Source organism: Opisthocomus hoazin, chromosome 2 (genome assembly GCF_030867145.1).
Source record: "Opisthocomus hoazin isolate bOpiHoa1 chromosome 2, bOpiHoa1.hap1, whole genome shotgun sequence".
In the NCBI taxonomy this organism is placed as follows: domain Eukaryota; kingdom Metazoa; phylum Chordata; class Aves; order Opisthocomiformes; family Opisthocomidae; genus Opisthocomus; species Opisthocomus hoazin.
The window spans coordinates 28234161-28378339 of NC_134415.1; the positions used below are offsets into that span (position 1 = coordinate 28234161).

General features: G+C 39.6%; 1 protein-coding gene across 2 annotated transcripts; it reads left to right on the forward strand.

Moving 5' to 3' along the window:
• Nucleotides 1–9180: 9180 nt before the first annotated feature.
• On the forward strand, nucleotides 9181–95836 carry KCNK2 (potassium two pore domain channel subfamily K member 2). 2 transcript variants are annotated; one of them, XM_075412993.1, is made up of 8 exons: nucleotides 9181–9257; nucleotides 9760–9817; nucleotides 11472–11782; nucleotides 26230–26347; nucleotides 63607–63767; nucleotides 67077–67263; nucleotides 75813–75952; nucleotides 90725–93869. In XM_075412993.1, coding segments are annotated over exons 2-8 (1236 nt in total). In that variant the 5' UTR covers nucleotides 9181–9257; nucleotides 9760–9816; the 3' UTR covers nucleotides 91043–93869. The 2 variants fall into 2 exon arrangements, 1 of the variants encoding a protein (XP_075269108.1); XR_012763085.1 differs by lacking the exon at nucleotides 9181–9257 and adding an exon at nucleotides 94964–95836 and having other exon boundaries at nucleotides 9405–9817; nucleotides 90725–93439.
• Nucleotides 95837–144179: the final 48343 nt, after the last annotated feature.

Sequence of the window (144179 nt, forward strand, 5' to 3'; positions counted from 1 at the left end):
AAATACTCTACAAAGCAACTACCATGCATATGTTGTTCCCTAAGTGGTCATTTTAAATGGCTAGTAGTTCAGCAGCTATTGACAGGTTGCTTTCTTGACTAAAAAAAGAGGAATGTGTGGATCCTTGTACACAGCGGGTATTCGAGTAATAACGAAAGTGATTGTTGATAAAAAGCTTGCTTTCTACTCTTCTGTCATCAACAACCTATTGGGATCAAGAGAACGCTGGGACAGAAATTAATCTTCCCTGAGTTATTCTAAACAGTCAACTGATCGGAGATTTCTTTGATCTCATTCAGTTGAAATTGATTAATTCTGTTAATTACTTTGTTTGAACCGAGTTAGCAGGAATTTTCTGTGCATTGCAGCATCCTCGCTGGTTTGCCTTCTTGCATGCCAAGCAAGTAAACTTAGTAAAGGATTTGAAGGGAGGTTGTGTCAGTGTAGTGTTTGCTGACTAAGATTGATGGTGACTATCGGTGATAAATATCTGCAGAAGTGATCAGATGTAATTTGTTTCTGTACTTGGAGTTTTCATTGAAACTGTCATTGGTTAAAATGCATAAACAGTCCTTGGATCAGGAACTCATGTCTTCCTCTGCCAAGTGAATACATAATCACTAAGCTAGGAATGTTTTCTCTCTTTCTCCCTCTTTCCTTTTCCCACCTCATGAATCTTGAATTCTACAGGAAGAACTGGGATTATGTTAGAGTACTTTAATGCCTGCTGAATTACAGGATTGTAATAAATCTGAGGAGGTCCCTTGAATCTCATGCTATCTCCTTATTATCCTGATGCCTGCTGAGTAGGTTCTGATTAATACTGATAGAGGGGGACTAATTTGCTACCTGGAGTTTGTTTTTTGCAGTGAGCAGACTGAATCTTACAAGCTAAAGGAGACACACTTGGGGTGCTTGGGACTGTAAGAATAGGCTGACATACGCTGAAGCATTTGCCACATTTTGAGGAAACGGCTGCTAAGGTTTGTCAGCCATCCTGAAATCCATTTTTGCTCTAACGAGCTTTCAGTCAAACATAAAATTATTTTATTATACAAAAATGTTACGATTAAAAAAAATAAATCAGTGATTGTTTCTGGAGAGAGGTATGAGAAATGAAACAATAAAACATGTTGTAGCTACATCTCATTCTAGTTAGGCTTCAAGGAGATCTGTCTTTCCCACGTAGCTACTAGGCACTTAAGCCAAAACAATTTCCAAAGTAATTGCCACATCCCTCTTGTGCTGGGATCCAGTTCTCCTGCATCCGGCCTGCCACAGGTTAGTCTTCGCTCTATAAAGATGCCTTTGGAATGCCCTTCTCTGACAGTGTAGGCTCAGCTGGAAGTCGGCAGCTAACTGACTCTGAAGAAACCCTTTATGCAATAGGAAGGCAAAACATAACGAGAAGCTCAGTTCTTGCTCTGGGAGTAACAAGGTCATTTACCTGTTTTTTAGTAAAATTCTTTCTGCTGATGGCAAGGAAGGTTAAACTTTCTAAACACCTATGTAGATATACTACTATTTATAATACTCAAGTGTAAATCTTATTTTGCATAAATATGCAAGTGAGAACAACAAATACAGCTCAGTAATATTTGCTAGAGACCAGACACGATCACAGGACAGCGCGCTTGAATCGAATAATGTGTTAGAATTGGAGCGCTCTAAGCATGGCTTGCTGGAATTGAGGGAGTCCCAGTGATAGGGTGTCTCCAGGAAGGTGAACGATGTGGGTTTAAATTCCTTTTTGCAGAAGAAATAATAAGAGTACTTTTTCCCCATATCCTGAGAGAGTCTTCCAATCATTGCACTATTGTGTAAAATCTGGTAGAGGTGTTTCTTTCATTTATGCTTTAAAAGAAAGTGGTATTCATCCCTACATTTTACATAAAGTTTGTTCAGCTAGCCTTCCCAAAAAGCCTACTAAATAAGCTCCCCTGAGGAGGTAAGTAAGGAAGGCTTATTTTCTGGATCAATTGGGCATAAGAATGCCATTAGTGTGGAGCAGCATGGTGGGAAGTGTATTTGTGTCCAGAAGCAGAAAGCTTGCTAAAACCCATGCTGAAACCCAAGCCACACATAAATTAAAAGAAATACAGTTTTTAAGGATCACAATTTTGCATATAGGCATCTCTGTCCAAGTCGGATGCCATGTCTGTCCCCTGCACAGTGATACAAAACAGAACAAAGTAGCTGACAGAGGTAACTCCAGAACTGGAGGCAACACAGACGTGCCACGTAAGTCCTGTATTTGAGCCAGTTTGCCATGCTGAGAGGTCAGAGTTACTGGCTTGAGTGTGCTGCTGTGAAGACCGTACCTGCATACGTACCTTCAGGAGCTGGCAATATTTTTGGCAATGTTTTTGTGTTATTGCTGCACAATCTCATGCACTCAGCAGCTTGCTCCGAATTCCCACACGGCTCCTTGTGCAGGGTTCTGCTGTGACATACAGGTGTACCCACAATCCCTCACACCTGAATTGCACATATTTCTGTAGATTTGCTAGTAGGATGCAGGATCTGCTCCCTGTGACACTGTAAGTTAGGAATAAGGAACATTTTTCCCACAAGTCTACTTTACTAGTTACAATATTGTGAGCATACATGACTTTCAAAAAAATTCTAGGCAATTTTTATGAGTAAGAAAAATCATCAGATCTTCCCTCTAAAATAAAGAAAGAAATTGCCAACGAGTCCCCAGGAATCTGGTGCAAATGTTCAGCCTGAGGCTTCCTTAATCACTGCTTCTGTTGTATTTCTTCCATTGAGATATTCTTACTGGATAATGCCTTAAGTGAATTTTTTTAGTAGCAATCCCCATAATATCTGAAGTTTTTATGAGAGAGAGCATGAGATGTTAGGAAAGCAATAATTTCAGGAACTGGTTTCTTTATGGCTTTTCTATTAACTTTTCTTGGCAATCATACTTCTTAAATTGGTATACTCCCATTTTTAACAAAAGAAATCACAGAAAGTTTACATAAATTATTACAAGGGATCACTTATGCTCTATCTGTTGGCAATGTAATAATTTAGAAAAATATTCTTTATTGAAGAATACCTTTTACACTAGCACAATGAATTTTTTTTGAAGCTTACTTTGCCCATATATGCAATAGGTCAAGTGAACTTTTGGGGCATCTTAAGAATATAAAGATGTTGAGGATTTTAGAAATAGAATAGCCTTCATGTCCAGGCTGCTAAAATGTCATGGAAAATTCATAATATTAATTTTAGCTGGTTTATGTGGAGGGGTCATGTAAAGTAACTTTCTCACCAGTCGCAGTCCTAAGTGCATCTGGTTCTGTTCGGTGCCAGGGTATATTTATATTTGCTGTGCAAAGAGGAAAATGCATGCTAGTCTTCCCCTTTATTTTGTATCTATGTTTTGCTTGGAGCTGGGGACCAGCTTTTGGTGTTGCCTCTACCAACTGACAATAAAATGGGAAACTGTACAAAACAGTGGATCAATTTCCTTGCATGCTTAGCATCAGTGGTGTGACACAACTGAAAGAGACATTTCTAGCAAAATGTAAAGATAGATTTGCAGATACTTTAAAGCTGAAAGGATAAGTATGAACCTTTAGCTTGTTGTCCTGCCAACAGAGTCCATAGCTGCCAGCCCAAGATTAAACCACCAAGCCCAGAATTTCAAGGTCTACGCTTTAAAGAAAATAGAGGGAAGAGTGTTCAAGGATGGAATTGCTGAGCAATACCAATGCACCGTGGCTGCGATTTATGTTTCTTGCTGTCCAAGCACCTCAAGAAAACTGTCTGTTCAGCCAGCTTTCTGTCTGTATGGTGCTAGTGGCATCTTTATCACAGCAGAAAGATTTGGTCACTGGAAAGGGCAGGGGATCTTTTGCAGATAAAGCTATGAAGTTGTGGTGCCCTGAGTATTTAAAAGCTGAAGCTCTATGCTTCTTTAAACTAACTAACCATTACTTACAACTGCCGTATTTTGACATTAGCATTGGTGCGCAGCCTAGATTCACAGTGTGATTTGTGAGCTCTGTGCCTGGCGTGAGGGAAGGAGAAAATGACAAAATAATTGAGGAGAGATAAAATAGGAGGTCTAACCTTAGAACTAGCTATGGAATTAAAAAAAAAAAAAACAACTACCAAATGCTGTCTTTCTATAAAGAATCTGTAACATCTTTTCCAGAAGTGTCTCCATGTAGCTCAACATGCAGAGACTGCCAGAAAACGGAGTGTCTTGTGCACATTTGAAAATAGTTCATAGATTTCATTGCACTTTCTCTTATGGCTACTGCCATGTAGAATAAGTCTGGTGGTTTTACAATACTTAATGTTCTCCTTTTTCATCTCCTCATTTGTGTTCTGTATTTCTGCTAGCAAGTTCTTTCATTATCCCTGCATGATACTTATAGCCTGGGCTATTTTCTCTTCTCTTGTGTTTGTCTGGTTTGCTTTGTTTTTTTTCTAAATTCTATTTGTGGATTACTCTACAAGAAAAGCACTAATGCTATTTTAGGTGATTTCCAGTGTCTTCTGTCTGTATTTTATTTTATTTACAGATTGTTGTGCTGTAGGTCTGTGTCTCTATTTCCAGAGTTCCCTAAAATGTGGATGTAGTACTTTACAAATACAAAAATCAAACCCTCAGCTCCTCAAGACATAGTTTAAAAGTAAGCACCTGCTTGCTTACTTGAGAAAAGCTTCCTTTAGATTCAGCATGAACTTTGGCCATTCTCTTGTCAGGCCTGATGTGTGCAATCTTATATGTATGTTATTTTTCTTTCAAAATACTCCATGCTTTTTTCTGGTCTGCACAAACAATACAGAGATTGTTTCCATCTCGTAAGTCATCCAGTAGCACCATGAAAATCTATGAGGACAGTTGCATGATTGGTACTAATGGGTGTGGACAGCCAGATATAAAATTCAGATATTCCCATTGTCCGTCTCCTAATTTGAAGAGACCACAACTAGCAAAAATTAAAAACAAATTATAAACCAGCAATTTTGTAGAACATTTTGATGATTACAGAAAACGTTTTGTAATCATCCCAAAGCACCGTTAGCTTTCCCTCAAGGAGATCAGTAATTCAAAGTAGTAGTAAGTTTTTCCTGTGCGTAAATAAATCCATAATAAAGGTGACATGTGGCAATTCACATTTATCGTTGATGAGGATGGCATTGAAAATTTAGTTGTAATCATTGCTTTTGAAGCTGTCCAAGCATAATAGATTCGTGAAAGCAAATACGAAAAAACAGTGGCAGAACATGTGACAAATAAATCCCATTAGGTCTGGTAACACGACAAAGGCAGGGAGGAAACCCACTGGGAGATTTGCAAGCCAGTGAAGAAAAATACACATTCACAATATTAATTAAAACAGCGAATACTTTATGGGTTCTAAAACAACTTTCCACTTGCTGCACGTGGATAAATAGATAAGAATTACTAGTGATGGGAAGAATTAGAACCTAATTAAAACTGACAGCTGAGCTGTATGAAAATAGATGGGCACACGTAAACATTTTTTCTAGTAATTGATGAGGTGAGAAACAATGGCTTTTCTGCTGAACAAATAATTCATCACACTGTAAGAGAGACACTTGGGGTAGGTGTAATAGCTTGCTAGTAAGATAAAACTCATTAATACATATTCTAGTTGCACCACATGTGTTTAACTCATTTGAAAATGTGAATTAAAAGTGATCACATATTTTTAAATGGGCCTGCTTTAAGGCTTTACCATTTTCAGAGGCAGATGAGGGCTGAGTATCACTTAGCTGCAAGTGCCTCCTGCCTGTTGCCTTCTCTCTGGCCTCCTACTGCCGGTGGGCTGGGAGGGTATGGTCTCAGCATGGTCACTGGGAGCGGCCCTGTGCCCTTACTGCCTGTGAAGTACATGGTCTCTCTTCTCATCTGCTGAAAGGAGAAACAGGCTGTATGCCATTAGTTTCTCGTTTAGTGTAAATTCCCATCACTGAATATGACTAATGGTTTAATGGCAGAATACAGTAACATGGCATGGCCTTAATGTCGTAATTATCCATAAAAGAACTGACAGAGATCTTTTAATGTCTCCAAAGAAGTCAAGAGACAAGTCATTTGTAAGTCCCGCTGAATAAGTAAAATGAGCCTGAAAATTAACTTACTAAATCAGTCCAGTAGTATTTCTGCTGAGCGGTAGCAAAGGCTTATCCTTGACTTTAACTGGGTGTGTGGTTTGGCCCATTCTGATGAGAGGCAGAGGTGTCCTGCTCTCATCTCATGAGGAAGTGTCGTTTCCTTTAGAGGGGTAGAAGCTGTGTCCACAGCAAAGGCCTGAAGCCTACAGCAATACATTGTTTGATCAGCGGCATGAGTCCCCTGCAGCGAATTAAATAGGCGCCCGTAGGAATAGTCTGAGGAAAATGCCCTCACTAGAAGCCTTGCTATAACAGTGCCTTGGAAATGTAGAAAACCTTGGCAACTAAAGAAGCGTGAAGAAGGTTGGAACCTGCGACACCTCCTATTACATAGCTGGTTAAAGGTGAAAAGCATTTACTGCACCCAGAGGTGGGGGCTTAGCAAGAGCCCCTTGCCCAGGCACAAAGCAAGTGCTCTTCATGGCCTTCCTGGGAGGCGATGGCTCCTGCGATTGGAAAGAGGCAACAGAAGTGTTAGTGACGGATAAGGGTACTTCTTATGTACGTTTTTTAAATTGGTCTTTCTAGGGTAGCATTTTTCTGGAATAACTATTTCCTTACAAGTGTGCTCCTGTCCTACCAAAGCCATGTTTAGATCATCTACAGCTGTTATGTGCATGAATATGTGATTGCTACGTTTATCATGCAACTTTGACTTCCTCTGCATGCTGCCTGCCTGTCTTTCTTGGCTGGGCCTGCTTTTAACATTTCAAAGAGTTGAGCAGCTTCCAGCAGCCACCGTCTGTGAGCAACGTGGCCATCCCAAACTCACGCCAATACACTTCTAGACAGCATTTGACAGTTCTGTACTTTGTGAGTCTTTCTCATGTTAGCATGAAATACACAAACCTACATATACTTAACCTTACAAGCACTTTTTTTTTTTTTTGTAAGTTTATTCAGACAAATCTCGTTGGCTCAGTAGCAAGCCTATTTGCTTGCAAGGTTGGAGCTCTGTATTGTAGCCCCTTTTACTACTTAATCTTGTCCGTCTTGGTTGGTGGTGTGTTTTGTCAGTGATACGCTGCATTTGAGTGTGTTTGTTTAGTAAAGCTCAGGGCTGATGCCTCAGACTGGTCAAATGTCAGTTCCAAATTTGAGGGCAAAGTGGTCCCACACAATATTCAAACAATGTGTGGTGTACATTACAATAAAAATATTGGAGGGCATGACTCCACAGAATAAATGCTGGTGATGTACAAGGCCTTCAGAAAACAGGAGTTGCTATACACAGTGGTTTTTGTTGTACACCACAATAAGAACTACTGGTCTTCTTGCTGGATGTGAAGATGCCTGTCATTAAAGGTACCCACCGTATGTGGAGTGTTTGTATCTGTAGAAGTGAGAAAGCACTGCTCAAGTCTGCTTTAAATAAGCGGTAAGCTGCAGCTGCGGATTACATCTGGGATCACAATAGGTGGAAAATACCAGCCAACTGAGAGGAGATAGTGGATTAATGGAAATAACTACTTTCACAGAGACAGCTCTTCAGCTGTTAAAGTTAAGGCACCAATGCAGTCATTCCTGGAGTGGATCTGCCAGTGGTTTCTGCCCATTGGGTGGAATGCCTGAGTTTATGGCCTGATCCAGACCCTCCTGAAGCTAACCGGGAGGCTTCCCACTGATTTCAAATTGTAGGCAATAGGTCTGACCCTTTTTCAACTTTCGAAACCAATTCCTCAGCTCAAAGAAAAACAAAACCGAATTCCAAATATGAAGAAAGGCACGTAGTACTCTTTTCCACAATATTTTACAGAAACACAGGTCAGCATGGAGGAGAATTTTCATGCCTGTTTTCCCATAGCATGTTGGAAGAAATCCTGTGAAATTATTCTTTTCCATGAGATAGGAACAGTTTTCACACAGGCTGATGGTTAAGAAATTCTTTTGGGAGAAAGGAGGAAATGTGATGATGTTTTTTTGGTACAAAGAAGATCCAGGTGTGAAAATCTTTCAAGAATCCCTTGAGCAAGGGGGTATCAGTAGACAGGAGCGGGCATTTCACTTTTCTCCTGTTGTTCGAGGGCTGGGACTACGCTGATGAGGTTGACCGTGTGACTGAAGGTCCGCTTGCAAAAGGGTTTGCTGGATCGGGCCCAACGGCTCTTCTTACTTGACATCTGCTTTGCTGGTTCACGGCGGTGGGGAGCGGAGAGCTACAGCTCAAACTGAAACAGCGGAGGCAGCTTCCTGCCCTATGCTGCATCTCGCGGAGACGTGTGAACCCACTGGGGAGGACTGGTGTGATTGATGTTGCTGAAATTGGAGTCCTAAGGAACTCGGTATTACACTCGTTTGTATTAGGCCACATAGATACGGAGAAGCATTAAAATAAGTGACTTCCAAAGTGTTTGCTGATGGTGCTGCAGATTTGAGCGGGATTATAGCCCATTAAACACCCGATGTATGTCTGACTCGAGCCATTTTACAGACACAGCCTTTGGCTTTAAATGCCTGTGACCTACACCCATTTGTTACGGCGAGTCATTTTTTAACGTGTTTGCAGAGACTTTTTAGAGAGTGGCTGAGGGAGCAGTTTTTGGATTCTCTTGGTAGATCCTCTTGTGTCTTCTAGGTGAGTATAGATGTTCATCACCTCAGTGTGCACAGCTGACCCATGGATAATGTCACAAGTGATAGATGGCCGGGAAACCGGGGACTTCGCGCGTGGCGAAGATAACAATTTCAGGCTTTTCAGTGGAAGAAGCCACAGCTGAGGCAGCGTTTCTGATGTGTCTATCAGACTAAAATGGAAGGAGGCTGTGCTTGGGCGGTGCGTGCGGTGGAAGAGCGGCTACCACCCCCGACTCCCGCATCCCACTTAGTTAACCCCTCGCAGCCAAAGGGGTTAAACGTCAGGCCAGGCCGGGAAGGACGGGGCCGCCTGGCCGAGGTCCCCCCGCTCCTGCTGCGGGGACGCTTCGCCTGGTTCTGAAGTTCACGGGGAGGCTCTGGCGAGGCGGCGGATTTCGGGGCTGGAGCGGGGACCGCCGGCAGGTCCTGCCTCGCCGGCCGGGGGGGCAGGCGGGTGCTTTCTCCTCCCTCCCGCCTCCCTGCTCCCTCGTTTCCCGGCGAGACCTTGGTCTCCGCAGGTACCGCTCTGCCTCCCCCCCCCCCCTCCTCCCCCCTCCGTTTTTTTCCCCGCGCCCCTGCAGCATCTGCCCGCCGGGCTGCCGGCGCGGAGGGGCGGGGGGGGGGGGGGGGGCAACACGCATCGCGGGTGCCCGCCGCCCCACAAAAGGCATCGCCGGGCTCGGGCTGCTCCGCACGCCCCGCGCACCGGAGCACGCACGGACACGGGCACGCAGGGGCACGGTCACTGGCGCTCGCACGCACCCAGACACACGCCCGCACGCCGCGATGTGCGGTGGGCGATGCGCGGCGTGAGGCACCTCGCACGCCCCGGGGCCGGGGGGAGCCGGCGGGATCCGCGCTGCCAGCCCGCCCGCCCGCCCCTGCCGCTCCCTCTCCTCTAGACCCATCCGTCAGCCTCTCCCTCTCGCTCTGCTCCTGCGTTTCTCCTCTTTTCTTTTTCTTTACGTATTTTTTTTTAAATCTTTTATTTTTAATTTGCTCTAACTGCATCTACCCAAGCCCTGAAAAAATGCCTGCCCGTGGAGCGAGGAGAGGGCACCGGGTCGGTAAATAAGAAGTGAGTACGAGCACAATGGCGCGCCTCCCCGCTCCCAGCCCTGCGGATGCTGCATGCGCCCCCGCTTCTCCCCGCGCCCGGGACCGGCGGGGACCCCGGGACGCCCCCCGCCTCGCAGCGGACCGGGCCCCCTTTGTGCTTTGCCCGGCTGCCTCCCCTCTCTCCCTCCCTCCCTCCCCACCCGGCCCCGCTCCGCGCCGCGCCCCGGCCCCGCCGCCGGCCGCCTCGCCCCGGCGCGGAGCATCCCCGCGGCTCGGGGCTCGCCCGCCGCGGCGGGGCTGCGCCCCTCGGGGGCGGCCGGCATCCCCCGGCGCCTCGCACCGGCCGCGGGGCGGGGGGCGGCGGGGTCGGCGGCGGAGCGGCGCTGCCCGCCGCCCGCTGCCCGCTCCTTTGTTCGCCGCCGGCGGCCGCGGCGGGGTCGGCGCTGCCCCGGGCGGGCGGGGAGCCGTGCGGGGCCGGCCGGGAGGGGAGCGGCCCCCGGCGCCATCCGCGGGGGCTCGGAGGGTCGCGGGAGGGAGGGGGGCTCCCCCCGCCGAGGTGGGGCGCGGGGCGGGGGCGGGCGGGTGGGGGTGGGAGGCGTGACCGCGGCGCGCGTGGGGTGTGGTCGGTGCCGCGGGTCCCCGCTCGGCCCGGGCCAGGGGCTGCCCCCTCCCCTCACAGCCCCCGGCCCCTTCTCCCCACCAAGTGCCACCCGTGCTGGGGACGCGTCCCACCCCCCGTCCGGAGGGAGAACCCCCCGCTGCACAGAGATCCGGCCCGTTCCCACCGGCGGTTGGGAGCGGTGTCGTGGCTGTTCAAAACGCGCTGGTGATTCAAAACCATTTAAATATCGCTCGTGCGGTCAACTGCTGTGGCCATCTTCCCACCGGAGACCTTCACCTGCGCTTGATGTGGCGGGGTTTTTTTTTAGTGCCCGTGTAGTTGCTGGTAGTCGCATGAGTTACTGAGATACTTGACCACACGCTCAGCTGCTCTTTTCCTAACCCGGTGGGTTTTTGTAGCTCTAAATAAAAGTACACGCTCCGACAAACGGGTGGCTTTTCCAGTAAGTACATGTATGTGTCACCGGTACTTTCCGAAAGGTGTAACCGATAGGCAATTAGTGCTCTAAGACTGGTATGATGAGCAATGTCTTGCTTTTGCGGTTGGGTCTGGGGAGTTGGGAAGTGATCATGCGACTGTTCTCAGAGAGCATTTGTCAGAGCGCAGGACAAAATAGGTGAGACAAAGCAGGGTTTGGGTTTGTGTTTTTCTGCTGCCTGCGTAACGCTGAGGTAGAACACAGCTGGAAAGCTGCTTAGCGGCGCTTAAGAGAGCAGCAGATGTAAAGAATGTCTGCAGCAAAATACCACCTTATACTGATTTAGTGAAATGCAAGACTGTAAGGGAGATCTGCATTTTGGAAACGACTGAATATCATCAGGGGACAGACACATGCAGAAAATGCTGCAAATGTGTGCAAGCGTGAAAAAGGGGTGATACTGCTCAGAGCAGCAGATTTGTTGTAAGGTGGCACGGGATTTAAGGGAAAGATTCAACACTTAAAGAATTGCAGTTAGAAGCAACAGAATTTCTGTCATCTCTTGGCGAGAAGTTCAGTTAACGGCATCTGAGTGGCACCGTAAAAATTCACTTTTTTCTTCTGTTTTGCCAGTGGCGGCACCTGACTTGCTGGATCCCAAATCGGCCACTCAGAACTCCAAACCAAGACTATCCTTTTCCACCAAGCCTACCGTGCTCGCTTCACGGGAGGAAAGTGATTCGGCTATTAATGTGATGAAATGGAAGACAGTCTCAACAATATTTCTGGTGGTAGTCGTGTACTTAATAATTGGAGCAACAGTATTTAAAGCCCTGGAGCAGCCTCACGAGACCTCCCAGAGAACCACCATCGTGATTCAGAAGCAGACGTTTGTATCTCAGCATTCCTGTGTGAATGCAACAGAGCTTGATGAACTGATTCAGGTAATCCACACCAACCCCCTATCACCGCTTCTTAGAGGAAGAAATTATGTATGGCAGCACTGCTGTGATAAAGGCGAAAAACTCTCTTAGCAAAGCTCTGTATCGGCCGAGCGAGGTAACAAGTGGTTAAGACCAGAAGTTGAGCAGTAGCATTTTCATGCAAAGCCTTATGGTTGAAAAGCTATTGCTATTTTTAGGTCCAGTACGCCTGTAGACAACCTTTTCACCGAAGCCTCCCATTATGCTAGTTAAATGATCATTCGTCAGCAATAGGTATAATTAATAGTTCACAAAGGAACTGATATATTGATTGCGCCTCACTAGGTCTGTCAATATTTGAAATGCCTAATTCCGAGGAAGAAAATACACCATCCATTGCCTTAAAGGACTTCTAATTTACCGTGATTGTATCAAGCTGGGTTTCCTTCCAGCTGTATGTTTCTTTTTATTGATTTTGTTTTAAGCAGAGGGAAGTACCACAGACTTGCTATTTTGATCTTAAATCTCAGTTTTCTCCGCTTCTTAAAGGCACATCCACAACTGATGCACATTGGTGTGTTCCTGCTAACAGGACTTTACCCTTGCAGGTCACCAGCCTCAGAACTGTAGGAAATATTTATTTGTACTAGCACAGAACTAGAGCCTTATAAGGCCCTCTCCACCTTAAATCCCGTGTTCCCATGTTCTTAACGAATATTCAGCGGCATTGCAGGGAACAGCAAGGGGCTGCCAAATAATGTCAGTTATGAGACCATGGAACGGGAGGCTGGAGTGAACAGCCGAGAGCTGGCAAGGATTGACCCCTTCATTAACAGTAGCCATGGGGCCATCTGGGTCTGCAGAGCCTGAGATAGGGCACCGGAGAGCAGGAGAGGGTGGCGGGCATCCAGACCCTGGCTAGCACGAGCTCTGGAGGATGCCAGCTGTATGGGCTTCAAAGCTTTCTGGAGGTGGTTTTTGACAGCAGATCTGGCTGGGAGTTTTGAAGTTGATTTTACCTCTTTAGACCAATCTGCCTTGAGCGTCAGCATGGACACCTGTTTTTTTTTCAGTTTTAAACGCAGAGCTCTGATGTACCGAGTTATTTTTATGGCACACTACTTCTGAATTTTGAAGGCAAATTGGGAAAATGTATTTTGCGATTTCTCCCCTGCCTGGCTGCTAAAACGTGTTCCAAAACCGCCACCCTTTAAACAACTCTCAGGCAGTTCCTATCTCCACGTATCTTGACTAGGCACGCCTGAGGAGGTGCCATTGATTTGAATTTCGATGCTGTGTAACAACTATGTTTCAGTGCTTTTACCAGCAGAGTGTGAGATAATCTTTCAGAGAAATATACAAGTACATTTTGATTAAAACAGTCTCTTGCAGGTAGTATAAATACCCCCATGTGAAATTTTTATGTCAGGTCCTGTACTTGTGGAGCTAAAAATAGAAATTTTGAAGCAATATTATCTTACATCATCTATGAGATGGTCCTTAAGGCAAAAACTGTTGAAATTCACTCTGAAGTACTTAGATATTTTAGTATTTATGATTCTCTACCCAGAAGCACAGATTGGTAGTAAAAAACCTCCTCATCAGCATTCAATGCCCATTTGATGCTCTGTGTAAGAAAAATGACAGTTTCAGTACAATTATCAGAGTGCAGATACCCATATCAGCATCAGCTCCCGTCTTCGCTAGCAACCTTGGCATGACCAGAAAGTCGCAGGCTTGCGAAGCACAAGCTTGTGACGCAGCCTCCCACAGCACGTGGATGAGAGATGTTTGTGGGAAGAGTTTGCTCTTCTTGTTGTTGGAGTAAATGGAGAATTCAACTTCTCCTTGTTCCCTCTGCTTCTCTGCGAAGAAGAACACCACAACGTGGAGGTAGGAACGTGCTGTTATGCTCCTTTTATAGGAGGAGAGTTGAGGCATAGGGAGACTGGTCCTACAAGTGCACTTGGGTGCCTTTATTTATGCAGAATAAGTGATAAGAAATTACATCAAGTTGCTTAGGGGTCAGGAATTAAGTGACTTTCCTAAAGTAAAATAGGGAATCAGTGGTAAAGCAGAGTCTCAAATCCATTTTTCCAAGTCTGGGCTGCTACCCTAACCATGGGGTCATATCTCGTCCCTACTTACCACTTTCTCACAGAAGCTGAGTTACTGGAATATATTTTGTCTCTCTGGGTTTATGTCGGACTGCTATTACAGTCTAATGCAGTATTTCTTCAGTTTTCATTGGATGTCTGTATGAATAAAAATAAATAGTGCATGTGAGGAAAACGCAAATGATATTTAAGAATCACTGAAAGCTGTAAAACTGAAAATTAGTACATACTAGTGTAGTAGGAAGCTGAAATGATTAGTGTGTGTGAAGAAAATTACAGAGCTTACAGACTGTAATGTCTTCTTTAATCAAGTATTTACCTTGAGTCAAACTATAATGAAATTCGTTATAAACTTTTCCTTTTGAACTTGGTGTTCTGGGATTCCAGAAACTGGTTTGGCTCTGGCTCATGTTAGTCATTGCTCAAGGTGCTTATCCTGCCAGGCTTTTTCAATCTTTACAACTCCTGATTTGCCATTTAATCTTTACTCTGAAGCCGGCTTGACCATCCCAAGACTGGTAACTACAATGTGCAGTGGCCTAGTCAGGCAAGCAAATTAGGGAGACTCGTCCGAGCGCACAAATTCAGCTAAAAAAATTTTATTAGTGAAATTAATTCAGTTTGCTAACACCCAGGGGCCATCCAGTTTCCATCACCTTTGCTAAAATCTTCCCTTTGCCACAGAGCTGATTACAACAGAGTTGTGTGCTTCTACAAAGGCACACAGGATAGGGAATTTTCCCTTCCTATCTTCTCCACCCTCATTCTGTCTCACCAATCACCAGAACCCTTCCTTGCCCAACGATATATACTGTCGCCAACTTTTCAGCACACATAGCTTTACTCCCCGGGTTTCGAATTCCTGAAACTCTGTATTTTCACGTTGATTGTGTGGCTCCTCTAGGTGTACTCAGCAAGAATTATACTTTTATAGACTTTATATATTTTATGTACTTGCGAAACATGGGGCAATGGGGAGCTGCTATGCAGCATGGAAAATGTGCAAAGTTAATGAAATAGGGTGCTCTGATGATGACAGCCAAGTAGCCTCAGCTGCCTCAGAAAAAGGACCTGGGCTTTCCTCATAACTTTTCAGCCGAGTCCAGCAGGATTGTTGTTGTGTTGACAGAGAGGTGGTCTTCATGACCTTCTCTATGTCTGATTTCCGTGTTCCAGTGTCGCAAATCTCTTTCAGTCTAAATGACTCCAGTCACTTGTTGCCTCACTATAATAAAATGTACCGGCAACAAACAACTGCAACACAGCACACGGCTCTGAGACTTGCTTCCAGGCACATTTTTTTTTTGTTATTTTGTAAGCACTTCTATTTCGTGTCATACTTCAAATATGCAAAAGTCATGCAGAGCATACCTGTACACCCAAGAGGCCATTTTCCCCAGGCAATTTCAACTCCTTTTGCCATAGCCTGAAGCCAGTATTAACAACAATATTAGGTGGATCGCTGCGTGCTGTACACGACATCGCTGAGGCAAGGCAGGGCACAGCAATCAGTGGTGGTATATCTAAATGTACAGCTAAAGAAGTATCGCAGGAGGGAAGCTTGTGAACATCCAAGCACTATCTTGGTGAGTCTAATCAGGATACAACAGACTAGAAAGCTGTGTGTGGTCTGATGTTAAACTTCAGTTTTTAAAGTTTTGATTGGAAGGTCTTGAAAGGATCTCAGTTATTAACAGATGAGAAAGCATTGGTTTGGTGAAGGTTATAGATAATAACTAATACATTATAAAGCTGTAGAAAGGGATGTAGCCAGACACTTTGCTACTGTTCATTCTTCTGGAAGAAGAAGATCTCTTGACAATTCATCATGGATGGTATTTTGATGTCTCTGTCCATGCCTGCTCTCAGCTTGGCCCTGCCATGCAATACAAAGTAACTGCCAGGTGACAGAACAAAAGATTGAATGTCGTTCAGACTGTGTGGATTTTATGTATGTGTCACAATATGTATAAGCCTGATCTTCATTTACGCTAAGGATTTTTTACATCTCGCATGGAACGTTTTTTTTTCCCCCATCACTGAGCTTTTTGTGGACAGAAGCTCATAGAAACCTGGGAGTAATCTAGCTGTACACACGCAAATAACAATAAGCATTAAAGAATGAAAATAATTCTCTAATTAGAGAACTTGTATCTCTAATTATTTAAATCGAGTTGTAGTTCTCTTTTAGTGTGTATACTGTTCCCTATAGTAAGGCTGCCGCTAATAATTTGAAAAGATTGGAGACAGTTTCCAAACTCAGATGCACAAAGTGTCTTGCCAAGTACCTGGAAAAATCTCCTGCTGTATTTACGCACCCACGCATAGTAGCAAATACAAAGAGACCTTAGGTTACATTGCTGATGCTCAGGTTGCATGCGTGTTCTGCTGCAGTGCTGCGCAGCCACCAAATACATGCATATACCTTTATGGCATCTCTTGGGGTTAAGAGTTTGTGTCTGGGGACAGGTGAGCCTGACTGAATATGATATCCAACAACTTTGGAGAACTGTCATTGCTGTGGTTTCATACACCTCATTCCTCTACAGGGGGGAAATAAATTTTGCTTTCCACCCCCTAGAACTCATGTTGTTCCTAGGAGGCAAGGATATGACCAGTATTGCGTATTGTGGGATGTCTTGGCAATGAGAGACAAATATTTGTCCCCCTGCCAAAGAGAAAGCTGATTAAAAAAAAGAGAAGAGTTTTTTTATGTAAATATCACCCAATCATGTATTTCTCAGCAGCTATTTGTTTTAGTGTTGACCTTTATAAACCAAAATGGAAAAAAATTCCTTTGAATTCTCAAGCATCAAGTTGTTTAATGTATTATTTTTTGCATACAAAATTTTATAATTTTTGCATTAAAAAATTGGAAATAAGAGAAATTTCAGTTACATTATTTTAAATATCTAGAGTGTCCCAGCAAGCTGGTGTGAATTATTTTTGTTTTCTTAGTGGGTTAATTCTGAAATTTAATAAAGTGTTTTCAAGTAAAGGTACAGTGAAACTTAACAATACATACCTAATTTCTAGTTACCTTAGCAGAAACATCCTTTAAATATATTTATTCTGAGAACCTTAAGAAGTGGAAAAAATAATATCACACTGAACAGCACAATCTTTTATCATGTTCCAAGGTGTAATTTTTGTCTTACAAAGCCTTCATTTCGAAATCTGAACAAGTTTTCAGGGTGCCGCACCAAGCTGTCTCAGCAATAAAGGACTCTTGTAGAGGATGAAGCCCAGCCCCTTTCATGATGTGTGGATTCTCCTGAAAACCGAATGCCCACAACAATGTGCTTGCATTTAAAACAAATAAACAAAAAGAATTAATGAACCACCAGGATTAGCTGAATTGACCTTGATCCCACAAGTTGATCTCCTCGGGTTCTGCGTGGGCTTGTGGTTAACATGAGGAGAACAGCTCTCCATGCTGGGGTCCACAGTCACGTCCCACGCCTGTTCTCATCTTACATGTGTGTCAGCTGCATTCTCCCTTTTCTTTCCATTCACCTCTTAGACTGTGAATGAGACCAAAATGTGTTTTCTTTTTATCTCCCTTGAGGAAAAATATGTTTTTTATTTTATCTCTCTTGAGGAAAGCCTGACACAGTTATGAATGGCATGGGAGCAGTGTTTCTTTCATCAAACTGGCATCACCAGAATGTAATCATGGCTTCTTATGTGATTAATTTCTCGTAAAAATATTTTACTTTAAAATACGTGTTTTCTGTGGCTTCATTTTTATAGTTCAAGGTAGCTAGCTACACTAAGTTGCACCTCCACCAGTAGGTGATTTTGTGTCTTTTTCATAGATTTTTTTACAACTTGCACTGTAGTTCCAAGAAACTAATTTTGCTGCATCCTCAGTAATATGTGGTTTTATTTCAGCCAGATAAGCTCCTTGAGCCGCAACCTCTCTGATTATGTAGAAAATTGTTAAAACAAAGAAGTGTAAATCCTTCTTTCTCTCCCAGAGATTAGAAGGTATTTGAGCTTGCTGTATCATTTTTGGAGATAATAAATCACAGAGATGCAAAGATATTGTTTTCAGACAAATCTGAAATTTATTTAGACGAGTTTAAAATTTATTAGCTAAGCCTATTAAGCTTCAATGAAATTTGATTCATTCTTTGAATCACAATATTTATAGACATTCTCAGTCCTGTGAGCTGTAGCTTACAGGTCCTCTAAGCAGGAACTTTTTGAGGGAGTTTGAATATACCAGTTTAAACCCTAAGTATTATTAATCTCTCCCTTTTGCAATTCCTTCCAGCCTTTCTGAAAGAAAGTAGGAACGATTCCATGTCTGAATCCCAACCTGGAAGCAGCAGGTGATTGTGCTTTGCAAATTAAAGCCTTGAAAAGATTGATAGGCCAGCATAAAAGAAATTGATGCTGCAGCGTATTTTTCTTCTTTCTCTGGGGATCCAAAATACCATCGCACTAGTTTTTTAATGTACTGTCTGTGTGTCAGATGTGAAGCTTGCGACAAATTGCAGTAGCAGAGCTGCCTGTTGGTGTTTTCAAAGCAGCATGAAAGAATGACTTTAAGTAGTTAAAACATGAAGCACAGGAACTCTAGTTTGTGTTGTTACTGTCTGCATAGGTCTGTCCTTAGTGAGGTGCCTGCCCGTCAAAGGACTCGAGCTTCTGTATTCTTGACTTTAAGTACACAGGTAGTCCTAACTGGTACAGTGAGGTCATGTTTCTCTTTTCCTCTCAATGAGTCTGTAAGTCCAGTTTTCACCCCAGTATTTGCTTTTTGCTTCACTCTTGTCAGAAATAAACGTTCAGATGCTGTTGTCTCCTTCCACAGTAAAGCTTCCAAATTCTACCTGTATCCCCAGAACAGAGGAATATTTATTAAATAAAAGGTCTCTGTAAAAGACCTTCGATCATAACCTTACCCAGACCTGTGCTGCACACAGCTACCCACCTGCTGTGGTTGCATCCGGAGGGGCTGCAGAAGCCCCTGGATTGTGTGCACTCCTTGCTCAGGGCTGCTCCAGTTCCTGCTGCCCTCTTACAGCCAGATGCCCTCTTCTGGCTCTTCACTTAGCCCCTGGACAGAGGGAGTTTTCTGCCAAACTTTCTGTTGCCTGGGAGCCTCCTCTTCAGTGACAGGACAACCCCCTTTTCTGTAGTCAATTTCTACACGGCGGTTAAACCACAAGGCCTTTTTTTCAGCACGTAGTCTTTATCCTTCATGAGCACAAGAGCAATACAGATTTTTAGGACAATAATAAATAAATTCCAACTGCCCTTGTAGCTTCAAGCAGCTTGGTTTCTAACTTTTTTTGCCGCTTCTGGTGTTGAGGTTCCTGAAGGGTACATTTACTTCAGATGAACAGTTTTATAAGACCTAGAACTTAGCTAGCTTGAATGCATCTGAGTGACAGCTTTTGTCTTAGAAAGGGTGGCAGATATGACTCATTAGCAAGTCAGTTTTGCTGAGCAGCTGTCTGCATAATTCTTCCAGTCTTTAATCTCAGGAAGCAAAGGAAAGCCCTCTTCCCTGAACGTGTGTGTATACATACATACATATATGTATGCACACACACAAAATTTATACACATAGTCTGTTTGTAATGCATATTTATAAACAGAAATGTGTTTCAATGTGTTCCTACATGTTTTAGTTCAAGTAGATTGCAGACATAGGGGAAAAGCATTCTTAATTCTTCAGTGTATTGGGTACTAATCTCCAGTGCAGACTACAGTCATATGTTATACAAATTAAAAAGAAAACCGTGGACTCACAGAATTATAATACAAACATCATTGCAATCTCTTTCAACACTAAGGCTCAAAAGCATGTGATTTTGGAGGCTGGAGAGTTGTTTGCTAAGTGTCAAAAGCATCCTAGCGTGCCTCTGAACAAAGAACCAGCACTTCTGCTCTTTGTGACCCAAAGCTGAAATAAAAATGCAGGACTCCTGCAGTAGCTGGGCCATAGGAGATTTATCGTTATACTGGAGGGTGAGAGAGTGCTCTTGTCAAATGGCAGCAGGACAGCGAAGGAAGAAATCCAGGCTGAGAAATGAGTTTCAAGAAACTTTGAGACGTACCTGACTTTTTGACATCACTTGTTAAATGATTGCCAGGAAGCACAAGCTAACGCCTGACAAGCTGGGTAACGAAAGAATGCACGCTCTGTATTTTATCAGAAGCATAATTTAAGAAGTTTCTATTTTGATCTTTGGATAGAAAAGCTGAAAGTAATGAAGTGTTGTGTTACACCATTTCATAAAAGTGAAGCGACTGGAAGATGGTACAAAAGCAGGTATTCAGAGCCTGGTGTGGAACAAGGAGATGGGCTTTAGGGTGACTGGTTTGACACATACTTATTTCTGCCTGATCTCTGTATGAGCCAGCGGCTGACTACCAGAGGCTAGCCTGCACAGTTTGTAACCTCTCTGAATTTCTCCTGTGGCTCTGCAGACCCCTGCTTAGTGGATGTAGCTCTATGGCCAACAGACTGGCTTTTGTCAATCTCCATTGACTCCTTGCAGGGTCAGAGGATCAGAGGTTGAAATCCCTGACCTAGGAGAATTGTATTCTGTTTTCACAAAATAACTGTGCTGTTTGAAAGGCCATTTATCTCTCCTTTTGACAGAAAAAACGTCACAAAAGTCTGTGTCTTAATCTGCAAGGGTAGCTCAGTGTGGCCTCTACTGGACAGATACCTGTGTGAACGCAGAGATATGATAACACAAAACTGCACAATGTATTTACCAGAAAGTGTTTCTAAATTATATCGGAAATGAAAAGCTGACATTCAATTAAAATGAGATTTTATATTGTCACTCTCCTTTTCCCAGTACTCTGACTTCAAGCAAAAATAGAATACATCCTGAATCCAATGCTTACGTGTCTATGGAGCTCAGGTCCTGTTTTTGACAGTAAGGCAGCTCATGCCTGGCCTATCCACGTGGGGCTTAAGCGTCTCTGCCTCTTTTATCTGTTGCTCTACTAAAGCTTATTCCCAAATATGGGTGTAAAGCCAGGTAGTTTGGATGTAGTACAAGTTATGACTTGTACTCAAGACATGACTCGTGCCTATCTTAAGATAAAGTACAGAGCTAGCCTAAGAATCCACATAACTTAATATGTGGGAATTAAGTTCCTAAAATTTTTAGATATTTAAAAATTTTATCTCAGTTTGTGAAAAAACTATTACTATTACTGTAACCATATAAGATTATTCTTAAAATCATTGTACATAGAGGCCTTGATCGAGTGCATTGTGCTGACTGACCCCTCCTGTACTCAACCCTCAGTCATCTTATACGAAACAACTAGTAGACAAATGCTCTGGAAGAAGGTAAGGCAAGTGGAATAATCTACATAGCTTAAGAATTGAAACTGTCCACATCCCTAATCTAATGCTGACTGGTTATGTAGTGCTGAAGCAAAACTAATTTTTAAGTCATAATTTAGTTTGTATACAGAATAAAAATGAGAAGAACTAGAAAAATTGCCACTAAGGTGGTCAGTAAACTTTAACACTGTAATTTTTTGAAAGTCAAGAAATTCCCATGTTAAGATCACACAAAGTGTTTACAAGCTGCAACATATAATGTACAGATTATATAGAGTTTTCATGATTCTAACTGTTTCAAGATTCAAAATGCACAGACTTACTATTGCTATTGTAACTTCTCCTAAGTTAGGATAAGACAAAGGGCTCACGTGACAGAAAGGAGTTATGAAGGAAGGAAAGAATGACATGCCAAACTAGTGACAAATGAAGTGGTCATGTTTGCTCTAGTAGTAAGGCATCAGTCAAGAAAAAAGGCTGAAGACCAAGAATAAAGTGGCAGAGAAAATTGAATCTGACAGCACTGACATTGAATAGCATGCTATTTGAACACTGAGGGGGAGATCACAGAATCACAGAATCACAGAATCACAGAATCACAGAATCACAAAATCACGGAATGGTAGGGGTTGGAAGGGACCTCTGTGGGTCATCTAGTCCAACCCTCCTGCCGAAGCAGGGTCAACTACAGCAGGCTGCACAGGACCTTGTCCAGGCGGGTCTTGAATATCTCCAGAGAAGGAGAATCCACAACCCCCCTGGCCAGCCTGTTCCAGTGCTCCGTCACCCTCAGAGGGAAGAAGTTCTTCCTCATGTTCAGATGGAACTTCCTCTGCTTCAGTTTGTGCCCATTGCCCCTTGTCCTGTCACTGGGCACCACTCAAAAGAGTTTGGCCCCATCCTCCTGACACCCACCCTTAAGATATTTATAAGCATTTATAAGGTCCCCTCTCACCCTTCTCTTCTTCAGGCTGAACAAGCCCAGCTCCCTCAGCCTCTCCTTGTAGGAGAGATGCTCCAGTCCCCTCACCATCCTCGTAGCCCTCCGCTGGACTCTCTCCAGTAGCTCCTCATCTTTCTTGAAGTGGGGAGCCCAGAACTGGACAGAGTACTCCAGATGAGGCCTCACTAGGGCAGTGTAGAGGGGAAGGAGAACCTCCCTCGACCTACTGGCCACACTCCTCTTAATACACCCCAGAATCCCCTTAGCTTTCTTGGCAGCAAGGGCACACTGCTGGCTCATGGTTAACCTGTCGTCCACCAGGACATCCAGGTCCCTCTCCACAGAGCTGCTCTCCAGCAGGTCCGCCCCAAGCCTGTACTGATGTTTTTCCTCCCCAGGTGCAGGACCCTGCATTTGCCCTTGTTGAACCTCACCAGGTTCCTCTCTGCCCAACTTTCCAGCCTGTCCAGGTCTCGCTGAATGGCAGCACAGCCTTCTGGTGTATCTACCACTCCTCCCAGTTTTGTGTCATCAGCAAACTTGCTGAGGGTCAGTAGATTGTGGCCCGTAGTGAAGTTAGTGGAAACCAGCTGCATGAGCCTGGGTTTTTATTCCAGGCTAAGGAAATATCCAATATTTCAGGTAAATTTGCATGGTGGACGTAGTCAGAATGAAGATGATGCCCTGAAATGTACATACGTTAGGAGTTACATTACCATAGCATCATAGAATCATAGAATGGTTTGGGTTGGAAGGGACCCTAAAGATCATCTAGTTCCTTCCGCTAGACCAGGTTAAATATTCTTTTAAAATTATGCTTGGGAATGGTCTTAGGTGAGGATCGGCTCATAGGCACTGACCAAACTAAGGAAAAAAGATGTTGTCTGATCCAAAGAACTGAAAATGCAGTTGCCGCTCCTGAAAAGTCTGCAGGCAACACTGAAAGAATTTATGAGATAGTACTATTGATCTCAGTAAACCAGCAACCTTTTTGAACCTAACAATCATCCTTGCTGGTAAGGAAGACTCTTACAGAAGACGCAGCAGGAATATATTGCAGCAGCTTTGTTGGTATTTAAAGCTGGCTTCTTCCAAACTTGGGAACATTGCAGGAGAAAGCATAATAGTGTGTGCTTGGAAACTTAATAATGTGGTGATGGAGAAGGCATCATCTGGCCCTTTATGGCTAAAACTATGTTTAGAAGAATTGATAAAGTAAATTAGTAAAAATACAAAGAAATTCAATGAGAAATGCTTGCAATAAAAAATTACTTATATACAAAATTCAATAGATTTATTTAAATAGGTAAATATATTATTTAATAAGAATGAGTCTTTAATTTGGAAAAAAGAGGCAGCTGAAGAACCTATAAGATTATGAATTTCTTGAAGAAGACAAATAAGAAATTGCTATTCAAGTGATTCTCATAATATAAGAACTTATATAATTACTTTGAAGCACATAAAAATCTCAACATGGAAATGCTTTTTAAATGATCCACAAGTAAATTGCAGAACTTACTGCCATGGAATGACTTGGCTGCCAAAATACAAGTGAGCTCCAAAAGTAGATAAATTTATGGTAAAATGATCCACCCAAACCAGTCTGAACACCATGATGCAGATGCAGCCTCCCACTCAGAAAGTCCCTAAAACTGTGCTTAGTCAGAAGCTAGGAGGTTGTATGAAGAGAAAGCATCACTTGCCCGCTTGTCCTGATTATTTTCCTAATTAGCAGTTGGCTAAATTCAGAGACATAATAATAGCAGCTAATTGTCTTTTGCAGCCATCTGTTGTGTTTTGTTAAGTCTGACCCAACAGAGTGGTTTGGGGTTGAGATGTATCTTTTCTCCTGGAAGTCTCTAGGTACACAGTATAGTGCCTTTAGGAAATGCATAGCTGTAATGGATCTTCAAGCAGCTGAGACTGGCACACCTTTCATATAAAAGGTGTTGAGGTAGTACGGCTTCAAAAATGTGTAATGATTATATAAAGCTCTGAAAACATTTTGCATCTGGATCTAGATAAAACTTGATCTTGCTAGACTGCCTAAACAGGTGTGTTGCTCTGAGTAGTGCATTCATCCAGTACATTAAACTGTAATAAAACATGAATGGTCCCATAAAATTGTATTGATCCAGTGCTTTACCATGTGATGTTCTCACTGGAGAGCATGTTCCCATTTGCAGGTACAAGGACTTGTGATGAAACTTCCTAGTCCGCTGTAATGAAACAGCACTCCAAATATATTCAGTAGGCTTTATAATGCAGCGCACTGGTGTTTGTAAGTCAAAGGAATATCTGCATTGCGTAAATTATAAAATCAATACAAGGGATGGTTTTCACATGCTGCTTGGTCTGGTGTGTCCCTTCCTAAAGTAATGTTAACACCTGTCAGTATCAGTGCAGCTGTATTTACTGTTGGCAAGCTATATGTGATTTACAAACATAGAAGAAGCTTTATTCTTCCAACCCAAAGGAAAATTAAACTCTTTTCCCTTTCCCTTTCCCCATCCTTCCTCCTTCCTCACTAGGACTGAAAATTCCACATCTTTGATGTCTGCCTTTCTGGTGTTTAAAAAAAAGAAGTTAAAATGAAAACAGTCAAAGGTATAGAAGATAAACCAGAAGAAGATAGTGTAAAGTCTATGTAAAGATATCCCCAGCTGGCTTTCTGTTGACAATCCTGGATGTTGCAAATGGCTTAGGTGTGGCAGCAAGATCCCTGTGGCTGCAGAGATGCAGCTGTGGACTTCAAAATGGCTACTTTGTGCATCTGAGCTTTGGAAATGGCAAGCTGGAAATGCTGGACTTGAGTGGAGATCCCTTCATGAAACATCAATGGCCTGGTTAATCCAGTGTTGGTATTTTGTCATTTCTGTCCAGATCAACTGACTTCCATGGGCACTGTTTAGAAACAAAAATGTTTTCACTTGCAAATTATCAGTGTATTTTGGGGTTGAAAGATCATTGCTACTGCACAACAACTCTTCCTCTGCAACAGACTGCCCACACAGAAAACCATTCTGGTCTGCCCTACTGCTGACCAAATATCTTTCCGTGAATAATCCTTGTTGAACAACTTGCCAAGCAGAAACTATTCGTGAAAATGTTAATTTTAGCTTTGCAGTATTGTTTCCTTTGTTGTTCTTTTGTAAAACACCAATTATTATTATAAGGATCATGATTATGAAGTAAGTCCGGTTTTAAAGTTTCAGAAAGACGTGATAACTTGCACTCCGTAAAAGAAAAATACTTTTTCTTGACGTGTACTCTTTACCTCAAATACTGGTATATATCTGCAATACCGATATAACTAAACAGGAATACTTTTTTGTCATAAGACTTTACAGTAGGTGACACTGCTGAAGTAGGAAATGTTTAATGTTTCTTGAGACTATGAAAATGTCACAGATGGCAAGCTTGTTCATTTTAGCTGCTAGAACTGAATTTTTCAAGGACGACATTTATGAAGTATATAGTAGTATAAACTTAGAGATACAAGTTTGATATTTGAATGAATTTTTTGTTAATATATTGAAAGTTTTATAACCATAAGTGTAATTGTTAATCTTTAATTATTGAGTTATCTGTTCTGCAATAGTGTTTTAATTAATTTGAGTTCATTTGATCCAAAACAATACATGGGCATTTTTTCTTGGAGTGTTAAAATGACTCTGTTTTAAGAAGCACATTTTCATGCCTAACTCAATCGAGGAATATTTTGGGAAACTCTCATTGTAAATCTTTGTCTAATGCATATTTTTCTTCACCAAACAGTTGCAACAGCAAAAATAATTGTGTTTGCCATCTAGCTAAGGTGATGCTGTTCCTGATATTGTGGATTCTGTGTTCTCCTTAAAGGTCTAAAGTTTAGAGCTCTGCTGCGGGCTGAATTGCTTGGGGCGTCTGCTGAAGTTTAAATTGTAGCCTGACTGAATGATAAAACTTGAGCAGAGCAACACTGATTCTTTTCTGGTTTATTGCTTGGATTAAATAAGTGATTTAATCAATTTACTGTGTAATGCATATTAATATAATTGTTTCATGAATATTGACAAAAATCTTTTTAAACTTGCAGCAAGTAGTGGCAGCAATAAATGCAGGAATCATACCCTTAGGAAACACATCTACTCAGATCAGTCACTGGGACTTGGGAAGTTCCTTCTTCTTTGCTGGCACTGTTATTACCACCATAGGTAGGACACAGCTTATTATCTTTTCATAGTAAATGAGCTGAAACGCTTTTGATTTCTAGTGTGTACGTATATTTGTTAATGATAAATCTTTGAAATCTTCTGGTTTAAAGTAGAGAGTTACTTTTTAGCTGCAGGGGCAAAAATTATAGCTCATGTAAAGTTCCTTACCTGAGTGAATGATTCTTATGTAGAAGAAAAATGTTGCTGTATATTTATGCGAGGTGGCTAGAAGAGTTTGTGGAAGCATTTTCTGGGGAGAATTTGGTCAACTGTGTAATCACAAGTGTTAAATAGGGCATGATTTAAAGCACATGTGCATTAAACCTTGACTGAGATGAATGGAATTTCAAGTCTGTACAATCCCATTCTATACTTTTTTCTCCAAATTCTGAAAAAGATGAGAACATGGTAAAGATTCATTTCAGCTGAATTTAAGCAGTTATGAGTGTTGTATTAATAGGCAGATTGACATTCAAAGGCTTACTTTGAGGCTTCTGTTGCATTCAGAGAAGTCCATAGCTGTAAGGTGATTTATCCGTGCTCACAAGCTCAGGGAGTTTTCTGGATCCTTTCTGCGTTTGAGAGCCACTGTTCCTCTGAGCAGGTGTGAGTAGGAGCAGCGTTTGATCTCTCAGTTTCTTCCCTTTGACTACAATATAGTGCAGATGGTGTACAGTTCAAAGATGTAGTGTAGTTCACAGATCATAGAAGGGGCATCCACAAAGGTGCCTGGAAATTTGAAGAAGAAATCAAACGAGAAAAATTTAAGACCATCATTGTAAGAGTAATGTATAAGGGACTGCAGCACTGTTACAATAATTATCTCTACATAATATTTATATGCATATTATGGTCAAAGGGGATGTTCTTTTCAAGTGTTGTATGTACCTTTGTTTTTTCTTTATGTGAAAAGGCATGAGTACTACATTTTCTTTTGTTTGAATATATACATGTCTATATATATGTAAAAATATTGTGGCTATGTGTAATATTTTTTCACATTTAAAATAACCGTAACACAAGTTTAGTGAAAACAGAGTGAGACTTTTACCTCCCCGAGGTTAGTAACAAATTTAATGATTTTATAGTAGTAGGTCCACGAGGTAATTAAAAACCAAGCATTGCAAAATGTAATTTTAGCAGAGCATAACCAAGAAAAGCAAGAACCTTGAAAGGATAGATTTATGATCTGTCTTATGTTATTCTCTTCTGACAGCACAAAAGTTTATGTTGTAAGTAAGTATCCATGGTGCTGTAAAAAGTGCTTAATATTTGTTTCAGTTCTGAATAAGGAGAAAAGTATTCAAGGAATTAAATGACTGAAAAATTATTTTAAATCAGTGGAACATTTTGTTTCACAATTTTATTTCGAGGTTTTCAACCGAAACGTGTATGACTCCTGCTTAGAGGAGAGGGAGGGATCTGCAAAGGCCTTCAGGCCACAGATTCTCTGTCCCCAAGAGGCAAGATAACTCAATAGGAAATAAATTTGAAAATTAATATTTCAGGTCATTTCTGCAAACCAGAGACATTACAATCAGGTCAGACTAGGCAACTGTAAATATTTATTTCAGTTTTTGTGATGGAAAACTGAGAAAATCTATGACAAAAAGTATTCTGTAAAACATTTTGGCTTTGGAGTAATTGTGTTTTCCATTGGAGACCCTTTCTGATGGGAAGATCCCAGTCAGCTGCAGTTTCGAGCTTTGTTTCTTAGGACCTGAGGACAGCACACTTCCATGGAAGCTGTAGTGGGGTTGGCATTGTCTTACTGCTATGAACCATCTCCCTAATGATTCACAGGGCTTGCAGTGTGACAGCAGGCAGACCTGCCATGAAAAGCCCTTGGAATTGTGACTTTCCCGGGAAAATGGTGACAAGCATAAAAGTTGGGTGTGCTTTCCTTTATTTTTTATATGATTACGTGCCATCAAATGATTTTGTGTTCAGAGCAGTATCTTTTCATATATGAGTAACCTTTTGAAAATTAAGGCATTCCTTCCAATTAGGGGGCATATGGTTATCATGTAACTTGATATTTTAATTTCTCAAGAGACTAAAAATACGGTTTATGAGCATCTCCAGAGAGTTGCCATAGGTTTCAGCCAAACACTACGGATATTCTCTGTGGAAAAAATAGGAACTCATAAATTCATATAACAACTTTACAGAAATAATTTGAAAAAGTGAGTTTACAAATATCAATACAATTTATAAATATTATGTCCTTTAGACTGTATACCTTAAGAAGTACTTGAATAGAAGAAAAAAGGATTACAACCATTAAGAGAAAATGATAGCTTTCCAGTGTTGCAGCAGATTCTCTACATTTTCAAACCTGTTATTACTATTATTTTACCTTATCATTTATCCCACATTCCTCCTGGTGATATCTCAGAATGCAAGAAATTCAAATGGAACCCAGAGTTTATTTATGGGTAGTGTTTCCCAAACCTTTCTTTAATGACAGTAGCACTTGTATCCCACAGGTATTCGGTTCCTAGGTAGAGGGGATAATAAATAAAGCCTTTAGCGTTTCCCTAAGCAGTAAGTTACTGTTTTACAGTTACTGTTATTGTATCACAGTAGTGATGAACATTTAAGTGAAAAATATTGACCATGTAGTTCAGTGGCTATTGGCAGCAGTCCAGAACCATCTATAGTTTTTTACTCTTGTGAGTCTCCTGTAGGCTGCTGAAAAGTTCTGTGGTGGGGACGTGTAAATCTATTGAGCTTCAAAGCCAGCTGACAAAAGCATAGGTAACACTAGGAAAAGCATGGCTTGATGTTTATTTAACAGGATTTTTTATTCTCTTATAATCCTTCATGTTATCCAATAAATGTTACAGTGCATATTATAAATTAATAAACTCAGTTTTAATAGAACATAATCTATGATACTGCTACTAGATCTTTCCTAGGAAGTGGATTTAGTAGGGAGGTCAGGGTCAAACAATTTCAGAAGATTTTGTTGAGGAAAGATCCTTTGTAGCTTTTTTTCCTGTGTCTGAGTGGGTTGGTTTTGGCTTTGCATTTACTGCTGTACAATAGCATAAAACTTGTTTCAGGAAGGGACTTCTGCTTATAGGTTTGGCTTGCTTGATCAGATGTTCTCGCTTGTGGATACATTTCTAGAACAAATACACCTCATTTCAATGAAGACATGTGAAACTACATGATTACTTTATGCATATGGAGCAGTTTCAGACAGTCCCTAAGATGGAAAAGGATAACAGGGGGAAATGGGAATGCAAAAATAGTCTATGAAAAATATTGTTGCATTGTTCCCTGGGATACTATGCATGCTGCAAAGCACAAAAGAGACCCTATTTTTCTACCTGTAAATGTCATTATCCAGTCAGTCCTGTTCTAAGACCACATGTCCAAAGAAAAGGAAAAAGAGAGTTGGGAAGAAAAGCAAGAAAAAATGGTAACACAGTCATAAAGCTGGAGATAGTGCTGAAGAAAAGAGGAAAATAATCTTTATGTCACCTCATTTTATTCTGAGAGCTCACTGTTGGGGCTGCCAGTGTATTTTCATCTTCTAGATCGTTTTCTTCAATAGGTAGCTTAACTCAGAAATGGGCATACAGACACAACCTGTGCACAGCCCACCTCCCCCCAAACAACTTACATTTTAGGGCCCTAAAAAGTTTTAGATTTGCAGCTGGGTAGGAAAGGAGACCTCTCTTATGGCAGGCTTGAGACCAGTATCTATAAAAATGAAAAAACAAAGTAGACATGCAAAGGCCTTGAGCGTAGCAGTTTTTTCCCAAATGAGTGCTGCCTCAGCACATAAAAAATAGAGTGTCAAGCATAATATCAGAAACTGTATCATGAAGAACTCGACTAGACTTCTATGGATCTTCATCTAAAATAGCTGCATTATTTCTGCTGTTATTCCAGCCAGTCTATAATGACTTTTTCAAGCACTGCGAGTAGACATGTAGTGGAAAGGGCATTTATTCAGGCTCCTGGAAGATGGAGTATCTTGAATAGCAGTTGTGAGCATACTGGGGGTGCCAGCAACCACACAGATACCTGTTGTTTGCCAGAGTACATCTTTTCAAACAGAGCCATCTCTATATGGGGGTGAGCCCACAGAGCTCCATTAATATCTTAGCACTCGAGGATACTTTGGAGCCACATTGATTGTCCAAATCCAATAGTTGCTAATAACTGTGTCTACAAATCAAAAAAAGGAAGAACACACTGTTTCTTTTTGTCCTTTTCCACTTTTTTTCACCAGCCCTTGGTTTTTGAACGCATTTTCCATATGCACTGGAAACTGAAACGCTTGAAAATTCACTCATGACTAAAGTCTTTAACTTAGCTTCATGCAGCTAGGTGTGTTAATATGGTTACATTTTTTGGGTCCAAAAGCCTAGCAACCATTATTGAAGAGTGAAAAGGAATGTGAATATTTTTTTTTCAAAAAAGAAAAAGAAACAAATTGTAAATATTTATGTTTTAAGAAATAGTTGTGAATAGCAAGCAGCTAAGGTTCTGAAGAAAAGATTAATATTTTTTACTAGAAATCTGAACCTGATTTGTCACTTTGAGTCGCAATTAGTTAGGTAGCTTCAAATGCAATTTCATTGTAAAGAATACTTCTTTCTGCGATTTTCCCACTGTGTGGGCACAAGCCTTTCTTGTGAAGGCAGGGTATTTTAAAAAAGTCTTATTAGATTGCTTATTGATTTGAAACTATAATAAAACCCTGCTGCTAAATCTGTCCCTTCTGGCATCACTTCACTGCATTTTTGAAATGCAAAGTAACAGAAAGAAATGTGTTGATAACTAAAATACACAAAATATGTTTGATGTTATAAAAAGACAAATATTAGTGATAATCAAATGTTACCTATTGTGTCAGATAATCATAAAGATAAAAAATTGCAAATGATGTTGAAAATTTGTTCCCTTAGTTTAGAAAAATAAGAAGCATCACATACTTATGTTAGAATGGTTTTCTTGTTTGTTTGTTTGTGCCATCAAGGAAGAAACAGAGCTATTAAAGATAAGCATAAAAATTTCATTTGAAAAGATTACTCCACTTTGCTTATCAGAATATAAATGCTAGGATTTCTGTTTGTGTATTTGAAAGGGAAGAGACAAGAAGCAATCAAAAGAGAGTGAAGTGCAAATGCTGAGGTGATTGAGGAAGGGGTTGGTGAAAAAATCCTAAAAGTAAAAAACCTAAAATACAGTTGCCTAAAAAATAATCTGATATGTGATTTTATCATATCAGTATTCAAATCTACATTTGGGACCATTACTTAAATGAACTTGACTACATGGTGGACATTGGAATATATGGCTTCTGAGGACCTATTTCTTTCAAGGCTCCTCAACTTGAAATAATCTTCTTTGGTTCCTTTTCCAAAGCAACAGGTAAAGTTTCATTAAGGCAAGGTCATGGATCTTATCTTTCACTAGTAGCCTGGATGCTCGTGTCTAGATTTCATATAGCTTCTAGCAGGGGTACGTGTGTGGCAAAGCTGAGTATAACCAGTTGATGAGACCAGCTGCAGAGCAATGCAGAAAAAAAGCGGTTAAGATTTATAGTCTGTGAAAACGAGGTAGTGAGAGACCTGCTAAAGAGGTCACTGGGGAATGAGGTAGAAATGCTCCTTCTATCTCTTACTCTGCAGAGGACTCCACCAAAAAATCCTGCTGTCTTACCGTGATTTCATATCGGCTTTCAAAGTGTGTTAAATATGTATATCTCATCTGATAAAATGTCAACAGGAAGAACTGTTTAGTTTAAAAAAAATCCCCCCGAGATCTCTTCAGAATTCAGTCTTTCCTCTAGGTTAATATTGTGCTTGCCTTCCCATCCCCATGCTGCTGTTCTTAATAGAAGGTGTTAGAGCTAAAATAGCTTTTTAGTCTCTATTTTTTCCATTCTAATTTATCTCCTTTGCTTCTTTCACTGCTTCTGTGAAAAAGTGTCTGATTTTGACCCAGTTATTGGCTGTTGACAAATAGTGGTTCACTAGTACTCTGGAGAGACCTTGGCAACGAAATTCTCCAAATATTTCATGTGAACTGAGCACACCCTGTCCCAGGACAGTAGCGGCTAAACAAGATTTCCTCTGCAATTATTTATCCCAGGAACAGTGAATAGAGAGTGTATGAACACTATGCCCTCAATTTTCTCCTGCATTTGTTCAGGTATCAAGAAAGAGGGCTTATCTGACTTGAATGCTGAGGAAATAACACTTGGACTGTACAAGGTTCGGAAGTAATAATTAGGGTAAGACTGCTGGGAGCTAGTGAAACTGGTGGTGGAGAAAGGACCATGGTGCAGAGCCGAAAGGGAATGATATTAGATGAAGAACTCGGAGACATTGAGGGCTTGTATGTCAGAAAAATTGAATTAAATTGAATGATCAAACCAGAGAAAAGAAATTGAGCCTCACTGACCAAAAGAACGGAGACTAAGAGAAGGAAAGGACCCCTTTTTTTCCTGCACATGCTACAATACTCGACAACGCTAAGGGTGGCTCTGGAACTGAAGAAATGCAAGTTTATGGAATGATACATAGCTTTCATTATACAGAGAAGTGCTATTTTTTCTACCAGCCCTGTTTTGATACACAGGTATCTGACGTGCAGGTATCATAGAATCATAGAATCATAGAATGGTAAGGGTTGGAAGGGACCTTAAAGATCATCTGGTTCCAACCCCCCTGCCATAAGCAAGGACATCTTCTACTAGACCAGGTTGCTCAGAGCTCCATCCAGCCTGGCGTTAAAACATGTCAGAGACAAAACGATCAGTCACTGACACAGAAAACAGGAACATCCAGCACCAGAAATGTTAATTCTCAAAAGTGCTGTGAGAGTTTTAGAAGATATATAATCTGTAAGATTCAGTGGACTAGCGAGCTATTAAATACAGTGGGTTGGAAGAAGCAGTAGCAGCAATTATCCCATAAATACCTCATGTGGGATGGAGGGATTTTTTGCACCTTTTGTTGAAGTGGTTTGTTTTGGTCACTTTCGGATATGCTGTGCTGAACAGCAGAAATCGCTGAGCTGGCTAAATACCACAGCTATATTTATGGTCCTACTTTTATAGTACTGAGCTGTGCACCTATAGTACCTTTCACACCAAAGTCCTGGAATGCATTACAAGTCCAAGGACAAGACCTCCAAAAGCCACCGCATGCCTTGCTCCAGTGCATGTCAGTGGGAGCTAGGTGTACGCTTTCGGTCTCCAGTGGAGTGGCTTTGTGCCACTTGGTCCTGCTAAATATCAGCAGGAATTTAGCATGTGCAGCAGCATGCCAAAAGAAGATTGAACTCCCATTGATGTTAAGGAAAAAGCTTTTATTATCTTAGGTAGTATGGACAGAGTCCTAGCTGATTCAGTTTTGCTAGGCACTGTGAGGCAGGCAAACCCAAAAGGTAACGACTTCAAGCACTGCTGGATGCAGCATGCAAGGCATTGTGCTGTGGGTGGAGGGGCAAACAGAGGAGAAGAGCATACTGGATTGAATCCATCTGGAGAAGGAACTTCCATGTTCTATGGGCCATATTCATAACGGAAAGAATCTGATATTTCTGGTGATATTGATACTTTAAATTATTAGCTCTATTAGAAAAGCTTAGGGTGATGTAGCCTCTTAGTAGTGTGAATATACAAGGGAGTTTTTGTTGACCTGGTAAGTTCTGAATTCTGGGCAAGAAAGTTGACAATGGATGGTATAAAGGGATACTATCTCTTTAGGGTAAGTGTTGGCATCACTGACACTTCATACGACTTCTCATATCTTTTTTGTCCTGATTTTTTTTACACATTTTTTGTCTTTTAATCCTGATTCAGAGCACTGCCAACTACTTACTTTCCTTGTAACTCAAATTTTCCAACCATGTTTGTATTCTAGAATATTTTTTCTGACCACCTGGAATGTTTTTCAACATTGATGCGATTTCATTAAAAATCGGTTTTGTCAAAAAAGCCTTTTTAATTTCATTGCTAAGCTTCCAGCTAGGCAGCACTGATGATTTTCTTTTGGTGTGGTGTCTACTTATTGTTGGGTCTTGCAAAGCAAGGAGGCAGATGTACCATTTTTGCAGTTTGATGTGCTAGTACATTCTGACCTTTTAATCTTCCTTTTCCTCAAAAGCAACAAAAGTTGTGTTAAACCAGATTGCCAGGTATGCATCTTTCCACCACTTTTTTGAACCTTCCGTAATTTCCTAAACAACAGACTACACTTAACGCAGTTCTGCTGAAAATGTCAATTCACCAGTTGTGGCACAGTCCCCAGTTTACACTGCAAATGAGCACTGAAATTTTCACAGCTTACTCTGTCAATGCTAGTGTGCTAATGGAACTGGATTTTGTTTTCTTTATGCAGATTTCTCATCACCGGCTGATCAGTATAGGGTTTCTGAGCCTCCCGAACATGTCTGTTTTAATTTCCAGGTTACAAAAGCTTGTTGTTATCAATAAAGGAAAGGCTACCAGGAAGAATTGCTGAATATGGTTACACTATTTGCAGAATGCTAGGATGAATGAAATTATTTCCTGCTTCACTTTTTGTTTATTTTCCTAATTGCATCAGGAGTGGTGCAACCAACCATGAGAACCTGAAATCCTATAAACAAACAGAGGCACGGGACTTTGGAAAATACAGAAAAAAGTGAATGTTTTGTGCTTTGTTTCTACTAAACAAGAAGTAACAAAATTGGAGTCACTGAGTGCGTAGAATTTAGAGGTCTAAATAAAAGCACCTGTCTGTAGTGTGTCTATCCCCTCAGGATGAGCTGTTGCTGAGTTCCCCTTTGACCACGCTAAGCTGTTTACCTTTATGTGCTGCTTTATCCACAGCTGCTTGCACTTACTGTTTAACTGAGCTGGTAAGCAGAACCAGCTTTTAAAAAGGGAATGGCAGCTGTAATTAATGCCAGATTTTTGTTTTGTTTTGAGACTAACAATATAAGACTAGCAGGTGGGGTTAGGATCTCTTTTGGAAGTGAGGGTGACCATCTCCACTAGACTTCATGCCTACTGATCACTGTAGAAAGTAAGACATTTTTTAGCTGCCTTTAGCATGAGTTCTGGGGTCTGAAGACTTGAAGATCTTTTGTTGCGCAATTTTGTAGATCTGGCCAAGTGGCTTATTGTTTTGTACCAGGTGAGAATCTGCCTAATGTAAGTCCCGCTCTGTCTGCCTGTCACGTTGACCTGGATGTAGGTTGATATGGTTTTTCTTCCTGGAAACTAAGGTCTGAAGAAGATTGCTTGTGTTGTATTGAGGCTTTGCTTGATGTACACATCAATTGTTTATCTGCTCACAACTCCCAGGAACGTCCCTTGGCACTCTGACTGGTTGGAACAGGGCAGGGGCTAGTGCACATGGTGAATAGCTGGGCCTCGATATACCTGTGGTATAGTGAATTGGAGATCTTGGATCTGCTGAAGAAAAGGTTCCGTTGGCCAGGATAGACTCTTTGCCCCCTATCCACTCAAAAGCTTGTATGTAAACTCGGCTTTACCATCCCTGATAGCTGGAATTTAAAACCTGATGGATTCTATTTCAATAATATTTGAAAAATAAATACTTCCCCCCCCGCCACTTGCCCCAAGAATGTAGAAAGGCAGTTATACTGACGTGAACTGCCAGTAGTATAAAATCTGATGTGTTGTGCCACCAGCATTACAGAGTAAAACAGCATTAAAGTATCACTATAGTGCATGAGAATATCCATTAGCATTTTATAAAAATGTTTCTTTTTTTATACACTGAGAGCTTTCTATGTTTTATACTTTTCTCATTATTGCCAGCAGCTTCATTCCATTAAAAAAAGTGAAAAACCAAAAGGGAATCTGGATAGAAATACAGGCAAAGGGGAAATTAACAAAATCCATTAACTTTTTTCAGTGAGTTTTTTGCTGTATTGAATCCTCTGGTGCTTTGGAAAATCTCACCCTCTTGTGTCATTCTTCTTGCCAGAGCTGTGGTCGATATGACTGCAAGCAAAGTTTTAGCTCACATCTCAGCATGGATTAGAAATCCATATTTTTCAGTAGTACAAGTTTATTTCTACAGTAACATGCGTGTAATCTGCGTATGGAGTGCTAAGATAGAGGATTACAAGCAATAAAAACTCCTTTGACCTGCTAATGGAAGTGCCATCGAGTACAAAAGTTCTGTTTGGATGACTCCAGTTTTTCATTTGGGGGGTGCAGACATGTACAAAAAACACCTGTGGCCTGGAAGTTAATAGGAAGGTAGGTGGTAAAAAAGGACTCATGGGATGCAAGTTTTAGGTGACAGTGCAGAAATTACCTATATATGCATTATCTACCCTCTCCTGGTCATGCTGGGTTTCACCAATGAGTAGTCAGATGCTTTTCCAGGTGTGAAAAGAATGGGATGTAAGCTAAAGGAAGGACACTTGTCTGCTGCATACTAGCTAGAAGCAAATGAATATGTGTCGTAGTACAACTATTGGCCTGTAAAACATATGATGAGTTTCTCTCCTCCTCAGGGTGTTCTTATATTGAGTACTAGGGTTAAAATTTTAGTCTGGACTTGCACAGCAGGATCAAGAAGAATAACACTTTTTTCCTTCTAGTTAATTTATTTTCTGAAAGTGATCTTATTCTATCTAGAGCAATCTCAGATTGATTTTTTTTTTTTTTTTTTAAGAGAAGTGGTTAGAAATACTCTTTGATGTTAGTAAGAAATTAGCATCTAAATTTTTGGCCTTTTGGTTCTGTAGCGACTGCAGATAGTTTTCCTGTTGTGGCTTCACTAGAGATGTGCCTTTCTCCCTTTCAGGCACTTGTGTGGGGTTCTGATTTGTTTTGCTGGACGAGTAAGCAGATCCTGGAGAAAGCCAAGTATAATTAAAGAAAAAGACATTACTTCATTTGGGCATTTTTGCTGTGGATGTTTCATAGCAACAATGCAAACTGTCTAAATTCAAGTCTCACTTGCTGGACAGGAATTTGGTGATCGTGGTCCCAGTTAGTCTCCCTTACCTGCAGGGTTCCTTACTCAAATCCAGTTGTCCATTGTAAATCAGCAATTCAGTATGCTCAGATACTGTGGGTATGGGAGTATTAATGTAATATTTAGATGAATAGGTGAAAAGTATAAAGCAGTCCAATTTGGAAAAAGAATTCCAATCTTCAGAATTTAAATACTTTACAAAATCTATCATGGCTAAGATGTTTTTTTAGTGCTTTGAATGCAACTACATTTTTTTAATTCCACAGAGCTTGTTATTCTTTTCTACAAAATGTATGTTTAAATTCTAGTATCCAGTGTTAAAACTATATCTGTTTAAGGATAACATGATTTGAAAACATTGTTGGTGGTTCTTATCTGCCAGAATGTCACGATGATGCCTGATATTGTAACCAAATGGAAAAATTTGGTACATCACTCTTAGGTCCTTTCTTGTTTCTTATAGGCAGGCTCCAGCTGTAACTCCTGAATAATTGCTTCCTTGCTGTCATCACCTTTTGCTGTATAGATTTTTCATCTCACTTCCTTTCTCCAGGCATACAATCTGAATTAATGCTTCTCATGAATGGATTGATGGCTCTTGCTACTTGTGGGACTGACAAATAAACCCTTTTCTGTCATTTGGGTTAGTTGTACAACTTATTTTAGATCAGGAATGTTTTTTCTTTCTGGTACTGACAAATACTGAAAGGATCAGGTCACTTCTATTATATGTTAATGTTTTCTTAACCTGTGAAAGCTTTCACCATCTGAAGAGACTGAGTAGGAAGGAAATTCCCTGCTTTTGTCTACAGTTGCTGTTCTTGTCCAAATTCAGAGTATTTTAGTCATCTTTAGCTCTTCCACCCCCAGAATTAGCCACAGTGGGATTACTTGTTCACCTGTAATTTTTGCAGACTTTCATTCTGAAATTATATAATTGGAACATGTGTTAGTAAAGACTTGCTCAGTTTACCTGTATTATTTGGGTGGTGTGGCACAAAACAGTTATCGGGGAAAACAGGGATGGATGGGTGACCTTTGTTCACAGGTCTTTGAGGTTTTTGCCGTGTGATGCATCACAGCAAACAAATGATTGTGGAACCAGCATGGTGCTTGTCATCGGCTGTTCTGATCTCTTTGCTGTTGTGTTCTTTTGTCTGTCTTGTTTATTTAGACCACAAATTCTTTGAAGTAAGTGTTTTGGGTCTTAATGGTAACAACATGATAAATATCCCAAGTGGATCAGTGTTCAGCTTAACTGATGACATGTTAGAGAGATATCTTACAATATACAGTTTAAATTGCTAATTATTATTACCTAGCTCTGCAATCAAGAAAAATTCATGCATCAAAGTTCTCTCAGATTAAGGATCTTTACTACTTCTAATTTACATAATCTAATTTTGTGTGATATTTGAATACTAGTTAAATATAACACACAACACACTAACCTAAAAAAAAGAAACATCTTTCAGTGTAGTGGTGGATCTTTTACTCTATAATCTTTTAGTTATATAAGATAATGTCAGAGGCTATTGGAACCTCTAACTTCAGCTTTTAAATAGGTAACATTATAGGAAATAACTTCGGTAATTTTAATGGCTTAAAAAGGTCTTTGATTATATATTGTTGGCACGCACTCTAAAGTCATATCGGCAGTCTGAATGTAGTCTTAGAATTGGACATAAAGATGTTGAAACGCATTTGATGTCACCAAATGCTTTTAGAAATCTGCCAGTATTGTTGCTGGGTTAAGCCTTTTCTCCTTTTCAAAGTCACTTGGAGATACCAATTCATGCTTCTCTTGCACCATAGATTGATAAGTTTCACTCTGATCAGAAAAACGCAGATTATTTGCAAAAAAAAACAGCATTTGGGCTTGACAACCAACCATGATTGCTGCCTGGAGAAATGAGTGCAGGAAAATCCACTTGCTAGAGTTCAGGAAGTGTTAGGGCACTGACAGCCATGGCAGTGCTCCTGGTGAAGGAAAAGAAACTTTTGCTCTCTGGCTTGCTCTATTCTTTCCCTAATATAAGAAAGGATGGTAGATGTGCAAGGAGATGTATTAGGGGCTGTAAACCTTGCTCCACATTTTGGACGGTGTAATTGGAAAGTGTAATTCAACAGCCTGAGAAAGGAGAATTTCGCTGACCATACATCTGTCTACTGTCTGGTTAAGAACTGGCTGGAGAAAATGTGCTTACCAGAACAAGAATCCATTATCTGATTCACTGCTCCATTATAGATCATCAAGACTGAGAAATTTTTAAATTTTGTGTGTCTCATTACGGGATTTATTGAGCTTTAGCTGAGCCTTGAAGTGGTGTTTTCTTAGGCTACATAAAAATGCAATTTAGGTTTGCATTTGCCTGAGATACCTTATTTTGCTGTGAGATTATTTGTAGATTATCTGTGTGAAGAGACATCTGTAAATTTGTAATGACTTATGACAGATTCTTATTAATGTTTTTCATCCTAGTAAATAGCTTTTAAATCTGTACTTTCAAGCATTGCATGCTCTTGTCTGAACTTTTGACTGCTAATTAGTCATTGCTGTTAAATTTTTCAGAATTTTCATGTCTACAGACAAATATGAAATATGGATTTGATTGTTTAACTAAACTGATAGTCCCTTTTGTCCATGATAGGTCACTGAAGACTTGGAGAATTCATTATTCTGTACTCTTTGCTCCGTGTTTTTATCTTGCAATCTTCAAGCTATATTTTTCTTATGATTGGGTAAAAGCAGTGGTAATCAGTGTGGTTCTGCAGCAATAATTAGAAAAGAAATGAGTCAGTGCCATCAGAAATGCACATGTAACTGAGCAATTGCTACTAGTAGAATATTAATCTCAAAATAGTGTTAGGTAAGAGTGAAGGTACTGAAATGCAAGAATTAAAGATTTCAATTTCATTGCTAGATGACTTGTTAAATATATGGATTCATAGGTGCCTCTGAAGCTGCAGTGTTACCAACAGAGTGGTTTTGGTAGGTCTGGCATAAAAAGGAAAAAAAAAGGTATCTTTCTACTAAACAAGTTGACTTTGGGTTAGTGTATAGGGTAAGATACCAAGATTTCCTTCTTTGTTTTTATTTTCATTGACTTATTTGCAGGAGAGACAAGTGTTTGCATGGAGTGCTCCACTGGTGGGGTGGGAAACATGAATTGCACATCCAAGTGTATAGTATCAACGTGTCTGGGACTTTGTGCAGTGTATTTTTTTGGTATGAAGGAACATGATTGTGTTGCAGAGACCAAGGATCATGCTGCATTTTAAAAGGTGGAGTTGCAGGAACTGTAGATGGCAGATATCTGGTCTTTTAATATCTTAAGTTCAGCTTTTTTGTTTCATTGAAGTAGTGATGCATAGAGAAGGAAGGAGTATAGTTCCTTTAAGCACAGTAGAAGAACTGTGTTATGTTATGCCATGTTCTGCCACCCTTTGAAGTAACCAGCCCTGGAAATTGCCCTCAGTGGTAGTGAACTTGATGAACCTACCTGATAATGTAGTATGACAAATATTCGATCCTATACACTAGAGAGATTTACAGAGTGAAAAAGACACTTGTTGATCAATAACAACAATAGGGAAGGAGAGTTAGGCAGGAAAGAAATTGGGAATTTTAAAAATGAATTTTAAATTAAATTTTAAATTATCTTTAACATTAAAATAATTCTCAGATGAGTCTAATGAAGGCAGTTCACAAACCTGGGAATGACTGTATGGAGGAGTAGACTGTAGCAGGGTATGATCACAATTTCTTGGTGATCTATTAAGAGTCTGATAGAATGTATTTTGTAGGGATTTCTTCTTTTATGAGCAAGTCTTCCTACATATTGATAAAACCACAGAAAGTTATAATGGTGAAAAATGACTAAAACATGAATAGAATTCAGTAATGGGTGATTACTTCTTTGTAAGAAGAGGTATGATTTGTAGAGAAAGGCACTATCTTTTACTTGAGCCACTCAAAACAGCTGGAATAATGGATAAGCTTTTTGGGCATAGCTGAGGAAGATGTAATTTACCCAAAATACTGTTGTTTTTCTAATTGTGTCTGATACTCTAATCAAAGACATTTTTCTTTTCTATCATTTTATCCCACTTATGTTGTTCTACCATTTTGGTTATAAAAGACCTATTATTAGGCCTCTCAGAAATGTTTGAACCATCTTGCAGATATTGAGAGACTCATGTCTCCAGTCTCATAATATAACATCTAAAAATTTTTATTTTTCTCGATTTTTAAGATGAGATTTTCATAATGATATACTGCTGGATCATCATATAAGTAGCAAGTACAGAACTGACAGTGGAAGTGTAAAGACCCATCTGTGCTACTAAATTATTTTTTTCCACCACCATATTTTGTTTGATATTTAGAGCACCTCAACCTTAGTAGCTGTCTAATATTTCTCCATGAGTAGTACCTCAAAAAGACTAATTAGAAATAATAATTCTTTCCATAAGATGCTGAAAATAAGAGGTCAGATTCAGAATAAATGAATTCAGACATGTTATTCATAAAAGGTAGTGAAGCAGTCAAAAATTATTTATCAGTCAATACAATAATTTGTAATACATTGGCTTCCACGTTAGAGACATCCCTTCTCAAGACTCTGGCTGACTGAACAAGTCCTGTTCTGTGTTCTGCAGCCATGATAGGGCAATATAGGTGGGAATCAAAGAAAGAAACACAAGGACTTTCCCCCTAGAATGAGCAACAAAACAGATTGATGATACGATGGGACCCATATTCAACTCTCATTAGCATCAGGATGTTTTGTATTCCACTCTGAGAGAAACCAGCCCATCATGCTTGAGTGGGTAGATTTACACTATGGTGCTTTGTGAACCTTCTGCTTGACAGATGTGTGAATGCATATGCATATCACAATCAGAATGGCAGGGGTTGGAAGGGACCTCTGTGGGTCATCTGGTCCAACCGCCCTGCCGAAGCAGGGTCACCTACAGCAGGTTTCACAGGACCTCATCCAGGAGGGTTTTGAATATCTCCATTATATATGTATGAATATATAATGTTATCCATCATAAAAGTAGCCTGCCAGTCTTGGACATGTGTGAGTTCCCTGCCAGCCAGGATGCACGCAACAGTGAGCCGTGTGCCTTTGCTGAGGATACATGCTGTGATGTGTTTCACAAGGGCAATAAATATGTCATGGCAGCTTGCCACTGGCTGTCCATGCACTCCTACAATTGTAAGATGTTTCGTGTACTGGATGTAGAGATAGAACTCCTTGATTCTCATCCTCACGCAGAAAGTTCAGGATTTTTCAAATGATAAATTTTTGCATTCTACTTAAAGCACCTATCTCTAATGATGGGATAGAGGAATGAAATACTGAAAGCTGTTGGAAGACGTGAAAGATTACCAGATGCTCGTTAGAACAGCATGTTGCTAAGTAGTCACACAGAGAGAGGATGGAAAGTTCAACTGCAGTCTTCTGCGAAAATGCTCCCACAGAGATCTGCTTCTTAACTAACACCAAAAAATCATAGCAGGAGAAGCTGAAAAAGCAGCTGGGATAGTGAATGCTGTATTGATGAGGGCCCAATGGACACAGAATAGTTCAAAGTGTGTTCTGGCTCTAGGGATGTTATCATAGAATCATAGAATGGTTTGGATTGGAAAGGACCTTAAAAATCATCTAGTTCCAACCCCTATGCCATGGGCAGGGACACCTTCCACTAGACCAGGTTGCTCAAAGCCCCATCCAACCTGGCCTTAAAGGCTTTCAGGGAGGGGGCATCCACAACTTCTCTGGGCAACCTGTTCCAGTGTTTCATCACCCTCACAGTAAAGAATTTCTTTCCTGTATCTAATCTAAATCTACCCTCTCTCAGCTTGAAGCCATTACCCCTTGTCCTGTCACTCTGTGCCCTTGTCAAAAGTCCCTCTCCAGCTTTCCTATAAGCCCACTTTAAGTACTGAAAGGCCACGATAAGGTGTCCCTGCAGCCCTCTCTTCTCCAGGCTGAACAACCCCAAATATCTCGACCTTTCCTCATAGGAGAGGTGCTTCAGCCCTCTGATCATTTCTCTGGCCCTCCTCTGGACCCGCTGCAGCAGGTCCATGTCCTTCCTGTGCTGAGGACTCTGGAGCTGGACACAGGACTCCAGGTGAGGTCTCACCAGAGTGGAGTAGAGTGGCAGAATCCCCTCCCTTGGCCTGCTGGCCATGCTTTGTTTGATGCAGCCCAGGACAGGTTTGGCTTTCTGGGCGGTGAGTGCACATTGCCAGGTCATGTTGAGCTTTTCACCAACTGCACCCCCAAGTCCTTCTCAGGTCTGTTCTCAATCCATTCTCCACCCAGACTGTATGTGTTCTTGGGATTGCCTCAACCCATGTGCAGGACCTTGCATTTGGCCTTGTTGAACTTCATGGGGTTCACAGGCCCACTTCTCAAGTGTGTCAAGGTCCCTCTGGATGGTATCCCTTCTCTCCTGTGTGTCAACTGCGCCACACAACTTGGTGTTGTCAGCAAACTTTCTGAGGCTGCACTAAATTCCACTGTCCCTGTTGCTGACAAAGATGTTAAACAGCAATGGTCCCAATACTGACCGCTGAGGAAGCCACTTGTCACTGCTCTCCACTTATGTCTTTCACTTGCATATGGCCTTTGGAAAAATTGTAAAGAAGAGACACCTACCATAAGCATCAAAGCTGGGATGTTCCTCTGAGGTGTCTGGAGGCCAAGTGGGTGTTCTTCATCCTGTGCTGGCTGCTTTCTTCAGCACTCTCTCCTTCTCTCTCCATCACTTTGTAACATCCTTTTCATCTCAGGTTTATCTGCACCCACATTTCTTGTCTGATTTTCCATCTGTCCCACCTCCGAACTCACCTGGAAAAATAATTGCAGAACTAACAGAACCAGGGAGGACTGCAGCCGGCATCTGAATGGGCTTTGAGACAGCAAGTGGCACTGTTAGGAGCCACTGCTTTTTACCATGAAGCATTTTTAAAATTTGGGTTTGGGATAGTCCATTTGTGACTAGTAGTAAATCTGTCATATAACATATTGCATATGGCATGATCATTAACACTATAGCTAAATACTAAATCAAAGACATTTCTGGGGAAATTAAATCTGAAGATCCTATAGAAAAGCAGATTTGACAGTATTGATGCATACAGCTAGTAAATCTATTCATAAATCTGATGGAATCATATCGAACCACGAACATTTAAAATTAATGCATGTGTGAGCATGTGGTGTAGTTAAAATGCTAGGTCCTGAGCCTACAAACACCTGTGTGTATGCCTGAGTTGAGGAACATGAGGAGGTTCTCTGTGGGTCAAGACCTTGGAGAATTCTTACAGAACAGGGATGATTTTTGGCTACAAGAAGACAAGATGTGCCTGGCGTTACAGCTGGATTCAGTGTTTTTGAGCTTGGTGATGTACAACCCCAGAATTTTCCAAGCTTCTGTTTTTGATATGTGGTGGAGGCATATGCTTCTGAAGTCTTTCTGTAGTCATGACATTTTGTGCTTCCTGTGAGGCACTCTTTGGTAATATTAATTCAACTTAAATACACTGGGAAAAAAATACTACAAAAATTTTCCTTCAATCTGGGGAATACCACCAGAGTCTACTGTAAAGGTCGTTTTACTGAAACTACCTCTAGGTCACTTGACCATATATTCTCTAAAGTTTCTTCAAATCAATGCCATTCTAGTTTTCTCTTTTACACGTTAGATTCTGATGAGTTTATTTTGATACTGCTAAAGTCCTCTCTGCCAATCCTTGTCCTTTCATACATATAACCAAAATCTATTTTTTGTAGAAACTGTATGTTTCTATTGACTCATTGACTTTCAGTCTCCTTAAAGCATGTAAGTTCAGCATTCAACTTTTGAGCACTTCATTGATGGCTCAGTTGGTACCCAACTTTCTGTATTTTGGACACTTTCCACTGAAGTCCCACTCAAAACTGGTGCGTAGGTGCACAGATGCTGAGTTCAGACCTTTGTGCTGCTTGAAATGCCTCATATATACTGTCCCAGATGACAATGCAGAAAGGTTTTAGGTCCAGCCTAGTAAGGTACTTCTGCACTGCGATGTTTCGGAGATTTTCTCTTACCTGTTCTAAGAGTGGAGCATTTTAGTTCCCGGTAGCTGTGTTGTAGGGCATGTGTTCCCGTAACTTACCTTAGTTCACTCAGAGCTAATGGGGATTAAAATAACTTAACTGGAACAGTGAAAGACCTCCAATAAGGATATGCCTTGTATGTCTGAATATGAAGATTTTCTGCTATTTGGCTACAATATCATGGCACAGCCATGTGGTAGGGAGAACAGTATGAAACAGTCTGTGTACAATAAGCTTCTTTATTCTCTAACTGCACAAATAATGTATGTTTAAAGGTACGAACATATGTTTACACATATGAATTTGCATCAAGGTGTTTTAAATATAGATATTTGTTGGCATCGCTACAAGCAGTAATGACTTTACCTGTTAATAGCCATTTATTGTTCCCACCTCCAGACAAGCAAGTGTATGTTGCCAACTTTTTGTTCATGCAGAGATTTTTCTTCAAAGTAATGCAGAGGAGAAAGGCTGACCAGCTGTGAGAAATCAGATCTCTCATATATAAATTGTGTATCTAAGACCTCCTTCTGGGTGTTGTTTTGAGTGTTACTTCATGTGTAGCTGATATACCTTGGTAATTGCTGTATAATGTCCATTGAATGTATTTGTCTCTGGGATGCAAAGATACAAACGATCCCCTCAACCAAGACATAAGTAGACAGTGATTTAAAACCTCTGATGTCTGCAGTTCCAGTCTGAACTGGGGTAACAGTTTCACAGCCAAATGGCTGCACTAAGGCTGTGTGACCCAGTATTTTGTGGTGTTGATGTGGCGACACCTTTGGTCTCTCATCTTTGCCCTGATACTTCCCCGCCTGGTGGGAGGGGGTCTGTGGTACTTTGTGCTCTGTAGCTTTGTTCTTTGTGAAGCTGTTGACTGACAGGTATGCTTGCCTATCTAGAGAGACTTTTGGTTTGAGAGATAGCAGGAGTGATCTTGGATGCACATTAACAGTCCCTTTGAGAACAGTGCAGTTTTATATAACATCTCTAAGGGATTTCTCAGGAATTTTTGGAGCCCTGAGCAGGGTTCTATGTTAGCAAAACTAAATACATCCGGCTTTTGTAATACATTGTCTTAGGAACTTTGCAGAGGATTGGTACTGCAGCCAGAGACTCCGGCTGAGCTCTGGATCCTGTTCTCATTTCTTGTCAGAGAGGTTTTAATGGAGATAAATTCTGTGGGGCTCAAGAGTTTGTCAACCTCTTCTGAAGAGGATGTTGTGAGAGGAGTGTGGGAGCAAGTAAAGGAAAGCTAACTCTGTAACTGTGAGTGGAAAAAAAACCTGCCTTCTTTCTGCTGTTCATGTTCTCCTTTGCTTCAAGCCTCCTCTGCTGGGACATCTCATGCACTTGATGAAAAGATGTGGCTTCCTCCTTCCTGTTAGAAGAGAACTGGCAACACAGGTGTAGTGGCAGCTGAAGCCAGAAACAGCTCTGTGGATAGTAATATCAGGGGAAAGCAGCCTGTCCTTTGTGTCTGCTTAGAAATACAGTGGAAAACAAGGACACACTCATGTGGCTTCCCTGAAGATGAGGAATGAAGTTAGCAGCGTGTGTGATTTTCTTTTTTTGTGCCTGAACAACACGGAGGAATTTTAAATAGCTGATTTTGTTTATCAGGGAGCTCTTACAGGAAGAAGTTGCATTATAACTTGTATTCTTATTTTTATTACACAACTGTCCAAAGGCCAGAGTATATATACAGTCTTGAGCTCTAATTTTTCATATGTATGACAATAATTTTGCAAGGAGATCTTGGTTCTCAAATCAGCTTGAGAGTGGTAGGGGTTAAAACGAGTGAGACAGTAAAAGGGAAGCACTAGCCACTTTGAGAAATGTCCAGTCCTAAAAGTTTGATTTGAACTTTATTCACTCATATCACCTGCCCCATTTCTCCTAGTCTTCCACCATTGTTACAGGCAGGCCTAAATACTAATGCCAAATTAGAAAATTAATTAATTTCTCTGATGGCTAAATGCTGCCATACGCAAAGGTGATATACTGACTAGAGAAAACTTCTAGTTTTGAGGATTTTTTTTTTTTTTTGTGTGTGGAATCCTGTATTTCCCAGCCTCAATTGTTCAATGGAGTGTTCAGTTTGTGTGGTAGTTTCTAGATTCTCAGTTCATCAAAATTATGATAATAGTGCTGTAGGGAACACTGGTTGTGCATTAGATGTTTGTTAGGACTCTGTAGTGTTTACCAAGAATTTGAATACAGGGTTGCACTGCACAGCTGAGGCACACAGTGTAGTTTTTGGCTGAAGAGGGCTGCTCTGAAAAGCTCTATGCCAGCTTCTGTTCAACGCAAATTGTATTTCTGCACTGTAGGCATGAGATTTATCATTCTTTTCTTTTTTTTTTTTTTTCCCCTCCAGTTCTACTATAAACATGAAAATGAGCATCTGGAGACTATTGTTCAGGATAGAAGCAGCATCAAGAGGCTTAGTCATATGCAGTAGATTTTTTTAAGATGTGCAGGGAAAAAAATGTGGTATATAAAGCCAGTTACTCTCTCTGTAGTATTGAATACACTTATTTCCAGTTCACAGTATGTTCTTTGCCTGGAGAAGACTTGGGAAGGGAAGAGGGGAGGGGGGCGGGCATTACCTATTTTGAGATAGGTAAATATACAGTTAAAATGGTTCTAACTTTTTTTTTGTCAAGACACATCTGAAAAGATACTTAATATCAAAGGTAGATTATTTTTCTAGAGATATCTGTGGAAAATTGTACTATATTGTACTATATTGTACTATTCTTGTATTTGATTTGCATTTTCAATTGGCAAAAGTCTTCTCAAGATGATATGAAAAGTGATATATGCGTTTCATGATCAACATCTTGTGAAGCCCAAGTACTTAAAAATCTCATCAGAATAGATATCCTGAAATTTCACTTCCAAAATCCTGTGTCGGTACATGTTTTCTTGAGGGTTATGTACCCACACTGAGGATTCTGATTTTTAAAATTTGATTCCTCTTTTTCACTTTGAGATATGAGACTGGGTCTTTGTATGCAAACTCATGGTTTGATCTATTTTCATTACAGTCTGCATGTATTTCTGATGCGTGTGTGTGTGGATCCTGAAGGCAGAAGTGTTCAAAGCTTAGTGTTAACATCTTTTTGGAAGGGCATTTCTTCTTTACATAAATACACCAATATGCGTACACAAAAATAACTGTTGCTGTATTTCTGGAGCACTTTGATTTGGTATGAGCTAATGTCTGGAGCAATTTTCTTGAAGTGAGTAACAAAAAGGAAAGGCACATCTGTTGCCCCTAATTAATTTTTTTTGTGCGTATGCTGCATGAATATAATTGAAGACACAAAAGGAGTAGGATACTATTATGTAGAATCTTTGTGTATTCTCTGTGTTTCCTGACTGTGGCAGTATGTGAGTCCTATGTCTACTTATTTTCATAATGGCTATTCCCATTACAGACAACTTTGCATCATTCAGCTCTACTTCTATGACTTCTTCTAGAAGGTATCTGTAACCATATTATTCTAGTAGAAAACTGCATTTGGGAACAGTATTTCTTTTGAGAATAAATTTCACCTGTAGGCGTTTCATTGTTTATTTCTGTTCTAAAGTTTTTGTCTATTTTGACCGTTCTGAACTGTAAAACTAAGTGCAAATTAAATTTACACTTTATTGGTTTTATTAGTCTGATTATTCATAGTTTTAATCTATTTTAATGTATGTAGTGCTGTAGTATTTAGCTACCAAGGTAACCTAAGTTGGTGACAGTCCCATCTGGAAGAACTGTTATTGCCATTCATTCACTTATAAGTCTTGCCGTATGGAGTGTTCCCTTTTTTTGTGTGGTGGCAATACACATTTGTTATGCTCTGAATACTAAGGTACCACTTTAGATTGATTTCAGGATCTACAGTGTGAAAAACCCTTAGATCCCAGAGTTTCATCCTTTTGATCGGAGCCAAGGTATGTTGGACCACAAAAACACATGCAGTTAATTTTGTGGTCTTATTTGGGGAAAAAAATTATACGTGGTGCATAAGATCTTTTGACTCAACTTTCACACCTGGGATGCAGTAGGGATTTCATCAATATCTTAGTAGCCAGTTGAGAGCCTAAAGATATTGTTTTGGTGTAGAAAAAATTAAAATGACAGATGATAAATATAGTAACATTTGTACATGATCACTTAAAGAAGGGAGTCAAAATACTTACGCTAATGAATCCCACTGAGTCTTTGGAATATGAACAGACATACAATAATTTAGCTTTCATCTGTTTGTGTGTAAACATAAAGAATTCATTCAATGGTTCTTTTTCTACCGAAAGTCACAGAGCTATGCTGAAAAAACAAAATGGCAACAATCAATTTGTTTCACTTCTTGTGCTGACAGATGAAGCTGTGAGATACCAAGCTGACACAGATTGCTCTTACAAGTATTTCTGATCCCAGAAAAGAAGTCATGGTTCAAGCAAGCTAAAAATCATTTGGCTTCAGTTTATGGTAGCTTGCTTACTCACTGCAAAATTATTTGTTACAATCAGAAGATTATGGTGTTCTTTTGAATAAATAGTGTCCAGTAGAATCAGAAAATTTTAGCATAAACAAATTAATTTAAGCTTTGAGTGGGATTTTTTTAAAACATTCACTGTGTTCCCAGTTATCATCCCAGTGAGGTTCCATTCTGGTTGCTTGATGAAAATGGGATCCTGTAAGCAAGAGCAGCTGGAGTTACAAAACGTTTTGAGTAGTAATCTTTCTATGATATTTCCACACAAATTAAACGGGAGACAATTTTGTTTACATATTTGGACACAAACTAGCTACTCCAATTTCCTTGTTCAAGAGGAATGTAAAGAAAGTAATGTGGATTGGGAAAGTATTTTTTTGTGCTTTGTTTTCTCTGTGATTGTTATACAGGCTTCTGCAAAATTAGCTATTACTATTTGCCAAAAATTTTGAAGAAACTGATTTGCAGCATTTGGCTGCTTATAGATTCTTCAACAGACAGTCTTCATTATATTGGTGTGGTTTTAAGGATCATATATTCCTAAATAAAACCAGAAAACTTTGGAGGGGATAGATAAAAGTATGATGAGTAATATTCCTGTATTAACCTAGACTCTTAATGCCTGGGTTTTCACATTGTCCCGTCAGGATGGGATGTGAAATAAGCACAAATACCTGTTCAGGATGGAAATGCTTATGAACGACTTAATAAATATTTGTGTGAACAAAAGCTATATATATAAATGTCATAAATGTCTTAAAAGCCTAAGGGAATAGAAGCGTGCTTAAACTTAACACCAGTTCAGATTTTCAAAGACAGTTTATGAATACCGCTGCAGAATATTTGTAAAAAAACTTCTAAATATTTTCTGGCAAATACTATTTTTCTGTGAGAACGGGCAAAATACATTGAAAGAAAATGAGTGCAGATTTCTTTATCTATACAGAATTTTTTCCTGAAATGTAGCCTAGGGAATTTTGAACTCCATGCATACTTGCTGTTTCAAGCTGGAGTCACGAATGTGGAATTCACAGCAGCTAAAACATTGGTGAAACTTTCCCTGTAATTAAGGATGAGTCCGAGCTACTATTTACTTATTCCTGGTAGTAATAGAGTAGTATTGACCTTTAATAAGGCTAATTATCACATATTCTTTTCTACAATGCATTTCAGAATGCTATAATAACAATAGAAATATTAATATAAATATATGCTATCTGCTAAAATACTATTAAGAATATTACTCTTCTTACCTCCTTCTTGCTCTTTTAATTTTTAAGGTTGAATAAAGGCACAGGATATACTTTAATTAATGTAACTGTCCTCTTCTCATACCAGGAATAGTCCTATTTAAAAGCCGTTAAGGTTTACTGTCCTTAGCTTGCATAACTCCTATGCTGTCCATATCTTTATATGCTTTCAGGTTTTGGGGGAAGAGAAACAATATTATTTTATTCAGGAAGAAGTTTTCCATGTCTTTCAGTTCAAAGAGATATTGTGCTTTTGAAAAGGGACCTGTCACAAGATGTGCTGACACTTAACAGTCTTGTTTAACTTCTTCATCAATGACCTGGATGAAGAGTTAGAATGTACCCTCAGTAAGTTTGCTGACGACACAAAACTGGGAGGAGTGGTAGATACACCTGAAGGCTGTGCTGCCATTCAGCGAGACCTGGACAGGCTGGAAAGTTGGGCAGAGAGGAACCTGATGAGGTTCAACAAGCGCAAGTGCAGAGTCCTGCACCTGGGGAGGAACAACCCCATGCATCAGTACAGGCTTAGGGCGGACCTGCTGGAGAGCAGCTCTGCGGAGAGGGACCTGAGAGTGCTGGTGGACGACAGGTTGACCATGAGCCAGCAGTGTGCCCTGGCTGCCAAGAAAGCTAAGGGGATCCTGAGATGCATTAGGAGGATTGTGGCCAGCAGGTCGAGGGAGGTTCTCCTTCCCCTCTACACTGCCCTAGTGAGGCCCCATCTGGAGTACTCTGTCCAGTTCTGGGCTCCCCACTTCAAGAAAGATGAGGAGCTACTGGAGAGAGTCCAGCGGAGGGCTACGAGGATGGTGAGGGGACTGGAACATCTCTCCTGTGAGGAAAGGCTGAAGGAGCTGGGCTTGTTCAGCCTGAAGAAGAGAAGGGTGAGAGGGGACCTTATAAATGCTTATAAATATCTTAAGGGTGGGTGTCAAGAGGACAGGGCTAGAGTCTTTTGAGTGGTGCCCAGTGACAGGACAAGGGGCAAGGGGCACAAACTGAAGCAGAGGAAGTTCCGTCTGAACATGAGGAAGAACTTCTTCCCTCTGAGGGTGACGGAGCACTGGAACAGGCTGCCCAGGGAGGTTGTGGATTCTCCTTCTGTGGAGATATTCAAGACCCGCCTGGACAAGGTCCTGTGCAGCCTGCTGTAGTTGACCCTGCTTCGGCAGGGGGGTTGGACTAGACAACCCACAGAGGTCCCTTCCAACCCCTACCATTCTGTGATTCTGTGATTAAGGAGAGACAGAGAAAAAAGTAAATTGATGCTTCTGTGTTTTAAAACTGGCATACAGGTGAAGATGCTTGTTCAGAGTAGGAACTAGATCATACCTGCATCCATTAAAACTAAAACTTTTATACTGAAAGATGCCAATATCCACTCCCTAAAGGTGATGCTCTTTCCTTTTCTGACTCTGTTTTACTGTTTGGTGGTGGTTTGCTTCTGGGATCTTTCCTGAGTCATTGTTTGCTTTCATGTGGGCTGTCAGACACTAAAGGATGGAGGAACAAAGGGCTTAACTCTGCAGAGTGTGAAATGCCCTCAAGTAGTTTAGATTTAAATAGGACAGCAGGCTGGTAGTCTCCACAAGGACCTAAGGTTGGGGAATACCTGGAGGCCATTTGGGAAGGCCAGGGAAGAGGCAGGTCATGTCTTGTGCCTCACAGGCATGAGGGAGAGGAGCATTATCTGTTTGAGCTGATGATCTGAGCGTTTTAGATGTCAGATTCTGAGGTTATTTTCCTTTTGATTTTTTCCCTTTGCTTAATAAATCATTTATTCTCTTTGTTGGTGTGCTTGATCTAACTGAGGCTGTATTTCACACCTGATTTCAGGAGACTATACAGATCCCATAGCCCAACCAAGACTCAGAGCTGTGTTTATAGAGTCAGATGGCTTAGTCTACACTAACTTACCTATTCATATTCCAGCTCAGGGCTTTGGAGGGTAGGGGAAGAAGTGAAATAATGTTTGAGAAGTATCTTTACACGTGGTTAATTTTTATATATATATCTATTTTAGTGTTTCTTTCCCCCCTGTGAACTGAAATGCAAGATTATATAAACTTAAGACCTTCAGCTGAAAGCCTTATTGTCTGTTTCGTGAAGTATTCTGTCCCATTTCGAATTATTTTCCTATGTGCAGGTGAGGTGATCAGAGATTTCTGAAAGATTCCTCTTTGTAAAAGAAAAATAGTCTATCTATTTAAAAGGTGTGAAGAAAGTGATTGCTCATGATTTTACTACTTGCTGAAATTCCTGTCTACCATGAATCACACCAGCCTCTTTCAAAAGCAAGCCAGGCATCTAAATACAAAATGTTTCAGCGGGGTTAAAGCACAAACTTTGGAATTTATTTTGCACTGCCTTTAAGGAACTTTTGGTTAGAACCATAAACTCTTCTGAGAAACTTATTTGTATTCTTTTCTGTAGATCCCCATATTTAGACTTCTCTTTTTGCCAAAGAATCAAGTGAGAATCTATGGTGTCATAGCTCTCCAAGTGGCTTGGGTGAAGGCATGGTCTTGTAGAAGGTTGGTAGGATGCTGGTGAGCCACAGACTGCTCATCTTCCACTGCCTTCTGCTGAAGCACTCTCACTGCAGAAGAAAAAACCACACACTTGCGTAGTTTTAAGTCACTAAAAATTGAAAACTATGATATCCCTTGAAGGATTTTAAATATTTTTGCAGTCTTGTAATTGCACTTTCTTCAATTGCTTGGATAATGACATTGTAACAAAAGATTTTTGATATACAGTATGAAATTCTGGGAAATTAAAGAGCTGGTGGCAGCGTGATTTCCAGGATTGATTTCTGCCACATCATGACAGTGTTGAAAATCAGTTGAAAATCTGTTAATTTCATTTGACAAAGTATATATGTTTGTTCATCTTTGCAGGTGTATATGCTGACAGAATGAGTATACTTTCAGGTATTTAAGTGTTACATGAATAAATGCAAACATTTTTAAAGTTAAACATGTTACTTGCTTTGCTGGATCAACAATATAAGGCATAAGTAGCTAGAAGCCAAAATGTGAAGTCAGTATAAGTTATTTATGCATGGCGGTTTGTTTTTTCTGTTTTTAAGTTTCCATGTTAGTCCTAATTGTGAAGATTGCTCCAGGAAAAAAAAAAAAAAGAAAAATAAGAAATAGGAGAATGACCTTACAGCTTTAGATACTTGATGGTGATCCTCATTGAAGAAAAAAATCTCTCTCTTTTTAAAGATGATAATATGAATAAAGGCCTTTAGAGCTTTTTCTTTTAGAAACTTTCTGGTGTTCTTTCTTTTTCTTAACGTTAAATCTTTTCAGGAAATTGTATTTCTTAATATGCTGATATGTTAGTCTTAACTGCATCAATAGGCATTTTTTGAGCAATAAAATACTGAGCTATTTGACATTATGTGCAAAATAATGTGTGTGTGTACATATATTCTCTTGAAGAGCTCTCCTTCCTACCTGGCTTAGTAAGGTTAAGCAATTGTGTAGTTAGATAAATATGTACAAAGAAGGAGGTTCTCTTTCCTGGCAGTCTCCTTGCCTCCCATCTCCCCTGGAATGCGCGCTCTCTTCTTCTTTCTCTGATTCAGGATAAGTCATCTGGATATATGGACTGTCTACATATAGCTTATAAGCAAGAATAGATAATAGATATAGGACATACTGAAAAAAAAAATAATGAGGCAAAATATTTGCATTTTTGAACATTGACCTGGTGAAAGGTCTCTCAAGGTGAAATAGGGTGCATGAAGAAAAGTTTGAAGCCACAAAGAAAATTGTAGCTTACCTAATAGGTCAAAGTACCGGTGTTCATTTTGGCCAGTTGTATCAGCTTAATGGGATCTGAGATCCAAGTCTGCTGATGATAGGATTATGGGATTTTTAGTTCTTGTTTTAAATCTGCGACTTCACTGAAATCATGGTGCGTTTACAGAATACCTGTACTGGCACAGAACATGTTTCACAGAGAAAGGGCACGTGCTGGAGACTTGACAAATTTTAGCTGTTCATGTCTAATTTGTTGCTGTTAGTCTGCCATAGTCCTTAATTTGCTAACACTGTTGCTACGTCTTATTAGTTGCGGAGAAGACAGAAATGCGTACAGGCAGGGTATAGTTTAACTCCACTGGAAAGCATGTGGATTGCATTGTAATTGGGATGGAAATGCCAGCAAGAGCTTGCGTTACCCAGCACCAAATAGTGCTTTACATGTAAATAAAACCCTAAACCTGTTTCTTCAATTACTTATAGGCAACAAAAAGGAAAGGTATCAAAAGAAAGCCCCCAAACTCTATAAAAAAATATTTCAGATCTCCATTAAAGTAGCAGTGTCAAAAATTATTCATAGACTTTGTCAGTATGTCTAAAATTCACAATTCTTGTTTTTCTGTGGATCACCTATATGAATGTATTTTATCTACACATTGATATTGTTCATGACGTTGCAGAATAAGTGTCACTGTCACATTTGATACATGTTTAAACTTGATAACAATACACGGGTAGTAAAAGTTTCATGATATTATGAACTATGAACTTTTTACTTTAAAGTACATTATGCTTTTGCTAGATGTGCTAGCCAAGCATCTTGCTCCCATGGGGAAATCCCACTTAACTGAAAAAAGCAAGTGGGAGTTTTTGGGTTTTGGAGGTGACTCAATTTTGTCAGAATAAGAATTAGAGGTAAAATGAATGCAAGCAATAATAAAAAAATAAATAATTGAAAAAGGGACAGAACTCCTTCTACTGATGAGTAGATACTCTTCACTGGACAAAGTGATAGCTGAATGAAATTAAGAACCTGTACTGGGAGGCAGAGATTTCTGAATTGATGTTTAAGCTTTTAAAAGCCTTTTAACAATTATTACCCAGATCCTTGAGAAATTGCCTTAGCAACCGAATGAGTTAGTGAATACTGCAACAGCTTCTGTATCCATACAGAGACTTACAATGCTCCTTCACCTGTCTGGCACTGTACTTTGACTTGAAGGAAACTTAGTTTCTATGAATATTTATAGCCTTTTCTTTTAAAAGAAGTTTTATTGATTTGATTACTGCTCCCACAGAACATAGATGAAAAGAAACCACTGAAAGGAGATCAGCCTCTGTCTTGTCAATTCTTGAATATTACACATTTTATTAATGTCAGTCTAGGTTTTCCTGTTATTATTCATAGTTGAAAAAGAAAAGTTATACCTTATGGTGTTTGAGAGGGTTTTTTTTATTAATAAAATGTTGTTTTTTTCAGGCCTGAGCCAAAACATTATAACCTTCAAGACAATATATTCACACTTTTGTGACACAGAATTATAGATTAGTGCTAAAAATCAGAATTCTGTATGTTGGAATCCAGATAATACCAAAGGGAGTGCTGTGCTGAGCAATGATGTTAAGTAAACCGCAGTGCTTTGTGACAACATCATTCCCAAATCGCTGACTAAAACTAGTAAGAGAATTGGCTTCTAGAAACTATAATGACTAGCACAGAAATTACACGTAACTTCTGTAAAGCAGACATTTTCACATTCACAGCAGAGTGCAGTTTAAAACAGAGGTACCTTCACCTCTTTGCTATTGCACAGGGCACTTCAGCAAGATTCATGCAGTAATTTGATCAATTACATGTACAGAAAAATATCTAACTTTTAAATTGAAGAATTAACTTGGAGGAGCACCATGAGCTACATGCCCATAACTGGATGCACAGGCAACAGCTTGTGAACAATGGGTATAAGATATAGTCACAGTATGTGCATGTGTGAAAGAATTCATGTAGATATGTAACACAGAAGTAGTGTGCTTTCACTGCAAGGGTATTCGTATTCAATTCATGCAAGTATTCAGATTTACAAATAGACTTTGTCCTTGTTCAGCTGCAAATTCTCTTGCACTGTGTTCAGGAATATATGTGCATGCATATGTGCAGGAGTACGTCTCCTGACAGAAGGGGAGACCATAGATTTTTGTAAGTATTCACAAAGGATTTCTGTGTGGCCTTGATCAAGCTTGACTGAGGTTCTTTGAAGGCTTTAGATGCCAAACTTTCCCTAGTTAAGGGTCAATGTAATGTGATTGCATAGTCTTCAGCCACAGATTTGGTGTGAGTTATGGACCTAAATGATATAGAGAATTTTGGACTTTCCTTCCCTCTGTTTCAGTTACCTATGTAAAAATGGGAACAGGAATTTTCTAGGTACTTAACAATGTTGGGATGAGACTCGCACAAAAGACTGAAAATGCCCTATTGCTAACCAACACCATAAAATTCCATGAAGTATTTATTTGTAAATGTATGTGTATGGCATGAGTATATGCAAGTATATCCAACTGTGGAGTGTAGGACAGTTAAGAAGAGGAAATAAACTAAGATCAGTGTAAAAATGCAGATGTTTCCACACAGTGAACAAGAACATGCAAGTTTTAGTATTTCTGCCGTGTATGCAGAGATCTCCACATAGCCATTACGGGTACATATACTGCCTTTTTGTTTAATGATTATGTCCAGACTGTTATTTATGCTAAAAGGGATATCTTATTTACCTATAAATAAGTTCATATCTTTGCCTTGGAACTGATGGACAGGCATGTATATAAATGCTTACCTCCTGAGCCCAAATGGCAATCCAAAGAGAAAAAAGCATCTTGGCTACTAGAAATTCAGTGAGGTGCCTTTCATAAAGATTCCGTCAGATAGCTCCTCAGGGCCTAGAAAAAGCATCTCTTGATCTCTTAAAATCAACTTGACATTCAGTATCGAACACACATATGCCCTTTGAAACAAGGTAATCACTGTAATTGAGCTGCACGGTCAGGGCGGATGTGAACCTGCGGCGATACCACTGACAACGGCACACAGTGTCTGGTGGCTGAAGGCGAGGGCCGGGCAGCTGGTTCACCTGTCTCCGGCCTCCCGGGGTTCCTCAGCGAGGAGCTCAGCCTTTCCTCTGAGTCTATGCAGTCTTCTCAGTATCAAGTTTCTGTAATCCACTTTTGTGTAATTAAGGGTGTGCGTGTTCACCAAGTTGTTTATCTTTCAGTATTGAATTGTTTCATCAATTGCCCACATATCCAAACCTACAGCTGAGAGTAGTTTCTCATATCTCAAAATATATGACATTATTTCGGTATAATTTTCACTTTGTTTGCTACCTGATGAATGATGTCTTGTGTAATGTGAGGTATGTCAAAAACAGTGAGAAAACATTTACTGGTATTTAAATTTACATTTTCCTGTTTGGAAAGAGAATGTTTCAAACCTTCCCCAGACCTTTCAATCCCACTTGAGCTATTTGATATAAATGAATCATAAGTGATGATGCTCTTTTCCAGTCAATTTTGCAAGTAAAATCTAGTCCTAGAACTCTCAAAAGCACCTATAATATCTCACATGAGAAATACTTAATTGCAGCCGTCTAGTTTCAGTAGATGCCCTCCTTTGTCTAGGAATTTTCTGTGAAAATATATTCATTTGGCGTCTCTATTCTTTTAACTCCACTTCAAAAATGTGGATCTAAAAGACCTTTCTGAAAGACTGAGGTACTGGTTAACTAGAAAGCAAAGGAATCCTTTACTTAAAATAGGAATTAGATATTTTTATTTTTAAATTACTTGCCAGTCTTCCTCTTTATGAAGGCTGGAATGCAAAGACAGTTTTGCTTCTCATTTGAAAAAAGTGTCTTGTCAATTTTGTGAGATTCTCTAGCATTTCAAATTTTTCCATATTTGCAATGTAACTTCTTGTTTTTCATGGGGGGCAATCCAACTAGAAATTGAAACTTCAGACTTTTTTTGCTCAGAAGTGGGTAATACATTTGTACTTATCAAAGTTACTAATTCCTACTTAATAGCAAATCTATTTCAGGTTGAAAAGTTACAGACACTTTCATCTAAGAAATATGTCATGAAAATAACACATAATTCCTATGAAGTCTCATTTTGTTTTTTCTTTTCATTTAGCATATGCTTGCCTCTATATCTAGCCAACCAAAGGGACTGAGGTTCTCTTTGGATTTGATTTGAATCTTAGTGGCTATGAAGGTCTTGGAGCTGCAACTATGGAATATGTTACTTTTTTGAATGGAGAAATTAGTTACAATGTATTTACAATGGTCTTTTATTCTTAATTCACTCAGGGGTTACTGGAAGCTCCTTCTAAAATGCTTTTTTTTTGTCCACAGCTGCTTGTCAGAGACAACGTATTTTAAATGCACAAAGTTCTTCAGGCATTAAAGGCATGTTAAGCGTTTAGCAGGACATGAAAGGGATTTGGTGAAAGTGGGAGGCAAATTATGCTCCTGGTTTTGAAAGTGAAGTGGGGAGGCTGTACTGGGAAGGACAGTCTGAAAATGGTACTGACATTATCTTGGGTAAAACTGATCCCATTCTGCAAGTTAGATCTTGTATTCTGCACCATTCATTGCAGATAGTGTTGGTTAAAAGCTCTTTGAGGAGAACTTTCTGATAAATTTAACACATTTCAATCAAGTGCTGTATTCATTTCCATGTTCAAAACAAAGTGTATTGGTTGTAATGGAGAACCAATGGGTTCTAGGAACTACCTACTTAGAACTAGAGGAAGAGAAAAGCTGCATGGCACTGAAGGTGTGGAAGAGTAACTGAGGTTCTGAGGCTGCCCACATGATTACAGTGTGTGCAGTCCCCGTGGCCTCTGGCTAAACTCTTGGTCGGGAATCATAGAATCATAGGTTGGAAAAGACCTCTAAGATCATCAAGTCAGCCAAACACCACCATTCCTACTAAACCATATCCTGAAGTGCCACATTTACATGTTTTTTGAACACCTCCAGGGATGGGGACTCAATCGTCTCACTGGGCAGCCTGTTCCAATGCCTGACCACTCTTTCAGTAAAGAAATTTTTCTTAATATCTAATCTAAACCTCCCCTGATGCAACTTGTGGCCATTGCCTCTCGTCCTATTGCTAGTTACTTGGAAGAAGAGACCAACACCTGCCTCACTGCAACCTCCTTTCAGGTAGTTGTAGAGAGCAATAAGATCTCCCCTCAGCCTCCTCTTCTCCAAGCTAAACAGCCCCAGCTCCCTCAGCGGCTCCTCATAACACTTGTTCTCTAGACCCCTCACCAGCCTCGTTGCCCTTCTCTGGACACGCTCCGGCACCTCAATGTCCTTCTTGTAGTGAGGGGCCCAAAACTGAACACAGTACTCGAAGTGTGGCCTCACCAGTGTCGAGTACAGGGGCACGATCACAAGTATGGTGTGATGTGGCTGATTCCCCCAAGTTTCTCAGTGAGCAAGACAGTTTTATATAGACTTTATGCTTGTCTCTGGAGCAGAAGTGGGAACTCTGAAGTGACAGGACTGTGTCAGGGAGCCACTGCAGTGGTGCCGGGTGTCCCTGCCCTGCATGTGAAGAGCAGCTGTGTGGTTACACAGGGATATGTGGTGGCATTCCTGTGGCTGTGTGCTCTTCTCCAAGTACAGCACCCAAAATGAAATTTTCCTTTGGTTTTATCTAGCAACATTCTTCTGCGTTTTGTTTTTGTTTTTGTTTTTTTTCCTTAAAGAAAGAAATGATACTTTTCTGATACAAAACCCTCAGGAATTACATCAACCATATGAAATATAAATATGTTTTCTCTTGCACTGCATAAATGATGGATTAGCTTTTCACTGGAGAAACAGAATAGAATGTAAGGACAATTTGTGTAACTCGCAAAGTAGGCTGTGGTATACAGCAGCAGATTGTTATGAAACATGACACTGTAGAAAATATGATTAATGTGGGATGGAAATCCCTTGGCAGATCAGTTCACTGAAGTACACATCCTATCATGAGAGCGCCATGGTTTGTATTATGTGCAGTGAGCATTTGCACAAATGAACTACCTGTTGGAGTTTTGTTTTATCCGGTAATGTGAGAGATTTCTTTTTAAGTATAATTAATAATACAAGATCTTCTTTGTCATTTATGGAAGAAAAACATTTGTTATTTTTCAGTATGAAAAGCAAGAATTTGAGTGTAGGAGTGAGGTACCTGCCTTTTCTTGAGCAAGACATGACTCTGATTTAGGGAGGAGAATATATAGAGCTGAACATGAACTTCTTGTCCTCATACCGATTAGCAGCAGATGAGAAGTACGCCGCAGCAGCAATTGTCTCTGTAATAGCTGTGGGATGCACAGAAAATGCCAGTTTGCTTTATGAAGCTAATCAAGTCAAACTGCCTGCTTGGCATGTGCTTCACTGGGCTGGTATTTTGTCACCATTAAGAGACGCTGCTTGTGTAGAGCAAGTGAATACAGTTCCTAAACCAAAAAGGGAGAACCATTTCCAAATCCCTTATTATGAGTTTTATATATCTGGTGTATCCAGACCATTGATTCTGAACTGCATTAAGACCCCACAGGAATTACACCCTGGCAACTATTCAAGCTCCTGTTGATGCATAAACAGGCATGGTTATGAAAATGGAGTAACTTGGATCTGTTTGTCCCTTTTTGGTTGATGATGAGCTAATTTTATTTTAAAACTCAAGGGTGTCTTCTGCTTGGTGCACGAAGGGACGGAGTGAGCTTAGTGGAGCTGAAATTTCCTGAATTTTAATAACCAGTAATTTTAGCGCTGGCTCTGGGTTAGGGAAGGGTACTAGGTTGGACTAAAGGCACCTTGACTTTATTCCACTTGCCTGAGTCAGCCTTTTTTTTTTTTATTATATTAGTGCAGTGAAACCTCACGAAGTTGGAGGACTCCATGACCAGTAATTGATGTTTCCTGTAATTTTGTCCTTTGTTTATTTCGACAGGGTTTATTAGTCATGAGTTGGTGAAAATACGAACTTTTAACTTATTTTTATCTAAGCGAACTCTATCAATGTTGCATATATTTTTTGCACAATTACTATGTGGTAACAGATATTAGGGCAAAATATCTAGGAGTAAAATATATTTCCAATGTGCTTTACTTTTTTTTAGTGAAGCTGAGTGAGGGGCAGCTTTGTCTCCTGTGTACTGTAAGGAAAGAGTAGTTTTGACAGAGCTTTGGGGTAGCTTACCTACTGAAAGCAGAACCAAAAATTAAGATAATAGGTTTCTCAAAGAAAATCTGTAATTGTGTTAAAACAACACGCTCAACATAGTTAAATAAAAATTGTGATAAATAGGTAAGCTATTTATTAAGTGTGCTTTGCATTGTGGAAGCCTACAGTCATCGTGCATAAATATTAAACTTTTTTAAAAAGAAAACTGACATTGAAAGTTCTTAACAGAGCTGATAAAATTTGTCTATCAGCTTTTTCATATGAAAACCAAATTTTCATTGAATGATTTTTGTGTATATGAAAAGTATCTCTTATAATATTTAAGACACTGAGAAACAAGTTTCTCAATTACTTGCTAAAATATTTTGCTTCTTATTTTTTTCCTACAAAAAGGTAACTTTTTAAAAAGGCTTTTGTTTAATTTCTCCATCAAAAATAAGCCTTTTTCTGACAAAAGGCCTTTTTTCTTTTCCCTCAGACAAAAGAATTCTTTTTCCTTCAAAGTGCACATTGTGCTGAAAGGTGAAACAATGTCACAAATGCTGGGGTGTTACTACAACTGCCCCACTGCTCCCCAAAACACTGAGTGAATCTTCGGAAGAGAAGAATTTTTGAATCAAAACTGCGGACTGATGCTCATGAAACTTGTCTGCAGGGTTCTGCCTAGGCGACCTAGGGCGAATCATTAAAATACCAGTCCTGGGAGATGCACTTGAGGGCGTTTTGCAGATGCTGGGGGCTATACTCTTTGTGTTCCATTTTCTCCATTTTAAGCGGACAGGTAGAATCAAGCTATCACAGGCATATTGGGGTGCTCTTTTACACAAACCAGTGGAGACAAAAGGATCTCCACTTTTAAATGGGTGGAGCTGTGAACACTGAAAGAACCAAAGCCTCTAAGCAGTCCCATTTATTCTAGAAATTCCTTTTTTTTTCTCATCCAAGTGGCTTTCTTTCCTGTTGTTTCACTTTGAAACACAGCATATCTGAAGAAAATTGTATCTTGTTTACAAGTAACGCAGGCTGCCAATTACAAGTCCAGTAATAGACATTTCCAGGTAGCAGAGGCTAAGGTGTATCTTAACCAATTAGTCTTAACTACATGTAGTAGATGAGAAAAAATTGTCATTTATTTAATGATAATAAAAATATTTCTCTAATGGAAGAGTTTTTCTCCACAGTATATATACAATATAAAAAAATGGCAAATTGTGCAGAAGTTTAATTTCAGCTCAAAGAGGATTATATGACCTACATTTTAATCTGATTCTTCACAATGTTTGCTGTGTCTTATGGTTAACCTAGTAGGACCTGTTTGCAAACTGTCCTTTTAAAATGTGTAATGTAATGTATGTAACTTCTTAAACACCTGAAGTTTTTTGTAATTTAGGCTTTGGAAACATCTCCCCACGCACACAAGGTGGAAAGATATTCTGTATCATCTATGCCTTATTGGGAATTCCTCTGTTTGGTTTTCTGTTGGCTGGTGTTGGAGATCAACTAGGGACAATTTTTGGAAAAGGAATTGCCAAAGTAGAAGATACCTTTGTTGTGAGTATGCTGACTACCTCATTTGTTCTTCATGCTGCTCGTTGTTCTGAAGTTACCAAGTCAAATGAAAGGTCTGAAAAACAGGGTATAGCTCATCATTATAACCAGATGTCTAGCAAAAGGTACGAAGAACTTTGCAAAGTCTGAACATGTTACTGAGTGTTGTTAATTGAGAATTGGATGAAGCCCAATATTTTCTACAATAATTATGGCTGGAAAGAGGAACAAGATAGAAAACATTTTATTTTTGCTTTGCTCTTATACTCCTAAGCTTGCTGTGATGTTTACCTTTGAAGGTTGTCATCTAGATTGTGGTAGGAAATCACTGACTCGGAGAGATCGAAGAGTGGAGCTGTAGGGGTAACACGGAAATTCTTGCGGCTGCTTGGAGTTGATTCATGGGAAAGCTTTGGTGTCTGAGTCTAAAATAACGTCTTAAGATCTCTACTTGGATGCCATTACACCAGAGGAAATGCTTACAGTCTGTAGGCATCTACATTTCCAGATTTACGGGTCTGTAGGTGACTAAAGCTTTGGGCATGCACAGAAGCAGGACAGCCTAAATGGTACCTGTTGGTGCTTCCATGACACTGGACTTCTCTTTGTGGTCCCCTCACTAGGCTGTAGGACATTCTACTGTTTAAAGTATTTTTAGCCTCTTCTGCTGAACTGCTTAGCACAACTTAGAAGTTCATACCCTGCATTTTCTGTGGCTACCAATCTTTAATTGTTCATGAGAAGTGGCACAGCTTCAGCAGAGGAAGAGACCTGTCAAACAGACTAGAAGCTTGTGCAGCTATTGATGAAGTTCAGCCATAGCCAGTCCTAAACAATGAAATGCTTTGAATTCTAGCAAAGGAACTTAATTTACTTAGTCTGTTTCACACACACAAAAGTTTATTAAGGTTGTATTTTACTAATGCAGTTGTTAAAAATGTATTACTGAGATTTTTAAAGCATGGAATAAATGGCATAAATAAAATTATTAATTAAATAAAAAATTATTTAGGTGTTTTACTAACCTTTAATAAAATGTTGTAGGTTTAACTTTTACCTAATGTTCAAAAGATGTATGAAATAACATTTGTCTTTTAATATGTAGAATATATCCTGTCTAGTGAATACTTAGCAAGCAGCCTGACTTTGTAGCTGTTTGCATTAGCACTGCAAGTGTTAGAAGGATTTCTTTTTTTGCAGCAAGCCCTAATCTTTTCTGTACAGGAAGGGTCTGCTATGGCTTTATTTTTGAAGCAAAGCCAACTGGGGCTGTGCGGAGTAGCCTTATACAATAGGTAAATACAACCTTGGAAGCTTTTTACGAAAAGGCAGGTATTTTGACTTTGAAACATCAATTTAAGTCCATACAAGCTACCAGTGAATAATATCCTTTTCTATGGAGATTTGCCTAAGAAAGGCAAGAACATTTCATAAGAATATTTTATTTTATTGTTTATGGTTTTTTATCACTGAATTTTATTTTTTTGCTTAAAAATACAAAAGATTTGAGCCCAATTTTTGTGTTTCTTAGTCTGTTGCTCGTAGGGATAATGGTTTTCCTTTTTTCGTAATGGATATAACCCTACAACAAGAATGTGCCAACATAAAAAGCAGCATCTTGTCCCCTTTTGTCAATCTGAATGCAAACACTTATCTATATGTTGCAGTCTGGAACACTCCTTTATTCTGTTTACTAGATCTCCAGAAGAACTGGGAGACGCTGATGGGTCAGAGCAGGGTATTTCACATTGCCATAACTGAAACTACTACTATGATTTGGGTTACAAAAGCTGGACCTTGGTCACGCTGACTGTAAAACATAGTTTCCGTTGGCACTAAACTGAAATACAGGAGAACATGTGTTGTGAACAGTCTGACTTTATTTTTGGTTTACTTTTGTGAAAGTTTTCAGTTTTGTGCAATCCCTTGGTTGGTTCAGGTTGAACCAACATGCTTTGGATGGATGGAAAACTGTACCAAGAGGAAAATTGTCGAACTAGCAGGGCATGTCAAAAGGGACTTTGCAGTGGTCTGTTCTAGATTTGGTACTGTTAAATTTCATTAATAGTTTACACAACAGATAAAGGATTTTGTTCATTAAATCTACAGCTTATCTCAAGGCAGGGAGAACTGGAAGTTGGAGGACAGAATTAGAATTCAAAATGATCTTGAGAATTTTGAGACCCAGTCTGAATATATAGGATTCAATTCAAGCAGGACAAATTCAAAGTATTCTTTGAAGGAATAATAAAATATGCAATAACATGTCAGAAAACAGTTGTCTAGGTGTAATTTTGTAGTAAGGTTCTGAGGACTTCAGGGCTCATAAGTTAACACGGGTTAATGTCAAGCTGCTGTGGAAAAGCACACATCATAGCTAGAAGCATAAATAGGATTGTAAACAAATAAATAGACAAAGCACAAGAAAGGATTCTTCCATTCTATTTTGTGTTATTTTTTATATCTAGTTTTGAGTACAACAGCTAATGAAATGTAGGTTAATTGGTTGGAGCCAAGGGATAGCAATGACAATGGACAGGTGAAGACAGACTGAAAGAAATTAATTTATTTGGTCTAAAAAACATATGAGTGAAATAAAACACCTGTAAAAGTTTGCTGGAAAGAGCAAAGTAGCAATTACTTTGCTTGCCTTGTATAAGACCATAAATAGTAGGCTTAAACTGAAGGAGATGAGATGCAAGTTAAGCATCAGGGAAACTTTCTGATCACAAGAACAGTGAAGCATGATCACATATTGCCTGGCAAGTAACGTATGTGCGGTGGCTTAGCTGGGTTGTTTTTGTCCTGGGGCAGTTTTGGAAGAGCTGATCTCTCACTTCCAGCTCTATTTTCTGAGGTTCTGTTTACCCAGTTACTTGATTAGAGAGAACTGTATGGTTAATATTCACCTTTTTTATTTGGTTATTTGTGGATGCACCAGAGCAGAGACATCACAGATGCAAGCACTACTTGAGGCTTACTGAAATGTCTAGCCCCTACTCAAAGCTTTAGCATGGTCAGCTTGTTAATATTAACGAATGTTACACATGCCACTCAGATCACAAACCTGGGTGCGATGAAGAGTCCAGCCCTGCTCTGCGTTTCCTGCTAGCAAATGTTTCCTAGGGTAGTCAAGATTGCCTTGAAAACCCTTTCAAAATAAAACAGTGCTTTGATTTTCCTGTTTATTTGAGAATTATAATGCGCTGTCCTCTGGAGCAATGTAGAGATCACTGCGGGTGATAGGTGCTTATGTACACCAGTGCCATTTTATTAACGATGGGTTTCCTCTCTTTCCCCTTCTCTCTCCAGAAATGGAATGTGAGTCAGACAAAGATTCGCATAATTTCAACAATAATATTCATACTGTTTGGCTGCGTGCTGTTTGTTGCTCTTCCTGCAGTTATATTCAAGCACATAGAAGGCTGGAGCACACTAGATGCAATTTACTTTGTGGTTATCACTTTAACTACCATTGGATTTGGTGACTACGTTGCAGGTAAGATTTCCTCATAACTCTTTATCTCATAATATTTTGCACAGTGATGTATGTTCTGCATTTTTGTATTATCTTGGGACAGACCCATCTCTGGTGCATCTCTCCCAATTTTACCCTTTATCATTCTTGTGTCAGTGCACATGAGGGGCCCTGTCCTCATCTTGGGTGATGTGGCAGGCTAGAGACTGGAGGTGGGACGGTGAAACGCATGGTGCCTGTCTCTGCATACTCCATTTTTTCTTTTCCTGTACTATTAGAGAGAGATGCTTTACTTAATTTTTAGGTAGATATTTTATGCTTACTAATTCAGTGAAGTGCAAGAATTAATATAGTATTTTAGTCTTCTGAATATATGTTTTTCAGCTGGATTTGCTTAAAGTGTTTCACCCTGTGAAGTTATATGACATGGTTTTTTATGCATCTCTTACTTTCAAAGTGTTTTTTATGCATCTCTTACTTTCAAAGTGTTGTTCCAGAATTCTGTTTCTGCCACTGAGATGTGTCTATTGCTGTTGTCTCCTGATTCTGTGCTTTCTTTTGTTTGCTATGTGTGGATTTGTCCGTGTGTGGTTTGTAATGCAAGGAGAAGGTTTAGCACAACCTGTAGATAACTTGTCCAACTTTTATGGTTCTATTAACTCGGATTGGATTGGTTGCAAATAACTTTGACATACTGTGCTAAAAAAAGCTTGGACCAGTTATCTGCATCACATTGTTTCCTGAAAAGGTGTTAGACCACTTCTCAGAATAGGACTGAGTAAGTATATGTTGCCTATATTGAGAAAGTGTGTTGATCAGAGTCAGTGATGTGTTAAAGTTAGGATTAGAAATTCACAGCTTTGTGGTCTGAGTCCAAGACTTGTTTTCTTTGGCCTGATCTCATGCTTCTCCTGATGCAGCACCATCATCCTTCTTTTATGAGATGCTTCTCTACCACCTCTGAACTCTGTGCAAGGCAGAGGTAGTTGAGAAAGCTAGCCAAGAAGGGCAGCAGTGCTGGGCTGCTTCTAGCAAGCTGCTCTGCCTAGAGGGAAGTGTTTCTAGTAGATATCCATGTGGTGTGGGCTCCTCCTGTGTCCCGTCTGCAGCCATGGCTGTTGCGTGAGTCCAGGTGCACCAAGGTGAGGGTGTTAGGCTGAGTAGCTCCTCCTAGTGACTTTTAGGCCTGCCTGAAGTTTGCCTTGGTGGCAGGAATGTGACTGCTCTTGTCGCTGGCAAAAGTTTTTCAGGTTGGTGAAGTCCTGCAGGGATCTCTGAAGTGTCTGAACTGTTTGGCATATTTGTAAATGATCTCAGTAAAATGGGGGGAAATTAAGTTAGTGTTGAAGATACTAAGTTATTCAAGCTGTTTAAAAAACAAAGGCCACTTGAGAAGTTGCCAAAGATTCTTGGAAATTGTAGAACTGGGCTGTAAAATGGGAAATGAAATTAATTTGGTCTTTTACATAGTTTTTTTTGATGTTTCCATATTTCTTTTGAATGTGTCTCACTGATTTCTCCTTTTCCTTTTTCCTTTCCTGTATTGTTTTTCTTATTTCCACTTTGTCTTCAGGAATTTGTGATTCTGGTCAGATTCTAACTAGCACCAAATAAAAAATTCATGCTGTTTCCAAGCCAAGAGTCTGGGAGTTTTAAATTTTCATTCCTGAGGGGTACGTGTATGTCAGGGAATAAAAATAATGGTGTATAAAGTCCTGGTTATATGTCCTGTAAAGCATTATGTGAAATGGCCCACTTGGCTCTAGCTGGAACACTGAGTACATTCATCATTACTCTCATTATAAATTTCTGTGGATTTTTCTATTTGTAGAGCACTTCATATCATAATTTGTTCCTATATCATGTCTGGTTTTTAGTTTTACCAGGAAATACTCTCTCTTTCTACAGAATGTCCTTGAATTACGCTGTTCTATAGCTTATGGCCTTTTATTGTTCACTTCATACACATTTTTTTATTTTAAAGTTCATTGTAAATGCATGATGTCAAAATGTCGTTAATGTTTTCTATTTCTTTTAGAGTAACATGCACAAGACTTGTATTTGTACTGTAACATGTTACTGACTTAGTGTATGGGAATTGGATTTGTACTTGCAGAGATGATGCTTAAAAAAACAGGGTTAGATGACTATCATCTCCATCATAAATGGGAGGTTAGCATTGCCACTGGAATGCATTTTGTCAGAGATTAAGTTAACAAGATTTTTATCTTTGTGTGGACTACCATACTCAATTCATGGTAGGTGACTTGAAGGATTTTTCAAAAAGGTCCATTTGTTTTCTTGTCATTCCAGTACATAAGTTCTAGTTTAATAAAAATTTAAAAAAATAGACAAGGTATTAATTGACTGTGCTTTGCATTGTGGAAACTTACTCATCAGTGTGCATAAATACTAAGATATTTGAAGAAAACTGACATTGTAAGTTCTCAACAGAGTTGATCAAAATTCTTTTAAGGGCTAGGCTTCCTTATTAATTTTGAGGAAGTGTGCAGAGTAATTTGCATGCTAACAAATCAGTAAGTTGACTTTCTGATTTTTTGGTTTGCTTGTTTTTCCTTTAGGTAAGCCATAACTACTATGCAGATGCTAAGGGCCACTGATATATTTGTCATAGGCTTCAACTACAACACACTCTCCTTGAAGTTTAGGAAAGCTCAGTGCCATAAACAGAGCTGAAAGAAGCATGTAGAGTTAAGGCATGTAACTCTGTATAAGGCTGTAGGGGATGTTGTCATGATAGCATATGGGTATTGCATCTGAAATTGTGGCTCTAGAGCATGGCATTCTTGGTTCTGGTTTGTCACGGTGAGGCATGTAGTGGGTAGAATGATACTTCAGTCTACTTAGCACCTAGATAACAATGCATTTGGAAAAAAACCTCACACTACCACTAATTTGTTCTTTTTTCTGATTTGTCCTGGCCAGACGGCATGTTTCTTAAGTAATACATGAAGTGAAAGTTACCTTCTTCCACTCAGAATTACAGTCAGAGCTAAGGCAGACTGGTGGGCAGTGAAACTGCAATTTGCAAGTATAGCGAACTCTTTTAACAATAAAAATAAAATTGGACAATTTTCGTAACATGTTGGAGATCCATGTGATATTTAATGATTGTGTCCATTTTGGCACAAAGTTCCCTCAAAATCCAAAATTCCTAAATATTTGAAAACTTCCAAATATTCTGGTAATGGTCATCTCAGAGGAAAAAAAATAGTTTGTAAGCTCTACATATAAATGACATCATTATGGTAACGTGTGTTCGGGTTAAAAGAAACATTTCTTACAATATCTGTCATTTGTCACTAACATGGAACTTGCTGCTTTCTGGCACCACTGCAGGTAAGAGATGAAGAGAAGTCCTGAAGAACCTTTTAGGAGGTAAAGGAGAGAATGTTTCTGAACAGCTGTACCAGAAGAGAGCCAACTTGGGATTCAGAAACATACTGGTGTTAAAGGCTGTAGTGCAGGCTATCATATTAGAAATTCTTGTAGAGTTCTCCAGAATTTTTCTACAAATTTCTTCTCGTTTGTACTGGAGACCAAGTGTTCTGTTCCCAGAAACTAGAATGCCAAAATGTCCCTTTTTGTACTCAGAATCTAGGTTGCTATTAGGAGCTTATGGAAATTTCAGCTGTAGTTTCCACTAGCAAGAGAAATCTTTAGGCAGACGTGAAAAACTGATCACTCAAGGTGCATGCAAGGAGGGAAAAGACGAAGAGCTCTTGTAGTGCATGTTCAAGAAAATATATGAACAGTATTCCAAAAACAAACTTAACATTTCTATGTCTTATGAAATGGTTTGGTTTTTCTAATTTTTGGAGGAGTAGATTTTTTTATATTTGGAAAGAAATAAGTGATTTTTGTAATTGAAGAAATTTATTGTTGTAGCTTTTCACAAGAAAATGGAAGTAAGAAATTGTACTACAGCCTGCACTGTCTTATAAAAATCAGGATATGGTCAAACATCCCTTTTCTTGTTTTCAAGAGAAACCATTGACTTGAATCTGACAGAAGAAAATCCAGCCAATATTATGAATATTCAGTGAAAGAGAAAAGAAAGATCTTTTCATGTCAAGCTTGTCATTTTTATTTTAGTATAATGAAAGATATTATTGGGTACTAAAGTTAGCACTGACATATGTATATATACATATAACATGACAATATGTTGTTCATAAGTGGAGATAAATCCTTTAACTGCAGTGCAGATTGGAAGGTATGTCAAATATTTCTGAGGGAGTTAATCTAACAGGTTTAAAATCTAAATTAGATGAGAAGTCAAAAACTTGACTGAATTAAGCAGAGGCCAGAAACATAAATAGCACATCGGTAGTCTGTTTCACAGCGGGGCACAATGATGATATCAGGTTATGCTGCGATCAGTCCAATTAAACACATCACAGAATTTTGCAAGTGTCACTTTAAAAATATATTCTCTTTTGTGTGTTTGTGTTTTAGTTTATTTTTGTTGTTATTGTTGTTGTTTTGTTCCTTGTTTGAGTTCTGATTTTTACCTTATTGCTTCTTTACTGTTTTGGTCTGTAATTGAATTTGTTGTGTTGCCACTGTAATACAGATACCTGGGTCTGCGCTGTATTGCTTGGTCTGAGACCCAGTTTGTAGAACACTGAGATATTTTAGTCTCATTTAATGTCACTGAACTGGAACGCTTCACCTGGTGGTCATAGCAACCCCGTTGATCTCCCCTCGCTATATGGCATTACTTAACCTGACAGAAAGACCTCTACAGAAAGAAATCGCTGTCATGCCGAGCACGAGGCATGTGTCAAGCATCTCGTAAGAGAGCTGTGTGCTCTCCCACAGACTTTGTGTCTTTTTTTGGCATTTGGAAGTGCTCTTTGCCACCTCAGGACTTCAGGTCCAAAATAGGGACAGTCTGGTGTGAACCATGCAGCCTGCTTCAAGTCAGCACACCATGTCTTGCTTGATTTCTGTATAGGACGGCATGTAAGCAGTGTTTTATAGCTCAGCTTTGTATTCTGAAGTAGCTCTTCACTTTCCAGAGTGGCATCAAGTAACTCGTACAGCCTACTTAGATTCTCTCTTGCACACAATGCAATGTTTTCTTAACCCAAGCATGCTGCTTTTCCACATCTCCACATAAGCTAGCCTTTCTCCGTCTCTTTTTGCAGTCCTTGGAGGTAATTCCTTTCAAGCTGCAGGGCTGAACCCTCCGTATTTCTTCTGAGTGGGACAAATGACATTTCTGGATTAAGCCTGCTGGCCAGGATTGTCACAGTGAGAACGATGGACAGCTACTTGTTATTCTGTTTGGATTTAATCACATTTCTATACCTGGAACAATTTGTACTATTGATAAAAAATAATAAAGACATTTGCTGGTTGGAAGGGCCAACTTTTGAATAATGTAGAAATTTGTGCTGGTATGGAATTAAGATACTCAACACCAACAGCACTTTCTAATCTCTGCTTCTACTTTCGCAGCAAAAATGCAAATAAAACCAGACAACTTTGCAGAAATAATTGCGTATTTCAATTTTGATTGTTAGCTGTAGAAAGAGTGGGGAAAAGAGTGGCAACAATTAAGAAAATTAATTACTTCAAATGTAGTTGTTTTATGTAAATAAATAAAAAAATACATATATTTGAAAGCCTGATCCCTTACCTGAGAACCAGAATCCATTCTAACGAACCCCTGAAATCTTCTCTAATGCTATCATTCACTAAAATACAGAACTTTCACCTCACTAAGGAGTATGGTTTGGGGCCATAAAAGAACCTATGACTTCCAAAGTGTTGAAAATCCCAAATAATTTAAAGGTTGTTTCACACATATAAGAACGGTGGCAGCAGCAATACCATAGACTGTGATGAAGATCGATGGAAAAACTCTTTGATTTCTCAAAGATTTCGAGGGACTTTGGATCAAATCTGTACCACAAAACATCTTGGCCATAAACTGTGGCTGCTCTTGGTAAAAGATTATGGCAGTGAGACTGCTAGTTAAAGAGTAAGCGCACTCCAGTTGGGAGACAGGTTTCTACTTTCCTGTGGTTGTACCCTGTTTCAAGCAGAGGTCAAACAAAGCCGGAAAAAGGTTTTGTTCCTTGGCCCACAAAAATTGGTTTTGCCAAAAAACCAACAAAATTCAGCTTCTGCCTTGTCAGCATTTTGCTTCCTAATGGGCTATATAAAATAATCTGCTTTTCTAAAGAAAGATGATAGCATTATTAAGTAAAAATCATGCTATAAAAAAATCTGTGCAAATGTATCATGTTGATATGCTTTTTACAATGTTACCAGTAAAAAAATCAGATGAATTCTCATATACTTCAGTACAAATACATTTACCTATACATACTCCTGCCCAAATACATTCATACCCATTTATGTGAATTGTAAATCCAGTAGTTAATGAATTCCATTTACTTTAAATTCAGTACAGTTGACTTTTGATCATGTTTTCCTACCAGTGAAATCCTGTTTAATGACATTCCCAGGTAACTGCATTATAGTACTCCGTGATTTTTAAGCATCATGGGAGACAGTAGTTATCTCAGGACAAACATCCTTAGGTATGTGTCTCTCTCCCTGCTACTCCATTAAATTGAGATCTCACCCGGGAATTCCTTGAAATTTGGAAACTCAACAGCTAATAAAGATTTTAGCTGTTAAGCCTTTTCCTAGAGGGTCGTTGACTGTCCCCTTCCAACTTGAGGAAAGCTCAGCTCCTTTGGGCATGGCTAGATGGAGCCATCTCCTGGCCAGACAGTAAAGAAAACTCTTGATTGAATATGAATGTGTCCTAACTCCTGCCCTGATAATTAACCTTGCTGTAAACAAATTAGGTATAAACTGTGAAGGAAATGCTCCCTGCAGACTGGCAGAGTTAGGTTCTGGTTTCAGTTTATAAACTTAACACACCAAAACTTAGAAACCAGCTGAGTGGATGCTTTATGTGATACTTTCTTTTGCATTGTATGAACAGCTGGAGAAGAAAGTGAACCAGCAAGCGTGGTTCATTCCTAGCTCCTAATAGAACAAAGGCTTGGTGGTAATCCACCATTTTTTTGAATGACAACAAATTTTGGGCAAATCATCCCTAAAATCCTCTTTTACTGGTTTGACATGAGCTGGATGATGTTAACAAATTGCTTCATTACTGATATTTTGTTTGTCTTGGGTTGTGACAAACTCAACCTTTTGGTGGTTGATTGTCTTCACCTTACTTGTCTCAAAACACATCAATTTTTGCAGTGTGGATTAATCTCTTGGATAGTTGAGTAAACTATTACAGCTTAATGGATTTTATTGATGAAAAGGCTTACTGACACGAGAATAATAAAATTTCTGTCTATGAGGACTTCCATACAAAGATAACCATCAGTAAAATTCTGTTATTTGCATGTAATCTCTGTGATAATTAGATAATACCAACTAGAAAAAAAACATTACTCTTCATCAGAGTTAATCTTGTTACTGTAATAAGGTGCTTGATATTTTGGGGCCAATTTTCCTTCAGCTGTTTTAGTACAGGACACAGATACTTAAAGCAACATATTATGTACCCATACAGACTGCTTTAATGTGCCTGAAAAGGTTTTACTGTAGAGCCTATTCAATAGTGAGCAGATACACACATTAAACTTCTACCTCCAGCAACACAAACTAGGAGCCTGATTTTATTTGTCATAACACGACTGAAAAGCAACTTTAAGGCTTCTGTTTTACTGTACTGCAAGATGGGAAATCTGAGTTACTTTGTGTTGTCAGGAGCTCTGGATGAATGTAACTTTTTTGTGTGGAAATAAGACATCTGTTCTCTATAGCTGTGTTGTACCTGAAAGCTCCATTACAGACCTCTCTCGAATGTATCCATTTTCCTTTAATGCTGGAAAGCAGAAAGTGACTGGTGTATATGGCAGTGGGATTCAAAAAAGCTGCCTTCAGATGACATCTATTTCATCCACCTCTTTTGGAGTATGATTAGTTCAGCTCAAGTCCCTGCATCTTGGTTTCTTCCTCAGCAAAATGGAGATGATAATGTTTGCCTACCGAACAGGGACACTTTAATGCAGGTGCTGTTCTTCTTTACTAGGGCTAAAGGATTCATGTAAGTATTGAGATGTGTTTCAAAGTCCTTGCAGAATCAGATTTATCAGGATATGAACACATTTTGTATTCCAGAGCAATACTTAAAATTTAGTATGACCTTATTACTTGGAGCAGGTGGGGAGTCCTTTCATTCAAATTGATCTCAATGACTTCTACCTTAAATAATGATATATCAGAAGTTGAATCAGTCTGCGTTCATTTTTCATTATTAGTAATTATTAGTAATCATTGTCTAAAATTTGCATACTCCAATCCATGTTTTCAGGAGTGGATGAATTTAGATCATCATTTATTCAAATTCATCAAAATGTTTTGCTATGAAATTTTGCATGAGTGAGAAAAAGAAGTTGTAAGAAATATAACCTTTTTTTTTAGGAAAATAATTAATTTAAAAGCAGTTTTGCACCTATAACCATTAAGTCTGCTTTAATTTTAACTGTATTGTTTTTCAGGTGGATCAGATATTGAATACCTAGATTTTTATAAGCCAGTGGTGTGGTTCTGGATCCTTGTTGGGCTCGCTTACTTTGCAGCTGTCCTCAGCATGATTGGGGACTGGCTAAGAGTCATATCAAAAAAGACAAAGGAAGAGGTAAGAACATTTTGGAAGGGGAAGAACTATTAATTTTTCGAACTTTGATTAGAAGTCAGGTTCGCTGCTTTTGCTCTTAGGGCATAGGTCAAAACTGTTTATGTATGAAGTCTATGCTGTAGCTTAACTGCAGCAGACTTTGTAGCAATCTAGTCAAACATACAGTGATTTTTTCACATGACTGCATATACAATTAGATTAAATGTCTTAAATTAAGTGTTTGTGCACAATTGCACCCGACTTACAGGAAAGAAAAACCTTTAAAAGGATTATTCTTGACAGTAGAATGTAGTCTTTAATTCTTGAGGCAAAAAAATCATTCTGCTTTGATTGTTTCTATATGGGATGCAGGTATGTAAAGAAAAATACTAAAAAACTAAATAATTATATTCAAGATACATTTGATCATTTTATGGTGGTAAGAGAATAAATGTTTCATACCATGCAAGGTATTGGAATGAATTATTTAAATATGCCTGGGTGTATTTTACCATAATATTTTCAGCGGCATGCCTAGTTATTTGTAGTCAGATGTATTGCTTTCAGTTCAAACATATTTTTTACCTGTAAATGTGTATTTATCATTCCAATGATACTACAATATTTTACTTTAAATTTTGTCATTTAAGAAACCGTCCTGGTTTTGAAAATGTTAGAGGATAAATAAAATGTCCTTTGATTGCAGCTAGCACAGTTCAGGTTTTACTGAAGTTTGAGAAATAAATTCATTTTGTTTCAAGCAACATATTATTTCCCTCTAATTTATCTTCAATTCCTCTGCACGTATCAGTTCACTTATGTTACTCAAATATAAAAACTCTAATTTCTTTTTGATGGAATGAGTATATAGGTTACTGTGCAGTGGCCTACTACTTACAGTGTTTTAAATTGTTTTCCTAGCTGTAGGGCGCACCATCAATGCCTGGATTGTAATCCTGGCAATCCTTGAGTTCCCAAAGACCTGGCCATAAAGGGTAGCTCACCCCTATACACCTTCACTTGTTACAGACCCGCAGGGTCCCTGCGGCCTTCTGACCAGAGGGCAGCAGTGACCGTGACAGCAGGCAGGAGGATGTGAGCTGGGTGCTCGGGCAGGATCAAGCCCACTTTGTGAGGCATGTGGGGCAGGCAGCCCACTTCCATTGCCCTTGCTGTGCTCATAGCTCTTCGTAGTTAGAGACAGCATTGTGGCAGGTATGTTGTAAGTGCACTTTTACCAGCCATTGCATAAACACTTGGCTCTGAAGCAGAGGACAATGTTTATTTGATCAGTTTTATTTAAAGTGTATCATCTCTTGCCCCTGTACTGTAAATTTGAAACGATGTTTATAATTTTCCCTACACAACAAGCTTTTCTAGTGTTCTTCACAGATAGGGAGCAGCAGGTATCACACAAGTTGTTCCCCTTTGCAAGTTCAACAGTTTGCAGGGTCACCGTTTTGTTTTCTGGAAAAGCACTGAGAGAGTCCTTAACACCCAACCTGCATGATTTACACTGGCTGCAGACAAACCAATATATCACTTGAAATGCCATTAACTTGCATGGTTTTTCTTCATTATTTTGAACATCAGAACTAGGTTGGTGTAGTCCATTTTTCCCTCTGCACTAAGAAAATGAAAGAGCTGGGCAAGAACATGCGACGTTTCCCCACCGCACTCTCCCAGTGTCTGTTGTCAGCTTGGGGCATTTCCTAAAATGCATTTAGTTTCCTTGGGTTACTTATTTCTGGATTCTTGAAAAAATGTGATATGACTGTGGGACTGTGCAAAAATACCTTGTTCAGGCTTGGTATTGCTGCATTTCCTCAGACACTGGTGACACAGTTCAGTTCTTCACACTACTTCCTAGGATTAATCTGGTCTTTAATCTCACTTTTCTCATACTCTTCTCTCTGATGCAGACAGTGAGATCTCCGGATAAGATGCCAGCCTGACTCTGTAATTGTACATAGCACACTGAGGGTTTAATCTTGTTTAGAGTGTCTCATTATCCATATTATTATAATGATGATAATATATTAAGAATGTTTGAATTTTATAATATCTTGTTTTTATTTTATACTGAAGCAATTTAAATACAGACAAACTTTGGAAAAAATTTAAAGAAACATGAATTGAACAAACTCATGGATTCCTTTAACACATTAAATACATTTCTATTTTTATCCAGTAAAACTTAATTTGCCAGGTTATGCAGCACAGTGCTATGCCAGACTTTCTTTTCTCAGACACCAGGACTGTATGGCCTATTTCACCTTTCCATTCTTTCTCACCTTTGTAGCCTAAACAAGCATATTCATTTTGTCTACAAAAAGGAAAATCTCATTCTTCAGATACAACCAAATTCTCTTGGCTGATGTGGGTATTCAGGATTTTGCTGTATACAAGTGTCTCGTGTGTGTTAGGATAAAGACAGACATAACATAATTGGTACTGTTTGTTCAATTAATCATATCTCTGATGTTCAGAAATCTCCCCCCTACTACTTAACCCATTGCTCAGACCTGTCTGAGAATTCATAACAGAAAGAAAATGTTTTAGCAGCTTGAAAATGCTACAGTTTTGAAAAAAACAGAGACCAGTTTGAGAACTAAATTGTGGCATAGCACAGGTTGTGTGCAAGTTAGAAAATACGAAAAATTATTTTTGTATTCTATCCTAATGATACTTTGTAGGAAGGAAGTTATATAAATATATTGCATTTTCTTATAAGATTGGCTGTGTTTGAACAGAAGTGTTGTACAAATATTGACTTTACAGGTAGCGTTTTATAAAAACTGCTGCTCTTCGCCCATCCTTACTATCTGCCCAGTAAATTTGAGTGAAGAAGCTGAGGGACTTTAGTGGAACTGTAGTCATCAAGTCTCTTCTATGCCAGCAGAAGCCAGAGGAGACTCTGAACTTCTCTTATTGTCTGTTTTTTCAGTTAAACCTGTTTACTATGGTCTGTTCCAGCTTCTATGGATGCAGATTATAGCACATGAACGTATCTGGAGTTGAAATACTAGAAATGAGCACACTGGAAAATCCTACCTCTAAGCATGTTTTTTAACTGTCTTTTAAGGAAATGTTCTGTCAGTCCTCGGGGAAATAGCTTATTATAGCTAAAGATAACCTTTGAAATTAGAAACAATGTTATACACTGAAATCTACTGGGGCAGAGACTACGATAAAATGTATAGGACCATAATGAATGTACTCTGAAAACTCCAACAGTTTAATATATTTCCTAGGAAACATAAGACACTGAAAATCTTCCTTGACGTATCTTACTCAGTATGGGTATTGACAGCTATAAGTAAACAAGATTCTGTGTAGGATTTGTGTCATAACTTTCATGAAAAAAATAGCAGTAGCCTACCATGTTTCAGATACAGGAGGGAGCAGATCATTCAGTAGTGATCGGTTGTGTTGGTTTCAGCTGTCTAAGACCAAGGGCTGACAGCAGCCAAGTCTCGTGAATTGTACCAGAGTCCAGGATGAAGACAGAGGGGTGGCAAGTGTTGAAAAGCCCCTCTCTTTACTTCCTCTCAACAACCAAAACTACATATCAGCTGATATCTCTTTTGTTAGGCAGCTGTAGTAATCTCCTTTTTGCCTTTTCCCATAAAGTGAAAAATAATTTATCATACCATATCTAGGGTGTATATTGTGAAAGCAAACCTCCGTATTCCTGGAAGTGGGCATGATGATAAAGAATATCACCCAATATCTATAGTCCTGCTCATGTTTTTCTTAATGCAGTTGCATTGTTCTTAAAAGCAGTTTACAAAAGACTTGGCAGTAATAATGAATTTCACCGTTTCAACAAAATAAAACATCTATTTTTTTTCAGGATACTACCAGGAAAGTTTGCCATATGTAAGTCGAACTGAGACAAAAAAATCTGATCAGATATGCACTGATCCACAACAATGCTGTATTTTGGTATTATAATCCAGATAACCAGAATGTCTGTCAGTTGCTTAGGTGGCTTTTGTCTCCTGAAACACTCTTCAGAGTTTTGAATGCATCAGATGGGGAGGGAAGTGAAAGACAAGTTGAGACAGAAGTGGGAGTTTCAGAAGGATAGATCTGCTGCTGGAAGCAGTTCATAAAGCAAGATAGATGAAGTGTCAGAAAAGCCACTGGAACATGCTGTGTGCTGTAATCTTAAGTAGGCGATCTGTCTCTGAAATTCAGCTTCAGTTGTACTAGCTTGCTTTAAACTCCCTCCTCTTCATTATTCTCTATACTCTGATTACTCAGAGAACTTTTAAAGTTTTCTGAATTTAGTCTCTTTGAAAGGTAAAATTTCAGCAGGATTTTTTCCTTGGCATATTTTTCTTTTACCTCAGTATGCAACAGCTTCTGAATTTCAGCATTTCCAGCAACAATGCCTACAAAACCAAGAATCTTAGTCTTTTGAGCTATAAATTTCAAATTCCTATTTTTAAAATTAAGTGCTTATGTCCCTTGGCCTCGTGATGGTCTCTTTATTAAGCTCTAGTCCAGACTGCATTCAAGTCAATGAAGATAGGATTCATCTCCAGTGTAGATACCAACACCTGATCTAGTCATCTACATTCCCTTTATAGTTAGTGGAAAGGAAGGAGTGTTTCTAGCATGTTCCATTTAAAATTTTTAAGGCATCTACCATATCAGATGAATTGCATCCTGGGAGAGCCCATTCTCTTCACTATATATCAAGAATCCAAGTGATTGACTCGTGTTAGACATCGGCTCAGTTTCCAGAAGTGATTTTTCATTCTGGTTGGCTTTCTCTTGAATTGAACAATCTGGATCCAGCTTTAAAGACCAAGCCTAAAATTTCATGAGAAATAGCACATTCACTTTTGTGGAAATTCAAGAGGCAACTGTTATCTTTGATACTTATAAACAAATTAAATTTGTCTCATCTGAATTATCATTCAGTTTAATCTTCTTGACGTCAGTGGCAGAGCTGTCACTCCTGTCTGTCAAAACAGAATTAGGCTTGTCATGATGATGCCATGGAGATTATCACACTCCCTATAATATTTGTTGTCTTTTCATTTTACTAGCTTCAGGCTAAAGGTTCTCACCCAGCAAAAGGGTCACAGCTTAAAGAGAACTTGAACCCATCTCTCATATCCCTCAGGGAGGGGACCCTAAATGTAGGCTGTATGCATGGAAAGAAAAAAATGAGTGGACTCAAGTGAGAAACAGTTTTGCAAGGTTTTAGTGAGTTGAACTGGCAGACCAGGCAAATAGGTAGGCCTCAGAGGCTGTTCAGTGAGGCTGAGACCAAGGAGGAGGAAGGAGAAGTTCTTTCAGTGTCGGTGAGCTCTTCACCTGGCTTTTGCTGTTTTAAGAAACAAAATCCATTCACTTAGAAATGAAGATGATTGATAAGAATAACTCTTCAGCCTGGTGATCAGAGGCTTTCTACAAAGGTGTGAGCCAGTTGCTGATCCATTGTGCATCATTTCAAGTGAGATGGATCGGCTTCTGTTGAAGAAAGCAATTGTTTGGGCTTCTCATTTTCTTACAGAAAATTAAAAACCTAATTGCAGGAGTTTTAAGAATTGTATATCCTCAAGTTCAATGGGTAGGTCAGACTGACTTTCTGTAAGTTTTTTCCTAGAAAGCACTGAATCAGAAATATTTATGAGACACAGTCATGGTGTGAAAGCAATTGCATGTGAAGTCCTTTTGCAAGGTAATGACTAATAAGGGTGATACAATTCTAGGATGTGCAAGCAAGGGATCATTTGATTTCTGTATGAAAGTGCTGCTACTGCTGCAGATGTTATTAAAATATATATTACCAGAAAACAGTCCCTAGATCTGTGGTCTAACTTCGGAAAAAATGCAGAGAGCTACAAAAAGGGAAAAGAGCTGTCTGAAGTCTGCCTAGCATTAAGAGTTTTTTTCCAATCCATCCAAAATGTTCAGAAAAGTGTATCTGAGAAAGAATAGCCACATTCCAAAGGTGATTGTTTCTAATAATTTCCCCTATGAGATGGGGAAAAATATGAAATCTTTCTACAGTAATACAGCCATAGGTCTCTGATCAAATTTGACTAGTGACAGGACAAAAAAAACCCACCCCAAAAATGAAAGATGGCAATACAGTCTCTGAGTCTCGGAGATGTATAAGGAGTGGCATCGGTGTAAGGAGAAGGTAGAAATGGCTTACCTGGTTTTGAATACAATTTGATCTCTTTCCTTCTCAAGAGATTATGAGCATAGGTCATCCTGGTGGTGGTCTCGGTCCTGCCCTAGTAACAGGCTGTAACATTGAGCTTCTGTATCGATTACTCTTTTACAAGTACACTGTAGTGCTATGTGCAATAATGGATATGAAAGAACATGTTGTTCTGAGAGTCCCGGGAAAACTAATCTGCTGATGGTTTTTTGACACTTTTTTTTGAGATATCTTTCCTCATAGCTTTGTGTACTTCAGACATGTGATGCCTGCTTAACTTCAGATTCAACACACACACACAAAGGTAACATCTACACTGTTCTCACTTTGGTGTGGTTTATATTTATTTATACCATGCCTCTTCGCTGGGCATATTAAAGCCCTTTAGAGACTGCAGTTTTGCTATCGCATATTAAGTTCTGGCTCCCAAAATTATGCTGGTGTGGTGCCGATTCCAAGAGACAGGCTGCCCAAATAGGTTTCCGCGAGCAGGCAGGCGCGCTGTGCCTGCTGAGGGCAGGGGGGCACTGATGGTGCCCACCTGCCAGCCCCCACACTGGGCCCAGCTTTCCCCCAGCATTCCCCCTTGGCACCCAGCTGGCTGGAAGGTTCAGGGGGATGGAAATGCCTCCGGCATGGGCTAGCTGCAACCAAGTTGTGAGGGGGAGAGCTATTGAAGCTGCAAAAATAAAACTGGAGCAAGTGACTTATACTTCATAATAAGAGAAATTGGTTAAAGAGAGCTCAGTTATAGCAGTGGCATTTCTTGGAAGTAATTACTGATGAAGGTTTCCTGAATGTGCATTATTATGGTTTACATTAGGAAAGCTTGATTTTTGGAGACAAGATGTAATCGATCTTTAAGCTACTGTGACAAATATATTTGTGATTTACCTTAGTGACAGAGTGATATTTAATCTGGAATCTGTTCAGCCCACACCTGCTTGATTGACATTGCCAAAAACTTTACTTTTTTAAGCTAATCTCAGTTCTTGGCTGTTAGGAAAAGGCGCTAAAGCATGTTAGTAATACTGAGTGTGCATGCACGTGATAGCTGTCTTGTGGGTGTCACTAGACGAAGCCCGTTCAGCAGAAAAATCTCACATCTTGAAGAAGCTGTGCTGACAGTGGAGAAACTGCTTTGCAGTCATGGATAAAAAGGACTGAAGAAACTATGGAATACTTTCCTTTACAAGGGATAAGTGCAGTTGTAATACTAGTGTTGAACAACCAAAGTGGAGCTTTAATATTTCACACAAATATCACTCCAGATATCAACATTAGAAAGTTAAGAAATAAACAGTTTTTACTGGGACTTGACCATGTAGTTACAATAGCTGTTCTTTACTCAGTACCAAGTCAAAATTAAAAGTCCTTTTTAATGTTTTCTTTAGCTAAAGAAAGTCCAATGAGTTTGTGAAAGAGCCGTTGTCTCTTTGCTGTGGGAGAAAGTTGAGACAGTCTTTCAACTGCCTGTGGCTTGGGTTTCATTGTTCTTCTAGTATAATTCTTTAAATGCTTGCTATTTCTGGCCACAGCAGAGTTATTGGCTGTATAATGCAGACAGAGAATACATGCTGTTCTCCCGAATCAGCTTAGGCTCAGATACTAGAGCTTTATGTAAACCTAAATAGCTTTTTGTGGTTAATACAGGTGGATGTAATTCTCTCTCATCAGGTTGAAAGAGGGGTTGGATGGCTCTCTGAGGTGGATGAAACAACTAAATAAAGCAGCTGATTTTGATAGGAAAATGTCAGCATCTTTTTTTATCTTTGGAAGTTATTAATAAAACAGAATGTCAGGAACTGAGATAATCAGGCCAATAACTTGTGTACAGTACATGCAACTCTATGCAAAGAGGTGTCTGATGGGCCATATTCAATAATAGTTCTGAGGAGGCACCAATACAAGAGGGTTCATATTTCTGGGAAAAAAGACATAAAACAAAATAAATGTGGTGACTGTTAGTATAACTGGTTCTGTTTTTCTAGGTGTGTTTTTTGAATTATTTTGTAGGCTACCTATTTATGTTTTGTTGAATCAGACTGCGATAGAGCAAAAGGGCCATTTCTGCATGTGCCATCTGTCGCATCTCCACAAAACATATTCCCACAGCTGCCACCATAGATGTTCCTCCACAAAAAAATTATCAGAATTCATGGGCTCTCTGCATTCCCATTGGAGAATGTGTTTTATTTCATCCAAGGCATCAGATGTGCTCATGGAAGTTATGTGGGTGAAAGCAAACAATCATTGCTCACCAGAATGAACTCACAAACATTACTTGTTACAGGACTGAATTATGCAGTTTCTAGTGGGAAACTGTTGTTCCCAAAAATTTTCTGACCAGTATGGCTACAAAAATACAACCATCTATATAATTTAAATGTTACTCCAGAAGATGGCAATTTCACAAAGTAGAATCTTTTCTCCTCTAATATTTGTGTGAAAAACAGTGCGACCAGTATACCAGTCAGGGGAACTAAAAAAGAGGTCACTTGGCTTCATTTGTGCCATTCACTTTGAAATTGTAGTCTGGTAGCTTAAAAATCTGGTGTAGAAAAGTTCTCTGCTACAGAGCTGAGGTCCTGACAGAATGAAGGAATAGAAGATAGTGGTTAAACACCTAGGAAGGTTCAGCACAGGTATCTCATTAGTGCCTGTAACATTTTTATGTTCCATTTTGTTACTGCTTTCCTTTACCTTTAAAGACAACTAGCGCACAGTCTTCTCTAAACACCTGTCCACAGATTATAGCACAATAGGGTTTGGATACTTGCTAGTAATGCTATAATTACAGTAATACTGAAAGTCAAATAACTGGGATGGGAATTTATTTAGTTGGACTATAAATGGCATTCCCTTACTGTACATGAAATGCACAGGCTTCAGTAAAAATGTCTGTGAAACTTGTTGTCTTCTCCTCTGTGCTCCAGTCTAGTGAACATAAATTTGTGGCCAGCCATAGCTCAGATGGGAAGAGGTGCTGTATGTTTGCCCAGAACCGCAGGAAAGTGAGAAGGCAGATAGACAAACCCTCCTACTCACACAGGGCATCAACCCACCCAGCAGCTGCATTGTTAAACCCGTCAACCCTCTCTGTACCTACATTTTTTTTAAATTTGATTTTGAAGTGGGACTTTGAGAACAATTTCTGTGAACGCTGGATGAGTTTCTTGAAAGCTAAGACAAAATGTTATGTACTCTACTCTGCTGCCTGGATAACGTGACATGTACATGCTCTTTCTAGCTTTGTGTCTGAGTAGCATATCATGGGGAGGTTAATTGGATGTATTATTTTTAAGTAACAGAAAAAGTACACTGGAGAGGAAAAATGAAGCTCTGAAACTTTGGAGAATGCATTAGGGATAAATGTTAGAAATTATATACTGAGTAACATCTAGACTGTTAAGCAGATCTGTAAGGAAGGCCACTTCCCTCCCCCCACCACCAAAAATGCAGTCAGATGGTTATCTCCAGCTCATCTACTGACTCTTTAATTCTCTAATTCATTTAGAATGAATGCACTAACATGGCCATTGTAAAACGTATGGGCCCTATGTGCCAAAAGAAACAATATAAAGTACAACTGTGAAAAAAAAAAAAGCTGCACATATTATTCAGAGATACATACTTTCATTTTCTTGCATAGCATATATAATGCTAATTTTTTTCTTAGTTGGTACTTGGTGGTTTAGCTCCTCCCAAGTATATCATAATTTTCATGTCATATATCTTAGTTCCATCCAAGCAGGATATCTTTCTTCCCAGTATGTAAGTACATTAACTGACTATACTGTAACGTTAGGATTTTTCAAGAATTTCCCTGAGAGGAGCAAAACTAAAGCAAAGTTGTTAGACAAGTGTGTATTCATTTCGGTCTATTTAAGGACATCTTTAATTAGGCTTGTGTTTTTTTCTGTTAGACCACAGATATGGCTTAATTCAAAGTATAGATTACTCATGTAAAGGTTATGGCTACATGGCTTGTGCTGTCCAGACCACACTTAATAGAATAATTGGTGGTCTTACATGGTGGGCAGTTTCGTTTGTATAATTATTTGGATATCTCTTGTGAGCAGAGTGTCCAGAAACATCCCCAAACTTCTGACAAGTATTAAGGAATTAGAACAAATGTATTGATGAATGAAGCAGGTGCTTCAGTACCTTCAAACTTTTTTTTTGTTTATTTTAGCAGTAGTATCTCTCTGGACATACATTCTGGGTTATGCTGTTGGCCTCTATCCAAGTGTGGAGACAGTGAGAAAATAAAAGATGGTGACAAGGAAAATTTATTAATTTTGAGAGTTTTGGTCTCACCAGTGATGTTGGCTGAGAGCCTGTTTGAGGTCATTGTTAATTTAGATGGGTTTTGGCAGGAATAGATGAAGGAAGGGTTGCTTAATGTCCATGTTTTTTCCTAGTTCTGTCAAATTCAGTATGTCTCTCTTTAAATGATATTGGTGATAACGTGTGCACAGCTCAGGAACTGCTTTGTCATTCAGGAAGCCCATGCAGTATGTTTTTGATGTCTAGTTAAAAACAAACAGATAAACCCTCAAAAAATCTAAAGTGACTTAAACGGGAATGAGTAGACACACTTCAAAATTGTGCAGAGGCTATTCTTTGCTATATCCTAATAGAGTAAATGTTACATTTCCACCACAGGTAGACAGAGACACCTTAACATAAACAGTTAGAGATGCTACTAGCGAAGACCTGTGGTATCCGAGACATCCCCATGGGTCTGTCAGATATGGTGCAGAATACATGAGATATCCAGACCCATCTGCAGTCGTAGCTGGAGGCCAGGTGGCTGGTGCTGGGCAAGGAATTGGCTGTTTATTAGATAGAAAAAGTATCCATTTTTTTGTAGTGAAGTGTGCTGTGTGGAATATTTAGTTGTGTTACCATTACCATATTTCTTTAATTTGTCATTGAGACCTGTTTTCCCTGGACTCATAAGGCAGTAAGGTATTGCTTCATAAATACCTAATAATGTCAGTAGCTGTTGATGTTCAAAGTACAATGTTAATAGGTTAGAGCTGATACTTCTTGTGAAATATGTCTAATATCTTCCAGTCTAATTTGGATTTTGATGTGGAGGAAGTCAATCCTGGAGCTGGGCTAGGGACTGTGTCCCCGTTACTGGTGGCATCTCTATTCCCTGAAGGTTAGGAGTGAACAGCATCACCAGGTTAGCACTGCTTATTGTATGGCTGAGTCAGGTGCTATCACTGTGACATGTTTTTCCTATTGCTTTCGAAATATTTTGTGTCATTCAGCCTTATGTAAAGTACTTAGTTGTCAATAATTTCTGTGACTAACAGGCCTCGTTCTCCTGTCATGTTGCCCCCAACTATGACAGCTGCAGAGTCTACAAAGCTGTGTGCTGCAATGAGGCAGGAGAATTGGAGAAAAGTAAACCATTGTTACAGTGGGTAGGTATGTGAATATTGATTTTGAGCAGTATAGGCAACTGGCATTTCAATCACTTTGCATAAGACATTTCGTGGCTGTCAGCCCCCCGATGAAGAGGAGCTGTAGTGCAATATGATAAAATGTCATACCCTAAGGACAGAAAGAACCTGAACATCTACGGAAATGTCCCTATGGATAAAGGAGGGATCGAATTATAAAAGCAAGTTACTTATGTACAGTGGCAGTTAAAAACTGCACATTTCCCATAACCTTTTGTGCTTGAGTCCGTAAGTGCTATGGAATTAAGAGTTTCATTCTGAAGAGATAACATTTTTGAGTGCATTTCAGTTCACACAAAAGCTAGGGGCTGAAAGCAGTAATTTGGGGCATGCATAGTTCACACAGCACTGAACTTCTAGTTTCTCATGCTGTGCCAATTACCTCTGTTTTACTACTAATGCATTTCAATTCTGCTTAGCAATAGCACTGCATTTTTCAATTTGTCTTTTTCTTTAATATAAAACTGAAATTGTGCCAAGCAACATCATAGCTCTGGTGTATGGGAAGATAGGATTGGGTCCACCATGTTCATGTTCCAATTAAGGTGATGTGGAACATGAACCTATCTCCAAAGACATATTTAATTATGTTCTTCAGCTGGCTGCATAAACTTGCTTCCCAAAAGAACTCCAATTAGAATTTAGATAGAATTTAGATCAGATATCCTAACAACTACAATTTTAAAATTCTCCTGAATAACTTACACGCACAAGAGTTAAAATATAGCAGCTTGCCCTCTGCAAGACAGGCCCATCACCAGCACGTGGTGTCGGCTGGTGAGGAAATTCTGAGCCTATCCTATGGGTCACATCGACTTGCTCTCGTCAGAAGCAAGGCCAGCTGTTTTTGCTTTGTTGGGAAAACATGACAGAAGCGGGAACTGAAACTGCTAGTGAAAGGAAGGTTAAAAAGCATAAGGAGAGACATTTCAAGATGTTTGTAGCTTCCAGTAAGTTACCTAGACACAATTTTAAAGCTACCAGTCTGATAACATCCCTTGAATGTGACCATATGCAATGCCAGAGATGTGTGCCTGAGCGAAATAACTGGTCTGGTGAATGCTTACACAGCTGGCAAGGGGTAGAAAGGTGTAGGGTAACACAGGAACTCATATACTGGCTCTTTGCTGTCCTGGAGAGAAGCACGCTCCAGAACCTGAGCAGCCTGCCTTTGTAAAGTTTCAGAGCAGGACGAAGCTGCCCCAGGATGTGCACTGGTAATACTGCTCATCATATTTTTATTACTTGTTTACTACAAATAAAAATATTGTAGCAGCTGAAATGTTTCAGCATTACAGATTTCATTATTTTCAGATCTGAAGTGCAGTGTGTCTGATCCTAATTGCACAATTTAAACACTAATAATCATTCAGCTGGGTGAGTCCTCTGTGTGTTACAGATAATAATCCTTGTTTTAGAAAATATGTTTAATGGGTCCACATTAGTCATCTGTGTAATTCACTGAAGCTGAGACAAATATAATAAAAAGACCCTTGGGTAAAGAGATCTTTTTGTTTTGTTTCTGGAGGGGGAAAGTTTTCCTGAAAGGTTGTCACTCCTGGGTGAGCTGGTTATTTTTTTACCTTCATTACATTCCTGTTTTCCACTGCACTGCAAAGCACAAATAATCCCGTGTCCACTTTTCTCTGATAACTTATCCTCCATATTTTTCTGTGTTAATTTTTTTTTTAATTTCTGTACTCACAAAGTCCAAGCTTGCTTGCCAATGATTGAAATTCTGGATGGAGCAGTACCAATTAGACTAATTTATTTAAGTGGATTAATTCTTCTGAAATGCTTTGCTTTGGAATTATATTTATCAGCAGTCTATCTTCCCTGTGCTTTATGTTCTAACTACTAAACTACCTACAAAGCAGAGATTTAAAGACAAACAACCTATTTTCTTTGCAGTTATAATGAGATAATCTCCTCAAAAGGTGCCTCCTTTCATTACCTATATAACTTCTTTAATATCGTAACAGTGGTTTGGTTGAAATACGAGAGCAAAAATATAAATAGCATGTAAATTACAAGGCCATAGTTCACCTCAGACTATTATCTGTGTGAGCTGCTCAGTCTACCTCATGCCATATCTGAGGAAAAATAAGGATAATTTGGGATTCTGTGCCAGCAGCTGCCTTCCTCCCCTTCCTCAGCCCTACCCTCAGAGGCTGGGCTCATGGGGTGCTCCAGCTGGTACCGAAACACTGAAATGGTGGAAAGAAATCTTAAGGGGTAAAAATTATGGTAGTTTTTAGTGAAAGTGGATCAGCCTTTGCCATAAAGGCTGCCAATATAAGGATATATAGAGTTACAGCACAGGAACTAAGCAGGCGGCAGGGGATATAAATACGTTTGTGAAGTGGTGGTGATGGTACAAACTATCACCTTGCAGCCAACCTGACAGGAGGTCTGGGCGTAGCAGGGGAATACCCCCCTCCAGCTGTACGGTAACTGCACAGCAGCCGCGTGCGGCGACTGGCAGGCTGCATTTCCTTGGGGTGCGATCGGGAACAGCTCCCGGAGTCCCACTCTGCGATTGTCTTCGTGCCGCTTTTTAGTGTGTTGTTTCAGTAGTAAGCAGACATGTTGCCGACAGGACTGAAACTGCTGCCCTATTAGTGCTAGCAAGCACGAAAAAGAGAGAATACAAGCAGCTGACGTTTTCCTTTAAAAAAGCTTTTCTGTCTAAATGTAGAAAATTATTTGCCCAGTCTCCCAGGGATCTTTCCAGAGACAGTAAAAGTGCTCATAAATAACCCTGCACCCGAGTAGCAACACATACGCAGCCTGGGTTGCTGGGATTTCAGCATCCCCTGACCAGCTGGGTACTGTGCAGCTGTTGGGGCTCTGCAGCTTCCCCAGGTTGCTGATTGCCTATAATTAAAGAAAACTTACCAGAAAATATTTTTATTGTGCTTTAGAATCACTGTTAACTCTTACCTAGAGCAACACTTCTTCTTGTTTAGTTGCTGTCAATAAGTGAGTCTGCAGCATGAGAAACCTGTGCCGGCGGCAGCAGCTCTTTGCCAGCCCAAAGCTCTCACTGGGCTCTTGAGTCAAAACAGTGTCTGAAGTCCTCGGCCCCATAATGCTTCCTTTTTTCCTCATTTTTTGCTGCAGGTAGGGGAATTCAGAGCCCATGCTGCTGAGTGGACAGCCAATGTCACCGCAGAGTTCAAAGAAACGCGAAGGCGCCTGAGCGTGGAGATCTATGACAAGTTCCAGCGGGCTACCTCTATCAAAAGGAAGCTCTCCGCAGAACTCGCCGTCAACCACAATCAAGACCTGACTCCCTGTAAGAGAACCCTGTCGGTCAACCATCTCACCAGTGAGAAGGACATCTTGCCAGCTCTAACAAAGACAGACAGCATTTACATGAATGGTTTGACACCACACTGTGCAGCAGAGGAGATAGCTGTTATTGAAAACATTAAGTAGCTGTGACTTTGGATCCCAATCCTTGAGAAGCTCTTGGCTTAAACTAGCCATACACCTTTTTTTTTCTCCACCTTGTTGATGATCAAAGCTAACAGCATTTTATATGTGTGCATGAGTTCCATAGAAACTACAGTCCAGAGTTACCATCGCATCTCTTCAAAGATACAAAGATGAATGGCACTTCTTTTATCGAAAGATGCTGGAACAAGCAACGTCTTCTGCCTTTATCTGCCCAGACTGTTTTTCACTTCTAACGTGCCATATGGCCTCAAGAATGAATCACACTTGCTTATGTTAACAATGTAGCTTTGAGGGATCAGTCCTTAAAATTTCAGGGTCTACCTTACTGAGCCTAGGAATGGACCATTTATGGACTACAACACATTTGTAAATGGCAAGAAATTCTTATGCAGCCTTTTACCTAAGAAATTTTTGTCAGTGCCTTATCTTTTGAAGAACCAGAACCTCTACAGTTCCTGTATGGTTTTTTTTTGTTTGTTTGTTGTTTTTGCATGAGAAGTGTATTTCATTTGAGCTTTCACTCTTCTTGAAACGATGGTGTTTTAAAGGTGTCTGTCATGAAGATACCAACCAGCATGAATGAATGCCAAAACTCAACAATCGTCAAACGATGTTCTTAGCTCTAAATTTAAAGGCACTGCAGTTTCACAAGTTGCAAACATGTCCCCCAGAAGCATTTTGTTTTACTCAGGTCCAGCTGATACTTGTTCACACTGACTTGTAGAATTTGCAGACCCTTTTCGGGTCTTATTTTTCCAAGCAGTGTTCAGCAGTTGTTTGTTGTTTTTCTTTTTTTTCTCTGCGTCAGATGTACCAAAAACTGCACCTTATCTGTTGCTAAATTATTTGGTAGATGACAAGAGCAAATAAAAATTACTATTTTGAGGAGAGGCAGGAGAGGCTTTTAATTGCTGTATTCTAATAACCACATCCAGAAAAACAATGCAGAAAAATATAGCATTTTTTTAAATAAGCATAAACCTTCTGCCAGATATTTGCTCTATGGAAAGGATTCTTAACTTCCTCTTTCAGCCAAGTCACACCAGATGCCATATGATATTTTACCCAGGAATCCTGCTGGAGTGCTGTCCTGAATGTCACGCTGTACAGTGGCTGCCTGTACCGGAGCTGTGACTAGCATGGGAATGCAATTGAATCTGGTATCACTGTGACTTTCTACATTTCAAACAGAGATGGCTCTGAATATAAGCGCAGGCATGAAGAAGAGCTGATAAATAGCACAATCTGAATACCGATGATTGTTCAGACAGCAGGATAGGCTGATGAGAAGCAGATCTAAACCAGACTATGGGTTTTCTTTACTGGTTTTAAGAAAACATTACCTTTAATTTTGTATCTTCTGTTTTACTTATAGGTGTACATGAGATTCAGAAGAAATGCAGGATGAAATGGATAATTTTGCATTTTTTTCTTACGTTAGTCTATTGTAACCTGGCTGTACATAAAATGAACAGAACAGGCCTTAAAGAATAATTTAGGCTCTATGTAAATTAAAAAACGAATGGGACTTTGCTGATTGGGCATGATTCAAGTGGCAAATCTTACAGCATCTCTGACCATTAGATAACATGCAAGATATTAATGTTAATGTTTTTTGGATGCTTAGCTTGTTTTCTAATAAATATAAGTTAATATGTAAATTCAGTCAATTCAGTGTAAATAGCAGTCAATTAACATTTACAGAGAGTACGCTTTTAAAACTAAGGAAGTTCCATGACACAGCACCGAGCAATGCTGGTATGACAAAGATCCTTGTCTCCTCAGCACAGTGTTCTGAATGTCCACATGGCAAGGGTTCATCTTGCCGTGCATAAACTGTGAATTGTAATGAAAAATAAAGTTTTTAATTAAAATAAGCTTTTCTGAATCTCCTGCTTGCTACAACTGGAATGCTAAGAATGTTTGAAACTGATTTTTGTGCTTTCATTGGTTACAGAGCATAACAGTTTGCCACCTGCTTTAATTTAAGCTGGTTTTAGCAATAAAGGCTTGATTCACCCAGCACAGAATTTTTTTTTCTTGATATTAAAAATGCTCTTTGGTTGCTGTACCTTAAGTTGTTTTTCTTACTATTTTGTCTCAAAACCTTGGCAGGCCGGAGTTTCTCCTGTCATGTGCTACAGAGCTGATGGCAATTGCTCCGTCTTTGCACTGAGAGAGGTGCGGGGAGCTCTGACCTGCTGTCCTGCCGATTCTCCTCTGGTTGCTGGTAACCTTCTGCAGAAGTGTGTGAACAAGCACCTCTAAGGGCAGTAGCCTTTCACGCCACAGTAGTCATTTCTGCAGTGAATATTTTACAGTGGCCTCTTTAATTAAGTCTTGGCCAAGGGAATGATAATCTGCAACTGTTTGGTGGTAAGTGAAGAGGACTGTTTTCTTACGTCTTTCCAATCTGATTTGCATGGGATGTGTCTCGGTGCCTTTGGATCTGATTTTCAGAAAGGGACTGGTAATGTTTTTGGTCTTTGACACTCAGAGATGTGATATCTTGGGTTAAACCCTTCGGTCATTTTCACCAGTTTGTTTCCATTTGCCAACCTATAGAAGTGAGTGTCTGTGTGGTTTCTTTCATTTTAAAGAAACTTCTGGGCATCTCAAGACCTGCTGAAAAGAGTACATTGTTCTGAGATCCTGTGGCAATGTTTGAGTTATTAGTATGGATATTTGTTAAATCCGTTCAGCATTTATTCACCTTGACTTTGTATATGGTCTCTGGGAAAAGGATGCCTGTTAATTTATGTATAAAAGATATTGTTTCTTTTTTCACTTTTGTAACAGATCTAAATTATCCTACCTTATCAAACTAGATTTGCCTGTTTGGAACAAAGAATTAACAAATAAACTCCTTTATTTGTAAGTTTAATAATGAAAGAAGAAAAGACGCAACGGTCCAGATGGTGTAAGTAGGTAGAGTTATCGTGATCCAAATGTGTCTAGTACCATTAATGTTATTGGAAAATCTTTTTCTCCCTCTCCACATACAGTGAGATCACAAATGCTGAGGATGGCTAAGTGAATTTCTAGAACTTGATGAACTCTCTAAAGGTTTTCCTTTTCATTCCTGTAACAGCAGACTATTGTGTTAAAAACATGTCTTTCTTGCCTCTGGAAATTTTGCATAGCTCACTTTTCCCTTTCAAATATGGAGCTACAAAAGCATGAATTAGGACTTAATGAAATCCATTTGTAACCTCCTTTCTCTTACACATACATGGGGACATCTCCAGCCTGTTAGGATACTTGCTACTTAAGCAAGTTAGTGAAAATGGTACTTCAGTTTGGTAGAGGGTTGTTTTCTCTTGTACTGCCAATCAAATACCATAAAAAAAACACTGGCAAAACATTTTGGATGAGACACAAGTTGTAGCACATAAGAATCTGTAAGGGCACATGTGCCACCTAACAAAATAATTTATTTCTCAGTGCAAGGGGAAATATTACATGAATAAAAATGATCAGAAATCTGTTAGAGAAGTACCTAGAGATAATCTGTATTGCCATTGTCTATGATAATCCTGCCTGTTTTTGACATTCTCTGGTGTACTACATACAGTGAAGTGTCCAGAGCGGCTATGTTGGTCAAAACCTTGAGTTTTGCATAGCCCTGCATGAGAGGCAGGGAGATGGACTCACAGAGAATTTGTTCTATGCCCCATTCTTGCTTAAGTACCAGGGGAAGAGCTTACTTTGGCATCCCTGCCATGTTTTGGAGCTCCAGGGTGCCTGTCCTCCTTTCCCCAACATTTAGGCAGCCTTGAGGTGCTACCATCTGAGCTGCGAACAGCCTGGAAGGGTCAAACCCAGAACCTCACTGAATTTTATGAACATCCTAGCTGTGCCTTCCTCTTTTCACCTCTTCCTGAATTTTTTTTTTGATAGCACAGCATGAAAGCTGGAAGGTAACCTAGAAACCCACAGAAGTGCTAAACCTCTGAATGGACCACCCTTGAACTGGAATGGACCTTCCTTAGGTCACTAAGCAAACCTGTAAGACCAGGACGGCAGATGGGAGAAAAATCTGGTCTGTATGTTTGTGTTGAGTTCTGGCTCCTCCAGCATTATTTCTACACACCCAATGGAAGAAGAAATGGAAGGCTGCTCTACGTAGTCAACCCTATATGCATGTCATAAGTCTATATATGTATATCAATTTATTTCCTGGGAAGGAAATTTTCCCATCAGGGAAACTACATAGAGTGTCGAAATATAGCAGTAATGTTTCTAGTAGATTGCTGTCATACAGTTATGTGGTAGTTACCTTTTCTTTCCTACCTTGCAGTACTGTTTGAAAGGAAAGAATTTTCTATATTCAGAAAAATATACATTTTACATGAAATTGTCAGAGTTAATTATTTTTTCACAGAAACATGAGTAAGATTTGTTGTTTGTTTGCCCTGCAGATTTAAATCAACAATGTAACCTTACTGTTAATACAGTGTTCCAGTTGGAAAAGATACAGAAGATGCTGATTTACTGTTACTAGAAATAAAAAGCTGTTGAGCTACACAATTACAATTGTAAAAAACCTGTGTGAGAACTGGTTTGAGTAGGTTTATTATATTTAGAAAACTTGAACATTTTAATTTTAGGCCGTTGTTTATCATGCTTTCACAAACTTTCAGAGGGATATGTTGAATAACTTTATAAGCAGGTTCATTACTTACTGCAGAACAACATCATTTTACCTTTATACATAACAGCTTATACAGTAGCTTATACAGCTTTTTATTCTGGACCCAGCTATATTTGTGCCTTCATTATGTATTGACATTGTATAACCTTAAGTTGACTAAAAAAACCACTTTGGTACATTAACTATTGTTTCATGTGAATTTAGTGATTTGACAATACAGACCAATTTAAAATCAGTATCTTAGAAAACCAATGGACTTCATAACTTTTTATGAATCATAACATTCTATCTACACTGTTGATGTAATAAAAATACATTATTTATTGCCTGTTTTAGTTATTTCTGACTGTTTAGCTGGTTTTCTAGTCTAGTTGCTATAGATGGATAATAATAGAGAAAGCAACTCATCTCTCTATGGTTTTTAATTAATACACTATGACCAGGCTACTGGTATTAGAGTTTTTTGCAATGAAAACTGGGGTAATACATTGTGTTCTGTCTCCACTGTTACTAATTATTATTAGTAGTACTCATTAAACGCTCTGGGTACACTGTTTTTTTCTGGGAATGTTACAAGGCTGTTTATATAGACATCTTTAGTCTGACTTTGGCAAATTAATGTCCTCAGTGAGAAACTCCTCAAGAAGGATTTACTTTAACTCCATTGTTACTTCTAGCTAATTCTCAAACCCAATCATATTTAGTCAGATCTTCGTCCTCCAGAGAAAGGCATATAATATGCATATAATAGAGATCCTGATGGGAATGTGCTATTTGTTAGTAGTAATAAATAACAATATTCACCTGATTTGATGAACAGCAGCCTGAAATTACTTCTTAAGTAGTAGTTTAGTGATAGGTCCTTTTGTTTTTTTATTGTACCATTAATTTGATCCTTCAAATTGAACAGGGAGGTCTGAGAAGTTTTTCTGAAGAGACACATCTTTCACAGTAAGTGTATTTTAGTCTTGTTTGGCTCAGGGGAGACAGAGACTAAATTTGTTGGATGACTAAAAATATTGAATCTATTTGTTAAAAATTCTCCCGTGGGAACATAAGAGAATACATTGCTATACTGTTCATTCTGATCTTTACACCAGTCACAAATCTGCTCCTGTTTCATATGGATTTTGTATTTTCTCCAGGTTGTAGTATTCAGTATTCATGCACCCAAGCATGCTAAACTAAAGTGATGGAAAGCTGTTCCTAAAGTTTTTTCCAAGATTGTGGTTTTGTCCAGAGTTTCCCTACATTTACTACCACGCACAAATTCCCTGACAGTTGAGTGCCAAACCCAACAGCGATATATGAATACTGAAGTTATTAGCCTGAAAGAGGCAAATCTAGGATGTGCCCACACAAGGCAGAGTGCATCCCTGCAGTGGACAATGCCTGATTCAAGTCCACTAGATCTGGCGGTAAACCTGATAAAGAAAGGTTCCGCTTTAACTAGCACAGCCACACTTAGCATACCCTTCTCTGTAATGTACAGAACATTTAGAATAATCTGTCACATTCGCTTGTTCTGTAGCAGAGAGAGGGAATTTTACAGATTTAAAGGCACCGTATTGTGCATTTGCACAGAATAATGGCCTGAGAGTTGCAGTCTAGGCCCTTCTGAACTATACAGTGAAAAGTTGCAAAGTCTGAATGCTTCTTTAATAGACAATACCTTTGTTGTTTGTAGAAGAAAGGAGGATAAAAAATTAGGCTCCACTGTGAAAAGGGAAAGTGGGAGTAACATGTCATGTACTATTGTGCGCTTTATAAAGTGGAGGTGGTACAGGCATAAAGACCTTTTCATTTCTCACTGTCCTTAGAGACTGTCAGAAGAGAGTCAGAGTGTAGCCCGCGTTACATCAGTGTACTCTTGCTCTTTTGCAATGCTTTTGCAAGCTCTGAATGTGCTCCAGATATAAACGTACTACACCCTTCCGGGTGCCAGTTGACTTACGATGACGGGGTAGCTTGAAAGGGAAGAAACTTTTTCTCTTGCCTGTACTGCACAGGTGGAGTAAGAAGCGATGGTTCTGGCATTTGTAGGACAGGAGCAGCCTATGGGAAGACGCACTCCACAGCCGAATGCTAGATGAAATTAACTTTTTCCAACATGAAGCCCTTAAAACACTGTTTTACATCGATGAAGTGTTTTGAAAAAATGGATTCCTATTTACTGTGTCATGATCAGAGCAGAGGCTCCAGTTTTATCACTGCAGCTGCATGTTGCTTTTGAGCTTGGCCTGTCTTTTAATGATCAAGACTTTAGTACAAAATTAGAAAACCACCAGAAGTGGTTTCTACTTGTGTAGACTGAAAATATAAGAAAAAAATTCCTTGGAAATTAGTAAAGAGAAAATTTCTCTAAATTCTTGCTGGTGGCTGATCACAGCAATCAGGTTTAGAACAGAAATTAATTTTTATTGTCAGTACAGAAGGGCTGCATTCACACATCAGTTTAACTCTGCTAACCTCAATATAGTTGCTCCACACTTAGTGTCTTTTAACAGAGCCTACTGCTCTGAGAGTAAAGGATTACAACGGAGAATATGTAGAGCCCTTAACTACAGAGCGTACCATAAACCCTTGCTCCTCTTCATTACAAATCCAAAGCCAGTTACTCTGTACAGAAAAACAGAATGCAGAAATGCATAACTAGGTACAAAGATAAGTCAGGATATCTTCCTTTTAGTATTTTCTATTATTTCTGTTTATGTCTATAGGCTACAGTTAAATCACTTCATACATTTTAATATTTTTTTTAGTAGGATCTTGCCTAACAAATGTAACTCATTGTGGCAAATTTCTGTGCTGTATGCCTCTAGTTGCCACATTTCTGATCCTATTAGAAATTAATAAAACAATCTCCAGTGCAGGCGGAAAGCGTTATTTATGAAAAACTATACATGAAAAATGGTAAAGATGGACTAAGGATCTGATTGGTGTTTTCCCAATTAATATGCCAGAAATTTTGAAAACAATAGGTTGCTGTGGAGATCGTGGCATGACATGATGTATGAAGAGGACAACACAATCCTGGGCAGATCTCCATGGGTTGCCATTTCCTGCAGTGCCTAAGACAGCTGTTGGAATTGAGTGCAACCAGAATCAAGCTGTTTTGCTATTTCTTCCAGCTTGTCTGCCTGTCAGTTTGGTAATTTTGCAGCAAAAAGATCTTTGAAGCCATTTTATAGAACAGAAAGACAGGGGATGCTGACCTGAAAAGATCTGGGGGCAGCTGTGGTGATTACATGAAGTTGTCAAGTGGCATTTTTTTTCCTCCACCTGTGCTGTTTGGGAGCTGTGTGAGAGATGTAGCTTGACAATCGAAGTGCTATCTCATCACTGCAGATATAGAGCTTGCATTTGAAACTGCCTGTGAGCCTCCATTAAATCTTATCCTGAGATAAATAAACTAAAAATGAAATCAAAGAAGCAATAGCAATTCTTGGGATGATAATTACCTCAGGAGCTTTTGATGGTTGGTCTGTATTTGAGCTATATCTGAAGAAAGTGATCCTTCATGCAAGTCCAGAGCATTACAGATCAGGGTATCGCAAAGTCAGTTTCTTCACGCTTGACTTCATATTCCTCCAAAATCCTACAGATGATGAGAAAAGCCAGAACTAAAAATCATTAGCCTGAAAAAACATTACAAACAAAATCCATCCAACAGTTCAGGAGAATTCCTTCTTTCCTCAGTATTCTCCAGCAATATCCCACCACTATGATGGTGCCCTTCTCTCTTTTCTCCTCCTTTCTGCTTTCTCCTTTCTCTTTTTCCTCCTTTATCTTCTTTTTTTATATTCCTTTCCTTTCCTTTCCTTTCCTTTCCTTTCCTTTCCTTTCCTTTCCTTTCCTTTCCTTTCCTTTCCTTTCCTTTCCTTTCCTTTCCTTTCCTTTCCTTTCCTTTCCTTTCCTTTCCTTTCCTTTCCATTTTATTTTTTTTTTGTTGTGTTGTACAGCAGTTAGAGAGTTAGGTTTATGTACTTTCTTGCAGTTTGTGGCTGATTCATACAGGAGCAACAAGCACCTCTTTAGGTAACATTTGCATTACGATGTCTCTGCAAAAAGAAAAAAAAAAACATTTTGAACACCTAACATCAAAAGCATTCTGGAATTGCATTTTGTTTTCTTTTTACTGCTGCAGGTTAGTGCTAGCACATGCTTCCCTTCAGGCTTGAGAGAAGTTCTCTACAAGTATTTTATCTCCTTTTCTTCCATCACTCTAAGGAATTCTCTTTTGCTGTGATAAGAAGACAGACTACTATTTGGCTGCTGTCGTGCTCAGGGCAAATTTGTTGTGGCCACTCCTTTTGTTTCCATTTTGCTGAAATGTTCCACGTCTGTCTGTATCCCTGTACTTTCTCTTGTCCCGGGATTGTAACCTTTGGAGACAAGAGTCATCTCTTTGCTCTCTGCTGTACTCTCTGCCGTGTGCAGTGAGGTTCTTTGTTCATGGCTGGTTGGTGTTATAGTAATGCAGCTTCACGGTGTGATCACACAGTTGTATCTTTTCACTGGGTTGGACACCAAAATGCCCAATTTCTTTCTTGTGGCAAGCAAAATGAGTCATCTGGAATACCTCAATCATGTAGACTACAAGGAACTCGTACTCCCTCATTATCTTGGCCACCAACAGTTCATTTATCACCTTGGGTATCTAATGAATTGCAGGGTGATTCTGAAGAAAGGAAAAAATGTTGTGCACAGAAGAAATGTTTCTGAATTAGAAAGTTAAAAGATTGATGTGTGTTTGTGGAATAAGGATGATACTTTAATTCTTAACCAATTCAGTTTACTGGGACTGATTTGTGGCTATGTAATAAATAAATAGGATCACAGTATTGAAAAGTACAGGAGCCACAGATGATATGTTAATTTTGTTTGCCATGTTTGTTTGAGAGCATTCTAAACATCTGTCAAGTTACAATAATGACAGGCATGTAAAATCAAAGCCAGCACTTGAGGTCTGGCCTTTTCCCCAGTATAGTACCGCTGGCTCACTGAAACTTCATAGTCTTAGGCTGTAAAGCAGTACTCATTAAATGCCACTATTTTTCTCACAAATAGGCAGCCCTCAGAGTACAGACTCTTGGAAAGTGTAGAAAGGGGAATAGACTTTGGACCTCCACTTTAAGCTGTACCAATGGTTACTGCCATATTCCCTTTCATGGGAGATGACAACATTTATTAATTTACTAAAAGCTAAGCTGCCAAATCACCATAAATCACTAGACATGAAGCTGCTTTGATAAATGAGGTAGTCAGATGGCAGGAGTGCTTCAGAGGTGCTACTCACGAAAAATTTGACTCCAGTGGCAAGTACCTGAAATGAAAAATATACAAGAGAAAAATACAAAAGAAGAACTTTGCTTTGAGTACTGCTACGAAGAATCAAACGCTCAGTAGGCAGAGTCCTGTTTTTAATTTCAAAAAGCTGTCACTAAGGGCAACATAAATAACTCTGTTTCCTATGAGAAGGCTATTAAAGAAACGTCCTTCCACCCAGTCAGAATATCAGATCATTTCTGTATCTCTTTGACTAACTTGGTGCCCTGCTGTCCTCCTGGAGTAGGCTAAAAGAGGGTAGTTTCTACCCAAAAGAACTGAATGATTGGGCACGAAAATAGGAATACTATGTTTGCGGAGATAATTTCAATGCTGTATGCCTCTCTAGGGTTCTAAAGTTTGGATGAAGTGTGTTGTTTATGTGCCTTTCCAACCATTTGTTGGACCCTGTTCTTGAAATTATGCTTTGGTCTAGTTTCTGAATAGGGGGAAACAAAAAAATTTTCTTGGAGTTTCTTCTCCTTTGCTTGATTTGCTTGTACAGTTAAACCTCACGTATAAATATCACAACAGCTTCTGTTCCAATAACCCACAGAGTAACATTGTCCTTAGAAAAAAGTGGGAGAGCGAGGACATTGCAGAAAAGAGTTTGCTTTAAATCAACAAGAAGTCTTAGTATTTGCAAAAGCACAATTTATGCAGTGAGTGGGAGCTTAATACAAGTGCAATTAACTGTAATGATGTTGCTAATATGCCTGAATGTTCATTCATCTTATCACTGGAATCTACAAAATCTAGTCGCTTTCAGGTCTGTTGGGATCTGGGGTCTGCAGCCACCCCAGCTCACTGTCAGTGTAGCTGAGTTGCAGAAGGGGGAAAAAGCTGTGGTGGGCATCTTACGGATGATCCCAGTGTGACGAGGTGCACTGAACTAGAGCTGCTCACAGCTGGCCTAAGCTGTGCAACCTGTGTTCCCTTCAGACGTCTTCCTGCTGGCCCTTCACTGGAAAGATGTGCCCTGTGTATTGGAGTGACGAACATGAACTCAAGCTGGAAGCAGAATAGTCACCTCACTGTGGCACTTCAAGTCACCTAAGTTTTTGGGAGATTTTCTTGGAGTTCAGTAACTTGCCAGCTCAGCAATTTTACTTTCTGAACCAGTGCTAGTGTTTGTGCTTGACAGCGTGTGTCCTGAGTTCCATGGGGGTGAGGGAAGAGCTACCTCCACAGTCCCTTTGACGTTCCCCATTCTGCAGAGCAGCCAAACCTTCTGAAGATGCTTTTTCCACCCAAGGGAGTGCCTGTCCCATCTGTGTCAGTCTCAGTTTATTCCATGTGTGGGAGGACAGATAGGCTTACAGATGAGGTTATAACTGGGTTTTTTTTTTTGTCGTTTTTTTTGATAAATCAAGCTAGAAAAAGGAAGTGGATGAAGAAGAGGAACTCAGCTTCATCTTCATCCTTCTGCAAAGTCACTACTCAAGTTGTCTGAAAATCTTGTTACAGCCTTCAAGCCACTATAGGAAAACAAAGGCCATGGTGTCACTTGTCTAAAAGGGGGAAAAAAACCCCACCATACTGAAAGAATACTTTCTAAGGCAATCTTTATGCATCTAAGACATATACAGGAAAGGGCACAATATGTCTAAATTTTGCTTTGCGAATCACATGGAGATAACATAAGAGATGAGGCTGGAATGTCATGTGGTGGGATTGATCAATTTTGTCTTGCCCCATTTTTGAGTGACCTCCACACAGCTGAATTCTTACTGTGTGTAGAATTACCTGTCAACCGCTTTTTTTTTGTAGAATAAAATACAGAGTTAATTAACATGCATTAGAATAACTTCTAGCCCTCACTTATATTACAGAAGATTTTCCTTCTAATTCATAAGCCCTCAAGTTTAAAAGATCAGGCTTGACATAAAAATATCTGAAATGACAGAAAATGAGAACAAGACACAGAGACCTTTGATCAAATGAGGGAATGCTAAGCTTTTCAGCTAAAATGAAAGACTAATTATTGAGGTGATACTTAATAATTAATGCTTTCATTCAGTATAGCTCTGAGATTTAGGTCCAATAAAGAATTTATGTACCTAAAAATAGTCAATACAGTACTAATTTTCCAGCACTTGATCCCCAGATAGGGACCCAGAACTCTATGCATATTATTGAGGCCCTAAAGCCACAAAGCAGGCAAGGAAATTTCTCAGATTATCAGAGAGGGGCTAAGGTTAATGCCCTCAGCCTGCCCACAATTAGCCAGGCTCGATGCGACTCTGATAATGATGCAGAGGATGTGGCAGGGGGGCTGAGAAGCAATTGAGCTCTCTTCTGCCATCTGATAGAAAGCACCAGAGTTTGCTAACACATAAGTTACAGTTTCCTTCAGATCCCCATTGAATCCTCATATCTAGATCCAGTTTAAAATATGGAAATGCTGAAAACAGAGGCAACTGATATATTCAAGATTTATCTGAGAATGCTGAAACATGCTTCTTTCCAGTCCTTGATCTACCATCTTACGGAGTTATTTTGCTCCCAAAGCACTTAGCAGGACCTTTAAAAGTGCAGTCAGAGCAGGCTGAAATGGGTTCTGCTACTGCCCCTTTTTACACAGGAGCTCTTACACAGCAGCTCTCTGGGAGACTGAAGTTCTTTAGCTGGAGAGAATGAGTTCATGCATCCCTGAAGAGCAGCTGAACCATGGGGCAACAGTTCAGGCTATCAAGGTAGGACTTTTACTTCTCCTGCTTGAAACTGGTGTGTGGCAAATCATGGAGCTGAGGAGATGAAAGCCCTGCAGCTCAGGTGTAAGCTAGTTAGTCTTACACAGCTGAGCCCTATTGGTGACCCACTGCCCACGTAAAGCAAAGTGACTGAGAGATGAGCAATTCTAGGGGCAGAGATTGGCAGTCAGTGTCTCCAGTCTGGGAGAGGTCCCTGGGCACTAGCCTAAGGAGTAAGGCTGCTTCTTAAAAATAGCCCAATTCCAAAAATACAGTGCTCTGGGACTGAAATGATTGATTCAAGTCTTTTGGTAAAACATGGCGGTTTTTTGACCTGCAGCAGGACGTGGTTGGGGCCTCATCAGCCTTCACCACTGTCAGTGGTGATGGTGGAGATGATATCAGGTGGTGGGGGTGGTTGTGATGGTGGAGATGATATCAGGTGGTGCGGGTGATTGTGGTGGTGAGGTCTTTTGGGTCAATGGGCTGCATGGAAGGTCTATGCTTGTAAAGGTCAGCGAGATGTGGTGGTGAGCTGAGAACTTGTGACTCTCTTGGAGGATGACTGGTGCATCTGGACAGAGCCTGGTGAGTGGTTAAAACAAGGGAGGAGAGTAGTGTGATCCCTTGTCCCTGCTTTAAGAGGGGCGTTGAGTTCAGGCCATGTTGGAAAAGGAGGTTTAAAAGGGTTGTCTTGGCTATTGGTGTTTTGCTTTGATTTCTGCCCCTCTCTGCCTTTATTTGTCTTTAAAAATGATGGATGAGGGTTTGCTGGTGTTCTGCTTCCCATCAAGACTGTCTGGGACTGAAGGGATTGTAGGTCCATCCATGTGGTTGCCAAGTAGTGGGGCTAGTCCAGAGGTGGGTTCAATCCAGATGGGGAATCAAGGAAGGGGGTTATATTGTTCCACAGTATAAGAAACTAATATTTTCTAATACACCATGTTGCTTCTTTTCTCTCAATCTAGAAGTGAGGATTTTGTTAGGTCTAAGGCTGTCTTGTACTTGAGCCAAGATAATGATACTTGCTGTAGAAAATATTATGACTGGTGATGGCAAGTTAATATTAATCCTACAGTTGTGGCATTGCTGGAGACCTGTAGGAAATATCCCAATGTCATTAAGTAAGCAGGATAATAAGGGATCCAGCAGCAACCGTGCTGCAGAGAGAGAAATCAAGCAGGAGCAGCACATTAATCAAATGCATAGCAGGAAAGAAAATGTGCTGGGCAAAATCAGATGAGTTGCCTGTTACACTGCTTCATGTTTTTTATGTTGAAAGCTCACTGAATAAATGCTTCATCATGTTTATTGCTGAAGGTTACTTAATGAATGTGGGGTTTTGCCAGATAGAACTAAAAGGACACAGCAATTATCAAAGTGTGCAAGTGACTTTCAGAAAAGGAGTCCACATTTTAGTATAGAAGGAAGGAAACTTGTATGCAAGGTAGCGTTTCTTTAAGTTCTCTTTTTCTCCCCTTGTTTTCCATTCTTTTTTGTCTTTGATCCAAATCCGTCCGTACTGATGCAGCATGAAGGATGATACCTAAAAATACATCATTCCTGGTGTTATCTGTGTGTTTCTGTCTGTATGTTTTCTTTTGTGTTTTGTTTTTTTTTGGGGGGGGGGGGGGATTTTGTTTTTTGGTGGTTTATTTTGTGTGTTTGGTTGGTTGTCTCTTATAAAGCAAAGCTTTGGGCTGTCAGGTGAATTTGTCTAACTGGAAATTGCTAAACATGGTTTTGAGAAAAGTGGCACTAGGTTTGGCTATATAGCAGCAATACTAAAACAATCCAGGGAAGATCATCACAACCAACCAAAAATATATATGACTCTGTGACTCTCCCTGTCCAAAAAACTGCAAGCCTGCCATTTTGGTCCTAATTAACAAATGTGTAGGTTCAGTATTTAAAAACTCGCCTCAAACAGCTGTTGTTTATTGTTTTGTTCTTCTGTTAACCTACTTACTTGGTTCTGTCTTGAATCCCTCTGGGAGAGGCTGTTCTCTCTTGTCTTCTCGCTCGGAGCATTCAGGCTCTCGCCGTTCATGTTTGCATAGTGGTTCCTGTCCTGGCTCTGAATCAGCTGCCAGATGACGACGGGACCAAGCTACGGTAGTAGGCCACAGTAAGCCGTGTGCAGGAGACCACAATAACTGGAATTGAGGGCTCTTGGATAGCCACCCAGAGATATCAGCTGAGGTACTGTAGGCAGATAGAACTAGAAATGTTTTATTTACTCTTCCTGTAGAGAAATGGATTAAAAAGCAAGTAGTGCTAGGTTCTGGTATGCATCTGCCAGATGCTTGTGTGCTTGATTTACACTATCTTCTTTTTTCTGTTTAAGAGGCACAGACACTCCTTTCTCCCTTTATTTTAGCCTGCCTCAGCCTGCTTCCTCTCTGATGCCCTCTTTGTGCCGACCACACAGTAGTCTATTGTTGCTTTGGGAACTGCAAATGCCTCTCTACAGCCCAAGGCAGATCTCTCCATAAGAGTCTTACTCTGTGCAAAGCAGTGTGCTTGGGCATATGGGTTCCTAAGTTTATCCACCTTCATCCCTGGCATGAATTGAGGTAGCCATGATTGTGGGACTGCACTTGGAGAGACTGTGAGTTGCTTGTGCGCGTTATCAACGGGCTCATTTCAAATTTAGGTCCACGTGCAAAATATTTCTGGGGTCATTCTTTGCTGATTGTCTGACCACATTCTTATCTCTAGCTTTAGAGATTTGTAAGAAATATTAAATTTGGTAAGAATGAAATATGAATCATAGAATCATGGAATGGTAAGGGTTGGAAGGGACCTTAAAGATCATCCGGTTCCAACCCCCCTGCCATGAGCAGGGACATGATGCATCAGACCAAGGGTTAAAAGAATGGCCTGTGCTCAAAGTGAAGGATGCTGCTGCCAGGTTGTTCTTCACAGAAGTAAAACTGTGAAATGTGTTTTTTATGTCAAGACCATGCTGGCAAGACCACAGCACAGATGTCTCCTTGGTGGAAGACCCTCCACCCTAACAACACGAGGCATTCTTTTTCATGTTAGCCCAACAATAAACCAAGCCTTTTCTTCCTGCCCCTTTCTTACCAGGAAAATCAATGAACAGCAAGTCTTGCTGTTTTTCTGTGGCATGGCAGTACTCTCATTCCAGGGCAGATGCATGGCCGTACCCCTGAGCCACTGTCACATACCAACTCTCTTCTGCATGTCATCAAAGGCTTCTTAAACTAGACTTCTTATCAGCAATACACAACTCTTTTTAAAATATTTATAAATTTAACAGTTGTGTGTGTGCTTCTGTTAATTTTAGAATATCTGAGGTTTTTTTTCTGTTGTAGACTTCCGATAGCTTGTCTTGTTCTATAATTCTCCTTCATGCAAATTTCTTATTCTTATAGAATATATATTTCTCATATATTAGCCTTAATATGTAGTCAGACTACTGGCAAACAAGACTTTAAAATAAAATTAAGATTGTTTACAAAAGGAGATGAAGATTTGCACTGTAAATGTATGTTAATTCTGTCCTGCAGTGAAGACCTGAGGAAATCCCCACCTTCAGCTCTCTAATATCCACAAGGCTGCTTTTCCCCTTCCCACCTCCATATCCAATAGTTAAATTTTTTAGACTATGTGGTGATACAGAGCTTAGTTGTCGAGTTCCATGAATTTAATTCCTGCATATTACTTGCATATCTTATGCCTTGCATACCTTATAGGCAAATCCTTCAACAGGCTAATGTTACACAATAAAAACTGAATTTTGGAAATCAGTGACTCTGACAGATAGTGGCTTTCTTAGTGATCCCAAAGCAACAGGCAATTCTACAGCTCTAAAAAGTGGAAGTGTAACTGCAGACAAACATGTATGACCTAAGCATATTTGCATTGTTTATTTTCAAACTGTGCTGTAACACTGATATTGATGAAGAAAAAGAGGGGAGGGTGGAGAACTTTAAGGTGCTACGTTTGGAACACCCATGCTCTTTTCCCTTGACTTTTGATTATTTGTGAGGTTGTTACCATCTCGGGGGGTAAAAATAAACCAGTGTTCAGGCCAGCTCTGAAGAGTGTTAGCACATTAAAGATAAATCATTTTGTCAAGAGGAGAGGACAAAAGAGGAAACACCACCAGCATAGTGGCCATATGGTCTCAATAATAGTACAGCTCCAAAAGGCACTACAGCTGTTTTAAGTGTATCTGCTGTAGACAAACCCTAATGGTAACTAGAAATTAATGTAACTGAACCACCGAAAGAGGGTAATTGTAGTTTAATTTGAAAAATGCAACAATATGATAACAGGCCAGGATTTGAAGGAATCGTTAGATTTTCAGCAAACAGCCAGTCTCCATAAACGTGGCTTTATGTAGTTTTGTTTCTATCAACAATGAAGAGGATATTAAGGAATGAAATTATTAAAACTTCCAGTAAACAACATCATCTTTGATCTGTTCATTTTCTAAACTATATCCAAATTATTCTTTATTTGTATAACCTAAAGCTTGGCAGAATTTCAGCCAAACCTGAGTGACTCTTTTAAACTCTGGAGTAATTATACAGTTAAACTCACTACAAGTAAAAATAAAAACTTCAAACTTACTCAGCTTGCTTCTGTTCTGGCTTCCAATTTTGTTTTTTATTACCTTAGGCAGACAAGTTGGTAGGAATTAAATGTGGGATCAGTTACATAGTACATTTCTTGGTATTCAAAAGTGCTGATAAAAACCGTTATGGATCAGATGTCATTAGGTGCCAGACATCTTTCACATCTGTGAGTTTTACATCAGGCTTTTTGGCAATGCCTTTGAGAATTCTATACCTTCATTTGGAGCTACCTTTAGGTTAACCAGTACCAGAAGGGGACTCTTTTGAAAAGACGCAGTCCATTTGTATGCGAGTCGTACCTTTATTCACCCACTTTCCTCAAAATGAAATGGCATGTGAACACTTGAATGGCATGATGACTTGAGAAATATCCGATCATTTCATCCTACTGCTACAGATTAGACAAAATGAAACCTAAACTAAAGTTAACAATGGTCACTTCTTTCTCCACCTAATCTTGATTCTGTTGTTGATTCTGAAAATATATACGTACCCTTGTCATTTTTTTTTTATGGGGCAAAATCTGGGCTCCAGTAAACTTGGCTGGCCTCCAGATCTCATAGTATCATAGAATGGTTTGGGTGGGCAGGGACCTTACAGATCATCGAGTTCCAATCCCCGTGCCACGAGCAGGGACACCTTCCATTAGACCAGGTTGCTCAGAGCCTCATCCAACCTGGCCTTGAACATTTCCAGGGAGGGAGCATGTTCATTTCGTTTATAGCTGCTTTACCGAGTCAGAGCTGGAAATTTTTGGAGCTAGAAAAGAGAACAACTCTGTTCACACGACATCCACAGCTGAATGAAGTGACTAAAAAGCCAGTGAAACCTTACTGTGCTCCTTGGTTTTCTTGAAGCCATTTTCTAGAAATAATGAAATATTTCTGAATACAGAAATACTGAAATACAATATGCTGATTACAGAAATTTCACTGTTGTGTTACTTCTATCAAAGCCTTGCTTTCCCGTTTTTAAAAACAAAGGTTTCTGCAGGAAAAGGAAAGTCTTATAGTACAGCAGTTTTGAAAATGCCAGACATTTCAGGGAAAGATTTTATACTTCTGAAACTGTCATCAAAGTGGTGTGATTCACAGTAAATCCTGTGTCTGCCTTCTCAGTCACTTACTTTTAACTAAGAGGAGATGCTTGAGACAGAAAAGACAAAGACATTAGTGCTCAGGAACAGCGGCAGTGTTCCATGATTTACTGCTGTCTATGGTTCTCTGGAAATAAAAGATACTTCATTATTATTATTAGGGATGATATATTGGGTGCTCAGGTTCTATTGGTGAGGGGAAAAGATGGAGTTGGAATGCATTGGAATTAATACACAATGTGTATTTGTTCAAAATTGTTGGTTTTTTATTTTCTGCAGTGTAGCACAACATGGAAAGCTTCCACCATTGCTGTCCATGCTGTTCTTGCCCTCTGGATAAAACCAGGCTTTTCATCTCTCTGACTGTCAATCTTCTGCCAGGTTACTAAAACTACAGACACTGTTCAAACCTGCTTTTTCTTTTTTTGAATCTTCAGCTTGCTCTATTAGGTGATGATAATGTAAATATGTAACTACCTGTTTGATCTGGAAGGTAGCCTGGATGTCTGGTAGTAGCGGAATCATGTTTTCAGTGCTTCTGGATGTAGCCAGGCTAACAGTATGCTTAAATCCCCTCTCTGCAAAACCAGAGTTTATATCAAGCAACATAAAGGATTTTACAATAGGAAATAAATTCTGTTTTTGAACAACACAAAATTAGAAATATTTTTGTTTCTGTTTTAAAGATGACTACTCCTTAGGACGCTTTCACAGTCCTATCTTCAAACTGGCAGTGTCCCAGCTGCTCATAGCAGGATTTAGTTCACTGTTGTGGAAGTGAAGAATTTCAGTAATCAGCACTCGTGTTGCAAAAGCAGGTCTCTTTCTGTAGTTTGGTCTCGGCCAGCCAAACTTAGCTGAAAATCATGCTAAAGTGACAGCAGGTTTTTGCTGTTGTTGACTGGTTTTGATTTTATATTTCAGTGATTAATGTCAAGATATTACCCTTTGAAGCAAAGAGTTAGAAGTTCAGCTGAGTGTATGTAGATTTCTCCGGAGCGTGTATGACGTGTCTGTTTTAATCAAGGATAAAACCCAGAAGATACATACTTCTTTAGAAAAGCTAAGAGAGTTTTCATGCCTGGATTTTTTTTTTTTTCTTTTTGTTGATTTGGGGTATTTTCCCTACCAATTAAAATAAAAAAATTGGAACACATATTTCTGTTTCTGTTGAGATGGGAATAAATTTGCTGCCTCCTAATGATCATCTGTGACTAAACTCAGGGACTTTATGTTGATGTCATTTGATTTACTAATTCAGTGTCTGATTCTGCGTTAAATTTAGCTGTAGGGACAAGCAGTAAAATTCAACTTTTTTTTTGTATTTATAGTTGATAATCTTAACAGGTGGACTCTCCAAGGATACGCAGGGTTTTTCTTCAGACTTTAAAGGTTAAATTTAATTACTGTGCACATAACTCTTGAGTGGGTATTGACAATTTGATAAGAATGACTTATTTTTTCAGTTGGCTTTCCTAAATAGCCAGTAAAATAATTTGTATTTGTAAAAAAATTATTTTGAGTTCTAGCAGTGTGCCCTGGAGATACATTTCAACCAAAATAAGTATCCTCTCCTCCTCCCCCCACCGCCCCCCCATGTAAGGAAACGTTCTATTCACCTTGCAAAGAAATCAAATTATTGCAATCATTTTCAGAGTGGAAGATGATCAAAACCTTCTAAATCAGTGCTATGGAGCCTAGATACAGGATTTAGTTTTTGCAAGAAATCGTTTTTAGCAAGTATACTTTTAGCTGCTTATTTCTGTATATTTAACTTTACTTAGTGAAATTTGCATGTCTTGGAAAGTGTATTCTGGGTCACTGTTTGTAATACAAAATTAGAAAACGGATACCTTGTCATAGTTTAACCTGCAGCCAGCAACTAAGCATCAGACAGCCACTTGCTTACCCCTCCCCTTCTCCCCCAGTAGGATGGGGAGGAGACATGGAAAAAAGGGAAAACTCATGGGTTGAGATAAAGACAGTTTAATAAGGCAGCTAAGAAAATACTAATACTAGTAACAGTAATGATAATAATGAATATGCAAAACAAACTATATACACTACAATTTTTCTCACCACCCGATGACTGATTCGCAGCCTAAAAGAAGTTCAAACTCCTAGCCAAGAGAGGATTCAAACAAACTTATGGAAAACTGAGAAGAGCCAACAGCTTTCTCCCCCTGGCCAACCCTATTCGTAAACTGAGCACGATGTCTATGGTATGGAATATTTCCACTCGCCAGCTTGGGCTAGCTGCCTGGCTGTGTTCCCTCTCAGTTCCTGCACACCTGCTCATTAGCTGAATACGAGAAACTGGAACAAGTCCTTGATTTCATAGCAACAACTAAAAACATCAGTTATCAACATTCTTCTTGTTCCAAATCCAAAACACAGCAGCTACTGGGAGGAAAATTAACCCTGTCCCAGCTGAAATCAGGACATACATGAAGTCAAACAATCTGCTCTTGTGAGATTTCAGAGCAAGATGAAGAACTGCCCAAGATGCATGTGTCCCATGATGTCAGAAATTAGAGTTCTTTTCACATCTGAGTAAAAACTAGACTTCAAAAATCTTTGTCGCAGTTACAATATTTCACTTAGCCTGCCCTAAAAGTCAGCGTACATTACAAAAGCGTAAGCCATGACTTCTGCAGATGTGCTCCCCAGTTGCATGCTGTAACGATGTGGGGGAAGTCACGCAAATCAGCTGCTGTTTCATCCGTTCCCGAAGGACTTCTGCAGGTTGCATTGTAAATGCAGAGCAGGTTTTTAGTAGCAATAAGATGTGTATACTAAGATGGCTAAGGCCATTTGTGTGCTGTGGACCTCATTGCAGGATCTGTGACTTAACATGGGGCTCGCCTTTCAGGTGTGTGCCTGGAGATAGGCATTTTCCAGCAATTTACTAAAATTGGATCAAGGCTTATCTAACAGTAAATGAGGCTACAGTAATAATCTTCAATGGAAGTCCTACTAAACAGTGAAGTCTTTGAAGCTTTGTTGCCTATTTTGGAGTAAGGAGTAAAAAAAAACAAACACCACTCTTCTGCTCTTCTTCATAGAGGGAAGAGAGTGTGAAACAAAGCAGGGAAAAAATGTCCTCGGATAGACACTGCTGGTTATTGGGCCTGTATTTATTATATCAGGTAGAGTTCACCTCTTAGCTGCAGTCACCTAAAAGTTAGTTATACAGGTTTTTTCTTTTTATCTGCTGGAGAGGCTTATTTTGAACTAACCGTTAAATTGACTAGGACACAAACTTTAGCTAAACCCTTCTACGTTGTAACAGATTTTTTTTCTACAGTGCAATATAATATACACTATATGATACATTCTGTAGTTATAATATAGAATGAAATGCTAGTGTAATGTACATATAAATAAAACATGATACAATCTATTTGGCTCAAAAGGAGAATTCTCTCACTTTCAGTTAAAACTCCTACTGTTCACAGTTGCACTGTGGGAAGAAAAAAGATTATTCTTTATATAAAATAGTTAATGCACCTGACTCTGGCTTCAAATTTGAATCCTCCCAAACTTTAAAAGTATATAAAAATCAAATTTTGTTTCAGGTCTAGCTCTAGAGCTTTCTTTGAAATCCAGAACAATTTTCAAAGACTACATGACTGCTTCTAATTAAAGTACTTCTGATGGGGGTGCCTGGTTTGTTGCTGATAGTTTTTTGCTAAAGTAGTGTTTCTTAAGATCCTTCAGTGAAGACCATTTGATCAAGTTATTTATTTCCCCTGTGGAATTGCCAGAAAACCCCAAGCAATTTGCTAGCTCAGTTGCTGACAACTCATTTTCAAACTAGTATGCCCAGCTCTTTTTCTAGAAAGCCTTTTGCAGAGTGAACTGTGCTTTTGCTATCTAATTAACATGATCTGATTAAACATACAATGACCTGTTTAGATATGAAAGGTATAAAAAATGCTGAAAATCTGAGCATAACAACCCTCTCATTTATACAATCTTATTATTATTTATACTGTGACTTAATGAAAGGCATTCTGAGTTTGCCTTTTACACCATATGAGCTGTGAATGTGCAACTCTCCAGGGTTTCATGGGACTGCTGTCTTCCATATATTTCAGTCCTTTTTAAATATTTTTTGAGGTTTGCTGATATTCATTCAAGATCAGAACATCAGAAAATCACCAGCATAGCCCCACACCTTTTCTTGAGGGTAACTAAAACATTTTATTACTTTTCTAACCCTGAAAATAAAGAATGACAGAGGAGGGTTAATGGTTTCTGAAAGCTGACTTCTTTATAAAACTTCTTTAGAGAATTTTCCACCTGCATATCTGAAGAAATTTTCCAGATGGTAGTGATATTATCCTTTGGGGTAAAAAGTTAAGGTGCAAATTCAAGTGACCTCTTAAACATTTTTCCTAGAAAAGAATGCCCAGTTCTTGCCCTCTTTCTGCCATATGCAGTGGTGAAAAGGAAGGTCCCCTGCAGCAGAAGTGCTCCAGTTACTAAAACTGAAATCTGAAATTAAATGTTCCTTCCTCAAAGAACAGCTATCCATAAGAGAAGATTTCTTACCATTCAGTTTCCATTTCTTTTTATCAGCTGAAGAGCATTGTCAGTAGTCACTATACCTGTGTGGCTATTGTCCCTCCCAAAGAGAAGAATCAGAGTGGTGGTGACCATATAATTTGAAATGGCTGACTGGAAACTCTCAATGTTTTGAGCACAAGAATAAGAAACAAGGGGCATGCATTTGGGGGAGCTTTTGTTTTTTTTAAATTAAAATAAGCAACACTTCTGAAGTGATCATTCCTGAAAAGAAATGGCTGTAAGAACCATATCTTGGAAGTATCCCGGGTTTTCTCTGCAGCTTCCTTGCCACAATGCTCAGAGGATCTGCAAATCTGTAATGCTAGAAGACCATGGTGGTTATCTGTGAGCCATGTCTTTGTTGGTGAAAATGCTAATAATAACTTTTAAATTGGTTTAACTCATACAAAATAAGGGCCTGAGTTTTGTGGGCAAAAGACCTGTTCTTCAAAGTCTCAGCATCTGAAAAAGCTGAGTTTCTAGCAACAATATCTGAAGTTTCTGAGTCTAAACTATGCTTACAGTACCTTACAGGGTGGAGTGGGGGAGGGTGGGTGTGAAGATGAATAATTGTGCTTGGAAAGCTACAAACTAGGCAGAGTTTCCACAGAACCAGTTTTCCTATCTTTCATGGTATATTAAAAAAGAGAAGTGTGGAAGTTGCACTGAAATTTCACTACTCCAGGAATTGCATTATAGCATTGTGAAGGGCTAGAGCATGCTCAGCTTGCTTTTTAGTCTAATGCATGCACAAGCTATTCAACAGGAAGAACTATGTGTGGTCTCTGTACACTCAGTATGATTTTTAGACATCCTAGCTGCCTAGGTCCAGCAAGTCTCTACTAATTACCTGCAAACAAATGATTCTCAAAGGTATCTTTAACAGGATCGAGGGAGCCTGCATCCTTGGCACAAAATCCATAAAGTTATCAGGGTTCTGCGAAGTCATAACTAACTGAAAGTAGAATCTTAGGAAAGCTCCCTGACACCTTCCATTACAGCAGTGAGAGCTATGCAATTCTGTGAGCAACCTGGGCTAGAATTCTTGCAAAAACTGTGCAAGGTGCTGAAGACACTGAAAGCAAATTGTATGAGGAAGTTGAAATACATAATGCTCTGAGAGGGTGTCTGGTGGTTTGGGGTATTTTTGTTGTTGTTTTGTTTTGGTTTTTATTTTTTTAAGCCTCGCTTGAGGAAATGTCCAGTATTTTAATGTCTCGCTGGTAAATTGTCCTTTAAAATAGTAAGCCACTAAAGGTCCCGAACATTTTTCTAAGTAATGCCACAGAATCAAGACTCTCTCGCAGTTCTCAATTCAACAAAATGTACAAAAAGAAAAAAAGAGCACAGAACTGAGTGGAGTGGGATTAATGGTGAGGGTGGTCACTCTGCCTAGGTATAGGAGGTGACAAGTCAATGGGATGTCACTAGGTGACCTCGGGGTGATCATTTTGTGCTGCCCTGCTTCCTTCTCTACTCATCAGAGAATACAGCAGCAGTGGCTGGTGGTGAGGGGAGCAAGACCTTGCTTCTGGTCTGTGCTGGAGCTATTGTCTTCCAAAAAAGAGACCTGACTTGTATAGGGCATATCTCATCTTTGAGCAACATGTAAGGCATTGGTGGAGAGCTGAGCTCCCTCTCCCACCCTATAATGATGTGTGAAACACTGTTGGTGAGCTACTGTTTGAAAGCATCATTGTACACTGTGTATTTTACATGATGTTTAAAATAATAATAGTAACTGATATTTAAATTACAAGTTAAAGCAAAGTTAATTCCAAGCAAATACACTATTTCTTCCCAGCTATTAATGCTTGCTGCTAGGAAAATACTTCTTATTGCATATGTAGAATGAAAACGTAACAACCTAATGTTTGCTGGTTGAAGGTATGGAAGATACAATCATTCAACTGAAATTACTTGGGGCTACAGTAATGATCGTTAAAAAATGATCATATGTTCATATTCTTGGCCCCTCTTCTGAGTCACATTTTATAGTGGGAGGGATGTTTGCAAGGTATTTGTTGTAGACTAGAAGATCTAGATATTTCATACAGAGCCTCAGCACACGGTCATTGCATCAGCCTTGCTGTTACTCTGATCCTATGAGTATGGAGTCTGATCACCCCGAGACCTGAGCTGATATGATTGGCAAGTGTTGTATTAATTTAAGTGTTAAGGCTGCCTGTTCCTCATGGCATTCATGCAGGCTGGCAGCAGCATCACAATCTGGTCTAGCTGAAAAAGGACCCTGTAATTTTCTTTTCCACTTCTATGGCTTTTCTGTGTGTTGTTTTTTGTTTTGTTGTTTTGTTTTAAATCCAAATATCTTTTTGCTCATAATAAACTGACTTAAGTGGAAAAGCATAAAAGTAAAGACACAGGTGCTTTGTGTGTTCCTAAATACCTGCACACACAACAAGCCATGTTAAGCAGAATGAGGACTGAACTGATATGTAAGCTTCCTCACATGTCTTCTCTCCTAAATGAGTATTATCTGTCCAATATAAGCTCACAGACCTCTCCTCTGGTATTAGGGCAATGTTACCAGTCGGGATAACAGTGACTTCAGAAGTAGCTGGTTTGGTTCCTTGGTGTAATTTGTAAATTAGAGGAGGAGGGAGAAAACACTCAAAAAAAAAAAAAAAAAAAAAAAAAAAAAAAAAAAAAATCCAGCACCTTCTTTCCCAGCTGATTTTTCTGATATGCTAAGATGAGAGGAAAACATCAAAAACTTCTTTAACTAAGAAAAGGGACAGATTTAGCTTAATCTCTGAAGGAGCCAGTCAGTAGAGGGAAAAGGTGCAAAATATTTTTGCGAGTTACCCTGACTTTTATAATATTTAGATGTGTGTGATTGCTCTATTGACGTCAGCTGCCGGGGTGGGATAGCATTCTTCCAGAGCACTTGTGTTTTTTTTTCTCATTAGCAAGGAAGAGCTATCAACCTTTTTTCGATATTATGTCTAATTGAAGCCGCAGCTTCTGCACCATGTTTTCACTTCCAGCTACTTGAAAGGATCAAGGACAAACTAAAGGGCCTCCTGTGACTTGCAGAACATTAAAGCTCATAACCTCTGGGACTGATTTTAGACCTTGATAGGGTTTGGTGGTGTTTTTTCTCCTCTCCAAGTATCTTAATGCTTTACAGAAAAGTGTTTCAGGACTCAAGCTGACGAGCCGTGTCTCCTTTTTTTCTTTTCTTCTGTCTTTTTTTCTGATCAAAGCATCTCGGCAGAATCTCTTTGATGCCTCCCTAGCTCTAGCTGTATCATAAGCAGTTTGACACAGTAAAAAGGAAAAAAGCATTTGTGAAAAGAAAATTATTTCCAAACAAGACAACTTTCACTCAAGCGACTAAGAAGCGCGCAGGGCAAAAGCTTATACAATCAGTGTTGTCTTGATTCCATGCTCAGCCTTCAAGGAATGGAGCACTTAACCAAAATATTTTTTTCTTTTCCTGTTGGCTTTTCTTTTGGAGGTTCTTGTACGCCAACTCTCAGAGCCTCCCCTTGCACTGACTGCAGAAAGCGTGCCTATTTCACCCCAGTAGAGACTTCAACAAGCGTGAAGCCTATTGTGAGCAAGAGAAAAATCAGGCCAAGTGTGTTTATATTGCGAGTCGTTAATAACAACAACAGTTCTTGGCTTTTGTGAAGCACATGTCCAGCAAGGAATGCAAAGTGGTTTTAAAACAGGCATTAATTAAGGTTGACAACCTCCACCCTCTTCTCTTGCCATGAAGTCCGTAAAGAGCCAGGAATATTGACTGGCTTTAATCTCCCTTCCCAAATGGTGACCAGCCCCTCGAACGGCATGGTGGGTGCACCAAGGCAGGACAAGAGACCAGATGGGACCTTTCCAACCACGCAAGGATGGTGCTGTGTCGTGTATCATCCCCCCCCCCCCCCCCCCCCCCCCCCCCCCAAGCGGCTTCTGGCAGCAAAAGTCTTATAAAACCGAAGAAGAAAATCGGCTTTGGGGGAAGGATTTCTGAGGTGTATTTTGACCTGACTGTAGAAATGGTTGCTGTTGATTAAATGTTAGAGTTGGGACTTGCTCAGTTACCCCATGGAGGGAAAAGACAGGTTGCTCCCAAGGTATTTGGTGACATGAGCTGTTTGCTTGGGCAGCTAATCTTCTCTGCTGGATTTCACTATTCTCTCACTTTGTCTAGTGATAGAAAAATCTCTGAGCAGAGCCAGAATTAAAAAGAAAAATCCCTTTTTGACTATAATTGCTAGAGTCTAAAAATACTAATAAAAGGGAGCCGAAAACCATTGACACTATTTATTGTCTCCAGTTTCCATGACTGCAGAGGGAGTTTTGGTCATATATACCTAGTGAAATGTATAGTGCCTACTCTGCCCAAGCGACATCTTGATGCAAGCACTGTGAACATGCTGCTCTAGTCTTTGATACAAAACCAGGATGAAGTTATCTGTAGGCTTCCATCGACTTCAGCAGGCTTTGAATTGCACTGAGATTTCACAAACTGACCTAAGCACTCTTCTCCCCATGTACAGATCCAGATGCTTTTATATGGACCTGAGCCTTCCCTTGAGCTGTTTGAGCTAGCTGAGCCAGCTGACAAATCCAGCAGAAAACTGTGTGCTGCTTTTGCCTGATCATTTTTCTGCTGAAATTGTGAGCTGAACTGACTTTTGAGTAGGACCTAGAGAAACTATGTTTTGATGCATAAACAATAAAGAGGAACTACTAATTTGCTTACCAGAGGACCCTTCTAGGTGTGCTGGCATTTACTACAGCGTTTTCAGTTTTGTATGCTTTCATGTTCAGTTCTTCCATGTTTTCACCCTGCTTCTGTTAGACTCCTTCTTCTCTTCTTTGCTCAACAGTTGTTCTTTCATTTAAATCAGCTTGCTCAAAAACATGTAATTTAAAACCTGTTTTGGAAGCTTGCCCATGGAAACATCAGCACATGGAGGATGTGAAGAGTCTCTCAACCAGCAGATAATCTTCTGAAAGACCATTTTTCATAGGGGTTAAGTTTTAAACACAAAAGTAAAGGTTATTTTGTAAGAAGTAGCTAAAAATATATACCTAAACAGAAGTACAAATACCTGGATTAATTGTCTTAAATCCTTCAGTAGCAAGCCTTACTGAACTGAGAAAATTTGTGAAGTGTGGTGTGAGAATGTAAAATATTCTAAATTAGATTTCACCTTAGTCAAGAAGTTCTATGCTAAATAGACTTATAAATAATTTGACTGGAGCAGTCAGCCACAGCAGAAACACCTCTTTTTCTTTTTTTTTTTTTTTTTTTCTTTTCTCTGCCATGACCATAAACAATAATATGCTACAATCTCTGGCTCAAACTCCAGAATCTGATTTTATATCTCTGCTCACCTCTTCTAACGCAGAGGGAGTCTGATTGAATAATATCAAGGTTATAATTGATAGACTTGCTGTTTCTCTACTTGTAAATGATCCAAAAGTATCTTTAAAGTATCATTTTAGCATGCTTAGATCTAAAAGGTCTTTTAAAGTATCTTTTAACAGCCTAATTGCTATATAAGCTTCCAGATTAATTCAGATCTTCTAACGTGATGATTATTTTAACATATCTATAAATAATATACAGGAGAGTAGTTGCTTTGCTATTTTTTTTCTTGTTAATCTTCCATGCAGCTAAGGATCCAAACCATGGTTTATAAATTAACAGTTTCCTTGGGAAAGGAAAACATAGTGTTCAATGGTATGAACATTAGCTCACTGTTTTATTAAAGTTCATGTATATTTAAAAAGGAAAAATAATTAATCAGAGTTAGATTTGACAAAATTAGATGACATAAAGGGCTAATACCTCAACACCCTCCCTCAAAAAAACAACCAACCATAAAAAAGACTTGTTACTATTGAGATGTATTTTTACCATAGCTGAGCATGTCCTCGCCATCTCTTATAAATAGTGTCCATGTTGCATGTTCATTTGTGTGTATGTAATTACATAGGGAGCAGACTCCTGATTTGTCTGCATTTTTGTCTGTCTCTTTTATCCTGCCCATATGATGAGCCATCAGCTCTTACTTCAGAGTATTCCAATATAGGAGAGATTTTTCTTCTGTATGAGGCTTATCACTGATCTTTAAAATAGTTCCGTAGCCATTTTGAGGCTTGTGGTTCCAAGCTTTTGTAGCTATGACTGGTATAACTTTACATAGAAACAGCTGATTCCTTCTATTAGAACTCAATTATAGATGTAGTATTTTGTAAACATTTTTTATTACTAATCATCTGAATTGCCACAATACCTATATAATCCAGTTATGGACCAGCTCTTTACTGTGTTAGGAGCTTTGTAAACATAGAATAAAAAGATTTTCTGTGCCCCAAAGAGTTTAATATCCATATAAATGTCTTAATGCAGGAGATGCTGATTAACAGATGGAAGTCACTGAATAGAGGCTGCAATGAGACAGATTTTATTTGCATGATATGGAGTCATAACAACATATCTGAGGCTTAACTTCTACCAAGTGTATTGTAGTTTGAGTTTTAAGGAGCAGCAAGGGAAGTGAAGGAAGATCACTGAGGTAACCTTGTGGGTATCATTGAGGGATTCCTTTTCAGCACCAGAGGCAGCATGGGAGAAAGCAAGGAACCGTATCACAACAGAAAGAGGAAGGAATAGAGGAGACAAACTCCAGTCCACGAGTGCAGATGAGTTACAGGGAAAAGGTGAGAGGCCTGGTGATGTGGAACAGCATTAAGTGGTGCTTGGAGAAAGGGAGCACTTCAATACAATTTCCACTCACAGTTTAATAATATTAGAAGCAAAAATGCAGAGACAAACACTTCAAACAGAAATTATGTTGGCAAAATGAGAATACCTTCTGTGTTTGCTTTTGTACCTCAGAGTATGTTGTCACACCAACTGATAGCTAATTTGCAACCCACTGGTTTGGCAAAATCAATGTCCCAGTTGGGCAACTCCATCCATGAAATGCATGTTAGATATGCCTTGAAGCCATAATGTCAGACATATTTATTATGGTCCTCTATAATTACTATAGAATTGGTCTACATAGACAAATAGTTTTGAGTAGTATGACTCAGCACAACGCAGCAGTATATGTAAGGGGTGTATCTTGACTTCAAGGAGTAACTTTTCAACTTAACTTGTACCGATATTTTTTTTTCTTTTGCAAGTAGGAAAGATATCTAACGTGTTCACCTTTGGCGGGGATGCGGGGCAAAACCAAGATCTGGAAAAGAGAAGTTAAAATACACAAAGGAGTCACATATGAAAACTGTGGGAATATAATGATGTAAGGCAGGCATGATGCCTAGAGCAGGCTTTCACTGACTTGATTTATTTCCATGTAGTTCTTCTGTCCAATGAACTTAGAGTGCAACTGGCTACACTGAAGCTACTCTGCCAAGCATTCTTTCTATTTCACGTATCTCCTGTGTGTGGCACCTGAGAAATCTGAATTTATATTGAACTGTGAAGAATAGCATTCATACTAACAGTGAAGGATGTGGTCCCTATGGTTTATTTTCTGCCATTTACTGAGTAGTGAATTACAATTCATAAAACCATTTCTTTGCTCTCGATGCACAATGCCCCTACTAAAATCATTTGGTTTCACAAATCTGATTATGTTCATACTATTTCTGAAACAAGACATTTCCCTTTCTGTTATCTTGGATAATAGAATTTCCAGTGTGCATTTAGAAGATCAGAGAACATCAATGACTACAGCTGCTCCTATTTTTATAGCACATGTTGTTCATAGTTCTCCACAGCTAGAGATGACTTAGTTATGTGCTTCTGATTATTAACCTTATAATAACATAAAGTATGCTATACAATCAATTACAATAAATGACTTTATTGCCAATATCTAGCAATTTCCTGTTATTCTTATCTCAATTATTTTCAACAGAACAAATTGCCTAAGGGTGATTATGGGTGTTGTATGAGCAGATCAATGTGACCTTAAGACTGCAGGGACAATGCATGAAAAAGGGTGGAGAGCACCTTGAAGATCCTCAGTCATACTTGCTCTGTATCACATTTCACTAGGGAAAATGTGAAAGGTCCCCATCTTGGTTGCACACATCATAGTCCTGACCATCTCCATACATGTGCAGTCTGTAGTGGTCAAGGAGAGAAGATGAAGATGGCCGTTATGGTAAAGTCTAACTGCTAAGCACCTATGGGTTGACATAAATTATTATACAAAATTCAGTTTTCAATCATTTTATCAGCCTTCTGAGCCTTTGACTGTTCTTTTACAGCAATATGAACTAGAACAGTCTTTGAGAGAGGACTGAGATTCTCTGCAACCCCTCTGAGAAAAAGCAAGTACAAAAGATCACAGGGATGACACTGAAATTATGCTAGCACTTGGCAACATCTCATGCACTGCTGGCTCTGAAGAAGCAGGCTGAAATCACAGGAACATGCTCTGAAAGGTCATCTTGTAAATGCAGGGAGAGAGACTTGCAGCACCCACGAATATGTAATCTGAACTATAAGACTGACAAACTATGAAGTTCACTTTATAAAAGAAATTAAAGTGCAAAGCAATGGAAGAAAATGGTCCAAATCCTGTATGTAACAGGAATTACAGAGGAGCCCAGAGGTCCCTATTTCAAGTTCAGAGAATCAACTAAAAACCAGTCCCTTTGTTTCGGCATATGCATATCAGTGCTCGAGAACACTGAGAATGTAGAACAGCTAGGGATCCTCCTGGCACTCACAAATCCACTGCAGTTTATGACTTTCACGGGCTTTGGTGCCAGGCAAAGCGTTGCTGTGCTCTCCCACTTCGTAAGTAACCCGCTAATTCATGTGTTGCATTTGTGACCTTCACTTCAGCAGAGAATGTGCAGTTCCCTGTGAAACAATTCCAGGTGTTTTCTCACTCCTGCACGTTATCAGCTTCCATTAGTATAGGCTGTAGCCACTGAGTTGAGATCCTAAACGCTCTTTCCATAAGATATGAAGTCAGTCTAAGGTCTAGATAAAATTGCATTCAGACCAGATTCTTAGATACACATCCAAAGTAGATAACGCTTGTGGCTGTTATCCCATACTTGCTCCTTGCCATAAGAAGCAACAGTGATGTCGGTAGGTTATTCAGTGAAAAGTGTGCTTTTGGGAAACAACTTATTGGACTAGGATGAACGTATCAGTCAGTATGGATAAAAATATAACAATGTCCAGAAAATGTCTTTGAATCAGCTTAGCCTTCAACTTGACATCAAAAACAGGACACCTAAATGAATGAATTCTTGTTATAAGAAAGATATACTTAAGCTTTCTTGTTCATTATTGGAACACTTCAATCGGCTCTTGTGCTAAAGAAAATCAATTAATTTTAAAGTGACAGGTCCAACTGTGTGAACTTCTTAAGTTTTTATGTAGTAATAACTGAGGCTTGAAAATCTATTATAAAAACATGTTTGGGCAGGTTTGCACAGACTTGGAAAATATGTTACAAGAAAACAGAACAAGCTAACTAGAGAGTGAAAGGGAAATGATTTGCTATTCTTTTACAAAGATGAAGAATTTATCTGTTTCCATTGGTGCAAAGTGGAGGGAAAAAAATATAAAATGAAGCAGGAGAAAGTAATGCAGTTTTAAAGTAAGCAATTTCTACGACAAAAGGAAGATTATTGTTTGCTTTCAGTTTTCTGATTTATTTTTCAAAATGGAATTGAAAGTTCATTCACTGGGAGTTTCTTCTCAATAAGGGGCTACTTATCTGAAGAATTTCAGTGTTTTTTGCTGAAGTTTGTGGTTTGGTCTCTTTTTCTTTACCTTATTTTAAGGTGTTATTTCCTTGCATGAATAAAGTTTATGTCATGTAGCAGCATTCAGTGTTATGGAAATCAAGGCAGAGAGGGGGTAGGTCTGTTAAAAAATGTTCTGCTAAATAAATCATAATGAAAACTTATTAAAATGTTATTTACCAGTTAGGCGGCTGCAGAAGTCAAGAATCCTGTCCAGGCTTGTGTATTTGTTCCAAAATTCATTCTACTGACCTGAGGGCCTAATTTAAGAGCCCAAGTTCTTTGGGCTACTGTTGGCAGAGAGATGCTGGGTGGGATGCGTCGCCCCCGGCAGGCTCTTCCCATCGCCTCTGGAAGGAACATGTACAGCTGGGTGTTAGGCACCAAGGGTTTGAGCCCTGAGGTTCAGACTGAAGAACAGATCTGAGAAGTCCTGACACCTGATTTTCACAGGTTATCTTTAGATAGGCAGCTTTAGTGATTTCAAATTTGAAAATAACTTTAAAAAAAATACCGTATCCACATTTAAAGGTGTCTGGCTTGCTTCAAATTGGAATTAGTTTCTGAAACTTTGGCTTTCTAGAAGTGTTATACTACTTCTGGTCTTCACAGGTGGTGAGTTGTTAAACTGCTTGTAATAAAGCCCTTTTCAGGCTTTCTCCTATTCTTTTAGAGGATTCTATATCCTGTCTGAGACTGATCTGGTGAGTGGAAGTTCTTGCAAATAGCACTACTTTCTAGTCTAAATGAGCTCATGTTCTGCAGCTCTGCATTTCGACGGGCTCTACATTTTTTCTGAGAAGCAATTCTTTTTATACAACTCTTAACCTTTCTGTCCTTTAGGCGATGATAAAAAAAAAAATCCAACTTGTCAGCAGCTCTCTGAGATCAAACAGGAAGGGAAAGTGGATTGCGAACAATAGACTGCCATCCTTTACCTAAAAAGGCTGAAATTATGAAGAGGTATAAGGTGGGGACACATTTTTGACACATGGTTCTGTGCCAGAGCCTGAGCATTTTGAGGGTTTAACATGAGCTCTTGAAAGGTATTTCAGTGCGTGAACAGGAAGGAAGTTTTGCCTTAGTGAAAATCATGTCTAGTCCTGTGTTAATCCTGACAAAATTTTGAAATAGCAAAAACATTAATATATTGTTTTCTCAAAACATACTGATGTAGCAAAGTATATAAGCACTTGCTTAATACTTAATGTTAATAAAGGCTTATTTCTTTGCTTAAAATTAACTGCTTTCAAATGTTTTGTTCATTTTGGACCCAGAATTTTTTCTTATGCTTGAGTATAGGGAAAGCTTGATTAGGGAAATACTGATTTCAAAGTCTCCCCTCTTGCCCTTGAGGGATTCTGCTCCTTTGAAATAGGTTCTCTGCACATTATTTTTGGAGACAATTGCCTAGCTGAGAATCCAGAACAACTATTTCCTTAGTTCTTTTCCTCAAGCATGCTGGATAATGGAAACATACTATGTGTTTACTAAGTAGATCTACCAGCCGCTAGTCTGAAAACCCTTAGGACTTAGTCTTCAACGTGCATATGTGAAAACCTCTAAGAGGATCCCAGGAAGACCTCTTTAGTGCACCCCATCGAGTTCATTGAACTGCCTGTTTGACTCATAATACCTTCACTGTCTATAATGCTGTTACTTCTTGTGAGAAAATGCAGTGGAAAATGTGTTTTATCAATGCTTGCTTCACTGGGAAGAAATTTAATCCATGGTGCTCTGGTCTTTAACTTGATGGGTCCAGGTTATGAATGTTTTATCAGAAATTTTCCAAACAGGAAGGGCCTTGTCAACCATTATCAAGCTCGTCAGTGATAAAGCAGAGGAACGTGGGAGTATTTCATTCTGAGCCTCACATCTGGACTTTGAGAGCTCATAAACAGATGGGTTTTTTTCCCCATTTTGGAATCAGTAGTCCTTATGAATCCAGCTTAGACATCCTGAACACCTGGCATGGGAAAAAAAAGAAGTGCCAGGTTATTGGACTTGGACACATCAGGACACTTGCATTTCTTCTTGTCAAGTTAGTCTTTTTATTTTTGGCTATTCGGTGTTTTTTAATATCTCACACTATTTAAAAAGCCTTAAGAAAAACTAAACTCAGGTGTTCAAGTGATTTTTGCATTTCTGGGAAAGCAGTACTCCCAGTATTAATACAATTGGACTTCCGCAGTTCAGAATTAGACCTGCATAAAACGTAAAAGCAGTGAAAGTTTATTCATATGAGTTCAGGAATTTTTTCGTCACTTTGCTTCTAACTCAGTGATCTCATGTGAGTCTTACAAGAGAGAACTTGGGTTTTGCTGGAGTTCAAATCCATCCAGTCCCTGGGTATTCTTTTTGGCATTGTGTTTTTATATATGTATAATCTTAGTTCTATATAGTCATGACATTGAGGACACCCTTTCAAAACACCTAAGAAACCTAGGGTTTAACTGTGTTAGGAAACAGACAACACAACTGTGATAAAGCATGCTGCTTCTAGTCTTTGTGGAAACAAATAGTGAATTTTATAATTAAAGGACACTCAACAGCTCTCTAAGAGTACTTAGCTGACAACACCGTAGCTGATACAATTATGGTATAGATAAATCTGTGCCAAAAAAACCCCAAACAATTATTTCTCAACCTTTAATTTGTCATGTAGGTTCAAGCACAAATCTCATTTTCTTAACTACTCTCACTGCACCAAAATATACATCACTTAATTCTTGGCCACAGTTGTGTTGGTAATTCTTTACAATTAATGAAACGTAAATCACAGCAAGTGTTGCATGAGTCCTGTGTCCCAAGATAGCGTATAATGCACTTAATAAATATTAAAACATGACCTATATTCATGCATCGTAATCATCCATTGATGGATTAATAGCACCCATCCTTCTGAGACAAGGCGGCCATTCATAACTTTAACAGTAAATGTCCCAGAATAGGGACAGTGTCCCTATATGACACCTTGCAATCCATCATGTTCTAGAGATACTGAGTATTTTACTACCAGGAACAACAACACATTTCTAGTTTCTGTTTTAGAAAATCCTGAGCATTACTTGAGTTTAGCCGTTTAACTGGTAAGTGTTTCCACACTTAAACCATTGTGGTAAAGGTCTCCTAAGAACAGAATAAGTGCTAATCATAAAAAATACAGGAGACTATCAACACAGGAAAAGCCCCTATGTTCACATGAGACCTCTTCCATAGAGATATATTTGAAATTATGAACATTTTGCTCATTGTTGGCAGGAGAGTTTGTATTTTCACTTGCATCAAACCAGTGAAATCACATGGGTTTTATAAATATATATAAGTTCGTACCAAAAAGTTCATGTTTTTGACCACCTTCTATGAGTTTAAGGAAAGATTTGGTAGAACATAAATCAGTATTTCATAGTGGTACCCAGCAATGACAGACAGCATAAAAGAATCCTGAAGTGTACCACAACATAATCAAGAACATTCCATTCTTCCACAATGTATCAAGTGAAGTCCTCATCTTTGTGAGGTCATTGCAATTTTTGCAGTCATTCACAGTGATTCATCTACCAGACTGCATGAAACCCTATAATGAAGTATGTTTCATTAATAACTTCTGGCTAGAGGACTATACTAAAAGGCCATACGCTGTAATTTTCAATTTTAAGTTATTCAACAACAGGAACAAGTGTATTTCTGTTGGAGGACTATCAGATGTGAAAGCAGCTTCTTTGGATTTTATGTGCCTTTAAGGAGACAAAACATTGTGCTAATTTGCAGTACACAGCCTAACATTCAGATCATAAGTAGAAGCCATTGAGGTCTTTTAAAATGGTGTTGCGAGGCAGTCTGAAGATCTCATCTAGTTTACATCCCTAGAGGTTGAGAGATGGAAAATTTGAAGCCTGTGAAAGGACATCTGGAGGATCAATAACCTGTAGACCAAAATCACAGAGGATGCCTGTATCAGGAAAATGCAGAACACGGCTTTTTCTTAAGTGAAAGAAGGTTCTTGGAAGCAGCACGGCATTTGTGTGTAGTCCCAGATTCTATATGGGGACAATAAAGGGGGACTGGCGGGCGGAAGCACTGCAGCTGAGTTGATGTAAGGTTTTTGTAATGGAAACTGAAAACCTAGATGAAACTGTGAAGTTCTCCCAGTATTACGTAAGAGAAAAACTGATTACTCAGTCACTAGTAGAACTAGTAAACTTCCTTATCTCTTGAATAAGTTTTTGTATTGCTCACAAAAACATTTCAGTGTGGGTGGTTTCAAAATAAACACTAGAGCATGAAGCTGAGGCTGTAATATTCTAAACATCCCTAATAATCTTACTCTGTGTTTCTGTGGTGAATGTTCATCCTTTGCGTCATCATGTGGTTTTTCAAGGAGGTTTCCGTGGCTTGATATCAGCCTTCAGGATCTCATGGGAGGATGAAGTGCTGTTCTGCTGCCTTGTGTGGTGAGATGTACTTATCTGTCTCCATCTCGGCCACACACAGCCTGTTTTGAGGCAGGAGAGACATGGGAAGTCCAGCTCAGAGAACACCATGCTATTCAGGTCTTGAAGTTGTCACTAAAAATCTAACAAACGTTACCCAGTTTCAGGGCATCATTATGGCCCTCAATGAGGTCTGATGAATTCAGGACACAGGCTTACTTTGTGGGAAGAGCATGAAGGATGTAAACTTAGTCACGTTGTTGTGTGAGTGCATGTTCACTGGGAAGAGACCTCCAGCTAGGACCAGACAGTAAGAAGCTCAGCTCAGTGGGCTATAGGCAAAAGGCTCCCTCCTGCTTGTCTCTAGCACACTAAGCCACCCAGCAGTGCCAGCAGGACAGGACAAAACAGATACAAAGCAGAGACTGTATCTGGAGTATGATTTTAAACCAGTTCCGTATTTACACGTCCACCAGACAGCCCTGGTGAATCTGGTGGCAAATGCTGGCAGATTAAAATGTCTGTCTTCAGGAAAAATCCTCTTCCCGTTAACTGTGGAGGACAATAAAAGCATCATAATGTAATTTTTCGATTTTGAATGAGATTAAAATAAAATTATGTTGCTTTTGTAATCTTTAAAATGAAATCCAGAGCATTCCATGACAAAACTAGGGAAACATAGGTAAGAAGTAATCTGGGAAAAATCTGGATGTTACTAGCAAGAAAGCAATATTTCTGATATGGCATTCACTTACATCTGAAGTAGGATTTTCTACTTCAATATATTTTATCCCATTTGTAGATTATTACTTTTAAATTAAGTATATTGATTAAAAATCTGTGGGTCCAACACCAGCATTTTTACAGATGGTATGCAGAAAGTGTTTCTATTTGTTCAAACATTTACTCTATATGTAGAATTGAGTATAGTGTTGGGACCCCCTACTGTACAGGTAAATAAGAAACAAGCCAATACATAACCAGATTTTAGTGAGCAAAAGTACCAGTCACAAATAACTGGAATGCTTTAACAGCTGTCTTTGCAGAGAGGCTGAATGAAGTCAAACCGAGAGAAGTCTGTACCGGGACTTTTCTATCCAGCGTGATTAATTAGACTTCTATCACATGGGCTTAAAACAAAAAGGAGCAAGATCTTTAGAGGCAAGTGAATTAATAAGTTGTCAGCAGTAATTTGCATTGTTGATGTATAGTATCTCACAGAAAATGATGCATAAGAGTCTGAGCATGTGCTAGAAGGAACTTCAGGGCATAATAATAATTTATTTGAAGGAAGGAGTATAACCATAACAAAATACAACCACAACAAAAAAAATCCCTCTACAACCTGAAAACAACAGTAGTAACAGGCTATGAGGTAAAAGGACATGCAGTATGTGAGAGTTTTAATGTGATAAATCCAGGATGTTTAGCCAAATCCTTAAATGTGCTGCTTTCAAGTTTTAGTCTTCTTGATTGCTAGGAGAACCTTGAAACGCAGTATACGAATGAGTGGTGTCTCTTCAGCTTAGCTACTCCAAACTGAAAACAAAAGAAAAGCAGTACAATTCCAAGTACCGATCAAGCAGCAATCTCAAGAAGAGGAAGAGTTAGACCTTCTTCTGAGCCTTAGGCTAGCTGCTATTTCATATTTAGAGGGCCAAAAGCCCAATCAATCCTGGCAGAGGTACCATGATGTATATTGGAGGGAAGAGATGTTCTGAATCCCTCATTTGGCCTTTTCTGTCCTTCTGTACTAGAGTGTTTAAAAATATATCAGTTCCAACTCTTAACGCTTAATCATCCTTGCATTGTAAGAGTAATAAAAATGGCATCCAAGTGTAAATGATAATTAGTCCTGTCAACATTCACAATTAAGATTTTTAAGCATAACAGGAATGTAAATGTTTTCACTATGTCTCACTCTTACGGACTGTCGAGATAATCAGAAGACTTTCTGTCAGAGCATAAAAATAATGTCACCCTAAAAGAAAAGGGAGTCACAAATACGGATTCTTCTTATTGAACGTTTCTTGAAAAATCTAGCATTTTATTTGTTCAGTTTCCAAAAGGATGCTTCTCTCTCTCCCCAGGTAGCAGAGAACAGTTTAGAGATAAATTCACTTGTATGTGAAGATGTACCCATCAGTTATGGTAATCTTGAAGGTTTATGCAGGATCAGGTGCAAAAAATGCAGTGTCTCAGAGCTAAGGGCAAGGATACTGTCCATAAAACACTCCTCAAAAGTCTACAATAAACTCTAAACCCACAGTTAATGTAGAGGTATATACGTACACACACTTTGCCCAACTGAGTTTTGAGAATCTGCAGAGTTGGACATTCTCAGTCTCTGTGGGCATCTTGTTCCAGGGCTTAACCAAAAATTTTTTTTCTTATGTCCATCTGGAATTTGCCTTGCTGCAATGTTCAAAAATTGCCTCTCGTTTTTTCTTTCTTGTCCTGCCAACAGGAGTCAAGCTCTGTCTTCCTGATAGCCTCCATTTAGCAGCAGATTACTGCAACTGGATCCCCTTCATATCTCTCTAAGTCAAAATCAAAATTATGTAAGGATTTAATTACATACTTATTTTGTCTATTTAATTCCACATAAATTTTAATGACTTTATAAAATACACCTAACATTATGTGTAATTTGTTCGTATTATTAAAAATGCCAGTATAAACTGGGTACAAAGAGTACAGTTCCATGTTAAATTATCTGTTTAGAGTGGATTTTATAATTTTTATCTTTCGAGGTTAAATTTCTAAATGTATCCGAGAAAGAGGTATTATTACATACAAAGGACTACCATCTTCTGAAAATGTAGTATTTGCACTCCATTGAGATGACGGTCTTGAATAAGTATATGTAAGTGATAAAAATATGCAGTACAATCACTCCATGCTTCATGACTTCAATTTTGGATAGATTCTGACCTCTATGTAAACTGTGATTGCAGTTTTCTTTTAGTCCCATAGACTCTAATAGTTTCACTAGAAATGTGAGTCCCAAATTATGAAAAATTGCTTCAAAATGGAAAAAAGAAATAAATCTCCTTTTATTCCTCTCCAAATGGAGTATTATATAAAAGCATAGTTCAAGCACATATTTCATATTTAGTTGCTTGGGTTTCTCAGGCAGTGGTGTGTGCCTTGCCTGTGTTTTATGGGGCCCTGTGATTTAGTGAGTAGCCTGCTATAGCCAGTTGGCAGAAGCCAGCTGGAGGATGCCCAGCACTACAAGGATGTACCTGATGATGTGCTCATATGGACCCTGGTCGTTTCGTGCATGCGCAACAACTCTGCGTGTATAGGTCTGCTGCTGAATTGTGTGGGAATCTCGGGGACAAAAAGGGCTGCATCCCTTGCTTTCCTCTGCGCTCTGCTGTTTCTGGTCCCTTTGCCTTGGGGCAGAGTTGGGGAGTGAAGCAGCAGAGGAAGATCAGGCAGCGAGCGCTGAGGCAAAGTGGCCATGCTCAGCGCCACGGGACTGGGTGGGATGCATCCATGGGGTGCCGTGGGAAATGGCCAGTGTCATTGTGAGGCCACTGCCATCATCCTACGTAGGTTGTGGCAGTCAGGGAAGGTTCCCCATCACTGGAAAAGGATGATATCACAGCCATGTTCAAAAAAAAGAAAAAGGAGAAGCCAGGGAACTACCGGCTGGTCAGTCCCTGGGAAGTTCAGAGCAAACTCTCCTAGCAGTTATTTCTTCTAGGCAGAAGGTGACTGGGAACAGCCTGTGCGGATTTGGTAAGAACAAATGTTGCTTGTCAAACCTCCTTGTCTTCTGTGGTGAAGTTACTGTTCCAGTGGATGAGGGGGGAGCAATGGTCATGCCTTCACTTTAACACAGCTTGCAGCATGGTCTCCCATAGCATCTCTGTAGTCAGCCTGGAGACACACAGACTAGATGGGTGAACGACAAGGTGAGTGTCAAACTGGCTGGACTGCTGGGCTTCAAAAGTAATGGTCAGCAGCTAAAAGCCAGCTGATGCCTGATTACTAGTGATATTGTTTAGGTTTCAACAGAGGTGGCAATAATGTCTAATGTCTTTGTTCCTGGATGATGGGACAGAGTCAATTTTTGCAAGCTCAGCGATGACACCAAGCTGGGGAGCAGGGCAGGGAGACTTTCAGAACCTGGAGAAATTCAGAACTTGACTGACAAGGCTCTGAGCAACCTGATCAAACTCTGAAGTTAGCCCTGGTATGAGCAGAGGTTGGACCAGATGATCTACAGAGGCCCCTGAGGACTTCTATTATCCCATGATTCTATATACAGCATCTATGCAAGAAGCACACATTGTATATACACAATAGATCTTTTTTTGTTGAGAAATGTCCAACTTCGTGGTAGGGACAGAGATGCACAAGGCTCTTTATCCACTGAAATTCTACTCCTATGTAAGCAGGTGGAAAAGTTTTATCATTTTAAACATGCTTACTCTACTGCTTATGTGTGCAGAATCTTCTCATTTTTAAATTACAAAGTTATTTTGTTCCTCACAAAAATAATGAACCACAAGAGATGTCATTAATAATGCACCCTTCTGGATGTCCTAGATTTAGAAATGGTATGCTATAACAACATTTTTAGCTATCGATCATCCTTTAAGCAAAAATTTATCATACTTTTACAAATAGTCTCTTTTTGTCTCTGCACCTCTGCCTAATATAAAGGTGCCGCCTCTGTCAGACTTGCCTTCTCTATCATAAAATTTACTTTTATTTCATGCCAATTTGGGCCACAGAGTTAGTAGAGACGAGTTCAAAGTGGTTAGATACAGCTTGCAGTAGTCCAGAAAACTGAAAGCGCTGGTGGGTAAACGTAGCCTTTCCCTAAACAAGTGCAAGAGAACTTGGGAGAGATCTAAACACAGTGTTACCGAACCTAGAACTCAGTCATGGAGGCAAGCAGCTCCAAACAAGAAAGAATTAAAAGAAAATGTTACTTCAGGAAGAGACATACCAAAGAAGTCTTTATAAACTGATTACTGAGTATTGTTTAGGGAAAGTATACAGAAACTGAGAAAAGAGAGGTCCTGAGAGACCCATGGGAAATGATCAGTAGAAAATTCAGCACTTAGTACTTCTGTGAGTCTCTGAAACAGGGACAGACACGAGGCCTCTATGTCAATGGAGAGGTGAAGTTTCGTTTGGTCATTTTTTTGGGTAAGGGGAGGTTTTCTTTGCTTGCTGTATTTCCCTCTCCAGAAGGTAAAAGCTGAATGTGTTCCCCCTGTTCTGTCTTTGAGAAGAATAGCAGTCTGGAGTCTGTTTGTGTGTTTGGCAGCACCCTTTAGAGACCATAGCTGTAGAACAGGACCTCCTGAGGGGTTGGGCACAGCACAGACAGAAGGAGGTGAGGGTGAGAGACACACCTGCTTCTGAGTCTGCCCAGGGCATAAGCAGCATCAGGCTGCTGAAGGCAGTTTCCACTAGTGATCTGTGGCCAACTGAGCACAGAGGGGAGAGCCAGCTGGCTCTCATCCCCTCCTTTTCTACTTAGTCTAGGCAGCTGGAAGCTCTGTGGTTGTGTTAGGTCCTGCAAGGATCTTCATGCTTTCTGGATGCAGGGATGAGAAAAGACTGTAAAGAAGATAGGTGGTGATGCTGACTTCTATGGTGTCTCGATAGATGTAAGCTGTGAGGATGCACACTACTGTGAGGGCCCACGCTGTTGGCTACTGTAGCTTACCTGACAAAGAACTGGATAATCTGTTGTGCTTCAATTACTACCAATTAGGTATCCACACTCTGATTCATTTGGTGCCATTTCTGTTCCTTAATTCCTACAAATACAAAATAAGTTCTAAACCAAATTATTTTGTTTGTAAAGTAATTACCACTAATGACAGCTGCCAAAAAGACATTTTTGCCTAATAGTCTAATAAGAATTTGCCAATGGACAGCAGTGGAAATGAGCGGTCCATCATGCAGCACTTTCTTAAATTAAAAACAAAAAAAAAGCCAGATCTTTTCCTTCTCCTGATCTTGATCTTGCATGAACTTCATTGAACAGGTGTTAAGAAAAAATTACCATAATCTTACACACAAGGCTGTGACTGATACGTGACTCGGGAAAGAAGCCAGAGATCAGAGAATGCAACTGCTCGAAACCATCTACGTGCTTTCTGCCGCCAACTTGTTTGCAACCAAGAGTAAATGAGGTGACAAGGCAGCTCTCCATAGGAATGAGCATACAAAGTTTGAAGCTTGAGTATCTTCTCAAAAATGTACTTAAGACTGTGCCAGAGGAGAGAATGGATACTCTGGCCAAGATCAACCCAGAACCCTGCAAGCAGACACTGCTGTTGTTTAGCGCTGGGAGCCAGTTCAAAGTCAATCCTCCTGACCTAGCAACAAAATGTCTAAATTCTTACCCTTAAACCCAAGCACGGCATGCAGGTAATCTGCTGTGAAATCTTGAGCGGTAAAGCACTGTGTTTTAGATGTTTATGTTACCTATTTACCTTACAATTTATTTAGTCTGAAAAAGCAGTCTTCTGTACAACCGGACCTGCTTGCAGGGCTGATTTTACATTTTTTACACATATTTTTCTGCTTCAAGTGCATCAGCTCTGTTACTAGAATGCCTTCCTGCATATTCTGCTGGAAGCATTTCTTTGAGAATGTCTTCATGAAAGCCCATAAGCAATCAGAGAAGAAACTGGTTCTTCAGAAGAGAGTTCCTTCTGTGTCCTGCCCCTGTCCAGCTGTCATTTTGAAATAGGGGGAGGTGGGATGCAGAGAGGTTGAGGTGCTAGATCAAAGTCCTTTTGGAAAAAAGAAAAAGAAAGAAAAAAGGAAAAAGAGAAATCCAAAAGAAACCCTGTGAGTTATTTGTCCACCATTAGCTTGACTCAGGAATTTCTGTGTGTGGGTGTTTCTGATTTCAGTTAATTTTTGCAGAGCTGGTGGTTTCCTGTGTGTTGGCAGTGTGTGCCCAGTCTTTCCAATGCCGGTGTCGCCTTCCAGCCTGCTGCTCATCCACCTCTCTCTGCACCACTTGCAGCCTTGTCAGGGCAGATCTTGTGGGCAGCTCCCAGATGTTTCCTGACTTTCGTTATTTTGGGCGGGATGGCACAGAAACTGCACTTCAGTTCATCCCACTATCTGCAGCACCAGCATGATGTCCAAATAAACATTTTTATCCCTGCAGGAGTTTGGCAGTTGGCTTGCTACTGCCTGCTCTCAGAGCCCAGGAAATCCAGGATTTCTTTCCCAGACCAGGCAGAAGCGGATGTTACTGTAGTAGTGCAAGGAGCTGGATTTATATGATTGCAAAGTTGAAATTGCAACGAAAGGAGTATCTTGAAAATAAAGAGAAGTAGGGGTGTGTGTAGGTTTCGTGTATCTCTGATTTCTGCACAAAAGAGTTCAAACCACGGTCACAGTAAAGAGTGTGGCGGAAGGCAGGGACAGAGCAGAATGGTGTTGAGGCCTGATTTCTGCTCGTAAAAGAGTGCTGGTATGCAACTAATATCAGTTTACAAGGCTTTTTAATTCAGCATATTAGCAGCAGCACTCTTCTTTGCATGTAGGTCCTTTTAATAATGTCCAATGTATGACAATTTTAACTTTCTAATAGAGATCAGACAGTGCTCTACATATACCTTCTGCTATTTTAATGTAGTAACGTCTTGCAGTTGTTGATTTACCATATGATCTTTTAAAGAGGACTAAATGCTTACCCTTGTTAATATATTTAGTTCAAATAATCTAGGTAGTAAATGCTTTTGTTTGATAGCCCATATTGCCATCAACTGCAAATTGTCATATGGTCCTTTGTTTTGGGAATCATGCACTGAAGTCCACCTTGGTGTAACCAGGAGTCACAACAAATGGACGTGAAGTGGGATGTAAGGCAGCAGAGCATGATCATGCATTTTAAAAGTTCCTGGGTCCATTTTTACGTGACGTGGATGACCTATTCCATTTGATGCCATGTTATTTTTATTGTACCAAATAATTGTTTGGTTTTTGCCCCCTCTCTGAAGCGAATGGAGGCTTATGAGACCTTGCTGTGTGGGACTGATGTGTTTGCCTGTGTATCCATTCCTCTCATGAAGGCTTTTTGAATCCATCAGTTACTTGCAATATAATTTAATAGTGAGGTTTCTCTAAGGCCCATGAAAAACAGGTAGGCAGACAAAGGTGCAGAACAACTGTGGCTCTCTTGCTGCCTAGGGAGTTCATGCCTCATTAGGGAGTCCAGGCAGGAGAGGCCTCACAAAATGCTCCCCTGGTGGCAAAAGCTTTAGTCAGAACCAGTACCTAAGACAACAAGCAGGAGACAGAAATCAATAGGAAACCTGGCTCCATTAGCACCCCTGATTCCAGAGCCATTCGTTTTTCCTTTACATGTTGCACAAAGGCTTATTTACACCACCGTTTTCTAGTAAGTCTTCGCTTCTAATTGACCTTATTTTGTCTCTTTTTTTATATATTCCATAAGGGGTACTTTCTCCTCCATCATTCGTTCCAACTCCCAAGTTATTTCCTAGTGTGTTGAGGTGTTTTCTACCTTGCACCTCAGTATGTACCCAGTTCTGACTACAATTTGGCACTTGCAAACAATTTATTTTCTGTGTTAGTTAGTTAAGCTGGCTTCTAGTACTTCAAGAAAAGTTCCTTCAGACAGGCAGAGGGAAAGAGGCAAACAGACTTGAAAAGCAGGCAGACATCAGAGACCGACAAGACAAATGGCCCTGATTTTCCTCACATGCTGTGTGGGATTTGAGGGAAGGTAGATTAACTCTCTCCTCATTTAGTTTAGGGTTCTCACTGTGGCAATGGGAGTGGTTTTGTCCTCAAGTGAGGAATGAGTGAAAACCCCAGAAGATTTGGAACTTAATGTATTTGCAGTTCTTTATGTTTTTGTCTAGCAAGATATTTTAGCATTCACTATCATTTGGCCTACAGGCTTAAATAATAAATTATCTGAGGTAGCGGAAATATTTTTTGTTCCATTTGTGCAGTGCCCAGTACTGTGTGATGTTGATCCACGGCTACGGCTTACACATTGCACAGATGCAAAATAAGGCTAATAAAGGCAGCAGAAAGTACAGTTTTTGTTTCCTCTTTTTTTTTTTATTCGTGAAACTAATTGTATCTTGGGAGGTGCACGTTTGCCCACATGCAAGAGTCTGGGTGCTGAAAGAGCTTAGCTTGCAAAACCAGGAAAGCAGTGTTTGTGCCGGTGGCTCTGGGAGTACAGTGCTGCTTTTCATTGTTGCTATTTCTTTAGAAATGGAAATTTCCAGTTTAACGCACCATCATGTGTTAAACACTACAGCATGCAAAATACATCTGATATCAGCTAGGAAATACGTCCCTGGATACTTGTTAGTGTAGTAACCATAAAAGAAGGTCAGTTTTTTGACCTTATATTTAGCCTGGGAAGGATTTTCGCATGTGAATCACCCTAATACTACTTTCTGCATGAGCATTTATCATGTAAGGGACTTAAGAGGGTTCAAGAAAATCATGCAAACTCCTGCTTGGTGGGTTTCTTACAGGTAATCCCAAAGCTAGGGTTGGCTGAAATTTTTTTAGAAGCAGCAACAGTATAGCAGTACCAGTGTAGTGCTGTGTCCACAACAATTAGCTTTCTTCATTGGAAGGACACCAGATTACTTCGTTTTCACTGTATTTTTATTGTACCAATCCTCTGCCTACAGCAGAGGCCTCACCTTGGAGGCAAGGTGAGAATGGGAGACATGAAGAACCTTCCCCTATCAATCCCTCTTGATTCTAAAAGATTTTTGCTTGGTTTTAACCCTTCTTTAGATTATATAGTACCATCCATTTCCAAGGTCATCTTGGAGTTGTACTTAGGCAATCTGAGGGGGTCTGAAATACGGCAGTGCCCTTGATATTTCGTGATGTGCTATGGTTGTAGCATACGACTTGCTGTAGTTAATGTATTTACAGCGTGCTGGGAAGGTGCTGTGTATGGTGAATTGCTCCCAGGCACAAACTGTGCTGCTCCGGCTCTGTTACTTTTGAGGTGGTTCCTAATACCTCTGTGCAATACTATGGTCACCTGTGTAAATGTGTAAGATTGGTTAGAGCTAGCTTCAGGATATTTGAAAGAGCATTTCATGCCATTCTGAGAACAGACTCTAAGTTTAGCACAGTTTTGTTGTTTGTTTTTTTAAAAATTTATTTCTTTTTAACAGAAGTGGAAACAGTTTAGCAAACCTGGATTCTTGCAAGCAGATTGTGCTGACTGTGAGGATAAGTTTGTGGGCTGAGTTTTGTATCTGCTGAAACTATATAAAAATCTTAGTGTGAACTGCAAGCTAAAATGATGCTGTTGCTCAATTTGCTTTAACTACAAGTGCCTGCAAAAGATCAAACGATTTAAGACTGTCTCTGAGGACCTAAAAAATGCACAATCCTATTAAAATACTCTTGAACTTTTAATTATTTTCAGGTAGAAGTGCAATAGAAGTTTATGCCTAGATTTTCCTATCTGGAACCAGCTTCCTTAGAGGGCAGGTTAGGAAAAGTGCAGGTGATTCTAGTGGACAGACACAGGAGTTTAATCAGGAGCTGGGGCACAGCATGAAACCCAGCCTCAAGAAAACCTGCCAGTACAAACATGCACTGCCTCTCTTGCTGGAGGTACTCCACTTTGAATAAATAATGGCTTTTGAAATACACTTTCAAATATCCCAGAAGAATGTTGTGCATACTACCTTTGTACCACAGAGCCACAGGATGACTTAGGTTGGCTGGGACCTCTGGAGGTCCAACCCCTGCTCACACCAGGGCTAACACCAGAATTTGATTAGGTTGCTCAGGGCCTTGACCAGCCAAGTTCTGAACATCTCCAGGTTGGAGATCCCACAAGACTCTGGGCAGCTCATTCCCACAGCTGACTTTCCTCACTGGGAAGATTATTTTTCCCTCCCATCCAGCTGGTACTTCCCTTCCTGCAGCTTGTGATTTGCTGCGTCCTGCCATGGCTGTGCATGTCTGAGAACAGTCTGGCTGGGTGTTGTCTGTGACCACCCATGAGATAGTGGAGAAGCCCACCAGCCTCCCTGTTAGCCTTCCTGCCCTCCTGCAGGCAGGGGAGCCCAGCTCCCGCAGCCTCTCCTGATGCCCCACCAGACCCAGCCCCCTGCCTTCCTCTGCCACACTCCCTCCAGTACAGCAGCAACAGCTCACCTGCGCTGAGGAGCCTGCAGCTAGACATAGTACTCAAGAGTAAATCTCCTGCTTTCGTTTTCCAACAAATATTTAAATTCTTTCAGCACAGAATTTATTTCTACCTTTCCTCTGCATTTCTATGTGATTTGTTTCCTTATAGTGAGGTCTGTAGTATTTTTTTCCATCTCACAAGTACAGATTTAGTAACAACACAAGTGAAACTATTTTTTCAACCCTTATTCTGGGTTCAGTGACTGGGAAAAAAGACAAAAACCTGCTTTTCTTTGGCCTTGTGTGATCACAAATGATTTGGGCACAACCACCTCCTGCAAGGGAATCCTGCACTGATTCTTCAACAGTCATTGCCAGCTGAAAAATAACTACAAATAGCTGTCAATGCAAAACGTGGGCTCCTTCTCTGTGTTTCAGCTCCCAATCTCTCCCTAATCTGGAATCCAAACAGCTCTAACCACCTTACTTTCTCAAATTGGGAGATTCAGAAGATATGCATGACATCTTTTTGAGGAGAGAAAACACAGTTAACAAAATAGCTCCATAATCTTAAATAGTAATCTCCATTATTCTGATACTTTGCAAATATATTATTTTTTGGCAATTCACAGATATCAAAGTGATATTGGACTAATGAGAATTAATTTGGTCTTCTCTTGGAGGAGTGTAATAAAACATGAGGAAATGTACTGCTCTTTTGATGGACCCAGGTCTCTTCTAAAACATAAACCTACTACTCCACCATTTTAATGTTACTTTCCACATGTTCTTAAAGAAAAAGGACAAACATGAGGGGGGAAAGGGAAGAATTAGGAGAACTCCAGCCAGTTTGGGAGATCTGATTTCAGTGGTGTTTTGTTAGGATCATCTCTGGGATGCTGATTAATTAAAAAACCTCAACATATGTCACCAATGGTAGCAGACTGACGTGGCAGTTGACACCATGAGCTTGAGGGAGCCCCAGAGCTGGGCAGCTCGGCCTACTCTACTGGAAAGCAGCTGTGCTTCCAGGGAGGCTCTGCTTCTGCAGTTCTTACTGAAGTCTGCTGAAATTCAATACTTCTCTGTAACGAAACCTTGGAGAAATAAAGGGCTTGATACTTCCGGCTGGAGATAAATATCTCTGCTAAATGACCTGATCTTAGACGTTCAGGGGGCTGCAGTTTAAACATTATTTGTATTCTCAGGCTAACAGAAACAGAGACTGTATTACGTTGCCTATCTTAGATGATCTCTGCTGATGAAATATAAAGACGCAATAATCACTGCAAATAAAATCTGCTCTGTGGCTTTGTCATTCCTCAAATTGTATCCCTATTCTCAGGCTTCAAAATGGTATAATATACCAATTCAGAAATGAAATTGATAAGCCACGTATCAAAACTGGAGACCTCTTCTCTGATCAGTAACATTCTGTGAGCTATTTAAATAACAAAAGGCCACCCTTGCTAGGCTTCCACTGAAGGTCTGCTCTCTCAGGGTTTTTTTCCCTGTACAGCACTTGTCTAAGCAGAAATGCTCCCTTCTGTGGTTGTGTGTAGTGTCCACAGCAGTTAAGGCTTGCAGGTGACCACAATTTTAACTTGATTTTAAGACAAATTTCCTCTGGGAACCAGTCACAGATTTCTAAACTTGGAATAGAGAACCACGTGTCAGAACATTATCTAGCATGGTGGTAGTGAGTGTGGCACTGTGCAGGTATGGATTATTTATCCGTAACTTCCATGCCATAGCAGCATTTGTAAGTCTTACAGCATCTGCTAACAGTTACACTCAGAACTAGCCCAAATAATGATTAAACATAAGGAATTAATGGTGTTGCTTCCATGCCCATCTTGAGAGACTAAGCCTCTAGCTCTATGGCAGATAGATATTCATAAATTAAAATCAATCTGGCCTGCCTTTGGATCTGGAGACTGTTTTCTTATCAGAAAATACTACTGGCCCCTAAAGAAAGTGGCAGGTAGAATTTTGCAAAACTGGTATAACCAGAAACCACAAATTTTCGTGGATAATCTTTAGCTACACAAAAATTTAATTCAGTAATACTATATAGTAAATCAACAGTATGCTTTTTTTTGCAAGTCGGTAGGAAAAACTAAGTACTGTTTCGTCTCATTAAAGGAAAAAATAATGCTGATGGTAGGCTTGCATGGGTGAAATCGGAGCTGAGGAAGAGAACTCAGATATAAAACCTGCAGATTTTGCCTGTTGTTTTATCTTCGGTTGCTTTGTTATGCCACTAAAAGCAGCAACATGTATTGGGGGGAGGGGAAGGGAGGGATGACACTGGTGTTTTCTCAGAAAAATAGCCTTTAAGGTTAAATATCAGCAGAACATTAATCCAAGACATTCTTATTCCTTGCAGACTTGAAATAATTCAACAGATCCATGGCAGACCTGACTGCACTGAACGTTACAGTAACACAGAGCTACAGCAGGAATTTGGCCTATAAACTTGCAGGACATACAAAGCATTAGCATTCTGAGTAAGCAATTCACAGGGTTGTAATGAAGGATGTATTTTCCCTTTTGTAAGGGAAAATAGCTAAGTTTTAAAGAGTACAGAATATAGAGGCAAATGTAATATTGATTTCATCATTTAACTAAACAATTTTGGAGTAAGTGGGAAGAAGCATGTCTTCAAATACTTTTATAATAATTTATACTACATTGAATTTAGTACAGCATTTTTTGATGACAGCTTGTTCTTTTTTAGAGGGAAAAACGGTATGTTTTAGGTAAAAAAAAAAATTGTTTGCACCTTTGGGATGACTACTGGCTTCACTAAACAACCTGATTACTAAAATAGTTCAGGAAGTTAAATTTTTGTTTGAGAGTCATGTTAACCCTTTGTCTCACCTCAAAGAAAAACTGTAAGCAAGTGCCAATAGGTGAGCATGGACTGACAGCCAGTAATTGCTGAAATGCCACCAGCTACTGTTTAAAGACCTAAGAGTCTGTCACATGTTAATTGTGGACTGAAGTGAAAATGGCTGAAAAGTGAATTTTGTTCGACCGAGTGAACGTTTTCCAATGTTCTTAGTGACTAGACATCCAAAGAAATAAATAATAAAGCCTTGTGTGCAGGACAGGAGCTCCTGTTTGTTTCAGGACACGAGCTCCGCTGCCTGGGCAAGGAAAGTGGGCTATTTCTCCCAGGAAAACAAGGCCTTCAAAGCCCCGCTTGAAAGCTCTGCTGTGCAGCCAGGGAAGCGACATGTCATGTATTATAATCAAACCTGTCTTCCCTGGAACATGGTCTGCATAGAAGATTTTTTAAAAAATTAAATCAATCTGGACGGTTCAGGCGCTTGAACTACATATTTACTAGATAAACATTCACAACAGATTAGAACACGAAGTATTTTATTTCTTGTTATTTCTTTCAGCTCTGTTTGTTGTTTTACTGCTCTCACAAAAAAGCGTGCTCCATGGGAAGGCATGCCTTGCATTTATGCTGACTTCACCCAGGAACCCTTACTGGCTCGTGTGTTTACCTCGCGCACAAATAAAGCACATCCAGATTTGAACTCTGTCACTTGGATTCTGCTGCAAAGGAAAAAACAAGTTGCCTTGGCCTGCTCTTCCTCAGAGCTTTGGCTTGTTCAGGCTCTCGAGCTGCAAGCAGCATGTTTTCTGGAACACATAGCCTGGTTATATCAATCATACAAGTGCAGGAGGACGCATGTGATGCTCTTTGTCTACTTTACAGCTTGGGAATTGTCAACGGTGCTTGTCGCTCCTCTTTCCTCTCAGTCTGCTTTGTCTTGGGTTTTCTTGTGCTTTTGCTTGACATTTGGTTTCTTATCCACTGGTGCAAGAAATAGAAAGCATCCAAGCAGCAGTGATGGAAGGATGCACTTTTTCACACAACAGATAACAGTGGAACTCATTGTAGCATGGGTTATTGTAGAGGTCAAACACCTAAATGCATTCAAAAGATCACAGAGGAGATGTTCATTAGGGGCTACTAAATGCAACAACTTGATGTCACCTTGCCTCAGAGGTCCCTGTATCTATACACCTCTAGAAGTTTATACAAGGAATAATCTTTTGACATGTGCTGTTGTATGCTCTTCCGAACATCTGTTACTTGTCATTGAGAGAGACAAAATGATGGGCTTGGATCAATCTCTGATGTGTACCAGTATGTCTCTTCCTATGGCATAAGCTCTAACAGAGCTAATTCTGAACTACAGGAAGACCTGCCTGGCTTTTGCGTCTCTTTTCCTAATCATTCCCGATGATCTGCATGGGATAGCTTCTAACTGAGCATCCTGCTCTCTGTAAATGCTCTGCTTAAGTGCCCAGTTCCTAGGTTGAAGCTAAAAGTTTTGCTAGGTGGAAAGATACTCAGGGTCAGCAAGCACAGTGTTGCTCCAAGAGAGAGGATGAGTTGGGAGCCAAGGGTGACACTGGCAGGGCAGTGACCCCAGCAGTCAGGACACAGTCCCAAAATATCAGAGGACACAGCTGGGTTACTCTTAGAGTCTATTGACAGTCCCATACATGGTGAAGTGATGACATAAATCCAGTGTCCACCCAGGGATGCCAGTCAGGAGCAGCAGGCGGTGGGGCTGGAGATATCGCACAACATAGGGCTGAGGTTCATCCAGGAAAACCAGTCAGCAAGTCAGGACACCAAAGGATGAGGCCAGGTATGGGTGGACCTTCAACAGAGCTCAGGGGCCTGAGCTTAAATAAGCCATGGAAGAAGCTGGGTGGGAGAAAGGCCAAGGTGAGGGGTGGTCATAATAATCAAGGTCAACTGGTGGACCAGGTTC

What these genes read in the sequence shown, in the direction of transcription:
- KCNK2 (XM_075412993.1), top strand. An exon ending in AGCTTGATGAACTGATTCAG is followed by an intron (nt 11,783 to 26,229) that starts GTAATCCACACC and finishes TTAAACTTGCAG; the next exon opens with CAAGTAGTGGCAGCAATAAA. An exon ending in AAGTAGAAGATACCTTTGTT is followed by an intron (nt 63,768 to 67,076) that starts GTGAGTATGCTG and finishes TTCTCTCTCCAG; the next exon opens with AAATGGAATGTGAGTCAGAC.